The 144,179-nt window shown below is 43.1% G+C and overlaps 1 protein-coding gene across 2 annotated transcripts; it reads left to right on the plus strand.

Annotated features, from left to right (window-relative positions):
- Positions 1-904: 904 nt before the first annotated feature.
- On the plus strand, positions 905-108,047 carry fibcd1b (fibrinogen C domain containing 1b). Of its 2 annotated transcripts, XM_062412218.1 has the most exons (8): positions 905-1,727; positions 28,394-28,477; positions 34,855-35,334; positions 43,595-43,754; positions 52,382-52,518; positions 71,537-71,633; positions 103,264-103,443; positions 106,009-108,047. In XM_062412218.1, the coding sequence occupies exons 1-8, from the start codon at positions 1,680-1,682 to the stop codon at positions 106,272-106,274; spliced, it is 1,452 nt and encodes a 483-aa protein (XP_062268202.1). In that variant the 5' UTR covers positions 905-1,679; the 3' UTR covers positions 106,275-108,047. The 2 variants fall into 2 exon arrangements, with proteins under 2 accessions (XP_062268202.1, XP_062268203.1); XM_062412219.1 differs by lacking the exon at positions 28,394-28,477.
- Positions 108,048-144,179: the final 36,132 nt, after the last annotated feature.

The raw sequence follows: 144,179 nt of genomic DNA on the forward strand, positions 1-144,179 counted from the left end.
AAGACGAGAAAAACCAAGTCCTGCTTCTAAAAAAGGCTAAAACAACAACAGTAATACATAGCAATATAGTAATAGAGATAAAAGAACATAAAAACAGGCCACTCCAAGTAAATTATGGAAACTGCCTCTGGAAAAAAGGATTTAGGTGAGACTTATTGTTATTAAATATGATCCCGAGACATTCTCAGTCTTTTTGTAAAGTGGATTCATACATTAGTGTGTAGATGTAGCTATGACCATTAAGACACCGACCCAGTCAGTGTGCAGTCATCCAAGAGCTCACCTCAGGTAAACTCCTGTCAATCCAGGGAAGAGCTCTGGTTGTTTTTAAATCTGATTTCTAAATAAATGAGGCAGTTGCCTCAGTGTAATATTCTCTTTCATCTCCTCCTTTTCTCCTAGTGAGGTTCCCCTGGCTTTAAACTCCCCATCAGACAGCTGTACACTTCTAAAACCTGTCACTCCCATCAGAGGCGCTATAGGTGATGTCCCACCAACAAGAACACATTGATTGATTAGTGATTGATTATCAAAACCCACTCAGGTATAAAACTGTAGACTACCCGTTGTGGCGTGGTAATCTATGAACCCATGACGCACTCCACCCCTGTTCTGATTCTGCAGGAGGATTGTTTTTCAGCCATCCGATCCAGGGTTATTTTACATGATCCTATTACACAGTCCGCAGTCTACACACTTCTCCACGATCCGCTGCTGTTTGGGTTGCAGCTGAAAAGGAGGGTCCACGGTGCGGTAGTGGGGATGGGGGGGGTGGTGAAGAAGACGCAGAAGCAGTCGGGGTGGCAGCGGCGCGGCAGTCGAGGGAAGGCGGGCGCAGGGAAGGAACAGCTCGCTCGCTTTGGAGCGCGCCGCGCGTACGGAAGCGGACGCATTGATTGACAACCGCGGGCACGGGGCGCCCCACGCTGCACAGACACGGAGCGCCGCTAATCTCATCCTGCACTCGTCTGTGTCGAGAGCATCTCTGCCCAATCCCGGACAGATCATCCCGAGGAAAAAACCAGGGACGGCTCTGCCATTCCCCTGGGCACCGGTGTCGGAGTCTTCTCGCAGAAGAAGCGGACGCGAGCAGCAGCTCCGCGACCCCTGTCCCGTCCTGTCTCTGACTGCTTTCCTTTAGTAATCAGTCCGGGCTGAGCTCTCCTGGAAACGGGATGGACACAAGGTTCCAGTTGCACTTTGCAATCTGAGCCAAAGGAAGATTTGGTCAATTTCTTCTTTTATTTTGGTTTGGTCTTGGAATAACAAGGAACTGCGCCTGCTGCTTTTTCACCGGGATCCCTCTCGGGTTACCTTTTTATCTCAAGTTCACTATAACTGTGATGCATTTATGAGTCGAGTTGCAAAACCCTGGAGCATGTAAACGATTTTTTTTTTAATTTCGTTTGTTTGCTTGGAATAACGACGAGATCATAAGAGATCACACTTTCAGGAGTTGCATTTTTCGTGCGTAATTATTGCAGTGTGTGGCCGCAGAAGTACTTGTGCCTCCCTTTTTTTTTGCGTTGAATGTCCAGTTTTTTTTTCGAATGGAGTAGGTAGTAGGTGATAAACACTCGAAAGAAAAAAACGCGGGGTTTATTCTGTCTTGCCTGGAACGAACAGGCGGATCTGATGCGCCGATTCTCCGTAGGATGGTAAATGACTGATGGGGAATCATGAACAGCTCTTCTGAACTCGAAGATGGCACTCGGCACAAAAACCAGGTATGTGATTTTACGCACAGGGTTGGGTGAAGGAGTGGTGCATCTGTTGGTGCAGTGTTTCCACGCGGAGTTTGGTGCTGTGGCTCTCGAGTGAATCTCTGCACAGTGTAGCTGCAAATGAGCTTTTCTCTCTCCTTTTTTCTTTTTTTCTCGACTCCCCCGGGCTCTGGCACTTCTGCTCCTGCCACAACGTCTAAATCCACCCGCACATCACTAAATCCCTGGTTACTTACAGGCTCCGATGTGTTGGACTGAAATGACTCAGGTTGCAAACAGGAGAAGTGAGCAGGATGCAGCTGAAATCACGGCAGGGGGATTAGTATATAGAGTGCGTATAGGCCGGTGGATGTTTGCGCATCTAGGCTCCGTCTTCCCCCCTAAAGACAATCTAACATTTCATCCTTTTGGACTTTGCGTAAATTGAATGCAAATGAATGGCGGGCTTGCGTAGTGGTTAGATTCGAATCATGGCACACACGCACACACATACGCGCGCACAGACACCCCTCCACCCGTGGCTATTAACACTCCAGGGCTCTTTAGGCATGTCTTCCGCACGGATGGATTGAGACGGGGAGCGGACGTGCGTGGTGTTGTAGGCAGGCAGGCAGTCAGTCAGGCTCACTTTGGGGAATAGTCGATTTGTTTTCACAAGGTCAGTAGAGGGTTATTGGCAGTCCATAGGGGGGAAGGCGCTGCGCTGGAATCGGATTTCTGGGGCCAATAAAGCCTGGCACCTTTAGGGAACTCGCCCAGCCTGGTTTACCTCCTCCTAATGAGACCTCAGGACGGGTTTTAGTCATTGGTACGTCACCACCGGGCAATTATGTTGACTAAAGGTGCTGGCGGGAACTTCCACAGCCATTGCAAGCATATGAAATCGGCAATGTTACATTCTTACATGCGTTGGTGCTTCGGAGCAGCGGTCTCTTCTTTATGGTCCGAATAAGTGAGCAGATATGAGGAGAGGTAACAGCGGGGAATATAATTTGGAGGGTAATGAGTTTTGCTTCACAGATACCACCCCCCCCACCCCCCCTTAGCTCACCCCAAACTACTGCATTATCAGTATGCAATGTATTTGCTCTTGGCTAGTCATCAACTCTTGGATTGTGGCATTGAGCACAAGTAAAAACATTTTTCTCAATTTTCAAAGCTCGCCAGGTGTCACATGGTACTTGGCTTCCTGTCTACCTGCCCTGTGCTCTTGTTGATGTCCATGGCTTGGTCTGAGTCCCTTCTACGGTGGCACTTTGAACCGGGCCTCGTTTCAGTTCTCCGTATAAGGTGTAATCACATTAGTCGTTAGTATCGATTAGGACGAGGCTGCAATGAATCTTTCATATATTACAGTTGGCTGATTGTCATGGGAATGATATGGAGTCCAGTTTGCCTACATTTCTACAATAACTACTTAAAGGTCACTTTAAAAGCAAATGCAGCTTCCTTGGGATTTAATGGGAAGGGTTTGAATGTGTGTGCCTTGTACATCTAAAAATAAACAAAGCAATGCAAAGAAATCCTTATCTGATGACATGAATTTAGGATACTAAAGCTTGATTATTTAGTTTTCCTCAAACACACTGAAATGAAAAGAGGTATCTGAGTACAAATGCCCTAGACCGAAAACTCCAAAATATGTCCCATAACCCTCTGGATGACAGAATCAGGAGACATCGGATGAGACGAGAGGTCGTTGGGAAATGACTAATGCTGCTATCTCTCCCCTCCGCTCCCCACATCTACCTGTCTCCTTCTTCTGCAATTGTTATTTTGCTGTCACACATGCATTTCCTTTTTCTGTGTGTGTGTGTGTGTGTGTGTGTGTGTGTGTGTGTGTCTCTCCGTAATCTTGAGAGCAGTAACACTGAGCGTTTATCTCCAGCCTTGCTGTATTGACACAGTCATTTCAGACCCAGTGGGGAGGGATCGGGTAATAGAGATCTCTTGTGGTCTCTGTTTGTTTTGATATTACAAAACCGGCCCGACCATTTGTCTGGTAACTCTACGGTGTTTGATTCGCTGCCGTAGGTGCGCCATCACCCGTGTTGTTTTAGAACAGGCGGAGGCCAGATAGAGTGGAATGGAGATTCGCCTGCAACTTGAAAAAAATGCCATGAAATGTAATTCACAGGATTATAGAAAACCCAGAGTGGGACAATGCATGCTCAGATATGTGTTTTAATTCATGTGTACAGAAGTGGGACATTTAGCAGGAACAAAATGGCCACCGTGAGTTGCAGAATTATGGTATTAAAGATGGAAAACTGAGATTAGTCAAGGTGGCTGTTCACCATTACCACCTCGGCGGTGTGAGGAATATTAAACTGAAAACTGGGTTTGGAAATCGGCTCAGGAGAAACAGAGTGATCTCACATTAGAAACACAGAGGACAGGGGATGTACTTTTGTGCTGTAAAAACAACGATATTGATTTATTTTATTCGGGGGAGGCCAGCTAGATTTCTTTAGGCTGTCTGTTATGTTTGTTTCCATGGTATCATTATTAAATCCGCCATTAACTGAGTTGTAGCCATTTGTTTGTTTGTCTGAGTGTTATGATTTCCCCTCACAAGCACACAAACCCATCACGTCTATACAGGACATTATGTGTCTGTGTCGCCCTCCTATTCAACACATGCATGGACACATACACACACACACACACACACACACAGTTTAGCAGGGAAGCCAGCGAGGCCCAGTGGGGAGGGAGGTAATCGATAACACACTGAGAACTCAAAACTTTCCAAAGAACCGAGAGGACTGTTTGTGTATTGGTAGAAAACCACAAAATACAGCCGCCAGCTCCCACACTGGATTGCAACAAGCTTCACTTTAGAACTGTGGACCAACACAAATACATCAAAGTCTCACAATGAAATCAATAAGTTACCAAATCACCTAACTATGGCTCGGATCTGTGTCGGGATTGATCAATGTGCACCAGCGCACTGTAACACACCTCACCCCCACATACAGATGTGGCTTTGGGCTCAACCTACAGGGCTCCATCATCCACACATCTTCCTACAGACATTATAATTACAGCCAAAACAACTTGTGGAAAACATCTAATTGCAGTTTCTCTATGCCAATGTACAGGAGTGTCGCGAGCATAATTATGATCAAATTGTATAAAGCATCTGATTGTTGGTGTGGACCTCTAAATTTTGTACTTTTCTTTAAAATAGTCTGAAAAGTAAACGTATCCGTCTATGATCATAATAATTATTTACCACATATACTCCATGAGTCTTTACGGACATGCATTTAACATTCCCAGTGTTTTGCTATAATTCGTAAGTTTCACAATGAAACAAACAAGTTTTTTTGCTACAATGTAACTATTTGCATGGTGCTGGAGCTATCGTTCATAAAGTTTTTACTGTCCATGCAGAGAGTGACTTTGTAGTTTCAGCTGCAATTTCGCTTTCCAGCACAAGAACTTGTCTGTCACTATTAAGTCTTTGCACCCATCACTTGGAATCCTGCACATGAGAGCAGCGTTCATGGACGTGCATCCCTACTACACTGCCACAGATGGAATTAATTCTGTGGGAGACACTGAATGCCACTTAGCTAGTTAGAGGAGACATACAACTGGGATGTGGTAACTCTGCGTCTCTCAATCTAGCCAATTATACTCCTTATTGACAAAGACAAACTTGACGTCGCCCAATAGTTTTCCAATCTAATTATTACCTTTGAAATGGCCTCATCCATAATGCTATCAACTGTAAAGTTGGACACTGATGATAGTAGTTTGCAATTAGTGTTTTTCACATGGTCCAGTGCCGCATCCCAGCTGTAAATCCATATGTCTAGGTTTTAGCATGAACAACAAAACACATAGGTCATTGTTTATGTTTTCAAACTTTAAAACCACATCAAACCTCATGTAGCTTTATAGACACAACTCTCTTAGACATTAGTATGCAGAGAGGGATCATCGTGACTAGACAACAGCCACAATTTATTTTCTATATGCAAATAATTCAAGTTCATTAATAAAAGTAAGAGTAAATTTGCAGTCTTCATCATAGCACACAGAAATTCAACAGCTGCCAGCTTTTACCTCATCCTTTGCTGCAGCCTGTGAAGTCATATGGAAGACATCATTTTTTGTGATTTGAAAATTGCCACCTCTCCAATCCCAATTTAGAATAATTGCTCAAGCCAGTGCAGTATCTTTCTAAATTATAAGATGATACATGATAGGTTTGTGTTTCTTAGACTTTAGAATGTAAGACATCTTGGTTACTACTATGGGCCGCTAATGTATGCAATAGCTTTTCAATCACAGCACAATAGCGGGTCGGGAATGAGAGCCTGCGACTGTGGCCTGTACATGTAGTCTGTCTGGTTTGGTGGATACCCTTGTCAAACTAATGAACCTGCTGAGCTGGCTCGAGGTATAGGAGGCAGTGTGGACTGGAGCAGAGCGGAGCAGAGCAGAGTGAGTTCCCTGGTTCACTGGGCCTGTAATTTCCCAGTTGGGGGGTCCTGCTGTGGCGGCGGAGCAACTCTTAACAACTTCAGATTCTGTCTCTCCCGCCCCGCACCGGGGTGTCATCAGGAGAACACCCACCGGCAAAAAGTTTTTCCAGCCCCAGAAGAGCTTCAATCCCCTTGCCAGATCAAAAATCTGGAAATGCAGCAGGCGGATTTGTTGATTTGTCAGAAGCTTGTATATATATATATATAATTTCCACGTTGTTTCTCATTGAGCTGTAGTTTTTCTCAGCTTCGCACGTAAGCGTCTTCCCCGGTACAGATGTAAGCTCACAAGAGGACTCCTGGTGTGAGATGTGTTTATCACTTGTAATGTGAGGGTCTGACAGGAGTGCAAGGTTTTTCTGTTTGTGTGCGTCATGTCTTGTTCTGTCGGTCCAGCTATACATAGATCGCAGTTGTCGGCCTCGGTATGCGTTTCACAGCTGCGAGGTATATAAAGAGAGAGTTTGATATACTCGTATGGGTATGTGCATGCATGGACTTGTTATGATCATGGGCTTCAACACAATGTGACTTCCTCTTAACGAAGAGTACGGGGATGGGAGTGGAGGGAGTTATTAGTTTTATAAAGAAAGAAAGGGAAAAAAAACAACAACAATCCCTCAGTGTCATTGATTTCACTTTGCTTCTGCTCTTCATAACAACACCGCCTTTATATTGGCATGCACCGTAATGAATTTGAAAGCCTTAAGGCTTCACTGTGTTTTTCATCTTCTCTGGACATGTTCATCTCACACACAACTGCTCTTCTTATCGCCTCCCTTCTTTTTGATCCTTCATATCAATATCATCTTTGTAGCTTTTGGACATATACCGTACTATATACGCTTTGTATTGAAACACATCGCCCTGGTGTTGTTGAATTGTGGGATCTAAACGTAAGTGGCTTCACAGGAGTGCGCGCCTATTGTTAGAATGAAGGCATGAATGTGTGAGAGGAGTGTGTGTGTCGGTGGATCAAAGTGGTAACGAGCAATTTACTGTCAAGTTGTTACGTAAGTGAAGAGTGCTTTTACATAGAAGGTGATTTTGTGCCTTAATGGAGCTGCGTGTTATTTTGTTTTTCATGCTGCATACAGATGGAGCCATTTTGTGGAGCGTGCATGCTCGGCAGCCGGGGCGAAGCTGCGGCTTTACTAGTGTGAAGGTTATAAACGGCAGCAGCTGTCCTTTGTGCTTTTGGCCTTGGTCATCCTCTATCTGCCTCTGTTATCTGACCCTCGCTCTCTTCTGTGTCCCTTTTTTTTCTTCTCATTTTCTCCGATTCCCATATCTCTTGCTGACATGAAGAGACTGGATATTTCAATATCAGATTTCTGGTGGTGCAATGTGGCCAGAAGGCCTTGAGAGAAAACAAGTGAGAGGCGAGGAAGGACAAGAACAAGAAGAATGAAAAGCAGAAGTAAAAGAGAAAAAGAATGAAAATAAGAGCCAGACCAGCAAAATAAAAGAGTGACCCAGAGTAGAAAGGGCACGGGAGTGTTGGGAGGTATGAATCACAGTTGGTCCCACATCAGTGTGGAGCAGACGGCAGGCTAGCTGGGGGCACATGAACCTTTTGCAGGATGACGCAGATATATTCCAGCTGCTCAAAATCCCACAGCCGTCCAACAAAGGCTTGTTATCAGATATACCACACACTGCCGTTGGAGGGAAGGCAGCCCTTTTTTCCCGGTCGACTCTTGGATCAGTTACAAGCCTCATCACGGAAGTCCCAAAGCATCACCAGGGGCTCAATTGGATCCAAAACAACAGCTGCAATACCAAGCGATTGTATCTCATTGAATCATAATTCTTGGTAATTGTGTTGATTTTGTGCACTATGCAATGTTAACCTTCCGTGCACCTTTGTCCGTGAGAACATGTAGATGTACTTACACATCTGCATTTAGAGTAAATGTGGGTACGCATAATTTAGATACTCCCAATAGCTGCTTCCCTCCTGTGTTTGTGTGTCTTTAAAGGAATCTGAAGAAGGTAAAGCTGAGTAGGGAACATTAGGGAGGCACTGCAGGGCAAGGTTATACTCTACCTCCCAGAGCATGTATTGACAGATGTGTCAGCAAGCTGACCTGATGGGCAGGGTTTCACAGTAGAGGAGCTAAAAGTGTTAGAGAGCGAGGGAGGGATGGAGGGAGAGATGGAGACTGGGACAGCTAAGGCATTAGATTTCCATCTGCAGGATTCAGCCCCTCAAGCTTGTTCGTGTGTTAAGACCAGGGTTTACTGATGTTGTGGGGACCTAGAGCTGTTTGCACAGGCACATTACAGGGATATAATATAAAACCATAAACCTAAATGGGGGAAAAATATTATAGGGTTAAGCTAAAGATGGAGGTAAAGGTTTGGGTTAGGCAAGTAGTTAGAGTAAGTTGTAAGGAAATTAACATGAGGCTGCATCCATACTACTATGTTGTCATTGTAAAACCTACATTTCAAACTGAAACGATCACTTTTAAACCATCTGCACTATCCTGCCTGAAAACACATATCACATCAAACTTCTCCCTTTTGGCTGCTCTAAAATTCTGGAGTTGTGTGTACACCAGGCATATCTGTAGGACAGTTAATGCATTTCCAAAGGAAACCTTGCAGCAGGGATGTAGCCTACGTCTATGTAATGTCCACTGAAGACTGTTTGTGTGTGTGCACATACATACTGTGCCTGCTCAGGAGGGAAGAGTCATGAAAGTGGCAAAGAAGACTCGCTAAGGAAAAGATAAATGTGTGTATTCCTCAAACTCTGTTATTCCTGAAGAACGTAATATCGCCATGCTGCAGTTTTTCTTGGACTTTCTTTCTAAATCATCATTAAAAATGCATTGGAAATTACCTGTGAGAGACAGAGGAGAGGTGAGCAGAGCAAGAGGAAAAGAGAAGGGAGGGAACCAGGAAGAGATGAGTGGAGTGAGGGATGAGGGAGACAGGTGGAGTGCCAGACGAGAGAGACGTGTGTTACAGTCTTCCGTCACCTTGATGGACACTGAGCTGGACCCGCTCCAATGACTGATTGGACACTATCTCCATATCTCCGGCGAGAGGTGTCCAATTCTCTCGCTCTGATTTCAATCTGGGAGTTAAAGAGCTGCATTCATCGGCCACTAGAGTCTTCAGCAGATAGCGATTTGAGATTGGGGCCATTCCTTGCCACAAGATAAACAAATTCCCCACTCATCATTCATCAATGCTCACAAATACTCATACATGCAAGCACAACAAATGGCGCCCACGCACTGATGGGTTACGTGTCCGACTACGCAAGCGAACGGGGCAAAGTCTGTAAATAATAAGGGAATTAATTAGACTATGAAAATGCAGTGAATAATTTATGATGAATGGGGAAATTTAATCAAGCAATCCATCTACCCAGGCAACAGCATCTGGAGCAGAAGAATGTTACGGGACAGGGGAAGGGGAAGAGAACGCAGCCGTTACTCAACACAAAGCAGTTTAACGCACAATCACACTGAAAATGGCTGTTATACAGATAATGCCCCGCAGCTGATAAAAAAAGCGAGACTAGTGTTTTGCATCTGGTTAGCGCAGAGGGGGCCTTTTCATCCAGGTATTCAAGTGCCGGTGATTGAGCGTTGATTGAGCTGCGTTGTTCTCTCGAGCTCGCTAGTGTCTCCGAAATCCCATTATTGGGATCTCCTCTGAGCCAAGTAGAGTCGTTTCAGCTGAATTCCGGCCTCGTATATTCACCCGCTAACGACTTGCTTAAGCTAACAGAGGAAACATAATAGCATCATTATGGGCCGGGCAACATCAGGTGTCTCAAGGTCAATGGCAGCATTAATTGAAGGATGAAGGCAGAGCCATACTTTTGTCCGTGTTAAGATGCATCCTCGATGTGTGAATCGGATGCAAAAAAGAAACGGATTAATCATTGCCTCGTTACGTGATGCCATGTGTCGGAAAAAACGACCAGTTCATTTTCAACATGAGTCGAACAAGAAAGATGAAGTGAGGCCTTGCACCGAAATGTCAAATCCTCTCTTTTCTAAATGCATCTAAAACTAAGGCCTTTAAACCTATGAAGCATATCTAAAGTATAATTCATGCAAAAAGCCCTCGAGGTAAAAAACACAGTTTGTTCATTCCGCCGAAACTGAGATTCATATTTTGAGAGCAGCCGAATGAGAAGAAAAACGACACGATGGAGATTAGGTGACTGACAGGAGGAGGAGAAAAAAAACAATCATCACAAGTGATTATAGCTTTAAGCGGAAAGACAAAAAATAGAAGTGATGCATGAAATATATCCAACACTGGAAGGAGGCACGGAAAGATGCAGAGACGTATTTATTGTTGCTACCCTATTAAACTGTTATGACAAACTCATGGCTAATATATTAACAGACTTATCCACTCACATCCATTATTTATTCATCATCAAAAATTCAATCTGGCAGACTGGGTGCCATTATTCAGATGGGCTGGGGGAAAGTGGCACATTTGAATAAATGAGAATTGTAGGCCTCACCCCGGTGGTTTGTTTTTATTCCCCCGCAAACTTTTAAATGACTCAAACATTGAATCAACCCCCCCCCCCCCCAAAAAAAAAAAAAAAATTGGAGGTGGATTGATGAGAAAAGAAAATCCCACCCCTTGCTCACATAGCTGGAATCATTATATCTTCGGGAAGAAACATTTGTATTGTTCATGTCCCATTAAGAATGAACAATCGGAACTGTTGGAAGTGGCTCCGTCAAACACCATCTGCCTCGTGCTTTATTCATCAGCAGGAAAGGAAAATGTTAAGTTTCCTGCACGTTTCTAACTAGCGTCTCATCTCAGGGCGCCGAGCCCCGCCACGGCCGCAGCAGACACAAGCTGTTCTCTGTATTTGGTTTGTCTTGTTTCCTCTGGTGAGGTTTTTTTGCACCTCTCTGCAAAACCTAAGTCTGAATGAGATTGGATATGGAAATGTGGAGTACCGCGGACCAGTAGTTTCTGCTGATGTTGTGGAACTTGGCAGCGCGGAGAACGGGACACATCCCTCCGAGAAACAAACAGTCGCCCGTGCTGACACCTCAGCGTGTGCACAGACACATAAAGCCAGACACATGCACACACACACAATCCTCCGTTACGTCACGGTGGGGGGGGGGGGGGGACAACTGCCACACTCACTATGAGCAGCTGTAAACCTACAAATTTAAAGTGTGGGGAAAGATTACTTGAAAATGTCTGTTGTGTAAAAAGGTATTGCAGGGGGATATAAACAGGGTACAGTTTAAATCCCTCCATCCATTATCTCACGGGGGGGGGGGGCAAACTCAGCTGACACACTGGACAAGTATCTAGCGTTTCCCAAGGCGCACGGACAAACAACTCATTCACACTCACATTCACACCTCGGACAATTCAGAGTCGCTAATTAAGCCAACATTTCGACTGACATTAATGGTGTTATTGCCCGAACACGACAGGAGCGCCCATATCTCTTCCCCGAGTAGCCACAACCAAATGATTTACGAAAGTCACTGCTTATTATTAACGAAGAGCGGTTCTCTAGCTTCAGGATGGACAAGAGGCCAAAGGAGGGCAATCTCATCTACCGCAGACTTTCCCATAAAGAAGAGCTTACGATGACCCAATGTCCGGGCCAGCACAGTCGCAGTGTTTACTCGTGCTATAATTGGATCCTGATGATACAGTCTATGACCAACGGTCAAAAACACAAGCTTGAATCTTTCACGACCGTTAGAAAGATTGACCGATAATTGAAGACAATTTTGGGAAATTATTATTTTGTGGTATCGCAATCTCTAACATTGGAGTTCTCCAAGCCTATAGGCAGTATCTCTTGGCATTGAAAGCAAAAAACAACAGCTTCATTATAGTTTCTCTATCCTTTGATAAAACAGAGGTGCAATATGTTCAGGACCAGTATTTCTTGTCCACTCATAGAGTATTTACTTATACAACTAGAAAGGTATTCAGTAGATACCATACACTACGTCTCACAGTCCCTTTCAGTTCAATCAAGCCTATATATAGCCAAGCCTAAAAACAAAACATAATCTGAAATCATAATCTTCATTGTGGAGCGATTATTCTTATTTTTTTCATTAATATCCGTCCATATCTTTATTCCCTGGGAAATCTTGTTGAAGTGTTACAAGTTGCATATTACACCTCCTGAAATCCTTGTTCCTCAAAATTACAAATTCAAGAGGCAGATCGTGAAAAGATTCATGACTTTAAACTTAAATAAGATTCATGGCCTTAAACTTAAATTTATAAAATGGAGCTTTCTTTCAGTCCGGCAATCTTTCAGCTTTTAGGAGCAAAGACTGTTTATTTTGCTCAAAATATGTCTTTCATCATCAGACCCAAGGGGGAGATGTCAACAGGTTTAAAAACTTGATTTTCTACCTGAGGTGGACGTTAGAGAGAGTTATTAAAAATATCCTGGATCTCTCCCTCTGTGTCAATATTTAGAGGGTTCTTTCTTGGCCTATATCCCATTCAGTTTTCATCAAATCCGTTCAGTGGTTTTTGCTTTGTTCTCCTGACAAACAGTTGAGTGCACGCCTCCACCAAGGGCCAACAGAACCCTCAAATTCATCAAGATCTATTTATCTTCCCAAACAAATCCTGGATCCGCCCCCCCCATGATCTGGATTGGCACCAAAATTAAATGTGTTTGGGGAGTTTTGTGTAATCTTGCTTACACACAAACATACAAACCATTTTACAAACGCTAAGAAGTGAACATAACCTCTTTGGCAAGGTGTTAAACCCCAGAACACTGTCAATGGGCCTTGCCAGTCACTGCTAATTTTAAATCAAGTCGTTGTATCCAGACTTCTCATCTGAACATTTCTGCATCCTTAATCTTTTCTTTTGTTATTATAGGATAGACTTCTTTTCTTCTTTAACTTTGGATTCTAAATCTTAAATGGACCTTTTCTGTTTGAATTGTCAGATAATTGGGTCCGTGTAGTTCCAGGCTGAGAAAGCCTGCTATTATAAAAAGCCATTAGAGCGCCTGTCAGCACCGTACAGTATCGCAGCCATTTGTCTGTCACCTTTAGTCAAATCTTCCTTACAGATGCGATGACTAATAGATGAAGGTAGTAAGAGACGGGGATGGACTACAGAGAGAGAAAGATGGAAAAAAAGAAAAAACTCGGGCTGACTTTTTTATTTTTTTAACAGGATTGAATATGGGACTCGATGGGAACAATACCTGTCACATAACCACTTACAAATCGCTCTTTAGCTTGTTTTTTGGTTCATACAGTGTCTTTGGATAATCCACGCCACGCGCGTCATGTCCCGCGCTCGCTCTCTCAGCCTCGCTCCCTTTGGGGAATGGAATCTGGCGGGCTCCTCACAGGCTCCTGTAATGTGCTAACATGAGAAATCAATCAGACTCGCACTATTTCTGCAGCCCCTCAGCTCACATTGATTTATTGCAAATGTGTTGAAAATGAAGAGAGAAACTCTTTAGCGCTGTGGTCAAGGGGAGTGGCCGCGAGGAGAGGAGGATGACAGGTCAGGGGTGAGAGGTAAGGGGGGAGGGGGTCATAGGCCGGCATTCACCTCGGGGTCAAGGCACGTGTCCGTCATCAGGCCAGCCGTGCGTGGAACAGGATGTTGATGTCATTTTTCACTGGCGGGGGGGGGACTGTGGTATGTTTGCAGTGTGCAGTGGTTTTCCAGTGTTCGGGCGATGACTGCTGCTGTCAGTCTTGGGTAGCAGGATAGGGTAGAGGTCACAGAGATGGTGGTGCCTCAGTCTCCCATCAGACATTGTCAGTACAATAATATGTCCAAGGTATGGAATAGTGGGGCTGGGCGATATGGCCAAAGATGATATAGAGATTGAAATGTTTATATTGACAATTAACAATTAATGCCACATTATTATTTCTTTGAAGTGAACGTTTTGAAGTCTTCTGCATGAACAGAGAATAAAGAAAAATAATTTATAAACTGGAGGTAGATTGATTATGAGCTTGTTCAGACCTGGTTTTAACCTCCATGCTCCAACCTCCAGGTCTAAAACAGGGTCTATATGTTTTGCCATTAAGATCGACTTATATATTTGAATCCTGGTTATATTGCTCAGTCCCGCCTGCAGCACGGTATTTTATTCATTGTAAAGTTCCCATCTTGTGTGTTGAGCCTGCTCATATTATTCGAGTTATAAAACATGCGAATCACCTTTTGTGTCACAGTGTGCTTCATCAAAACTCAACTCAGCTCTCTGCGTTTTCAAACCGTGCCCTTGATTCACGAGCATCGCTGTTAAAACGTGGCATCTCTTTAAAAAGAATCCTGCTGTTTTCTAAACAGAATCATTACCATATTCAAGTGCTAATTTGTACCTAATGCATTTGATAATGGATTTTTGATGTTGCTTGTTTGAGTCACTCTCAGTCTCAATGTTTTTTTTAAAACTCAAAACAATTTATCTCTCCATTGCCATTCAATTACGAGTCAGAGCAATTTCATATTTCATGCTCAGTCGGCTCAGGGGGGAGAATATGTACAGCGATGCCTCAGCAGTAAATTTGGTTTCCTGTTTTATAAATCTCACGAGTGAAAGGCTTGTTTATCCATTTTGAAAAAAGAAGACAGTCGTGGGGGGGGGGGGGGGGCTCAATGGTGGCTTGGTGTACTTATATCATGGGCATACGCTTAGAGACACCAAAGGGGGCTGATGGAGATGAGGATTGAAGTGGATTAGGGAGATAGGACAGCACTTCACAGAGAATGTAGTCTTATTTTTATGTTAGGCTTTCACAAAACACTCTGGCGGGGGGCGGGGGGAGGGGGGGGGGGGCATACGTGCGGCCGTGGCCATATGTAGCTCAGCAGCTCAGCGGAGGTCCGCTCGCTCTCTGCGGGGGGGGGGGGGGGCTGATTGAAGGGGTTAAAGAGGGAGATTAAAGTGATAATGTACATCTCTAATCCGCAGCACTTTAAGAGGGCAACGAGGCGAGGCGAGGCGAGCCGCCCCCCCCCCCCCCCCCCCCCCCCACACACGACCGCGGCGCCGGACATGAGACGGGGGCATCAGTGGCCCTCGGGGTCAGCCATCGCCACGGCAACAGATTATTCCAGAATAATTATCCGCCATATGTGCCTTGTCACAATTACAAGTCGCCTGTGAGCCGGGTCAACGGTCAAACGCTGATCAGAGTATTCGGGCGGTGGGGGGGGGACGTGACCCCTCCGCGCTGTTTATTAGAAGCGAGTTGGGCTTGTCACATCTGTCGCATGCGCTCGCACCATCTCACCTCCACTGTGCTTATTAGCACTTATCCTCCGACGCTGCCAGCGACATCACTCTGTCGCAGTGGCTTACTCTCAGTGTCTCTGCACGCCGAGCTCTCAAAGGCCCCTTCACCCCCCCCCCCCCCCCCCCCCTCAATAATAAATGTTACAAAATGGAAATCTGGAAATGCGTAAAAAAAGGATTTATGATTTCAATCAGAGCACTAAGCTCCTTGAATCGACTTTTTTTGGCTGAGTAGCAAGGACAGGAAGTGACTGTGGGAGGAGAGTGCATGTGCAAAATGTGAGCTGACAAGAAGCTTGGGGGAACGGAATCGAAAATATAAAAAATGAAAACTTTTCTGGTTTGTTCTCGTGACCGAAGCCTCCATTAGGCGTCCAGACGTTTTAACTCATCACTGCAGCTCTCCCGCAGGAGTTTTGCACAGAATGCTTCATTTCCCATAAAGCCGTGTTCACACTGGCACCCTGGGAAAAGCTGCAACAAGGTGCTAAGTGGTTTATCCATTATAGTGGATCATTTATTCTGTCACTGCAGCTCATGTGAGAAAAGTCGGTGGAAGTGAGATACCACTCGATGCCGTTCCCCTCCAGGAGCAGAGGTGCCAATAGCATCTTTCAAGATCTCAGTTAATTAATATTGTTAGTTATCAATCGGAGAAATATCAAGTAAAACAGCAGTGATTCTTGTTCCTCGTATCAAGTCATCCTCAAGTCACCTGGGCTCATCTTTATTCAGATCGCGCCCCGCCATCTAATTGTGGATTTGGTGTGGAACAGTTTGAGGACCCCCGGGGGACTTGTGCCAAAACGTGACAGTGGCTTTTACTGTTTAATTTTTTTCTTTTTTTTTTTAAACACTCACAATACCTCAGGGTTCTTATTGCCAGCTGTCAGACGGTGTGGAAAGAACAGTGACACCACCTTCCTCTGATCAAATGTGTCACATCCAGCCAGGAAGGATCGCAGGGTGAGGGCACTTCCGACATGTGTGCTAGAGAGGGGGGGCCTGGATGTGTTCAGACAAGCCGCTCAAGTTGAAATGCCAATTAAGGCCCCGTGCGCGCGCCGCTTTGTGGATATCTGCTGGTCTATTCGATTGTCACCCGTCATTATGAGCAGACACTCCGAGCCTCCTGGCATTCTGGGGGGAAAAAAGATAATTACATTCTTTCCGCGTCATAATTGCTGCCTTGAAAGTGTCTCTTCCGAGCGCTTCCAAAGCGGGGCTTTTATTTTGCCTCCGTCTCCCGACTACTCGCTCGCTGAGCTCTGCCTTTCTCATCTCTGGTCTGTTGTTTCTCTAGACACTAATGAAGTGGCCTAATCTCGTAACTCCAGAGGAATTGACAGCAGCGCGGCGCATTAATTAAGTTCCCGAGCGCGTCCTTCGCTTTTGAAAGTTTCCACATTTTCAGAACGGCCATGTACCTTATAAACATGTCTGCCATAATTACTTGCAGTCGCTTTGTGACAAATGGAGATTTTGCAGGGTTTAAGGATTTACATGTGTTTTTTTTCCTGGGCAATGTGTTTATCAATTAGGGGGAATTGACACCAATGTTGTTTGGCGTTTTGAAAAGTTTAATAGCGCCACGATTTCCGTTTGCACCCTCACTCATCTTAGCCTGTTTCCATCTCGAATCTGTTATTGTGTAGGGCTTATTAACGAGTTTCCTTCGACAGCCAAGGCCATTGTTGTTCATTGCTGTTCAAACCTGCCGGCACATGCGGCTGGTGCTGAGACTGCCGGGTTTTTGGGAGCGGTCTCAAATGAGAACATGGAGGGCGCAGGAGCGGGTGGAGGGGTTCATCTCTAAATGGTGATTTTTGTGTTTAGTTACAGCAAAAAAGAGAGCAGCTTTCCACATTCCCGCTCATGAGCATCGCTGGTGGCGTTGGGCGGCCCACTATTAATTGTGATTCAGGTCATGACGTAGAGCGATCCCTGAAAGGTCCAACACAGATGGAAACACTAGGTGGTGTTACGAGCCATTTTCAATGCATAAAATTAGATTTTCTTTAATACATTTGGTAATTAATGTGATTTTAAAACCAGCATTAGTGTATTTGATCACATAAAAGTCATAATTTAGATTTGCAGCTCGTGCATGGGGACACATTCAATCTCGCAGAACCACTTTAAGTGTGATTTTTCTTGGCTCCTCATTGGGTGTTTTGAAGTATAGAGAATATAGAGATTTTTTTAAGCATCAAAGTAATAAACCTACACTTTGTGCAGTGTGATAAAAAACCTGTTAGACATGAGCTCAGTTTAAGTCATTATATTGTTCCGTTCCGGTAAACACAGCGAATAGCTGGTCTGTTCCTTACGGAGCGTGACTGATATTTAGCACCAGCTAACCACACTCAACCATTTTCTTCACGCAGTCACTCCACTCTGATTTAGGCCCCTCCATCAGACTGCTCACTGGGATGACATTCTCTGTGACATCGCCCATTGCCTTCATGGAAACAAATGACAGATGTAGCGGTTTGTTTTTTTCTCTCCAAAAAGTCAAAGAGCAAGATATTTCTGAAGCTCTCATATTCTCCGGCTCCTCAGTCTCTGAGATTCACCCTGAATTTAGATCTTTCCTTTTCAGAATAAAATGTCCCTCCATTTTAAATCCTCTTCTACTTGTCTGTGTTTCACCTAAGGCTGTCTCTGTTATTTTTTCAATGGAGGGGGATAATGGTGTGAAATGAAGCATTTTGCTTTACGGGAGCTTTGGGTTTATTCCAGACGCCGTCAGACAGGCGAACAGAATGTACAGGATGGTCAGGTTAACGCATTGAATGCATTTTAACCTTATATGACATATCTGTATTTACTTAAATTAGTTTTTTTCTATATTAGTTTGTATTTTTAGATTTGTCAGTATTTAGTCTGGTCTTTTGTGTGTGGATGAATTGGCTGTGCACATCTCTTGGCCCTCTTGCTCGCCTTGGTTTGCCCCTTGGGGCCCGAATAAGTTGTTTTTGAATTGAGTTGAAATAAATTATGCAAAGTGACAATTGAGGTTGCATATAACTCTGCCCTCAGCAACTGCAACTGTTAATGGAACAATACTACAAAATGTGCTACAACATCTATTCCACACTGTATAACCTGTTGCGTAACTTCTGGACATTAGATACAAGTGTTGCATTAAGTGACACTAAGTAGAAGTTACACTTGCAAGTATCTGTAAGATCAACTTCTTTAGCAACTTTATACCAGAGGGTGAAAATCAATCGGTGGAAACGCAGGTCATGATGACTGGCAAATTCTGGCAGGTAGATTAAATGGATTTGACTTTGTGTGGTTTGCGAAAAGCTCAGTCGAGGTTCTTCAAACACGGAGGATTATTAAGGATTTTTCCGTCGAGAAAGGAAAGAAATGGGAAAGAAAAGAAACGGTGCAATACTTTCTATACCAAACATGCCTATGTGTATCTGCATGGTGTTTAATTTCACACTTCACATCAACAGTTTCCACTAAGCCACTTAGGATTTCCTCATGAAATGGAAAGCAGCACGGGGGTGCTCGCAGCTATCTTCATGTATTTATTATTCTGGTAGTAGCAGTGTCTCGTGCACAATGCCCTGTCTCTTCTTTTCTAGTTGCTGGGTCATGACTTCACCACGTAAGGTTATTTCCCCCAGTTAGTCTGAATGTTCTCACTCGTTTCTCTTTTCTTTCACATGTATCAGTCCATAACTTAGAACCACTGAATTCAATTCATTCTTAATAAGTGACACAGCTGCACAAACCTTTACCTGGTGCGGATTCGACCTCTAATCCTCTAGGGGAAAAGAAAAAGAGTAAATAAACCAAACACGCTGCGTCAAGTGGCCCCTTCATGGCGTGCACGTATCCCACTTTTACCAGTACGTCCCGCACTCACCGACGATTGCTTCGGAAGGGTTATTTTGCATGGAAATGCAACAATGCTTCCATTATGCTGAAGGCCCTTTGGAGGAAATTGCTTTTGTATTTTACGAGTAGTGCCACTACAGCAGTATCGCTACACTGTTGGCACGCTGGGTACCCCTGTATCCGGTAGCAGGACTCCAGTCAGAGAAATCTGTCGCTGTCACTTTTAAGGACGGAGCAGATGATTGAGGATGGAACGCAGAGGAGGAGAGGTGAGGTATTCCACTTCATAAAGGAATTCATTTGTTTGTGCTGTGACGGAACAACTTGAGTCCACGATAGGAAAGTTGAGTTTTACAGAAACCCACGACCTTAGAAGGCCTACACCCGCTGCAGCTCGACCTCCCCTCAGGGAGAGATTGAACACGCAGCACTTAGCACCCGATAGCACTCGACCAACACATCCTTTGGTCACGCTGTGCACGTACATGGACACACACACAAACACACACACACGCACATGCAACAATCCAAATACATGCAGCTTTTTACATAAACGAAGCACTGCACATATAAACCCTCACCCCTGCACACTCTCACACACACACACACCACACACATATTCACAAACAGTGCGAGCAAATGAGCAGACATTACGTTTGTCTCCCACCATCAGCATCAAAATCGGTTCTCTTTTTCCCAAGGTCAAACTGTCAACTTGTAGGGTATCCGCCGCCCGCCCTCACAGACACACACACGAGGAGAGAGATGGCCACAAAGTCCCAGACAGACAGAGGCACACAAATGAATGCACTCACGTAACGCTGCCATGATATGCGGCTGGAGCTGCAACCATAAGTCATCCTGCGAGGTAGCGGCACCATGAAGTGCAGACACCAGTAGCCATAACTTGCATGTATTATTTATGAGAGAGTGTGTAGTTTGCACACAGCAATGTATGCAAATGTATACATTAAGGAGAGGCTCTTCATTTCTGCCAGTTAGAAGGAGGGTCCGCCTTCTTATCGCACTGCTATTAAAATAGCAAGGCTGTGGGGCGGAGATCCATCTTGTCTTTTAATGGCGTGTCTTTGCGTTTGTCTGCGTGTGCGGCGCATAAAGGTGTGTGTGTGTGTGTACAAATGTCTCTCCAAGATATTTGTAGATCCTGTGCTCGCATGATTCCGCCGGTGCACTTAAGTGTGCTCAGCAGCTGCAATCAGGACTGTAAGTGGCCGGCAGTTTCGAAAGGAGAACAAGAAGTGGGGAGTAGAGAGAAGTAGAGGGGAGAGGAGATGGATGTGAGCCTGTGAAGTTACGATGTGATGATGAGAATCATTTTTAATCCGTCTTGACAAAGCTAAAGCGAATAGCATCATTATTAACTCCTTGCTATTTAATCTTAGAATAAGCTCCTTTATAAAGACGTCCCTGTTGGTGGGTTTTAAAGCAGCACATGCAAGATGGTTGTTCTGTTCTTAAGGATTCTCACTGTTTAATAGGAATGTTTTTTCCAGAGTTGGGTTCCAGCCGGTATCCACTGAACCAAATCACCACCGTGGATTTCATTGCTTCATTTTGGCGCTTGAGTTATATCCTGTAATAGTCGCACATAATCATCACTGCTTGGGTCAGGTTAACATTACATTTAATTCTGGTGGCAACACATTCTCTACCTGGCTCTGGCAGCACGCAACATTAGCCTCCTGTTAAACTCCAGCGGAATTCACACCACATTCGTATTTTCCCACGAATAAGGCCCCAGGATCATTTGTTTACTCGTGCGGAGTTTGTTGAACCGCCAATATTAATTTTTTTGTATTTGCGTATGTGTGACCGTGCACCCCCTGCTGAGCCCATCAGCTGGCAGTGTGGGCTTCCTTTGCCTTGGTGGAGGGCAGACAATTGATTCCAAGTTTGGAGTTGGAGCATTTGGCAGTATTACCTGAACATTTTATTTTGTGTTCATTTATTGCGTTATTGGATTTATGACGATTTTGCACATATTATAGTTAATATAATATAACACTTTAAATTTGTCTATTTTTTCTGTATTTATTGTTAAGAAAAGATTAAGCACCGTTGTCTACAATAACCCAACCCAAGTTTGTACTACCACAGTGATGCTGCCTTGGCATTCATAAGCTCCCATTAGAATACATCCTGACTGTGTGTGCACTGTTGAGCTTTTTGCTTTTGGCATGTCATGCAGTGGTACTGAACCCCCCCTCACTTGGCCTGCATCCTGCACATGAAAGTTTAATTTCCAGTCAAAGGAAGTCAAGTTTATTTGTAAGTCCCGACATCACAGTCAATGTCTCAATAGGCCTTATACAAGCCCACAGCAGCAACAGTTCCTTATTTAGCCAGCTCTATTTGAGGGCAATGGGGGGGAAAGAAGAATAAGCGGAAAAAGCAAATATGGTTAAAAATTCCTCAGGGCAGGAAATTCAAATAGAGATCTTTCGTCTTCACATGGGTGGGAATGGCAGGACCAGTAGCTGGGGAATGGGCAATCAAAAGGAACAGGGATAAAAAAACTTGTAACGATTAGTAGAAACACGCAGCATTTTAAACGTCGAGATGTTTGGAGCCTCGTCATGTTTAGCCTCTAATAAATTAGCTTGAATAGATAAGGGAGCATCAGCAAGAGGAGTCTCACGTCGTCCGTGTCCTGGGAGACGAGAGGCAACAAAACACCCAATCAAAAGAGAAAGCCCTCTTTCAATCTCTCAGTTTCACTTCACGCTCACAAAGCAGCCATTCTGACCTCATAGTAATTGTGTGCTTTATAATAGTTGCTGCTGTGATAGTATGTTTTTGCGATCCTGTGTGTGTGTGTGTGTGTGTGTGTGTGCGTCTCAGGGACGGTAGTGGGTGACAGACTCACTCCCTGTGTGTGTGGGCGACTGCAGTGTGAGCTCCAAGGACAGGCAGTGGAGGGTAGAGCGGGTGATTTGTCTCTTAGGATTGAACTCATCTCCCCGGTCTCCTGCAGGCCTCCCGTCCCTCCCTCCCTTTTTTCTCCGCATGCTGTCTTATTTTGAAGGTGAAGTGCATTTCTCTCGCCGTTTGTTATGCACACGCCGGAGCTGATGCAGTTCGTTGACTTTGCACAGGAGGTTTACTTGAGGAAGCTTTGACTCTTGTTAGACATTCCAGCTGCTTTCAGACATAGAATAAAAGTTTGTACCTCGGAAATTTTTGAGGTGTTTTTATGTGAGACTACAAAGGTCTGAATCAGTTTCTCCGGAATGTTTTTTGCCAGATCCCTGGTCAAATGTCTGGAAAATGTCAGATTGAGTCCATGTGAGAATACAGCGTGGACATTTCCAGAAAATCCACAGCATGCAAATGGACGTGTTGGGCAGGCTGTGGCTCAGCGGGTTGTTCTCAGCTTGGAAGCAGAGAGGGATGTGGATCAGCGGGTCTTTCTCGAACTATTAGTCCGTTTGATCCCAGTCTTCCCCTTACACATACCATAGTGTCCTTGGGCAAGATACAGACAAACAAAACAAATTGCCTCTGCCTGCTTTGTGGTTCTCGTAGAGAAAATGCTGCACATGAATGTGTGTGTGAATGGCAAAATCCATACTGCAAAAGCACTTTCAGTGGTAATCAAGACATTAGAAGTGCTACGTAAATACAGACCATTAAACATTTGATGACATATCTAATGCATGATGGACACAAAACTTAAAGAATACAAATATCTCAGGTGCCATACACATAGAAGAGGCCAAAGAAGCTGTCAACTGGGAAAGTGGATGGGATTCCATATGGAAGGGGCCCTTTGCCAGTGTCAATGTGCATAAACAAAGACATTTGATTTACGCATGAGAATTGATAGGCCATGTTTTCTCGTTCCATGCTCTACCCGGGCTCCGCCCCCAACCTAAATCTTCCAGACATGTTCCTGTTGACGTGAAGGTGACTGACTCGGGAAATCTCTCGCTGAAATATGTCTTCATATTTGAAAGGCAAACTCTGGGAATTGTCCGGATCCAATTTTCTGTTCATGTCAGAAAACAGCTTTAGATTCACATATACAGTAGATCTGCTAAATAAAGTGAGAAACCTGGTTTTCTTACATCTCCTTTAGCCAAAGGAGCTGTGTGTCTATCCATGGTTTATATAAGGGGCTTTAATTTACCTTCCCGTTGTAAGTGTGGCACGTCTGGATGTGTTAAGTCTCGGTAACGTGTGTTAAAATATAATTTGTTTACACCTCTGAAATAGCTGATTTCTGAGCTGATTTAAGAAAGGTGTTATCTTGTTAATATAGAAATTGAAATACCCATCCTCATAGATACACTCACGGGTGACTATTAACAAGTAAGTCACTCTGTTTTACCAAAAAGAAAATAAGAATTAGGTGTAAAAACAATCTGAATAGATGAAATGAAAAACAGAGCACCGACGGAGCTGCCATTATTGGATGTCACATATTATCTAAGATACTTAGTCTTGTTACCAAATCACCGCCGTGTCCCAGCTTCTACACGGAAACTGTTATTTCTGAGCCAGTGGCCAAGTAACAACAACAACAAAAAAAAAGTCTCCAGCTCTGTCATCAGCCATTAGCCGTACGGGGAATATTCCCTTTGAAGTCTGTAAAAAGCTGCCATGCTGCCCATTAAATCCTCAACGGCAGTGTCCTCTAAAATAACCAGACCCCAAATCTCTGTGGTCTGCAGAACAGAATACAGATGCTGGCAAAGTAAACACCTCATCATATTCAGCAGTGCATGCAGAATTCTTCTGTTTGCCGCTGCTGTTTGAATTCCATTTTGTTTCATGAAGGGGGTGGTGAAGGTTCAAATATTATTTGGGTATAACTGCACTGTGGCTCTATTGGCTCTATTGTTGTCTGCTTCATCTGTTTAATGCAGTGGTTTTATAAACTAGCTCATGCTAAGTACACTTCTATATGATCATAGTCATGGCTGACTGAAATTGTAAAGGTGGCCATTGGTGTAAGAGGTCACTCTTGAATACTATCATTGAAAATTAAATCCAATTCTGTCATCCACCACCTAAAATCAACAAGTAACCATTTACTACAATCCTATATAAGTTGGGACACCGAATGTTGGCGAACTGGTGTGGAGGAGGCTCAGGGAGCACCTCCTGGTGAACCAGGGAGAGGGGATTGGCACAGTTGAGACTAGTTGGCCAATCCACTCTCAATGGTTTATCTCTGGCAGCGTGGAGCCCCGCGTCGGGCGCCACTGTGTCAGTGTTCGATGCCACTGGGGTCTCACCACAACAGCCAGAGACAAACCATTCGCTTTTCAGTATTATTTTATTTTCACCTCCATAAATGGTTACAGCTGGAGCACAAACCACCACGAAGGCCCAATAGTTCCCATAAATCAAATCAATCAGCCGCTAAATTTTACAGTCATAGTCATAGATATATGTCCCCTAAATAGGCTTTTAAATATAACAATTAGTCAGGTCCACTGTTTTTTTTTCCCTTTTTATCTCAATCCCATGTTAATTTACAAAGTACCAAAGTAAACTGATTTGACCAAAGCTATCTGTGAGCATTATGATCACTACCATCTGACATCAGATGTCTCACCAAAGGTAAGCAGTTCCACCCATCACATTAGACAGGTTAGTGTGGAATAGTAAATTAAGTAAAGTAAGTAACACAGTCTAATCCCATGCAGGCTATAACTTAATATATATAAACTATAACATTAAATCCTGTGTTTTATGGGTCATGTCCTGATCAAGATTTTTTCGGGCCCTGATCCCATTACATCGGTTATTTATGGTACTTAAAATCTGATTAAGAGTTAATGTATCTGACACAGCTAGAATAAGCCGTAAAGACTTAAGCTCACACTTATTTTCATTAACTGGTACTGATTAAAAATATATTTAGTTAAGCTATTTCATCCTCAGCCATAGTTCATTGTTACACTCTGCTGGATTTGTTGGCAAAGCAGAAACCCACAGCACACTGGTGGTTGTACGGCGGTGTCACAGTGTGGCGTCTCACAAACTATCTTTGACGAGGACTGACAGCAGTGCGCAGAGACACACAAACGAACACAAACTTTAATTTAGGCCTGTCATCACGTTAATTACGGTTACAGCTGATATGAGGAACCACCAGCTGCATGTTTGATATATTATTTGGCGACAGTGACGCTCAGCACATGTTTAAAAATGAGAAGCTGCAGATTTTCTGCAGGGCGATGCAAATTCTAATAATATTTGCTTGTGATTATTTATGTCAGAGCCTATTGCAAACATGGACACCTCCCCCCTCCACCTGATGTACATTTTCACATACCAACAGACATCATCCAACTCAATTAGAGCTTTAAACCATGGTAAAAATGGAACTTCAGAAAGATATATTAGAAATCGCAAAGGTTAAAGTCTCAACCACAAAAAAATTAGGACAAAGACACGAAAAATGGTTAAAAAAACATGTGTTCAGTAATTTATTTCGGCCCACTTATGTTGTAAAAATGTAAATGGCCCTTGAGTTGGGAAAAGGTTTCCCCTGTGTTAAATAATCAGTAAAAATCACAAGTTATTATGTCCAGAGCCTTTTTTACTGCTTCAGCTTAGTGCGGCGGTTTCGAACAGTCCTCGCTAAAGTCCTTGTCATTCAAACACCCACACAGGGACTCACACTTAATGGTATTCAGCAAATATGTTCTAAGAACAACACTTTAAATCAATCAAAAGAGCTTTAGATGGCGCTAAGACCTCAGTCCGCGTGCACGCACATGCCAACACGGGGGTACGCTCATTCGACAAAGAGCGCACGTATCCGTTCAGTCGTGTCCAGGATGAGCCTGAGCTCTTCCTGTCTTCTAAGACGCGGCTCATCAGATATGATTCTGCCTATAAGGTCCGACCAATAAAAAGCTCAAATATTCTATTAAGTGTAAATCCTCTCCAATGGCGGAGCTTGCGGAGCCAGATTAGGACTAGACAAACACTGCCAAGCAGTCATGTCCCGTGCCGGGACCACTGCCAAAAAGCAGCCCCACAGATACTGATGTGTCGCTGTGTGTGTGTGTGTGTGTGTGTGTGTGTGTGTGTGTGTGTGTGTGTGTGTGTGTGTGTGTGTGCACAGGCAGCAAAGAAACCCAATGTGAGCATTAGCAGGCAGGGGGTGAACAAACTAAAGCTCCGATACGTGCCGCTCAGAGTAATGGGAAGGCAGTGTGTCAGTGATCTGAGTGGGAAGCAGCTGCAACACACCATCTTTGTTCTGTGCGCATGTGCTTTTTTTTTTTGTGTGTGTGTTATGTTTTTGTATCTATTCCCCTCCTGCAACAAAGCAAGCACACACTGTACCATTTGGCTCCGTAATGGCGCACAGGTGTGCTCACCTCACAGCAGCAGGAAAACACTCGTGCCCATTTCTGTTTCCATCGGCGGGTTTTTTTAACGCATTAATATTAATTCCAATTTAGTTTACGGCGTCGTGGACTTGTTAGTTTGTTTAGCCGCTTCACTGTAGCGTGTGTTTATTTAGTAATGATAGCTGTGTGGCTCGTCTGTGGACTGGGAGCACAGGCAGCTGCAATGTTTTAGGCAGAACAGACACAGATTTCTATCAGTGACCCGAGGCTGCTCATTAGAATTCAGCTCACCTCTCCCGAATCTCGCCCCGTCTCTCTCCTCCCTCCAACTTTTCTTATTTTCCCCTCTCTTTCTGGAAGAGAAAGAATCTTTGAACGTAAAACAATGGGAAAACTGCCGGTGAGCCATCGCAACAATCAGTGTGTGATGAGCATACACAGCATTTCACTCACTGACAACTGAAAAGAAAACACAGTTGCACACACACATCTACACTGTGCATGCTCTCTCACAAACAAATATGGTATGCTTGTGATTTTAACAAGAAATCAAATGTGAAGAAAGTGTTCAGGGGGTGGAGCCACAGTATCAAGGTCCTGATGATGCACGCACTCGGCCAATCCCAAGGCCCTGGCCACATGTGTGCAAATGCAATGTTAATATTGCAGGTCAAACTTCACCAGATTTAAACTCCACACAAAGCAACTCAGCGATATAAAAAAAATGTTTTCTTCTGAACCACATTGTTGTATTCATTTGTTGCAGTTTTTTGTTGAATTAAGAAATCTGAGAAGTCAGCTGAAATGTGTTCTCTGATAGAGAACACATTCTGATACATTAACTGCTTGTGTTTGCTGCCTTCTATTGTAAATTAGCCAGTTGTGTGTGTGTGTGTGTGTGTGTGTGTGTGTGTGTGTGTGTGTGTGTGTGTGTGTGTGTGTGTGTGTGTGTGTGTGTGTGTGTGTGTGTGTGTGTGCTTTTGTGTTGATGTTGTTGTCCCAGGCTAATTGAGCAATTCCACAGTGGGAGCAGGCAGTGTTTAAGGTTACGGAATGATGTGCTCTCCTGGTGCACTTACAAAGCCCCCACCTTTATAATTACTCTGCTTTTATCTGTACAGCTGCTACAACCACTCGGACAAAAGCACGTATATATGAGCTGCACACTGAGCAATTCACATTTTTCACACAAACGCCTACATTTGCGTGCATATGAGAACGCGTTCCTCCACACCTCCTGAACCCACTCAGCATTCAGGGAAATACTCGTTTCTTTTTATTCCTTCTCTTTTTATTTCTAGTTGATCGGATCCGTGCACTGAGGATTTGCAAATCTTTCTCTGAGAAGATGCATTGAGCCTGTCATAAACTATTGAATTCAATGATACCTCTGAGATGTACAGATGCCTGTTCAGATCTGTCTTAGTCATTGTGCAATTATGTGTGTAGGTAGTCGAGGTTTATCGGTGCCAGCACCATTTCTCCTTAACAATGATTTTTATATTACATAAGGCTTTGAAAATGTGCTGTGCCTTGCCCATCAGATCCAAACCCTGTCTCTCAGTGGGATTTTTTTGCATGCATGCGTATGTTTGTGTGTGTGTGTTTGTGCTCATGTGCTTGCATGCTTGACTGCACATGTGACTTGAACAAACGCCAACACTGGTGGCCCTGTCTGTTTGTCCCACGCAGACATTCTGTGAGTGTGTTCCCAGCTCCTCCCAGCTCAAACATCGCTGGTCTGACTCAGATACTGCCAGGGAGACCCCGGCCAAGGTAAGGCCCTGTCATCCACCACGTACACATGCACACACACAGGCGAGAATGCATGTGTGCACTCCTTAACGCATGCTTTGTTTTTGCACAACAATTTATGTTCACTTACATTTGAGACTTTTCGCAATTGATGTCATATTGTTAAAATTGTCAAAATACTCAAAGGATATGACAGATTTCCATCAGTTAGATTGTAGAGAGGCCATGTATGAGATCAGTGTTAATAAAAAATATTGTGATTTTAACTTGTAAAAAAGCCCAGTACCAACTTCGTGTCACTATTCATCTCTCAGTTGTGATTGGTTAAGGTTTGTGAACTGACACTATGTAGCCTCAAGTTTGGCAATTTGGCCATGCAGCCCCATCAAGACCTCAACCCATTGGACAGTAGTTGCTGTCAATCACTTGGTTCCTACGCCAGTTATTGGGAAACGAGACACAGCATTTAGTCACTGCTCATTTACTCACTGCTCTTTACAACTTTTCCATGTAAGTAGTAATTAAAACATTTATAAATAAAGCTTATACAGAAACTTTGTAGAACTGTAGCGTGTTCTTTTGTGGTCACGGTTTGTTAAATAAAGTTCAAATGAGAACTGACAGCAGTTCAGCTGTTTACTGGGACAGTCTATGTACTGGATTTCTCCCTTATGTTGTCAAGTGCCAGTAGTCCACTGACCCTATTGGGTTTTCTGTGTTTTTTTTCTGTTCATAATAGTGAAAACTGAATATAGAGCATATGCTGTCTATGTAAGATGGACGACATGGGTGCTCAAAGCGTCGGGATCGCCACCTGGTGGCTGGCTGCGGTATAGGTTATACAACGAGTGCAGCCATCCTAATAAATGGGATATGCATCAAACTAAATGGACCAAACTAGATAGTACTTAGCACTTACTTATTTCTTTTCCATTTCTTTTCTTGCTTTGGTGTAATCCCTTCTGGAATACATTCACGATTTGTAACCCACTACTTTTTAAATTGGCGTAGGATTTAATCGGAACACCTGTCAAGCTGTATGTCTGTACAGGATACAGCAAACATCAAACAGAAAAGAAATGGAGGGACTGGATTGATGAAATGTTGTTTTGTATTTGAAATCCCTTCATTAAGTTCTTTAAATGTCGTCCTGTCTTTGTATTCCACCACCTTCCTCCCAGTAAAATCAGGGATTCACCCTGAACTTGTTTTCACTTGCGGGGGAGATTTGGTTTAACTGATGACGATTTTCGTCACAATCCGCTTCTTTCCACCGCTTCGGTGTTGGCAGTGCGGAGGATTATTGCATATTACACATTTCATTTTGCCACCGAGCAGCGGCGGTGGCTCAACCTCCGCGCGAGGACCCAAACACACAAGAATTATGGGATTAGGCCCTGCAGATTCTTTGAACTGTGCCCAGTGATCACGGCTGTACCAGGAAAAGGAGCCTGGCAGAATGTGGGAAGAAGGTACCCACTGAGTACTGATGTGAATGTGGAATTCAATCTCGAGGTGAACGAAATGGAAAAAGGAAATGGGATTGGTAAAAAACTCTTTTTGAAAATTGTCAGTTTGAGAATCACAAGTGCTATGTGCCAATGTTTTGTAGTCAAGGATGTTTTATGTTCACTAGATGGCCAGCTTCAATTTGAATGTCTTCCTGTGTGAACATCAGTCTGTGTCCACATATGTGTTTGTGTGTGTGTGTGTAAGTTTGTGTTCAGAAATGAAAGAGAGCTTGCGAGATTTCTGCTGGTTTCCTTCTCACCCAATGAACAGACAAAGCCTTTTCATCCGACCCTTGCCTGCCAATGCTCTTGCGTGGGAGAGCGCCATCACCCCCCCCCCCCCCCTTCTATCTCTTCATCATCAGAACCCCCCCCTCCCCTTTTTTCTTTTTCTTAAAAGAGGAAAATCCTATGTCGTGGCATGAGTGGAGACAGGAGGGGATATGAAAGTCAGACACTAATTACTGAATGGGCTCCTGCTGAGAGATTGAGAGACTCATTAAAAAAAAACTATGTGTTAAAAGGCTACTTGCATCCTATTCTCTGTGTCATTACTCTTCTACAACTCTTGAGCCCCATCGAGAGCTTACCGCTGGGACATGAAGCCAGTTGCTTCTTGCATTTTATCTCTAACCGACCAGGGAGGGAGAAAAAACCACACTCCTTATTAACATTATTTTTTCATTCAATTCATTCTGTCAGTCTGATCTCATAAAAAGTGGATTGGTTCTTTTTTGGAAGCACAAAAGATCGTCCCTAGGCCTGTTCCTTCATTCAAATACAATATTAGACCATTCCTGGCAAGCAAATATTGAGAGCAGCTGTCACACTAGTACAACAACCAAGATTTATTTTATACATTAGCGGTTCAGCTTTAACTGTAAAAACCCTTAAGCATCAAAAAGATTATTACAATGAAAAATAAACAACGAACTGGGACACCATCTGAACAGGTCATATTCCCCTTGGGTTCCTGAGTCTCAGCTATATGAGTCCCACTGTAACTTGACTAAGGTCATATCATGGGGATGTGTTGCTGATTCTACCTTCAGAAGATGGTAAACAACGTTATGGATGTTTTGACGGACCACTAAAAGGGTGAAAGGGTGAGATTTCTCCCAGTGTTACAAATGACCTGTCTGACAGACAGATGGGTGTGAGAGAGAGTGACAGCATGGCAGAGAGCGCTGCATGTAGGTCGACAATGAAGCAATAGTTAAAACCATCAGTATGCACATTAATATTATATAGTGTATGAGAATATTACAAATAAAAAGACTAAAACTAACAACAGTTCAATCTAGGTATTTAATGGGAAATGCTGTGTCGACCTATTGGTCTGTGTTATTCTGTTGAACTCAGCAGAGCCGAAGGTGTGGGGTGAGTGTACCACCGCAGTCTCACCACAACAGCCAGAGACAAACCAGTTGCTTTTCAGCATATTTTTATTCTGTACACACAGGTGAAAACATAAATCAAACCCCTACTTAAACATGCCAGCTATTTCAGCTGTCACATCGGCACTGCTGCTCAGTCTCTCAGTGTCTCTAATCATGTGTGTTCCTTGTGTGTCTCCTGTCTCCCATGTGTCTCTTTGCTCTGTGTGGCAGCACCGCTTCTGCCTTTTGACTCCAGGGAGAGCCCATTGTCCAACTAGTCTCAGCTGTGCCAATCACTTCTTTCTTGTTCACCTAGTGGTGCTCTCTGATCAACCTCCACACCATATATATATATATATACACACACAGAGAGAGAGAGAGAAAAAGATAGAATGGCTCAGACAGATTCCAGTATCAACATCTGAAGCCTCAGTCTAGAAGAGCGCAGTCCTAGGAACAGCTGAGATACTGTGCAGAACCCTCAAACTCCCTGCCCTCTGGCAGAGGACCAGAGTTTCGGGAAGACAATGCAACCCCCCAAAGGAGGTTGAGAGGGAGATCTTTTTTTTTTTTTATAAAAACAATTTAGAATCATCAGCTGTGTGGCACCTGGGCACCACCATAACAGCCCCCACCCAAAGTGTAAATCCTGCCTCCTCCATGTTAGCAAACGGGACTCAGGACAGACTAAACAGTAAAAGTACACGTCAAATACATTTTTCTCAACAAATGGTCTCTGTGATTTTAGATACTGATGTCTGATCAAGTTTCAGAGATTGACCCACCATTTTACCAGCACTATATTTGCAGGACCTCTGTAACTCCACTTGGCCGAACCGTTACCTCTTTGTTCCTTTAAGTTTAGCATGGGTTTAGTATCTGGGGACATAATTTAGTCTAGTTTACAGTGGATTTTTAAAAAGTTTCATGAGAAATATGTTCTGCTCTTGTCTTAGTTGTTCAGAGTGTATGCAGATGTCTGCCAGCTCCGTGTGTGTCTTGCTGTCAGAATAAAGACAGCCAGCGTATATCTTTCCCCATATTAAGTATGCTAACATTCACTTTGCTATGAATTTAGAGCAGTGCCGATGATGGCTTCCACTGATGTCTTGGCCCGCTGGCGACAGAGCTCAGTCAAACTGTTCTAATGTAACATAGATGCCATTCTGCAGAGTGAGGCCATTATACACATTATGCAGAGCGCACCCACACACAGATCCCTATGCACACATAAATACAGCCAAGCCAAGTAAAAACCACTCGGCTGCACCTGCACTCACATTCACACGTGGGAAAAAAAAAGCAAACCCACTAAAACACTGTTTGACATGCAAGGAGGGATTTCATAGTGCAGTCAGGGTCTCCATGTTGAGTTAGAGCGAGGCGACCCCAAAAAAATTGTGATGTGCAGCAATACTCCCCGGTAGTGCTTTTCTGGGATGATGTGTTTGGGTGAGAAAACAGGGAGAAGTGGGAAGGTTCTGACAAAGCAGTGCTCCAGTTTTTTCATGTGCAATATGTGAATGCGCTCGGCTGTCTGTTGCAAGTCTTTGGCACAAAGAGCCGCATTCAAACTGTGTGTGTGTGTGTGTGTGTTACGTGTTGGAAGTGTATGTGGCAGGAGAGCACTGTCAGTATGCCGTATGTGTTTAAGTGTGTGTATGTGTGTGTTTGTGAATGGTTTCCAAACCATTTGGACAAACAGAGCCTAGGGACAGTTTCCAGTGGCAGTGCTTAAGTAGCGGTGTCCAGAAAAATAACAGCCACAGTGGAGCTGGCTGTCGCAGAAAAACAATAATGCACATATTTAATCAATGTGCTTAGTGGATGTTAGAACCTTAGTTTTTATTTCAGTACACATATTAACTCTATTAACAGAACGCGAAATATGATAAAAAGTAGCAATTATCCTGTCACAAAATGTTGTTTCTCTTCAGTCCACAATTAAGATTTATTGTAGTAGTCTACCCAATTTATATGTTATTGTATTCACCAAGTTTGTGCTGTTTGTCTCGTGGGCTACATTTAAAAAATAAAAATCACAGCAAACATCTTATTTTCTGTTTTGTGAACATAGCACACACACATACACACAAAAAGCACAGGCATGCAGCAGTGACTCACCAGGCTCAGCAAAATTTGCTCACTGGCCCCAGGCCCCGTACGTGTCTGACCATGTGGATTATGAATGAAGCCAAGGGGGGTACAGATGGGACTGATGTGAGCAAAAAAAAAAAAAACATCCCCGGGCCTCACATGAACCCCCTTTTTTTGTGTGTGCATTTGCCTGTGCTGGACTAAGGAAGGATACAAGTGAGGCCTGTGTGAGAATAAATCACCGGGTCTCACATAACACTCCACGTGTACTGTCGACCATGTGGGCTAAAAAATTGGAAGCCAATGTTTGGCGTATTCCCTTCACACTTGTTGTCAGATAGCACATTTCCGCCCCCACATAATCATTTGGCCACTTGCAACTTTTATTTTTATGTCTTCTTCACAAAGACTATTGGGCAAACAGGCTGCGGATTTCCTGCACAACGCAATCGATTTTCCCCGTATTAAAGGAACCATAAAGCTTTCTCGTAAAGCAGACCATTAGCTGTCTATTAGTGTGCCTGGCTGTGCTTGTACAGCCAATTTACATATTAATGAGCTCGCTCTTGCTCACACTTCCGCATACAAACAGATAACAAGCACACACTGACAGGCACACCGGCCCACACATTCTCATAGAACATCCTCCAGTGTGGAAAAAGATCAGAAAGACATCAGTTGCTGATTCATGTGGAGGAAGATACGGTCAGGGGGGATGGATAGGCGTTGTTAATCATGCATAGGTGGGCCATATCACTCTCTTCTCTTGACCTGAGTGGGAAAATGGTGCCAGATCATAAAGGGCCTTCATCTAGGCATTTTATAGTCGAGTTAATGGAGACTTTGTTACCGGTAGAGGTCTGCCATTTGCCTCTAAGACTACGCTCCTCTCCGTCCATTCATTCACATCCTATTGGCTGTGAGAGACACTTTAGTTTTACTTTCTCTTCCTGGCTATTGCTTATTCAAGGCTTTTTATTGTTTTCCTTCCTGGCAATGAAATGTAAAGACAGAACCGTGGTGCCTGGGCTCTATGTTTACCAGAATGGCCTCAGGTCGGCATCCTCCATCCAGCTCACCACCACCACCGCCACTCGACTGGCGGGCACAATGTTGGGACAGAAGTTTTTCTTTAGTTTTAGAGAATTTGGATTTTCGAGAGGTCTTGCAGGCATTAACATCCTGTTGCTGCATAAATCATTTAAAACTACATTTTGACAGATGGAAATATGGTTATAGCACTGAACACTGACAATTTTTCATTCAGAATATCCCCAGTGATGAATGGGAGTTATTTCTTTTTTTTAATAAGGCAGGTGTTGTGTTTTTATGTTTCCGCATCTATGAATTTATCATCACCCTTTTTTTCTCTTCTTTCCTTCCCCCTTCCCTCTCTCCTCCCTCCTTACAGAGGATGAGCTGCAGCTACCTGCTCTGTACCATCCTCCTCTTTGTGGCTGTATTGCTGGCGGTCACTGTGACTGGCACCATCCTCTTCATGAATCACTACCAGGCCCCGCCCATGTCCGATGGCTTACCCCACATCTCCACCAATCAGGACGAAGCTAACGCCCTGGTCACCGTCGAGAGAGGCGACGGCTCTCGCATCAACATCTTCATCGACCCCAACTGTCCCGACTACAACAGTAACTTTTTGCGCCTGGAGGGCGTGCAGACGTCGCTGCTCCACTCGCTGACCGACCACGACTCCGACCTGAAGTCGGTGAAAGGCCAAGACCGGGCTCTGCTCGTCAGCCTGGCTGAGGAGGTGGCCAAGCTGTCGGCACACGCGGGGCAACTGAAAATGGACTACGAATCCCTACGCAGGGGGCAAGGCAGCCTGGGTCAGGACCTGAACACGCTGCAGACTGAGCAGGGTCGCCTCATACAGGTGAGACACACACATGAACACACACAAACCGGTTTACTGACACACAATCTAACAACACAATGCATATTGGTAATAAAAGTACACTAGCAAATGTCCGAGCAGATTCACATAAATCACAACTGAGATGTACGAGTAATAAAAAAAGATTATAGATTACAATGACATAATCCTGAAAGAAAAAATGGAGATAACGTAAATCTTGAGTCTCTTAACATTGATCTTGAAAAAAAAAGGGGCATTTCTGTAATTCTAGTGCAGTAACAAATATTTGTATTTCTAGTCTAATCTTCTTTATGCCAAAAAATATCAAGTTAAATACTTAAGAAATTAAATAAATATACGTGATTGGTTTGTGAGGTAATAACAGAAGATCCGAATCCAGCGTGCAACACTCAATACTGAATTCCCAAGTGATTGACCGTACAGTGCCCGAGGACTGGATTGTAGAACACCGATCGATATGTATTGATTGTCAATCCACCTTCAGACATGTGGTGGCTCATCGGACTTGCGAGTTTCCTCTATGTTTGTGTTCCTGTCTGCCAGATCCAAACACCATCATTCACTAATCCAGCCTCAAGTCCACCATGTTCATTTCTCCTCGCAGTGCATACTATCAGGGAAGGGGAGATTAAAGTGCAATAGGACATAACTTATGCAGTCTAGTGATTGAAGATGAGGTCACTGGGGGGAAAATACCCGTCATGAAGAAACAGAAAAACCTCCCAATTAATGCAATAAGATAACGTAATGTTTCCCCAGAGGAATTAGACTCCACATGAAAATATAATTCGTCCTCCTTTAGTTTCACACTGTCCACATTGATTTATCGACGATACATTTCCTTAATGTGCGTGGAAAATCTTTCCGCTACATGCCCGTAATTTTGGCCCAATTGGCTCAGTCTCTCTATTCTGCAGTAAATACATTTCATAGCTGCCAGCCTTCTTCCAGCCAGGCGCCTTTTGCTCAGGGTTGAACATTGTTTAGAAATTGCTCAGGAACTCGCTCGAATGGTCTACGCTGTCCGTCTCCATGGGCAAAAAAAAAAGCCATGGGTGCTGATTGTTAGCACAATGGAAGCAGAACGAGGGCCAGTCCCTGCACTGCTGTTAATGGGGTGTAGGTGGCACAGTGCAGTGGGCACAGAGGCTAAGTGGAGGTAGCGCTAGCAGCCCAGAAACTCTGGGTGATTGATTTTGTCTTTGGAGGCGAGGCATGTGGCGTGCACATCCGCTGTTTCTGCAAGACACCACGGTGTGACTGTGTGATCTATGGGCCACCTGTGGCCAGGACTTCTGATTTATACGATGACATGGAGCTGACTGTGTCGGTGTTAGTAATAGGTCTGTGTGAACCACAGCCCCTTGAAGAACAGTTGCAGCCCTGCCACGTAGACAGAAACCCTCCCGCAAGTCCTCGAAGTGTAGGGCAGCAGAATCTGATTGCAAAGACTTTTGGACCAATCAGTTCTGATTTTTCAAAAATACGCATATTCAATTCTATATAAATCGAAGCCTAGAATAGAAAGGCAAACCAAAGCACACCTATGTGCCCTCAAATAAATCACACTGATTGGAGAAACCAGGTACAAAGTGGAATATAACGATATATTGAACTCAGGTTTTCAGAGTGACAGTCAAGGAGAGGTATATTGCTGGTGTTAGCTCCAAATCTAAACTCTGATATAATGCTGTTACTCGTTATTGCCTTTTGTTATATCCTGTGGAACTCAAAGTACAGGGGACATGACAGATCACCCGCAATGTTGTTTTTTGCTGGATTCCTAACTCTCTACAAAATACAGAACAATGCAAGCATCTAAATGATAGATAAATATAGGACGATATGAACTCATTTGAATAATGACACTTTAAAGTGAATAAATGATGCTTCGAACGGGGCCGTTTTTTGACAGTTTCAAATAATTTTCATGTTGCTGTAGTTTGGACTGTTCATTATTTTGGCATAACGTGTTCGAACACGTTAGGTTCTTGGAACCTCCCTTTCCTGAACATTATAGGCCCAAGAACTGAACCCTGAGGCACACCGTATGACCAGATCTCCTTAGATTCAAAACGATAATGGCAGCAACATAGCGGATTTCTGGACGTAACCTTGCACTATTTCTCCTGCCATAGCATTTGGAGAAATGGTAAATGGTTTGTGTTTATTTAGCGCATTTCCAGTCTTGATGACCACTCAAAGCGCTTTACATTACAGTTTGCCATCCACCCATTCACACACACATTTCTACAGTGCATCCATTAGCAGCGCTTTTTTTTGTTAGTTTGTTTAGTTTGTTAATTTGTGCCTTCATTACCTTAGTCTATAAATCAGTATTTACCTTTAAAAAGGATTTGAGCTTTCAAAACGAATTCCAATAAATTAATTAGCCCACTAATCACCAACTTGCCTCTCAGTAACTCTCACCTGCAAATGACTAATAGGCAAACAACATGTGCATTGAGATCACTCACCACATTTAAAAAGCAATCACTAACTGACATTTGCTGTGTCTCAGTGACTTATATCAAAGTCTGAAAAACAAAGCGTTTGCTATTTGCTTGGCTGCTTGTTGACAGGAACAGATCTGTGCCTTGTGTTTACAAAAAGAACGGTGAATTCTTCTCAGCACCGCAATATGAATCTTTAAATCCTATCTTGACTCTTTTAAAAGGTCTTTTCAATAACCCTAGGTTTCCAGATCTGATCACCTTTCTCATGACAACAGGTTGAACTTTTTCTTATTTGCACAAATAACATATAAAGGTTTAAATGCCGTCTTGTTGCTGCTCCAACCAGCACGGTGAACCCTGATGGGATGAGCACAGAGGTGTTGTGACTTGCCCAGCTTTAAAAAATGGAAGGGCTAGATCTTCTTCTGCAAAAGTCCAACTGTCATTATATGTCTCTCACATACACGTCCGACTTGACATTCAGCTAAAAGGGTGCAAGAAGGTGAAAGTCTTGGAGGAAGTACATGACTTAGTGATTTCTTTGAACCAGAGGGTCGCAGTTTAAACTGAATTGTGTGCCTGTGGAATACTGATGCTTTGAAACAACACCCACAACTGCTGCTATGGATTTCCAGGCAAAGCTCTGCTGCTGTAGAGCAACCAACCTTATCATCTCAAAATGTTTTTTTTTTCATTTTAACACAGCCCTTTGAGGACTTAAGAAAGTTAAATTCTCTGCTTGTTGCAGCATTTTAACCAGGGATGTGATGCACGCAACTTCAAAAGCAATAGAAGTAGATAAAAGTCACACACAATACGGAAACGTATTTCAACACGGCAAAGCGGTAGCTTTAAAGAATTAGCTTGCCAATTCAGAGGAATTAGGAATATCATTGTTTTGAAGGATAAACAATATTGTAATTATAATACAAAGGAAATTTGTATTATAATTGACACATTTTGTATTACAAAAAATATGAAATATCATCACAATTACCTTTTTGCCTTCACAATGAATAACATCCTTTCATATTTTGCTGCAATATGAGATTAGCAATTAAAGGAATCACTGTTGTTCTTTTTTAATATAATGACATTAATTGAGTGGGAAATAAAATAGAGACCATGTTGATGAATGCGTGAGGGAGTGTTCGTGAAGTCAGACCAGGTCAGTAAGAGATTTATTTCCACCAATTTATTTCATTAATGATGCTTTAATCTCACAGCTGGACCCTTAGCCCCCCCACTAAACGACACGCGGGTAAAATCAAAACGCCCAATCAAAGATCAGAGACTCTGTTGATCAGATTTGCTATGAAAACATTCCCCTTAATGCGTGAAGGTTCTGTCCATCATTAGGGTAATCTTTTATTCATTGTTTCTGTGCTGCAGAGAACTCCTGTATGCCTCGGATCTCCAAGGCACTCTAATCAGAGGGATACAGTTACTGAGGCAGAGGTTCACTGAGCTGCTTTCTTACCACAAGTTAACTCAAGTGTTTATTGACATTTGGTGTAAGTGCAGCTGGACTGTAAACCCCCCCCCCCAAAGCACATCTGTAAGGGTAAGAAGAAAGAATGTTGACGAAATATATGACACCTTGTTGTCCTGTTGATCCAGGACAGTATTTTGAGTTCACCCTCTGAATTCAGAATGTGCCACATCCTGCTGTAGCTTATTGGCATAAGAGAAACAACACACGGGGAGAACAATTAGCCACCAATATCCCGTTGAAGAAGAGGTGGTGGGGACGAAGACGAGCTTCTGCAAACACAGCTACAGAGAGATGAAGTTCAGGATGAGAATAAACAGATCTAATATCTGGATGGTAAAAGTGCAGCACGGTGAGAGAGGATGGGGATAAGAGTCGAAACATTCAGCTCGACTGGATCTTTTGAGGCTGTGGATGTAACCTGACTGCAAGATGGTTTTTGGTTTGAATCCCAGTTCAGCTGGGTTCTTACTGTGCAGAGATGTCATGTTCTCCCTGTGTCAGCGGGGGATTTCTCCAGGCACGCCCGCTTCTGTCCACAGTTCAAAGACATGCAAATTGGACACTTTAAATTGACAGTTGGTGTACATGTTTGTGCGTCTGGCGACCTGTCCAGGATTTACCCGCCTCCCACCCGAGGTCAACTGGGATTTGCTCAAACCCCCTACACCATAACCTTAAAAAGGATAAATAGTATAGCTAATGGATGGATCCATTGGACACATGATGTTTCTAAAGCCTCATATTCATTAATCGATATTTCAGTCTGGCAGGATGTTTGAGACCTGCCCTTGTTGCAGAATAAAACAAAAGTTCAGTTTCATAGTCTTAATTGATCTATTAATTGTCCAGTCTCTGCCAAACATTAAAGATTTTTCCCAAATTTTAAGGTTTAAATTAAATTTGATTTGTCTGATCTGTGCAAAACCCAAAAATATTTCCTTAATAAAACAAGCTAAGTATGAAAATAGTTAATAGATTATTTTCTGTGATTAAATGGTTAATTACTCTAATTGTTTGGCAAACTGGATTAGATTTTACAACACAAAAAAACTGGAAATTAATATTAAGCAGAAACATTCATATTTTTTCCATTATAGCACATGTCCTGTCAATGCAGAGGGTTTGAAAGAGGTCCAGGGGAAGTACAGTGGATTGAAGTTTTTCTCATTACATTTCAAACCTCTGGGCCACTTGGATTTATATGCGAGGCCACGGAATTGTACAAATGTGCTTGAGGCTTTAAATTATTTTCAACTTGCGAGGGCTCTGCCAGTCGAGAGGAAAGAGAGGAGCGCTGTGACTCGATGGCTCCTCTCACTTCTCCCATTAGCTCCTGCAGGCTCCAGTTGACTGGACAGCATTCGTCTCAGAGGTGAAGATGTTCTGTTAGGCAGATGGAGACCGAAATACTTTTTTTACCCCCCCTTTTTTATGGGACTCTCAACTTGCCGGTTTCTGCCTCGCGACTCGTCTCTGGTCTGTGACCTCAGCCGCACAGGGATAATTGTTTACTTCACGGAACATCTGATTCTGACCGAAAAAAGGCAAACCTTGTCGTGTGCTTAGGCGAAAAATAATTCAGCCGTGTGTAATGCAGTGAAGTTTAGCCCCCAAACTGCTTTTAAACAGGAGACACAACAAATCAAAAAGGAGTGCAGATGCAGTGCATATTAGTGTGCGGATCAGGTAGAGCTCGAACAGGGATCTCTTGTTAAAAAATGAGCCTGCAGCGGATCTGATATAAACACCTAGATTTGCCTGGATTTTAAAGTCTGACTCGTAAAAAAAAAAAAAGGCCCCTCGTGTTTCGCACTGTGGTTTAACTGATTTTGTGAGCCAATGTAAATTCTGCCTAACGAGAGCTAATTACACCGCGATCCTAATTGATGTGCCAGTCAAGGCTTAGCATTAAGATGGCAGACACTCCTCTGCTATTGTCTCTCCCTTCTCACACACACACAAATACACACACACACACACGCTGACAAACATACAGTGTGTGCTTACCAAATAAATTACACCTCTGGAAATAAATTTGCACGCAGGGAAGGTACACACAAAGTTTAGAATAAACCCAACAGTATAATAATAGCAAATCCTGCAAGAAAACAACGGAAAAGTTTGCCTAACCCCCACATAAACACACACACACACACACACACACACACACACACACACACACACACATGCACAAAAGTTCCTGCAAAACAATGATACATCCAGAGAACAGAAAACAGCTGTGTCCGGCTTCGCTGCTGTGCACAACGGGTCATTTCTGTTGTGTGTGTGCTGTGCACGTGTGGTTTTTCTTTGTACTTTCACGTGGGCACTCACATACTGTGTCTTATTTGTTCGTGTCCGGTGCGTGGGTTAAAGCTCCAGTGCCCATGTAATGTGATTGCAGTGCAGCTCGCCATGCCTCAGAGGTGTGTCGCATTGTTATTGAGGCCAGACAAAGGCCACCGGAGTTTGTGTCTAACGCAGCTGTAACCGCTGAATATAGCTACGCACACATGCTGTACCTTTGATGGAAGACCATGGACTCCTTATACACGACTTTGAACGCTGCAGGTCAATGTGTGTGTGTGTTTTTTTTTTTGTGGAGACTAAAGTAAGCTAGTTTGTGTGTACGTGTGAGCATATTCCTCATACCTTGAATAGTATGGCGTATTCCTGTATGGGGCCCAACACCTGGCTGCACCAAGGCGTCAGCCAACTAGGACAACGTGTGAAAACGACCTTTCCATGAGGAACAGTACATAAAGGGCTGCAGGAAACGGAGTGACCACAGCAGATCAGAGAGGTTAGCCCGCTCTCTGCCAATCCGAGCACACACATTCATCACCAGCCTTCCCACCGGGCTCTTTGTGCTTCACACAATTCACCGGGGTGCATTGTGGGACGAAGGACCATGTGGTGTCTTTGCTATATGCGATTTTTGCACCTGTGTGTTTCCTAAAGGTCCCTAAAGGACTCCACCGTACCAGTGGTTGTAAAGTGTATGTTGGAGCCCATTAACTGCAAAATTAGTTACTATAGATATAAAGTGCAGTCATATTATTTTATTATATTCCAGGCAGCCTTTTAATTCCATGTTCGATAGTTTTTTATAAAAAAATGTTTCAATGTCACACTGTACATGCAGAAGGAGCTACTTTAGGGTCTATCCTTGCTGGTGTGTTCAATGGTGCTCTGATATTTGAGTTGCATCTACAAGATTTACACTTGAAATCCCAACCACAAAACCAATGCATTGATTTGAATTCTCACAATCAAAATCAGCTTAGATTTCATGAGTTTTTAAATTGTAAAAATGAATCTGTTGATAATTTGCATTAAAACCCATTGGACTTTCCAAATTTCACAACTCTAGAGACTATATTTCCAACTTTCTTTCACATTTATAAAGTTCAAAAACACAATTTTATGTATTTATTCTAAATGTCATACTATTGCATTAGTAAACCCTATCTCGCCCTGTCAGTGTTTTCCATGAATGAATTTGTTCTGCCACAGTTTCAAATCAATCCCAGAAAAAAAAAGTACACTACCGTCCATAAAGTGTGTACCATCCATGCAGACAGTTTCAGAGGCAGTTAATAATTATCACTCCTTTTATGGGAAAAGCTGTGAAGAATTTGAAGAAATAAAATCTAAGGGTTCTTCCCTGTAGAGCTTCCTTCAGTTAAATGATGAGTCCCTTCATGCACTGTGATGAAACTGTGAACACTGGTGGTTACTGTCGGATTTGCTCGGAATGTTTTAATAAAACAGGTACCAGTGATCCATTCAGAGTGACATGTTCATGGATCACTGTGTGCATCAAGTCACTCAGATATATAACAGAAGAAGAGCAAGTCACGTATTTCACTTGTTCTTCAGCCGCAAGGACAATGTGATTTCTCGGTAATATCACTGTGGCTATACTTGTATTTTCACAAATATGTTTCTTTGCCTGGAACGCTCTGTTCTGCTCTCCACAAATACCTCATTACTCCGCAAACGCGTGTCCTTCGTATCAAGTAGCATTTGGATTCAGGGCAGGAATGGGGGACTCTGCCGCTGACAATTTAACAGTTTTTAAACGTAATGAAATAAATTGAAAGCGCCGCGTGTATGCCCGAAGGTTTTAAAGACGCTCGGTTAATAATCAGAGGTAATGAAATGTATGCACCATTTATAATTATTCAGGTAAAAGACAGCATAAACCCCAACGCCACTTCACTTTTATATGAAAAACTCAACTGTAAATATGTCTTTTTTCCCACTGTGTGTGTGTGTGTGTGTGTGTGTGTGTGTGTTGCAGCTGCTGTCAGACAGCCAGATCAACATGGTGAAGGTGGTGAACTCGGTGAGCGACGCTCTCAACGCCATGCAGAAGGAGAACGTGGGCCTGAAGGCGCGCGTCAAGGCCGACTTGCAGAGGGCGCCAGTACGAGGGGGCCGTTTGAAGGGCTGCTCCAATGGTAAGAGAAATTATGCGTGGTGTGATTTTCATATACAGTATGCATACTTGACTTGAAAGATTGGATTCCTCCTTCCTAGATCTGTGTGTCTGCTTTTCAATTCGTCCCCCTGCCTCCGGATTTATAATTCATACACCACTGGCTCCCGTCGTATATACATGTCTGACCTTCTGCCACTGTGTTCCACTCCAATGTCGTGATCCCTCACTATGTTAGCCAGACTCCACAATCCTGTAAAATGATATTTCAGTGTGGTCTGTCCGTCATCCATCTTACCACATATTCATCCAACCCCACCTCCCCCCGGTGATATCAGCATGCTTCCTCGGGCCCATCTCATCCACATTATCCACTGGCCTTGGTAGAGATGTGAATTTTTTCACTGTACATGAGGAATGACTTGTAGGTCCACTGGGCTGTGTTGCTGTGAGACAGAGAAAGGCCTGAGGCGTCATCCCATTGGACGGCTTTTAACCAGGCACGGTACACCCAGTGGCATTACCCTGTTGGGTTTGCCTCACATCGGCAGCCACAGAGTGAAGGCCGATCATGAACAGCATACAGCCTGGGATAATAAAGTGACAGAGATTCCACGCACGTTTTTTGGGGTCCAGTGAGACTCCGGAATGTATGTGTCACACATCTGCAAACATGAGGCCACAGTCATGTACTTAAGTTGTGACCCAAAGAGCAGAAGTATATTTTCAAAATTTCAGACTCACTTTTGTCGGTGAGAACCTGCAGTTCTTCACACGACGTGTACGCTGTTTTATTTATAGCCTACTTTACAAACAGTTTAGGTATGTGGCCTCATCAGACTAATTGATGCAATTGGGTAATTATCTGGCACACCTGCCACCTATCAGCTGTTGTTTTCTCAAACCTCTGTCGACTCCTGACAATGGTGTGAAAGTTAAACTGAATCATCCGTCTGTTTTGGAGAAACTCTTCTGCTCTCCTTCAGTTCTAGGACAGGACATGTTTCCCATTGAAGTAAGAAAATACTAATGTTGATGCATCTTCTACTCTAGTTATATAATATATATCCACCACTTTTCTCTATATATGACCTTAATGCAGAATTGTATCAATTTTTTTTATTCTGACACCTGTAGAATTAAACCATCTAAGAGGGCTTTTCACACCCACCTTTTTATAACAGGTGTGAATGGATCATTTGCGGAATGACAATTTTAGTTTTAAACAGTTCAGACCTAAGGTGGGTGTGTATTACAGATGGTTGTGGAGATTGAGGTATGTCTCATGATGTATGTCACATGATGTATGTAGCATGATTGGCGCAGCGCAGCTCGAGTTGCCTGCCAGAACTAGCTCGCAGGCGTTGCCATATGTGTGTATGTCATACAAAAAGGAATTTTGCGTAAACCTGAACCCTGGTTCGGCCCATGGTTGTGGACCCCAATAATTTACATAGTGCTGCTGCAGAGACACTTTTGGAATCTCCCAATCTGGTGAAGTAGATTTTTTTCAGATAAAATGATAGATTTCAGTGATAGATCCCTTATGGATTGAAATAAATCTCTGAATCGTTTAGTTTAATGAATCATTCAATACCCATTGGATTATGTGAAAAGCTTGAAACGGGGCTGTTTTTCTTAACATTTGGAAGCTGGATATTACGGAGGTGTGTGGTTTTAATAGGGCAGTGGGACACAGTGGCTGAAGCTCTGTCCATGGTGCTGAAAATTTGAACTGGTGGTTAAAGCTTTTGCTTTCAGATTTATGCCTCACACCACCTTCCAGCCTTAACACAGTTACACTAAAATGCGGCAGAATTTGCGGCGGCAATAAATAATAAATCAATCAATAGAGAAATTAGATCTTTGCAGAATCGTTATCCCACAGTAGGTATCATCGCCCAAACGGGCAATAAGGTCTTCAAGTTTTAATTTGCTCTCTCTTGGCTCTGCGCTAATTATAAAGATGACAGAGACAGAAACACAATTGGTCCCCATTGTTGAAGAAACCATTAGTCAATTTATGATCTGTGTAGTGTGTGCCCAGTGCATGGGGAGAACGCAATTACAAGAGCACCTTGCAATGCGATGCAACGAGATGGGATGTCACAATACTGCTAACAGAGAATGAACATTGTAATATACATTTTTAATGGCTCATGTGATACATTGTTTCAGATTGTGCATGTAAGGGAAAATGTCTGGTGACGTTTCCATAATAGGGAGTAATGATAAATGAGCTCTATGTATTTTACATGGTGTAGGCAGCATCCAGTGGAAGGTTGTGAGGACGATTACATCAGCCCTGTTGTGGCTGCAGGGGAATCTCTGGTGGATTTTTGCTGTTCCTATTATTTCGCACCAACCTGTTGGATACAGGTGTCCACTTCTGTCAAATATGTGAAATATTGTTACAGCTCATTACTAATATCTTCTCTACAGGAACATCTCCTCCACTTGCAGCTGGGAAATAGATGTATGTGTTATAAAGTTTTACTCTTAAAGATTACAACACTTATTTCTATACAAATTAGATAAAAGAGAAAACCAACATTATATTTCCGTGCCACAACAGGGTAGGCAAAGCAAGTAATTGCTCTTGGCCTCAAGCTGAGAGGATTCTAACACTTAAATGTGTTTTTTGAGGTGTTAACTAAATTGTGTGAATGTTTTTTGGATGTCATTCATTAAATATGGTTTTATTATCATATTTAGTACCAAATTAATATATAAAACTAATACTTATGAATTCAATGTGGTTCCTAATGCTACCCAGGGTTTCCAAACTTTGGGGTGAAGATTTACTTATCGATACAGGAGACTGCTAAGACACCATGGTCTGAGACCCCCCTTACAAAGCCCCATGCCTCTACATTTCTGCTTAAAGCTTTGTAAAGTGAGCATTTGGTTAAAGACTAGGACATTTAAAAGGATGATGTAGCTGGGATGATGTTGGGGTTTGCACTAAAGCCTTACTACTTTATTATTTTGTATTAGTACGGTATGCACTGTTTAGACATTTTGATGCAAAAATAATTAAGTCCCTTTTGCCAGGGCTCCCTTAAAGACCCTTAAAACGTCCCTAGTTAATTTTATGCAGACCTTTTACCTTTTCCTTAGCCATCGCTCAAGGGTCATTCAGCGACACTGCAACTGTTAGATACTATTTATTCTGACGTCTTTAAATGTACTCTTCTGTGCGAAATCGCCTGTACATTTTTATCGGTAATGATTTCCATGGTGCTGAATCTGTCAAGCATAAAAGGCCTCTGACTGTTATTCTTAAAACAGCAGTAATTTGAGCCACTCCTATTCTTAAAGCTGGGATGCGTCACATCACACGTCATAAACCTTCCTGGGCTTCATACAGACAAAGAAGATTTACTAAGAGCCCGGTCTTGTGCAGAAATACTTAAATTATTTGCAGTGGCAGTCTTTTCCTTATTTCTTCATCCCTTTTCTAATAACCCAGGAGATAATTAATTTTAACTGGAATAATTTTCTTCCGTAAATTAGTTCCTAATTAGGCTATAATACTTTGCAATGGAGATGGCGCAATAAGTCACTGTTATTTGATTTATAATTCATTATTGCTACTTGGAATTCAGGTAGGCCTTCATGGATTCGGAATTTTCCCAGAGTGCATCACATTGACCTATTTAAAGCACAGATATCCTCAAGCCATGTAAGTGTCAGGAGTGAAGCTGTTCACGACGCAAACAAATTGACCAATCAGCACCATGGACAGAGCTTCACAAGGTTTGAAGCGTCTTATACGGTTATACATGCTCACCGTGTTATAGTATGCCAATACATCACAATGCTGTACGGTGTAGAAAAATACACAAAAGCATTGAGTTCATCTAAATGATACCTACATTACATTAAGTCCACCAACTCCTACTCACAGGCCTGGTTTTCGCTCAAAGCACCCAGAGGCTATCAGTTTGTGGTTCTTTGTAAAGTGCAACCTTGACATTTTATCAAAGACATCTTTCACTGAAGTAGAATAAACACCACATCAGCACTAATCACACACGATATAAAACGTATTATACATGTGTGCACTTTTTTTCAGCATGCAATAGATTCTCGTGTTGACCTGCATGTCACTAACACGTACACTATTGATCCTTTCGTAATTCAATGTCATTCTTACATACTGTGCGGTCAGTGTACCAGGTGCTGGGGCAGTTGTGGTTGAGGCCGCGGGAGGTAGAGCGGGTCGTCCACTGACCAGAGGGCGGGGGTATTGAGCCCAGTCTCATTTTCATTTCACGTGCCAAAGTGTCCTTGGGCAAGACACTGAACCCTGAATTGCTCCTGTCAGCAAGTGTATACGTGATGTGTGATAGAGAAAGGGATGCACATAGATGCACTGTTAGAAAGTGTGTGAATGTCAAATTAATTTACTATTTCACTGACTCTCTCATATACTAAGTGTTCACACTCAGGTGCAAAGTAACAAAATAAAAAATAAATAAAAACTGTACGCATACGCAAACGCAACAGCACATTTTCAGATGTAATGTTCATGTCTGTGTGCAAACTTAAAACCCCTGTAAGAATTCTACTTTTCATTTGGTTCCTTTAGGATTTACAAGTTAAAGTTCAAACAGTTTGCAGCCTATAAGCACATGCATATTGCTTTGACATTTACTACTTTTTTTTATTAGCATTTTCGCTGCTATATAAATAATTCAGAACTATAAGTAATACATTTTAAAACAAAAATGAGAGTCAAGGCATGAATAAAGGTTGGATGCAGGACATACTGGGAAACCACTGTAATGCTTGTGACTAAATGAGACGTGTTAGCTGAAGGTAGGAGGGCAGGGTGCATTCAAATGAGTTGAGTTCCCACTGTGCAGGGCCTGAGATGTCAGAGTGACTTGCTTCGGAGGGTTTATGTAACTGACGATTTTATCCCCACACAGACGGGTTAAGAACAAGTCTCTCTCTCCTCAGAGGTCCCATCCCACTGCTATAGCCATAATCTGTGTATTCAGAGCCTGTTAGATCATCACTCTGTGCCAATGACCAAGATATTTTATATTAACGCACATTAATAAGTCGCAATAGGGGATGTATTCCTTTGTAAACATAAGATTTTTCTCTTGAGTCAGTCCCACATCCGCTGCTACAAATGTATGGTTCTCAGCAGCAGAAAATAGAACAGAAAAATGCACTATTTCTGTTCCTTCTGTTAGAAACTACAGTGGTGAGCTGATTCAGGAAAACCCTTTTTAATAAAATCAATTTCAGCAGGAGCCAGAACAGTTCAGACTGTCAGAAGGTATGGAGAGACAGGCCCATCGTATACTTTGATATTTTCGTGGGAATCCAGCCTTGTCCTTTAAGCGTTTATAGACCATCAGAGGCGAGTTACTTTGGAGCTGGGATCTATGAGATCTATGGACACACAGCCAGGGGGACTGTTCAATTATAGAACTGTAGTTCGTCAAAAAGGTGTATAATTCTACAGGTGGGAATGTAAAGGCTCGGTTTGTGCAGGAAAGGAACTCAAACAGATAAGATCAGACAGCACAAAGCTTACTGTAATTCAACTGAGGCTCCATTAACAGTTGATCTGTACAAACTAAGCAAGAGAAGCAATCTGCACAATATCCTATTGGGATGAGGAAAATGTGAACAGCATTGCAATAGGAACCAGTCCACATGTGAACGTAGTCTGGCATTTTGTTTGGAATAAATCTCAGCCAAATAAAAATGTAATTCTCGTTTTCATCCTTTACACAGAAACATAATAAATCATATCAAACAAACATACACTCAAACCATTTCACACCCACTATCTCCACTAATGATAAGTAGATATATTCAAACATAGATATAAAGTATAAGTACATGTACATCGGCATGAAGGTGCATCGTCCAGGAGGAGTGAGAAGTAAATATGTTCCAATATCTTAAAAGTAGGGTTGGCAATATGTTTCTTAAACACTTTTTTCATTGAAATCCTCTTCACGTCCTGAAAGCCATTGATCGATTTTTAAAAAGCCGGTGTCTGTGGCCCCTCGCATGACTGACACCTAGCTGTCTGTTACTAACCAGCATGCCTGCCCACACCCTGCTGGAGAGACCTATAATGTGAGAAAGCAAGTCAAGGAAAAGTCGGCTTCTGGCAGTTTTCTAGTCCGGGTCCGTTCATGTGTTTCTGGGGCGCAGCTTTGACGAGAGCTGCTGGAGGGCGCGGGAAGTCTTGGTTGCGTTTTTTTTTTTAAGAGAAGCCTGCTCTTGCTAACCCTTCCAGAATTACCAACCCTTATATTAGGACATGGAATAGAACCAGGAAAAGGTTATTAATTAAGAGCAAAAATGGGCTTGCTTGAAAATACATAAAACGAGATAAAGAAAACACTAATGAAAAAAGGCGGCAGATCGTAGAGCATGACCAATTCAAAATAACCCAAGAAGTTAAAAAAGACCTTACTTTGCCTCTTATAGTGAGCTTAGTAAAGGCCTGGTAAAAGGTACAAAGGCAGAAAACTAACATGTCTCCTCTCGCCAAAAAAACAACAGTCAAAAATGAATGATGCATGTGCTCGGATGTTATTGTCTGGGTGATGTATCCACATGGAGATCACATGCTGACACTTGGTGTAAATTGGGGGGAAAAAAGCCCATAATTGTCCATGCAGGTGGAAACAGGCAACACGTCGAGGGAATTATTATGGCAACATGTGCACCTGCAGTCTGGCAGGAAACGGAGGCAGAGTGTTCCGTGCGGTGAATGCCGGGGAGCTGATTGGCCGATGGGAAACTGGTTCACAGGTGTGTGCGGGCATTAAGCGATGGCTGAAGGCGGGGGACACACTGGGCGAATCGGGGAGGCAATAACTACTGCGGGGCGGGAGGGAACAGCCGGCGCTGAAATGACAGGGAGCATTAGCGGCGGGCGAAGAGACGACAAGAAGAACGCGAGAAATGTGGAAAACGGGTCCGAGCCGTGACGGGAAACTACTTCTGACACATCATGTCAATTAGAGAGCGAGGGGGTTACATGTTGGGCTCAGGGAAGATGACAAGCAATGGGGAGGAATTACCAAACGATGGACCCGCAGAATACTAAATGTGTGTGAAGTCGTGAAGTAAGTCAAGCAAGCGGACGAGTAGCAGCAGCAGCACGATCGATACGAGGGTCCGCGGAGGAGGAACTTCTCTCTCGCAAAGGATCATTTAACACATTAAAAAAAAAACCTAACTTTGAAAGCCTTTGTTATAGAGGACCAAATTCTGAAATAATGATGAGTGTCTTTTTGAATGTCCCATGGAGCCGAGACATCCTCAGCTTCCTGTAATGACAGAGAGCGACTGTGAAATTCTTACCATTTATGTGTGATGATGATGAAAGTCGGAGCTTATTAGGGCGGACAGAGAGACGGAAAAGCTTCGGGGAGACCAAACATCCCATATCATGTAGGGACTGTTACCAAAAAAAAAAAAAGGTAATCTCGTACGGCCTTTTCAAGAACTCTCCCGGCTGTTTTAAATTCAGGAGTTTGACCCGGTGAAGGCTGGCATGCATAATCTATGACACTGTACTCATCACAGAATTCCTCTCCCTCTTCCTGGGGAATCGATTTTTTTTTTGTTGTACCCCTGGTGTGAGACGGGGTTTCTGAGTCACAGACGAGGGTGCTGCTGCTCCTCACGGCTGTAGCTTACAAGCCTCCTGTCTCCTTTTCTCTGCCTACGCCCTGACTCTTCGTGAATTCCCTTTCTATACCCCGCACCCTCTCCGCTGGTGTCGTATCACTCAGATGTACACGGCTCCTCACTGTGAGCCGTACGTCTTCCTCCCCCACTCTTTGTTTTCCTCTTTCACTCACAACTCGTGCCGTCTCAAGTCTGCGTCTCCGCGCTGTGTTTCTGCTTCTTCTCCACATCCTCCCTTCTTTATTTGGAACAGCTGGCCTTCTGTCTTGTTTTTCTTTATCCTCCCCCCCCATCCATCTCGCCCGTCCATCTTTTTGGGGTCCTTCCTCTGCGGCACAGACATTCTGTACCACCTCGTTTATTTTGTTTTCCGCCTGACTTCATTCAACAGTGGTGTTTCTCAGTTGGAGGCCAGGACTTATTGATTTCACATTCACATTTTGTAAACTGAAAAACCTGCTTGCACTCAAACCTACCCTGCTTGTGCCTGAACTCCTTACTCCAGCTTCAGCTCGTCTCCTCACGTTCACCATGCGTCTGAGTGCGCGCAAAATTCCCCGACGTATAGTGATTACAAGTGAAATTGTCCCGCCCTCATTGTGGACTCTTTAGATTCAAGAGTCCCCTACATTACAAACAGGAAGTCCCCTTTATTATCACACCGCCTTCCCGTTACTGTGATTAAAGAAAAACAAGCATTACACTAATATGAGCGTAAAATAAATAAGTCCTGCTCTTAAACCGAAAGACCTTACCCTCGAAAAGAAAACCAAACTCATTTTTACTTTTTGAGATCCATCATTTGACGGGACGACTTCACACCTCATGTTCACGGGCCTCTGCAGTAGCCTGGCTGTGTTTTTCCTCATCCCCTCTCTTCGTTCTTACGGCTGCGAGCGCTCGTTGCCCTCGCGAGCCAGGCTGGACCTCATTTGATTTTGTGCCTCCTCTGTTTTCACCTCTCCCTAGGCTCGCGCCCACGTGACTGCGGCGACCTGTACGCTGGTGGTCAGAGGGAGGATGGCATCTACTCCGTGTTTCCGGTTCACTTCCCTGCAGGCTTCCAGGTCTACTGTGACATGACCACAGACGGAGGAGGCTGGACAGTGAGTCAGAGGAGAACACACACGCCCCCGTGTTCACAGTGGACACATGCACGCAACACACAAAGCTCTTAAGCTGTTTCAAACTGAAATAGGAACATGCCCTCGGTCGCTACATTTTCACCAGGGTTATAATCAAGCAGAATTTGACAACAGGGAGATGGAAGGTCTTTTCACTATGGCTGCACTCACAAACCTGCTTTTGTTCGCAAAACAATTATAAAATAATGACGATTTAACGTTGCTTCCTTTCAAGAGAGAGTTTATAAATGAGTTTGTCTACTGTGTTTTGATCCCCAAGGACCCTCAGTGATTACAGTTGTACTCCCTTAAGAATCCCATGTATCAAGCCAGAGAGGTCTTTAGTTTTATCAAAGACGAAGGAGGGGAGAACATTTTCAAAAGGACCACTCCATGATTTTGGTTATGCTCTGTTTAGAAATTGGGGATATGAATTAGTCAGACTTGAAGTGAGAATTTCAACAGTAAAGTGCAGAAAAGGAAATGAATAAAGCAGCAAGTGAGGAAATAAAAGGGCTCTCAGAGACAGCGCGAAAACCTGAAACACATTGTGTGAGAAATGTGACAAAAAGTTAATGGAGCCATAATGGCCGAGGTTGAGAATCAAAAGCGGTTGTAAGCTCCTACTGTGACAACTGATCCTATGATATAACTTAATTCAAGTTGCAAGCAGCATTGAGCGAGCCCTCACACTACGTGTATGTAAGGGATCCAAGCGGCACGATTGGTTAACGTGTGCCGTCTGGTCACGGTGCGTGTGGCGACTGAATTTGAGACATATAGGGGGCGCTATAGAAAGATTTTGACTCCACCACTAACTACTGGTAAATATTTGTTCAGGGCGGGACTGTTAACGTGTTAGGTTTGGGGGAGATCAAAACATGAACTGGGAACTTCCTGTGTCATGGCAGAACATCCCGATTTCAACACCACGCTCAAATATGCTGGTCAATGAAAATGAAACCTTTTATTATTTTTCCAAATATTTCATCTTATTTTTCCTCATTGACATCTCAACCTGATTTTGAAGTGAATCTATTAAAAAGAAACGCCTGAGACTCTCCAAAATGTCCGACTTCCTGGAGGGCTACAGCCATTGGCCCAAGAGGCTTTTTTGTACATCTGGACATGCAACAGGTCTGTACCAAGTTCTGTAAGTGTAGGTGACACACGCTGAGTGGGCTGCTCCGTTCAGATTGTCTAAGTGACGCTGGTATTGCCACGCCCCAATTCTCTACAACCATACAAGTGTTTCACCACTTGCACACATCGAACACGTTTTGACCCTCAAGATCGAAGAGGCAGAAGAAAAGCATAGTGACGGTTATATAAAGAATGCCTTCAGTCTCAAAATAACCCACAGAGATGGAGGTGGATGCTCTGGCCCTCATTTTATATATACAATATATTTTCTAATGCTGAGATGTAATACCTAATAAAAAAGATGGGATATAAAGATACGGACAAACTGCAAAGCTGTCTCATGAAAATGCAGCATCTTTAATTGTTTTATTGTGAAACGTGTCATCGTGCCTCAAGCTCACGGCAAGAAACCGTTTTCAGTATTGCTGATGAGAGTTTGACCCGGTTGCATTTTTGGTTTTGTAGGTCTCACGCTCTCGTCTTTGTGTACTAATATTTTGAGAGGATTTTGTGTTGCCGAAACTGATGGAAACACAGAGGGAACGCGGAGAAAAGTATAAGCACCTCTTAATGTGGGTGTTTGTGTGGGTCTGTGTGTGTGTGTGTGTATTTTATTTCTTTTATCAAACTTATGTCACTTGTCTGGCCTCGCTAAGGCAAACACAGTTGTTTGAGTGAGACTGCATAGTGGGAAGTGCCGTGTCTTTTGGGAATGAGAGACAGCGAGGTGAACAAACATTGACACAGAGCTGTTTGAAGTTATATTTGGAAGTGTGAGGTTTAGATGTATTTCATTACACACACACACAGACAGACACACAGACACACACACACCATCTCACTAGTTAGAGCCATTTACTTCCCTTTGTTCCGAAGCGTACCGTCTCAGCCCTCAGGGAAAGCAGAGCAGTTCTTAGCAGAGAACTAAGGCCTTGTAACACTTAAGAGATTTAGATCCCAGCTACATGAATCCATCACAGCTTCTTTTTTTTTGATGCAGGTTGTGACACATCTAAGTGAAGCATCCAAGTGCAGACTTTTTTGAGATCCGTCCTAATTTATTCAAATATTGATATTCTGAATATTGCACAATGAACTCTTGTGTAAATAATAAGCTACTTTCATGTCATGCAAAGTGGTTCAGGCAGCATAAAAAATTGTTCCACCTGCTTTACCAGAAAAGCTAAATCTACTGCCTCTAGTTACACGATTGAGTGTGTCATCCTCTCTCTGGTCGAGGGTGTTTTCTTCACCGAGATTTTGAATGGATATTTTAAAACTTCCTCACATGAACACGATGGGTGTTCCTCGCTTGTGTTTTAGACGTGTGACATGTGATGATTTTTCCCGACCTGCTAATATATTCGCTTGTAATGTGTGGCTGTCGCACACGTTCAAATGTATTTGTCTGGAATTGGTATCTGTACTGAACTAGTTGTTCTCATGGAGTAGCAGGGCCATGTTGAAGTCTTTCAAGTACGATGAAAATCATAACTTTTTTGTAAAATATGTAAAACAATATTTGTAATAAGACAATGTGTTATTGTTGTGATTCCTTCAACATTTTTGATTATCTTGTAATAGGAGTTTATTCTCAATTCATTATGCTCATGATATCACAACTTTATCTTCTTTTTCTTTATCATCTCAACATTACCCCTATGTTGTGTTTTAAGTTCCACCATTAATGCTTATAATAATAACTTACTTAGTTGTGAATGAAAAAGCTTAAAGAAAAGCTGTAAAAGCAACTTGAGTCATAAATCCTCGAATGGATTGACGCTCCCATTTCTCATTCACTTCCAGCACAAACACATAGGGCCCGTATCAAACCTCAGCCTAAGTCGCCGTTGCATTGGCATGACAGTGATTTGTGCGCTTATGTGTGTGCACTTGTAAATCCGTGACTAACCGCGCGAGATAGGCAAGGTCGTACCCTCCTATCACCAAATAGAGCAGGACTGTCACAGTGACAGAGTGCTTACAACAGCATGATGGAAGAGGGCTACATACCAGCCTGTCAGTGGGTAAAGGTGTGTCGGTGTCTGTGTCTGTGTGTGTCTGTGTATGCATGAATTAATGTTTCTGACAGGGTGTGTGCGCACACACGCAGACGGAGCTCGTGGAGTCGTATCAGTTTTCCAGCTCCTTTCGGTACAATGCGGCGGTGTTAAGTAAGCGCTCTCCGCATATTGTCCTGTAACAGGATTTACATGGGAGCCCAGATTGAAGTGATAAAGCAGTAGTTACTGATCCTGCCAGGTGCGTTGAGCTGATTGTGAGAACGCTTGAGCCTCATTAAGAGATCAGCGTGGTGTGATCCAGCGGGGGCAGGTGGGGGGACGGGACGCTCAAGCGGGCTGAGTGGCTTACTGTCTGTCTGACGCCTGGGCTTAAATAAGGAATGAGCCATATGCCGCCGCCTCATTAGCATACTTCAACACGGCGCCGCGCTGCTGCGGGAGACTGCAGCTGCAGACAGACTGAGAGGTGAGGAGGTAACTTGGAAGAAGAAGAGGAAGAAGGAGGAGGGAACAGAGGAGACGGCAGGAGACTGAGAAAAGATCTGAGGTGGGGGGAGAAAGTGAGACATAACAGGGAACAGCAGGTTTATTTTTCCATTCTCGGCAAACGCCTTCATTCCCATACAGCCTGAAAATAAAATCATTGGTTCCTTCAGTATTTGCGGTAAAGAAAATAGCCTGTAGGGAGCCTGGGGGGGGGGGGGGGGGGGGGGGGGGGGGGAGGGGGGGATAATGCATCTGTCTTGAATAACAGTGACAAGAAGTGACTGGATTGAGACGTCAATCTGCAGAGCTGTAGCGTCAGTGAGTGATGACCTTTAGGAGATGTCTGTCGACGTCTCTTGTGGATTTGGAAACAGCGTATGACGAGAGGCGGACCTTCTGTATGATCAGCTCACCAAGGGGGTTTGCTATGTCGTGACCACGATTCACTATGTTAAAGAGGCTGTTTTCCATAAAAGCTCTGCATGATGCCCAAATCTAACCGACCAGACACCAGCGCCACAGTATCTCACTTTGTGAATAAGAAAATATGGCTTTAGAAGTCGTCCCTGTATATAACTGCACAACATCTACCAGGAAATTCTTCAAATTGAAAGTGCAGGGCCAAGTTTGTTGCAATATCGCCAAATGTTCAATAGTCATAAAAATGTAATGGAGCTGCCAGTGTGTTTGTGTGTGTGTGTGTGTGTGATGGGTGGGGTGGGGGGTGCAAACAGACAGCGGGGGCCAAGTTAAGCATGTCCTATTCTAATTACTTGCTTAAAATACAGCGGTGGTCGACATGTGGGTGACAGTGCAGGGTCAAAATCGCCGCCAGATCGTTTCTATTTCATCAAGTCGGAAATATGTGAGCCACACACAAGAACAGTAATAAAGCCAATTATATGAATGGCATTGCCTTTAAAATCCTAATTGCACATAAACCAGGTAGGATTTAATTGGATGTATTATGCACTATAGACTGTTTATAAAAAGCTCTGCACGCAACGTCCAGGCCACAAACAATACAAAGTGACAGAGTAATGTGGACCTGTTTGAGGAGGACCCACTAATGACCTCGAACAATTCAGAAGTAGCTCCTGAGCAATGACACAGGACCATTAAACAGGCAGGTACTGCATCAGAGGCCCAGGCAGAAGATTTCACCCAATCGTCCACACTGTAAATTACTCAATGCCACGGCTCTACATAAATCCCAATGCTGCCTTATCAATCGTTTTTTCGCTGAATGCTGTAAGAGGCAGAGCTGTTTCCCTCCGGCTTGGGAGAGAAAAAGAGATGATGTGTACCGCACCTGTCAGCTTCCTTCAGCGAGAGAAAGAAGTGGAAAATGTACGGCTGAAGTAGCTTTGAGGCGTCGCAGACAGGAGGGATAAATCTACAGTAATGTCTCCTGCTTATAGCAGCCTAAAACGTCCTCGGCTGTTTCGATGCAGCGGTAATGCAGAATAGGAGAATGTTTGCACTGAGTGCTGCTGACATCTCTGGAATCACATGAATCACGTGAACATAGGGAAAAGCATCCTCGAAGGTATAATGAGTCATAGATCCTAGAAGCCGGGCGAAAGGAGGCTTCTAACAAACTCTCTTTGGATACTACTGATGGCAGGTCCAGGTTCTTTGTACAGGCACTAGGTTTGATTACCCATAATGCCTATTTATAGTGTTTGCTTTATGGAAATGTGCATTATGTGAACGCAAGAACAGTAAGTACCGATGCGAGTACTCAAATACAGAGAGTGAATGGTTGCACAGCTTCTGATAGAGCCAGGGGATCCTGGGTGGAGCTGAAGGGGGATGAATGAAGGAGTCTTAGGTTCGATCGGCTGAGTCACCATCCCGTAAATCAATGTGAACATGAACCAACGCAAACAATTTGTTGTCGTCCCTTTATGAAAGGAAATTAAGCAATGGACCTCTGGCAATATAAATTCTGAATCCGTAATGCATAATTCCTCAACCTGTGGTGTTTTGCCACCGCACCTCTGGTCCAGTCATGTATGGTGGCTAATGTTGTCTTGTGTTAGTAAACTTTAGATAGATGCTGTGTCGCTGATATTAATGTGCACAGCTACTGACCTATTGAGTCTTTACAGATTGTGATCCTGTCATTTAAAGAAACACATTGACCGGCACCAGCAGCCTCCGCAGCCACTAGTGATGATTTATTCTTTTAGCTTCAAGTCCGAGCATTCATGTCCAATGTTCCCTCAATCACCTCAACCAAACTGCAAATGTGTCGTGCCACTCACTGAGCTGAAACGTGGCTGAATGATATATAATCTTAATGATCCCTGGCTTCCCAAACCCAGATGTTCCGTCGCTGTAACAAACACAACAGCCTCCATTTAATGACTTTAAAATGAACTTTTTAAATCGATACTTTGCTCTTGCACTAATCTAACATAACTTGCTGGGACTAACTCCAGTTTGAGATGCCGCGAGTGAGCATGGACTGGGAAAGACGGACACACCAGTCTTCCTATCACAGGTCAACGTACCATCAGCAGGATTTTAGCTGATTTTGTAAGGTAAAAAACTGATTTCCCGAAAATCTTGAGATATTTCAATATTTGTTTACCCTTGTTGAAGTGGTGTTCACCAGATGCACCCACCTGTGATGCAAAACACATTTCTGCCAACGTTTTGAAATTATTCCACTTGACATGCGACGGCCAAGATACGCAGCGATGCCCCACAGGCAAGGAAATACAAACAACCCTGTTGTTAGAGCTCAAGGAAACATATTAGTCTTTTGAGGAGCCACACCCACACAAATACCATCTCCTTCAAAATGAGCATTTTAAATGCCAGAACTTATCCTGATCAAAACACCTGAAAATTCATCAGCAGGACCATTCAGATAGTCTCCTCTGCAGTTTATTCTTTAGCTGCAGGAAACACTACAGAAGTAACAGCCAGGGATCTCTTTGTTTTTACCGACGACAGGGTCTACGTTGCTTTTAGCACTGGTAGTTGAGGCTGTTTCTCTTTTGTCACATGATAACTGTTGTACGTTCAGAGAAAAGCCTACCGGCACCCATCCTCCACTAGGGGGAGGTAACGCTGGGATGAACAGTTAAGACACGGGGTTAGAGGAACACGACCAGAGAAGAAGTGAGCCCCCTGCTATGCTATGTCGGTGGTGCAGTGAGTAAATAAACAAACGTTTAAGTAACCCATCTTGTGGTCGTGAGGATATAACAATTGGCGATGGGGAACTTCTGCCACGGACAAAGAAACCTGAGGCCTTACGTGAGGTTTCACTAGTGGAACCACCAATCGGCCCTGAGACCTCTTTCTGCGCTGGTGATGACGGCACGGCAGCAGAAAAAGCCGATGAACTGACAGAGCCAGTTCCGGCAGAGGAACAACCAGCAGTGAGAAGGTCTCAGCGAGCTAGAAAGGCTCCTGATTACTTCTCGGCAAGCTAAAAAATTAAAATTAAAAAAAAGACTTTGTATGATTGGAATGGCTATTGTCAGTTTAGTAGTGAGTTCCACATCCACAGGACAAGAATGCGTCCTGGAATCTCACTGGGATGAGGTAGTCCACCCGAATCCCTAGCGTAGAGATGTTCTTGAGGGTTGTATATATGGGAATAGAGATAAAGTTATATATAGTTAAAAAAAAAAAAATTGTGTCAGCTTCTACTAGATTTTCTCTGAGGAAGAAAGTTCAGAGAAAAGCCCATCAGCACTCCTCCACTAGGGGGAGTTGACGCTGGGGTGGACGGATAAGACACGGGGTTAGAGGAACACGACCAGAGAAGACGTGAGCCCCGTGCTATGCTATGTCGGTGGTGCAGTTAGTAAATAAACAAACGTTTAAGTAACCCATATTGTCGTCATGAGGATATTACAATAACCACATGAGGAATGAGGGAAGGATACATAGTTATGGATAAGACCCAGCCAGGAAGAGAACTTCGGTGTTAACATCATTGTTTACAAAAGTCTCCTTTTCTGACCGTCCAGAAATGCAATGTTTGACGTGTTGAACTAAAACGGGCTCAGCTGCATTTCATAAGGTCTCTATTTAAAGCCCTGACCCTTCAAGAGTAGTGTTTAGTAAATGTTGAATAGCCTTGCTTTAAATCTTAATGGAACAATAACAAATCACCAACACTCAAATGGAAATTGCGACTCAAGCTGCCGAGACTTGAAGTCGCAATATTATAAGTGAGGAGACATTATTACAGGTTGATGTGGACAGTTGTCGGAGGTAAATTGGTCGGTATCTCTCCACTGTCATAACTCGAGCCCTGGAGAGTGTCTGACCACAGACGCTGGAGGGACGAGAGCACAAAGGACATAAAAGAAAAGAGCTGTCATTGCTCGGCCCGGAGGTGTATAATACACACAAATACACACAAATACACACAGAAATGTACCACATGTTCCGCCTATACCTATAAAGGAAGAGTTGGATGTTACAAAACAGGCATAGAGTACATATCTACATTCTGTAAATGCTTTTTCATGCTGTGTTTAACAGTTGCTACAAGATATATACTTTATATACACACACACACACACACACACACACACACACACACACACATGAGTGTCCCTCTCTCAGATGAAGTAATCCTTTGGGCATGTGCTCTACCTCTTTCGGCACTGAGAGACTCCAAATGCCATTTAAATGCAGCCATACAGCTTAGGGTAATGTTTTCTATTATTACTATTTTATTTGTTAAAAGGACGGGACTAAAAATGACCGCGGCATAAATAATGAACGAGAGTAGATACATCCGAGTGCAGGCGCGTGCAGCTGCATTATCAAATGTTGCTTTTATCAGAAGTACCGCAATCACTCTCAAATATACAATTCATCTAAGAACTGAAATGTAAAAGTTTGAATGGACGATTGTGTGCGTGTTGTATCGCTGCTTTAGAGGCTTTGAGTGGCTTTTTGAGCGTTTCAGAGTCTAGTGCCTGGGCTTTTTCAGTATCTCTCTCCTTTGCAGGGCTTCTTCAATATTTCATCTCTGTTAGTTTATTGGTTTGGAGAAAAAAGACAAATCCAGGACGGATGTTTTTTTGTACTTGTGTCTTATCTGTAAATGCTTTGTAAGGTAGGGAAATTGCAAACTTCTGAGTACAATCCAACTTTTGTTCAAAGCGTAATTCTTCCTTCCCACGTTCAGTTTCCTCTCATGTTTGCTGTTATTTACTCTGCAGGGACAAGGATGCTGACGCGTTCTTTTTTTGACCCTCATTACCTGGAAAGAGCGGACACGTCATTGTGCTGCTGAAAGAGAGGATGAGCTGTCTGCTGGTCGCATTATCACAGGTGGTGTCAGACATGTCCTAAGGATATTAGTGCCATTAGCTGGGCCTGGGTGGAGGTTGTGTGGAGAAAGGTTAGACAGTGTGTGAGGGCTGCTGCTGTAGGAACATCCAGTGATTTCATATTTACTCTCTCCTATTCGAGCCTGACACGAATCGATGTAATGTCACTGCTATTAAAAGTTTGATAAGACATTTCATTTTTCCCCACCTAACTAAAAGCTGAAACCATGTGATTTACATGAAAAGGAAACATTTATTTGTTTAAAATACAGTATAGCAGATTTTCAGTTTACTCCTACGCCCTTTGTAGACAACAACCTTGGTCCATACTCACACATCTGAAAACACAGATCACATGTATGAGTCCTGCCTCACTGCTGCCAGTATCTTTCCCTGCACTGGGCCTGTGTCATGCCCATGAACAGATGTTAAAAACAAGTTTCAGAACCCTAAGCAGGAATCTACCTGTGTCAGTGTCCTAATCCCTTAACCCAATAAGGGAAACCGGGTTTCATGGATATACGACGTTTGCGAAATCGGGTTAAAGCTGAAAGCCCGAAATAATCTTTTTGTACTGAAGTACATGTAAATGCAAGAATTGTGTTTGCATGCGAGTGTGTGTGTGTGTGTGTGCGCGCGCGCGCGAGAGAGAGATAGTGTGTTTGCGGATGATTGTGTTTCTCCTTCTGTTGCTGCGTTCGGAGCACATCTGTCTTTCTGATAGGATTATAGAACATTCACCTACAGATGTTATCGGCCCTTTTTTTTTTGGAAGATACAAACTTCTGCAGGCTGCTGCGCATTGTCACCATATCATCAATATTCTTAACAAGTTAATTAAATTGTTAGCGATCCCTCTGACCCTCTGTTTGGATCTATTTTAAATCTATGCGAGGAGTCGTGAGGCAGCGTTTGGAGCTGATTCTGTTATTCTTAAAGCTTGGGTCATTTATTTATATATATTTTCTACTCCGTGTATATACCCGAGCGTGTGTATGCGTGCGTTTCTATCCTTACTTTACCGTTTTTCTCGGTGTAATCCAGTCTGTCTCACATGGCTGATCTATTAATCACTCTCTGAAGATTTGACCAATTAACCTTAGTTAGTCGGTATAGAGCAACGACACTAAGTGACATCTGCTGCCAAAGCACCGAACGCGTAAACATAGTGTGTTCGCAGTGTGTACATGCCAGGAGCTAACAAGCTATTGGCACGTTTTCCTATTTTCCACCCAGTCATATGCCAGGAGTGTAAATCTGCCCCAATCAGCTTGGGAGTGCTCGTGGCGATTCTTCCTCGCACTCTGCTCCGGTCTGTCGGTTCAGGGTGTCCGTCTGCGCTCGCCCCGGGCTCCCAGTCGCTGACAGAAAGCCTGCTGAAGAGCTTAGGGCTGCTTGTTATGTAGCCTTCATCTACTGCAGAGATTACAGGGGGCTTAATGTGATCATGCCAATGCAATAGCCCATTAGCAAGTGTTGGGTGAGATGGATTGGTGATTTACTTGTTAATACCATTTGGCCATTTTACTTCATTGGGGTGTTGTTGGTTAAAATGGTTTAGTCCACATCGTAAGGTTTATTTTACTAGTTCAGTGCCTATTCCAATCCCGCTTGTTTGGAATGGGCTGTTCCCATGTCCTGTCGTAATGATCCAGAGCTACTTCAGATTTATTCCATATCCTTAATGAGTCCTCCTCAAACAGTCTACGTTGCAGAGTGAAGTTAGAAAACGTTGTGTTCATCCTACCTGGTTTATCTGCAATGAAGATTTAATAGTCCAAAAGGTTTCATACAATGAAAGACATGGGATCGCTCGGTCCACTTACTGGTTGCACACAGCTACCAAAACAGGCGTCACGCTCCAAGAAGCTGGAACAGCCTTGCAGAGGAGCTGAGAGGAGCTGAAAAACTTCATAAAGTTATCTTTTTATGATCCCTTTATTTATTAGATTGAATTTTTGTTATGATTTATTTTTCATAAAGTTGTAGTGTTGATTACATTTGTATCACAGTGTCTCTCTTTCTCTCTCTCTCTCCATAAAATTACTAAATTCCAAAACATTTTTAAAATCCCGTGTTTTCAAATTATTCTGTAAAGCCCTTTGCACATAGACAAGTGCATTTGATTTATTAAAAAAAGTATATTAAATGTGATTTCATTACATAGAATTAATTTACAACATGAATTTTAGATGTTTAATGTTCAATCATTTCTTATTGAGCCTTGCTGACACAGACACTCAGGAGATCTGTATGATCAATGATTCCTGAGATGTCCAATTTCAAGCACAAATGACATTTCTTTGTCATGAGGGTTTGGTACGAAGTAAACTATAGTCAACGTATTTACAACTTAAAGAAAGTTTTTCATGTGAAGACGAATGCATATCTTTTCTGGTGCTTGTCAGAAAAAAGAAATCCGATATGCCATGGGGCTCATATCGGCCGATTCAGTGGCGATTTATATTGGCTGGCGTGTAATTCAGACAATGGGTGATCCAAACACAAGCAGACGGCTCCTAGTTTGTAAGTTCACACCTGATGTTACAGAGAGCGTCTCTCTTCATGCGTCACAAGCGACCAATTAGGATATCAGAGCTCATCTCCTCGCTCAAAAAAAGTCGTATGTAAATTCTGTCTGTAAGGACCAAGTGATGACTGAATTTCTGAGTGGCTCTCCACGTGTGATCAGACCACCTGGACTGGAAGGTAAACCCAGTTTCTGAACAGGGCCCTTTGCCCTTGATTCAACTTCTCTCTGGATGATGCCGTACTTGCTGCTACAGGTGATTCTGAACAGGTATCCTCTGAGAGATTGGACGTTGGGGTTTTGTGGAGTATGTACAACAGCTTGCACAAACAATAAATTACAAAGAATGGCAGGGAGAAGGGATGAAGTTGAAACCCTGCAATATGGAGAAAGAATGATGGGGGGGGGGGTTGTGAGAATACAAGATGAGAGGGAGTTGGAAGAAAAACAGTCCTGGATTATTTCATAGAACATACAAAACACAACATGGAAAAAAGCGTATTTTTCTATGAATAGAAATAAATTAAACCTTTGTGAAGCTTCAGATGTTGCAGTTTTTAAAAGGTGTTGATTCAGTTTCATGGTGAATATAACAACTTCATTAATAGAAAATCGAATTATATTTACTGAATAAGAAATGTAAAAGTGCTGAATTATGTTACAAGGTTTGAGTTGGCTTCCTTCCATTAGAATAAAAAGATGGACCTTACATAATGAAGTAGGTCGAGCGTGTTTCAAACAACATTAGCAACATTTAGAACACAATGCACGTGACTGTTCCATTAGCTATGATTATTGTGTTCAATAATCATAGCTGGTGTTCTAATATACGACCGCAGGGCGTGAGGTCACTATTGATTTTGCTGCCCAGTTTTTGGATTGTTCCGCACTTTATGTTTGGAAACCCAGAGGCCTCACTCAATCCGTTAAAAAAATGAGTGTTGTGTCACAACTGCAGCTCTCTGTGTGTGTGTGTGTGTGTGTGTGTGTGTGTGTGTGTGTGTATGTGTGTGTGTTTGTGTGTGTGTGTGTGTGTGTGTGTGTGTGTGTGTGTGTGTGTGTGTGTGTGTCTAAAACATCACCTGCCTCAACACCCAAATAGAACAAGTATCTCAGCTTTTGACCTTGACAGCTTCGATGTCAGGCTCTATACCCGTAGCTACAAATTGTGTGTAAGGATTTGTCGGTTGGGATGTTAAGCTGTGTCCCAGTGGAAACTGTGAGTCTGTGTGTGTGGGTGTGGGTGTGGCAAGGTGACCTGGCAGACAATATCAATAAAACAGATGCATTTTGAGCCGCAGTATAAACATGTACAGCTGCAAAAGGGCAATAATGCACTTTTATAGACAGTTACTCTCTGAAATGGAGAGTTGACTTTCCTCTCTTTAAAAATGGAGTTGAATAGTTTTGTGACACTACCAGTCTTTTAAAATCCTCTCTGGAACAGCATGGTTTGAATGAGAGCCCTACTGAAATATAGATTTGCTGATAATATCTGCCAATGTGAAAAACTCTTATTTTACAGAATAAACAAAGAAGAACCGATGTGTATTAATTTATACGCTTTACATGAAAAACTTGAATTTCTTTAAATAAAACTATATTGGTTGAATTTGTGTTTTTTTAAATGTGCAAAAAAGTCTATCCTCAATTACATTGTTGGTAATTAGGGTTTAATACCAACATCTTGCCAATTTTTCTTATCAGTAATGGACATGTTTTGACTTCCTAATATCTGTATCGGCATCAGACCCAAAAATCTAGTATAAATACCACGTGTCAGGGCCTAGATCCTGAGACACTTTTACTTTTATTTTTTAGTTCCCGACTCTTGGTGACTTAGGTATTTAACCTCGGTCGGGTTGTCATAGCTCCCATTCACACCTCATGCCAGGTGTAAATGGAGTCTGGGTTGTGAAAGTCAAAGAGCAGGTACTGGTCTGCATGAGTGGGTTTACGGTTTATTGCACACACACAGTCAAACATAGAGCTAATTGTTAAATGCACACATTCATTTAACGTGCATTGCTGTGACCTTTATGGCTTTCCATTCAGTGCGATGTAACCAAACACACATTTGCACGAAAGATATCGACACCGACATACACTCAGTATTTACATTTATACACATACAGCCAGTAACACATGGCCTGTGAACTACTGACACTACAATGGCATCAGCAAACGTCCAAAATCCAATGACCTACCTCCACTCCCCAGGTTTGATCAGTGCTTTTCTCACTTGAAACCTGTGAGAAAAGGATTACTGCCACTCTGTGAGCTACATTTTCACACACGGACACACACGCAGACCTCCAGGGTCAACCTGCAATTACACCTCGGAGGAGCCTCTCCAGTCTCACAAGGATGCTGAGCAGAGGAGGAGGCACGGCCAGCAAGACGAGCGCGTTCTGAACTGCTCACTGGTTAACCTGCTGCTGCTGAGCACTGCATCATGTGACCACTGGCCGGTATCTCACTCATGCACTGACTGACCCATAGAAGCAGTTGGCTTTCTGCCGGTGTTTTGCCTTGATTGAAACTGAAAAATTCCTGTGCTAACGGAAAAAAAAAAGACTAAAACTTTATCTACATCGCAAAATGGTTTTGAAGAGAACAATGCTTTTAATTGTTTCCATCTCCACTCCGTCAGAGATCTCTGTCATATGTCACTTTGGCTCTTCAGTGCATGTTACCGCGAGTGATACATTGTTCTCAAAGACCACAGACGCTTGAGTTATCATTGTCAAAGTACTTTTTGTAAAGATCGACGAGTCTGTGTCACTCTTTTTGGTGTAAATCAAGGAGAGGTTTTTTTTAATTTCCTTTCCTGTGATTTATTTGGTTGAGGGGGCACTTAATGCTATTTTCTCACCTCCCGCTGATATATCGGCGAGTGCCAGGGGAGAGAGAAAAACAATTAAAGATGGATCATAAGGAAAACCTCCACCTCATTTTTTAACTTGAAATAATCTATACAGTCTCCTCTATTTCAGCTAATTTGAATGTGGGGACAAGGGGGGAGTAAGATAAGGAGGCGGGGGAGGTTATTATTTCAAGGAGAATTGTCAACCTCATTGCCTCATAAATTAAAGACAATCATACTTGACTGCAGTGCCTCCAGTACGGAGTTTCCTGCCTAAATCTGTGAGTTAAATCTCCCCATGTTTGCACAGGGAATCTGTAAAAGAGTTGGAACAGAGGCAGACTCCCTTCTGGAAACAAATCACTAACATGATGACGGTGCATTGTTTGCACTGTCAAAGGCCATGGGGTATTTCCTGAAGGCCTTCTCGAAGTACACATCATTGTTTTCAGGGCAGTAATGGCCTTATTAACTGGTTATTGCCCCTGGTGATTTATATGAAGTATTGTAATGAAAAGGTTTCATTGTGGAAACTGGATTTTATACCTTCACAGTAAGTCACGTTACAGTGTAAAATGTTTACTTACGTCAACTAAGTCATAAATAAAATCAAAATTAAACTCTCCGTTCTTATCATTCTCGCAAACAGACAGTTTTAAAAACCAACTTTATTTTAAGATGCACAAAAAAAAAGGATTTCTATCATGTTGGCTATTTTATTTTTTATCTCAACGAGGGGAAAGAGGATTTATTTTTTATTACAGTACTTATTTAATCCCTGCAGATCTAATGAAAACTGACAACAAAAATTATAAAAATCTTAAATTAAACTTGAGCCAGCCAGTTGTTTCATTTATCTAAAATGTGAATATTGTATAGCACCGAATTATAACTCTAGTTTGTTTACGGACCTTTGCTTGAGGACATTTTCTCTATCTGGAACTCTATGAATATTAATTGACTACCCCTTCATTAAAGCAATGTTTATCTAATGTTGTTACCGCTGAATTGAGGTACTTCATACTACAGGGGTTGTCTTCATTACCTTATCATGTTTGTGTGTTTGTACGTGTAAAACCACCCTGTCATTAACTCCACTGCAACACAACGCGCACAGTGTCACACCTGTTTTATAACTCAAGTACTGTGTAGCTGCCAACACTGTGTCGAGCTGCTCTGTAGGCACTCTCCATCCCTGTGTATGAATGATTGATGACATTATTTATATACACTATATACCATACATTAATATTACAATCTGGTAGCAATAATATACACCTACAGTATCTATAATACTGTAGGTGTATGTGTCAATACCGGAAAAACACAGGGAAGAAATGTACTCTGCTGCAGTATCCAATCTCAAATCCGACAGTGATTTCTCATGGGAAAGAATATAAACTGTTTATGTAAAATAATATGTAAATAAGTAACACATCATGTTAATAAGTCAATAGCAGTCACAGCATCCCACTAATTAGGTCTCACCTCACGTTTAGATTTCATGTAAAGAGTCAAATTCTGCAGTTCTGTCAACATAGACTTCCACGTCAACATAAGGAAGTATAGTCAGGGGCTGGATGCGGCTGCGGAGCCATGATCGGACAGGTACCACGCTAAATGGCTGTTTTGTGCATTTCAGCATTGGACCACGCCCACTAATCTTGCATCACAATCCACACTATCAACTGGAGTCCACACGGTGAAAGTTGTCATATGATGCTTATTTCCTGCTACCGATAGGTAATTATATCATTGCACATGGCCGGGGAAAGAGACTCAGATGGTCTAATGCACTGAGCCCATGAAGCAAAGCCTGCGAGAGGTTCATGCAATCAGAAACAAGCAGAGATCCTGTTGTTGCTTTATGTATAATTGACAGCTTCCTGCAGCACACGGTGCACGTTATGATCTGCATACAGGCCTGAACAGATGTCACAGGGTTATATAAAAGGGGCTTTCAGAGGCATATGAAGCAGGTGTCAATTGTGTAGGTAGCACTGACAAACAGATTTAAAGAGATCAAAGGATGAATCCGGTCATTTTCTGTATTTGTCCACAACAAACTATTCCTGCACACAATATATCACTGTTGTCTACAAATTACTAAAACTATATGAATAACATAGAATAGTGTGCTGAGTGGGATTCTCCTTGACTACCATGAATACTCACGAGAGCAGCACACGCATGTTTACATGAAGCCGGATATACAGGCACTCTTAACAACTTGTAACCATTCCCTGGTGTAATAGGACATTTTGTTGCCTTTTATCCTTAAAGTGCATCGATACTTTTGTGTGACATTTCAAAACACTGACATCTGCCAACAGTAACCCTATTGTTGATCATCAGTATCAGCGTATAGACTGCTATTACCTGGCACTGCTATTGTTAATAACATCATTGCGTCTATAAGTATCACTATTATTATTTCCATTATTACAGCCAGTATGAAGGATCTTAAATATGAAAGTTTAGACTTCTTTCCCCCCTCTCTCTTCTCTATCCTCCTTTCCATCCACCTCTCTTTCTCCTTTCTCTCCGCTTGCTCCAACCGGTCAAGGCACATGGCCGCCCACAATGAGGTTTTGTTAAAAGGGAGTTTTTTTATCTCTCCATAGTCGCCGCAATGAGGATTTGGTGCAATACAATTCAAATTTAACTGAATGTGTTGAATGTTATGTGACAGCTCTGAAATACCAAACTAGTTTCACTGCTGCACAGTTTTCCAAGAGTGCATACAATTGGATTATTGCACTTTAAAGGTTCCTGTTGTATTCATATACAGTAAAAAAAATAAACAAATAATTTAACAATACATATATCCAGGGCGTTTGTTTAATTTAGGTGTTAAGGTTTTGGTTAAAATTCCTATGATCATGTAATATATGAAAATAGTAATAATCCAGATAGGTCTGAAAAAAGAAAATGAGAAATCTTGCGGCTTTGAGAAATTGAAAGAAAAATCCTGACATTGCATAATGTTAAGTTATGATGATGAATCAGTGATGATTGTGATGAAGACGAATTTGTGATAAGATTTGACCCTTGCTCTGCTTGATTTTATTCTTCTGTCTGTTCTGATGGTAAAAGCAAATATGTTTCTCTGTGCCATCTGCTACCTTATGGTATTTAAGGGGATTATTCACGCTGAACATAAACTGTCGTAGAGAATTTTCATTGTCACTTACACATTAAAACACCCTTTCAACTGTCCTACATATGCATGCATTTCTTCTTTAGGAACACATTTGAAGTTCTCCTTCATCTTTTGTCTGACACCCCCACAAATGCCGCCCACGCAGCTGGGATGAATTGTTAAAGATAGGATTTTTGCCATTATTTCCTTTGTTTCTAATACTGAGAGCGATGCCATGATTCCTCCGCGCACCATTGAGTTATAGAATTTGATGACACAGAGGATAGAAGAAAAGAAAACTCGTCTTCTTGTATTTAGGATTGTTGTTTTATGAATATCATCTCTTTTGTGGTATTTCAATTAAGTGTGACAAATCCATGGCCATTTGATTCAAAGATGGTCGAGATTGAATGGATTCCTTTTATTAGCTTCCAACAAATTGCCTTTTTAATGGCTGAAGCCTCTGCATTATTCATTTGAGAGAGAGAGAGAGAGAGAGAGAGAGAGAGAGAGAGAGAGAGAGAGAGAGAGAGAGAGAGAGAGAGAGAGAGAGAGAGAGAGAGAGAGAGAGAGAGATCATCTAATTTAGATCTAGATGAGCTCAGCCTCCGACTTTGGGACTTCGAATGAGTCATCGCACGGGAGGATGAGATTGTTGTGCTAAGCAGGACTTTAGATTTCCATATATGTAAGAGCTCAAAAGCAGTATTTCTTTAAGATTTGGTCAGGTGACCTATCAGAGAGCTGAGTCTGTGTTGATGAACTGAGGGCACGGGCAAACACAGAATTAAACTAGGTTCAGGTAAACAGGAGAGAAAAAACAAGCTGGAAGATGAGTTTGTCAGTCTGTAATATTGACACCACATTGCTGAACTGATGGTCTGACGGAGACTGAGGCGCAGAGCTGAGATAATAAAGCCCCTTTCACACGTGCCTTGTTTGGTCCGAAACCTTCAAACTTATCAGTTTGGTCCAAACCACAATAACAGGGGTTAACGTGGTCTTGCGCTGGATCAATCAAAAACGGTTCGGATCATTTGCAGTTTATTAGCTTCCGAACCAGTTGCTGGAAGTCGAGAGCAATAAACAATAGTAGAGGAAAAACAAACAGAAGTGCCTCCTTGCGGTTTTTGCCTCCTCCCTTGCTTTTTGTGATACCATGATTATATGAACCTATTCAACAAAGGGAAACAGGTCATTCATGTTCTTCATTCATAGAAATAGAAAACGTACTTCTTTGCACCTTATCAAAAAAGTTAGCAAATACAAATTAACAACACGCTAACGTCAAACGCATGCTCACCCTCAAAACAATAACGTGGAGAATAGACAGATCCAGCCTCCATCAGTAAATCATTTACAATACATGTGTATTATCCGAAATTACAATGCAAATTCAAACCGGATCAAATGTGAACAATGTATCAAAGACAAGAGTCCTGGATCGAACCATGTGACATCTGACCAATGAACTCCTGCATTGTCTCTCTCTAGGTGATCCAGCGCAGGGAGGATGGCTCTGTCAACTTCTTCAGAGGGTGGGAGTCCTATCGTGAGGGATTTGGCAAGATTACTGGTGAACACTGGCTCGGTAAGTTCCCCGGCTGTGTGAATGAGTGTCTCAGCGCCCGTGAACAGGTTAAACCTTAAAAAGTACATTTTCACTCAGCACTGTCAACTTTACATAGCTAGCTCCGCAGTTACGTCTCGAAGACAAGACTTTATAGAGCCATCACCTCATCAACATTATATCGACAGCCAGTATGACATGGAATCACAAGTGCAGCACTCAAGCTGCAAGTAGAGAGAAGACAGGAACTCACTAGCAGAGGCTGAAATAGCTACATCGAGTGATGGATCAAGATTAAGAGACGGCTAAAGAGAGGCCAACAGAGAGAGGACTCAAGCCTTCAAATTCCACACCACTTCTCATTCAATTTACTAAACACATTTCTTTTTGTGGGTTTTTACTCTTCAACACCACCACAGTTCTTCTTGTAGCGAGTAGCTAGTTAGCTGTTTGAGCTTGAGGACATTGTAATTAGAGTTGACTTCCACTTGTTATACTGGATTTACTTTAATCTGTGTCATTATTCACGTTTAAACAACACATTAAGGGCCACAAATAGAGAAGTGCTTTATGAATCAGATTTGGCTTTTCAATACAACTAGCTTTTCCTAAATGATGAAGGGAATTTGATGGGAGGATGGTGGAAGCGTGCTAATTATGCTAATGTCTAGAAATGTAGCTTTACCTTTTTCTTCAACCAACAAGATTACAGTTAATATAATAGAATGTCTGTTGCATGTAACGATACCAATGCAAAGTTTTTTTAACAGGGCTGTTTAAGCGTCTTAGCTTCAGACATGCGCTTTTCTGTGGCTGTGATGTCAATCGAATGCAAATGAGAGTAAACCTGTTACACGTTTCTGCAATCAATCACAATAATCAAGCCTCATTACCAGGCCAGGCCTACTCACTCCTCACAGACGCCGATTTTCTACTGGTTTTTCTCCATAAATAGTTATTCGTGTGGGGCTCAGTCGGTTAACTGTGAACCCCATGTTGCAGTAGTAATAATATAGTAATAGTTTTAATCAGTCAATATTCTTATTGTTGGTTAATGATGAACATCCTTACTAATGATGGATTGGAAAAATGCAAACACCATTGACACTAGCTATCAAAAAAAAAGAGAGAAAATATTGCGAGCTAAGTGTTCTCCACTTTCAGGCAGAAGGCAGAGGATAAGTTGTCCCGCAGCCAGAATACTTGACACATAGAATCTCAGTCGACCAAAAAGGTCTTCGACTGATGATGAAAATCCTCAACTTCGAGGGGGCAGCGCCAGCACACAGCTAGTTCCTTCTATCCTAGAGTCGCCTTGTAGCTTCCTTTCAATTAGCCTGACCTTTGTTCACTTAGCGGGAGAACAAACGTCAAACCTGAGAACAGGTATGAAAGTGCAAACTGACAACCAAAATGAGGCACAGATGAGGGTGAACACTGTCGACTTAACTGGAGGCAACTGCAGCTGCGGAGTGTGTAGTGGTCTCTGTAGAAGCATCTCATCACCGTTTTCACAGACAGAAACTGCATGTCTCTCGGATCTCGGTCTCAAATTGCTACGTAACCTCAGCTGTTATCCCTTTGTACAGAAACATCCCCAGTGACGAGCTTCAGTGTTCTGGTGCTCTTTGCTTTTTTTTTTTGCAGAACATTCAGTCTATTACAGTTAGTCCCCACAGACACCCGCAGTACTACAAACACACAAGTGAAAACCAAACCAGCAAGAACCTCAGAAGGGTTTGAATGGATCCTCAAGTACTGTTAATCAAACATGACCCTGGGTTTGCACTGTGACGTCACATTTCTTAACCATTGGCACAGTTCAAGCTCTCACTCTCTCAACCTTCAATCTGACATTTGACAGGACATTGACCGGTCCCCCAAAAAAAGCCAAGCACTTACAGACTTGTTGTTCCCAGAGTAAACTTGGATTGAGTGTGGAGTGTCAGCTATCGCCATGCTAAATCTGTGTATATCTTTAAAACCTTGCATCACAAGTTAGGTCAAATTAAGACTGGTGGAGTTAGTGGAGCTTGAAGAATTCTATTCCTGTAAAAACACACTTGATCACAGTCAAGGTCGTGGCCGTGACATCTCTTGATTTACAGCACTCTCTCACACGCATGCACCTCAGGAGCAGTACAGAAGAAAACCTGTGTGCAACCCAGCTTATATGCGTGTTTTATATAAAATGGTATTTTTTTTGTTAAATTATGCGTATCATCTCTGTTTATTGGGTGTCACAGTGCTGCAGTGGCTCGCACTGTTGCCTTAAGGTATTTGGTTTGAATCCTGTTGTCGTTTGTATGTCATGTAATGTCATTTATTTATGTTGCAAATCATCTTCACTCTTATCCGGCCACAACATCAAAGTATCCATGGCACTTGTCCATCAGCCTCAGTGATTATTAATTCTCACCCTATGTAAGTAGGTTAGTCCACAAGTCCAGAACAGCAGGTCTGAAATATTTGGGACTGCTGCTCTGTAACAGTTAATATGGTATTAGCTGGGCCTGCGTGGTCTGGGGTGCTTCATCATCTCCAACACTCTGTGTCCTTGCTTGACATCAGTAGACTTGTATATACTGTATAGCACTTCAGAGTTTAGGTGAATTAATGTTGATCTAGGTCTCTCAGCTGACCCGAGGCCAGTACAGAGTGCAGGCCATAATATAAAACGTGGTTAGAGTGCCAGCCAGATCTCCCCATGGTATGCTGCGAGAACATGGTGGGAATATGGAAAGCCCTGGATTTAGCAGAGTGAATTTGAATGAGCCAGCAGGCTACTTTGAACCATTCAGAGTACCCTTGCTCATGCAGGGTTGGCTGTTGTCTCGTTACCCCCATCATCGATTACCCTCAGGGCAAAAAATGAAAAATGGATTTGCGCCCGCCTGCAGCCTGCGAAGAAATTCATTGCGGCTACCTCCTCCTGACCAACACTGCTCACTGATGCCATCAACCACCCCTGAACATCTGTACAGTTCTCATTATCTTAATATGATGTTCAATTCAGATTTCAGATGTGTCTCTTGTTTGTTGAACTTGATGATGGTGAAAAAAAAATACGCATGATTTAAGAAATGAGAGACAAGGAGGAAAATTAATCCTGATTCTTTTTTTGCAGGTGGTATTTCTAAAGAGATGTGGGTGTGTGCTGGATAATACAATCAGGAATATGAGAACATTCTTGCACATTTGGTACCACAACCTCAATTTAGCACCTGAAAATGAGCCAGTTCTGTGGAAATAGAAAAAAAAATCTTCCTTTCAGCTGTTTGGCAGCTTAGGTGTTAATTGGTATTAAGAGCTCATAGGCTTTAATAGGTGTAGCTGCAAGTATAGCTGCACTGTATAGCAGTGTCAAATCTGTAACTTTGGCTAGTGTCTACATGTGGTCTGTTGTTTGCTTTGCCGCTTAGTCTTTATCTGGTTCCTATTTCTTCTTTTCAACTTTATATGCAAGTCATCAAGCGTAACTCATCTGCAGTAAATTCACTGTCAAGGAAGCAAAGAGCGTATATACTTCGGGTCCTGTGCCTCAACAGAAAGCTGCATTTTAACAATGTGAGCGTGTAAGACTAACATATTGCTGAATAATCCCTCCCAGAGGAGCATTTCTAAAGAGTATGAAACTGGGTCACGGCAGTTCCATTGTCACCATCGAATCTTTCAGACACCTGGTCTCCGAGGCTGATGTAGACTTGTCTACCTGTAATATAGGCCCTGAAGCTGTTTAATGCCATCCCAAAGAGGCTAACCTAGTTTTCAGATGGCCTATTACTAAACTATAACCAGGTCCGCTGCAGTTGAAATGGCTCTTAAATCCAGCAGAAAACGAGGGGACAGGAGAAATTGTCTGCAGTCATTTTCACGTCCCCTCTCCCCCGGCTTCGTCGACTGCAAACTGCGGCCATAATTTGTTTTTGTGTACAAACAAAATGTAACAAAGGCTCAGAGGTGTCACTTCAGCTTCTCGGTGCTGTAGAGTTATGGAATATCAGAGAGAAGTTGACACAGGCAATTCACAGTGACATTTTGTCCTCTCCTTCTGTGAAACCCATCATAAGGAAAGTGACTTTCAGAAATGGTTCAATGTGATGAAGGCTGTTTATCAGAAAGTTTATTCTATAGTTTGGAAGGTCATCTCGGCTCACACTGTCAGGTGTATGAAAGGATAATTGTAGGAGAGCCCATTGCAATTATACAGTTATTATTCAAATAGAGATTTGGATTCATTTAGAAATATGTTACAAATAAATGCATGTTCTGAATCCTGCTTGAAAGAAGCAGAATCTTTTGCTTTGCTTTACCTTTTCTATTGGGGGGGGGACAGAAACACTTTCTTGAGCAGTACTCAATTTTATTAATCAGTGGAGCATTAACAGCTTAATCAATACTTATAAATGGGATTCTCCTGTTTTGGTGGATCCAAGTTTGTTGTCATACCAAATGCTGGATTGGATTCCTGTCATTCATATATTTATTTACAAAAGAAAGAAAGTTCCTCTCTTTTCATCCCTTTTCCTTTCTTTCTCATATTAGCTTCAGCATGCTCGGCCGGCCTTCTTTCCTCTAATCAATGCACATGCAGTTCTGTAATGTGTCATATGAGGTCACTGCAGCTACCGAGTTATTAGACAGAGGAAATATGCCTTTCATAAGATCATTATTTCAAATTCCATTGAAGCTACAACCAGTGACCATAAAGATGGGCGTCCACACCTCATTCCCCTCTGAAAAATAAAGCTAATGTATCTTGGATACAGGCGCTTTCATCTGCTGCTGGTGATGTCACTTGGACCTATTGTAAGTCAAAGTCAGCTGTCAATCATAACATGTCACCCCCATGTTTATAGCATTGAAACCAAACGTATACCATAAATGAACATTTCAAAGGGAAGATCTTCAAAAATAAGAATATTTTGGGTTAATTTGTTTATGACCGATACTGCATCCAGCCACTAGGGGGTTGATTGAAATGTTTTGGCTTCTGGTTGCTTCTTTGCTTTAGCCTGTCCAGCTCCATGTAACCTGTTCTGGCGTCGTCAAGGCAGTAAATCAAGGGTTAAACGTTAGTGGTTTTCAGGGTGATGACAGGAGGACACATGGCGGAATTAAAATGGTTGTGCTCATGAAAACTAGACCTGCGTCAGTTTTTCTGGGTCAGGACATTTTTTCATTGTTGTCCTGCTGTTTGCGCTGCGACTTCACGATGTGCTTCTTCCTCTTGTTTAGTCTTTATTGGTGTTTGAGAAACGATCATTAGGTAGGACTGATATAAAATAGACTCCTAAAGTGATGCCAAACCATTTTGATCGCCCCCTGCTGGCTGGCTGCAGTAAATGTCAAATCCAGAGTCATCCATGTTAGCAGATGGGTCATGGATCAAAAGTCAAAATACACGTCAGCTAATCTTCTTTTTGTTTTATGTCATTTTGGGTAGTTGCATTGTTCAAGGGCTCACTTTTTCCGCTAAGTTTGGTGGGGTGAAACATCCTGATTGACAGCTGAGACTGACTAACGTATGGTGTATCAGCCATACTTCGATATTGCAGCTCCATTTCCCGGTTGCCACTGCTCAGACTGTGGCTCCAAATGGCAAATCTCATCAAAAGTCATTAGTGCAAGATGGCAGCATATCTAGATAATGGGAGGAGGTGTGTAGGCACTGTCCAGCCTTATATTTAGTTCATGGTCTAATTACATTTAATCAAGTGGGACACTTAAAGTTGAAATTCAATAAACGTACGTGGTCCAGTGTTTATGTGACAAGCTTTTCTTACTCCCTCCCAACCCGAGCTGTCATGTCATCCATCTTTATATACAGCCACTGGGAACAAGAGCATTTCAGGAGAAAATATGTAGACGCAGGTAATTTTATCATGCCTCTAGTCAGTGGAGTCCTGTGCATGAGAAGCAGCAGAGAGAATGTGCGAAGCTCCAACTGTGGGCGTCTCAGAGTCTCCTCATGAGTATTTACCTGATGAGTCTTTTGCTCTCTGGGCGATTAAACAGAAAAAAAAATGCTTGAACAGAACCTGAGAGAACTCTTAACTCTGTTACACTTAACTCACGTAAACCTGGTGAGGTGAATCCAACAAGGAAATGATATTATATCTGCCAGGCTCTCTACTCTGAGGAGTGGGCGGCGTGTTGGAGCCGGTGTATCGGCGGGATTAGGGGTGACAGAATCAGCTTTTTATATCAGTGAAGGTTGTTGTATTGATGTCACACCACCTTCAAGCCCTATTTACAAACAGTAAGCCATTTTATTCACCACAGGATTTGCTTCCTTTATTCCAGCCAGTGTTTGCATCCAGCCTGTGGGAGTGGTGCATTTCAGCGCTTGGCTGACCAGATAACCAGTATGGAGCAGGAACACCCAGCCTCTTCTCTCATTATACTGGATTTATTTTCAAAAGAGCAGAGCTCAGCAATGAACTGCACAAATACAGACAGTATATTGAGAATCCCACTGGGAACAGAAACACACTGCGGCAGAGTATTACAGGGATGCTCACTGATCCGTTTCCCATACTGCTTCTGAACACTTATCTTCCCCCAACTTCCGTGGAACGGGACCTGAGATCCACAAAGCCCATAGTAAACTCTGCAGGAAGGAGCGGACTGACACTAACTTTGTGAGGTGTCAGTGCCGATGGAGAAAATGTCCCAATCAAGACTTCAACACACTGCAATGAAAACAGGTCTGCCGTCAAAGAAAAGAGAAATGAGACTTTTAGAATTGTTTTTGCAAACCTGCACGGTACGGGGCCTGCTAGCCGCTATAAGCTCAGAGTCAAATCGAGCCTGCATGACCTGACCCATCACCTGTGATTAAACACACATAATACACACACAGTCACTCACATCAAATGGGTCATGACCTCCTTGTCCTCCCGTTTTGTTGGCTCAGTTGTGTTATTTGAAAACTATCTGTCAGTTGTCGCAGCACCTGAGCTCATGCAACTGTCGGTTTACTTCCTCAGCGACAATGTGCCTAACTTGCTTCTGTCAAAAGCTAATACTTTTTGGCACTTTTTACAGGTGGTAAAATCCAGAAAGAACATTTAGCACTGGCTTGTTCTGTCTTTATGTGATCGCTTTTGAAGTTGAAGCTGGTTTGGTGTCAGTAGTGACCGTTGTTTGAGTGGAAGTGAAGGAGTTAAAGGTTATGTCGTGGGGCTTCACAATAAAATAAATCTTTGTGGCTGACTGGGATCCAAATAAGCTGATTTAGACGTTAAAAAGTCATTTTAATTTCTGATTTGTACAGAAAAGAAACAAGCCATAGTTCCCACCCGATGCCCGCTCATGTTTATTTAATTTTCACCCTTACCTGTGACCCAGAGCAAGACTCTAAAAGAAACTACAATAATAACCCGAATAAAAACACATTTTCTTCACCACGCAATCGACTTTTTGGAACTGATTTCCCTTCACCTGCATCAGTGGAAAGAATGTCTTGAGACTCTTTCACAGACAAAAGAACCTGGAAAGCCCCAGGCCCAGATGGTGTCTCACATTTCAGTCTGAAGGCCTGTGGTGACCAACTGGCTCCTGACTTCACACAGATCTTCAACAGATCATTTCATCCGTGTGAAGGCTCTCTTCTGCTTCAAATGCTCCACAAGCTCCACAATCACACGGCTCTCTCATAAACCGTATACCACAGGAGCAATTACCACAAGTGCATTGTCCCTCACATCTGTGGTTCCCCCCCCCCAAAAAAAAAGATCTCCGAAAAAATTTGTGTTGGCCGAACGAAAGCACATCACAGACCCCCTGCTGGGACCCCTGCAGTTTGCCTTCCAGGCAAACATATTGGTTAATGAAGCATTTATTATGGCTCTGCTCTCTATCCTGTAATCTACTGCCTGGAGAGTACTGTCTTTGTTCTTGTCCTGAAACCTCGCTGCTCAATACTCACACAGGCAACTCGTGCGGTTCTCCACCTCTTCCGGTGCAGCACCAACTTCCTGAAAGGCAGGAGGCATCAGGAGTGGCCGGGAGGGGGGCGACTTTCATCCATTTCTGGTATTCCCCAGGAATGAGTGTTCCTCTCACTGCTCTTCCTCCCCTGCGTCACATGTGACTGCACCTCTGGGGACAGCGATGGTCGTTTCTGAGACTGAGCTCCCTGTAGTACTTCTTTCACCAACTCGGCGACTGCCATTGAAACTTTAAAGTTTCGTCCAAGATTTGTGAGAAAAAAACAAAATCCCAGCAGCAGAGGTGTACTTCTTGTGCCAGCTGACGAAGTTCATTCTACTTATGGCCGTGTGTGTTCGCCGCTATTTTTATGAGCGAGTTCAGTTTGGCCACAACACAGGAGCAGACTCCATCACCGGCACCAACCTGACTGCCCTCCGGGACCCGTACACCGCCTGAATCAGCAAACATCGATGCCGTCCCCTTCAACCTTGGCCTAGAATTATTTAACTCACAGTTCGTGGCAGGTGCTTCAGATTAAAAGGTCCTCGCGGGACTATTCAGGGCCCCACGTTCACAGTCTCCCGCAGGATTTACAGTCATTACTGCCCACTCCCACACATGTCCCATGCTGCTGCTGCCTTATCATATGGAATTGCTGATCACTGTCGCCTGCAATATGGTTTTTCTAGTGTAAATCTGTGCCCCCACCCTGCAGGGAGCGGAATAAGACACATGTAGAGCTTATGGATTGTTTTAATCTCAAACAAAATGCTAATAAGGTTACTCAACTGTTTAATAAGCCAGCTGTAGAAGACGTGAACTGAAAATAAGCTTTATTAAATTCTTTCAAAGCCTGAGGCAGTGCACGGGAAAAGTGTATGAAAATGTTACGCATCAGCTCCCTGTTTTTTGACTGTTTGTCATAGCGAGGGAAGCAAATTTAATCGTGTTACACATCTGGTGTAACATGATTTTCCAAAATGACTGATATATATTAACCCTTTATGTATGTTTTCAACTGCACTTATTTACAAAGACAGAAATTGCGAGCTATCTGTAAATAATTGAAAAAAACACTTAAAATTTGTATTCTATTTGGTGTCCCTCTCATTTTCATAATATGGACTTCCATCAGATGATGTCTGGGCTGCATTGATCCGCTTGGATTTCTGTAACAGCCCATTTCCTTCAGGTCACTGTGCATCAAAACAAGCAGGTAGAAACAGTTCCTCCTGAAGAAAGATAACTTGGCCTCATCACGGCTTAAAACAAAAGCACCACTGAAACTACAAAGTCATCTCCTTGTTACATGATGTTGCCTTCAAATGGAACCTGTGAACTTGTGGTTGCAACATGGGAGGTATGGGTTTTCTTCCTGTTTAAATGGTTGGAGACAACAGCTGCTAAGCAACAGTGAAAATGATGCCTTCATGAACATCATTCCGACTCCCTGGACGTCAGAGAAGCTGTTTCGCAAGCCACCAGGCAGGAATGTAATGCAGGAGATCACAGTGAAAAAGAGGATTGAATATCATCAATTTTCTTTGTTTAAGATCAAGAGGAAAATCTCTAAGACCAAATGCACAGGTTATAAACCTTCCATCCATTGATAAATGGTCTGCCTATTATGAAAAAGTCAGCCAACAAGTAACACATGGCGATTTAGAGACTGTATCCTCAAGCTGCTATAATTCTAAATTTCTAAAAAAAGGGGGTGATGTGACTCGCTGACGGATATTTTGTATTGTCACTGTTCACGTGAACTAGAGCGCCGTGGCTTTAGGGCAGTGACATTTGGGCAACATTCTAAAAGGAGGCCAGGGCAAGTAGCCTCCGACTCGGCTCCCTTCGTCCTGACCAAAGAGATAAAGAATTGTTTTGTTTTTTTTGCAATCGCCACGTCATTTGCAGAGAACTTTCAATTTGCAGGCAGAGTAATATTTAGCTCCCCTGTATGACTGAGCATCTGTTATGAGCTGCAGGCTATTACACATTATCAGTCTCACTGTTTTAGGGACATACACAGGGACTGATAAGAGTCTTTTTTTTTTTACGCCCGAGCATGCAAACATACTTGATCAATAAACCTAACATAACGGATTTAATAACGCGAAAGAAAAAGCCCAGCAGGCAAAACAACTGACATCTTATCTCTATTATTACATTTCAGCCGTACCAAATTACATACAACAGAGAGTTTAGAGATCGTCTTTCCACTGAAAGTGCCCACGACATGTCACATCATCACATTTTTGTTTTTGGTCCCCGGTATTATGCGAAGTGGACACAGCATAATAAGACCCATGTGTCTTGACTGCTCTGCCTGGAAGTTGTCCTCCCTCGGAAAAGGGCCTTGTCGTGATTTAACATTCTCCGGCAGACTGCCTCATTATAGATACATTTACCGCTGCCGCTGAGAAGAAATGGAAAAGCAAAACTTTATTTCCGCTCTCTGCTGTCTGCTCTGCTGCCTGTCACTAAAATTGCACAAATTTCCTCAGAAAATAGCCGCCTTAAGCACTTCACATGTACCGCTCACCTTTAACAAGTGGGGCAAATGCGAGTGCTATAATTGTGCTCTTAGCCTGCCCGAAGTATTGTAGGCTCATGTGATTACAGTTGAGGGGTGAACCACAAAGACATTTGGGTGTTTGTGTGCGTTTATTTGCGATTGAGTGTGCAAATGGGAGCCAGGCAGGGGGAATGACTATAATTTGGAGATGGGCAATCCACAGGCTTGGCTGTCTCTGTCAGTCTTTCGCGAGTGAATAATGGGCGTTGAAAAATATTACAGCAAAGTCAAATATGATGTTACCATGTCATTCTTGTAAGTACAACATTGAAGCTCCTAAAGAGACGCTACACAAACACCATCATCATGGTTGTTAGTCACCGATCGGAGAGTTTTTTGGGATAAGCAAAACAAAAAAGGCAGACAAATATAACTTGATTGAACTCTTTTCATTTAACAACTTAAACAATTCACTTCTGCAACATTCCAGGTGTAAAGATAAAGTTTTGAACCAAACTATTTTGTAATAACTTGTTAAAAAGTACAAGATGAACAACAGTGAATAAAATATAGTCTCTGTTGTCATTGCACCATTGTGTACATCAGTATGTCCTGATCATTATCTAGGCCGTGGTGGCTCGCCACAGAATTACACTTCTTATGATGACGTAATATATCTTTAATCAAGTGTTTTGCATTGCTGATTACTTGCATAACATGCTCGCTGTGTGTCGCCCTCCCTCATGCTCCCTGTATATCGTCCTCAAAGTTTTTACCATCCACAGTGACAGTCAGAGTTCCAGCTGCAGTTGTGTGCGTACCCAAAGGTGGCATTCAGTGCAGCTCTCTCGTATATAAAATCTCCTCTTTAAATTTCTTGTGCATGTACCTGATGCTACACTCTGTCACGAGTGGTGCACTGACACAGACTCAATCAATTCTCTGGTAAACACTGGTCCTATGCCCTCGCTCTGTCAGAAGCCTCATACTCCCGTACATGAGACTTGAATCCATTCCTTCTCCTCCTCCATTAGCCATGGCTCGCCCTGTCAACTGTCAACAAACAACTGCTTTCGTTTGACTGCATCTCTTGGTTGGAATTCACACAGTTATAAATTTAAAAAGTGAGAGTGACAGCAGCAGCAAAACAAAATTTTACACTAATATGTACCATAACATACCATTTGGGTCCATATTGATTATGTATCAACCGTGGTCCGTTACACCAAATACACACGGTAAACCAATATTTTCTTTCTTCTGCTACTCTGTTCGCTTCGCTCCTCTTCTACCACCAAGCATCTTCATCTCTTCCCTGTCCTTCTGATGTGTCTCAAATCACTGTGAGACTACACAGTCTGACAATCAACTCCCAGCCTGTAGAAGTACTCAGAGAAGCAGGAGGTGAGCCCATTCATCTTTGATCTGGAGAGAACACACTGTCCACACACACAAGGACACACTTACAACAGGACGGAGAGAAAAGATGTGAGTGGGCCGCAAATGCTTAAAGACAACATTTATTTGCTTTAATAAAATGATCTTCAGTCTGTCAATGTGATAAGTAAAGTCAGAGTGGGCTGAGAGGGGAGAAACGCAGAGAAAGGTTTTTTGAATTACATGAACCACTGCATGAGAGATGATAATAACGCAGTGATTGACCTGCCGCTGTTAGAAACTCTTTCAAGGATTCAATGTGGCTGATCCCTGTTCGATTTCTGCCACGCTGCTTTCTCTCCTCTGAAGGGGATTATGGGTAACATCACCCCAACAGAGCAGGGTATTCACAGACCCACTGGCCACCGACATCTAAGAACATCGAAACCTTGTTTCTGCATTCGCATATTTAAAACATTTAGCACTGCAGCCACATTGTGCCGAGTCCCTCCGTGTGTTTACCTTATGCAACAATTTCTGTATTTATTTTTTATCATTTTCTTTCCTCCCTAATCTTTTCCTTTCCCACGGACCCATGCACAAACATATCCTTACACACATTCATCCTCCACAGCAGCCTGTACCAGGATGCAGCATCCTGAGGCTCGTATTTATATTCTTGTCACACAGCAGAAAAACCTAAAGAGGACTGTGGCTACAAAAGAGAGCACGAATCAAAGAACATCACAATTCCTGGGAGAATGACGGCCCATTTTGCCGCACATTGTGTTTCTTTTCTCTATTATCTTGTCTGTGCGCCCTCAGATTTTTGCGATTGAAATAAGCCAGGGAAGGTCAAGTTGACCATGACAAGAATGGCAAAGGCTTTGAATAAACCTGCATCATACTCTTGGGGGCTATTGATAAACCTCCCCCACTTCCTCACCTTTAATATTTTATTTTTTGGCATCTATTCAAACAGAAGGAAGTGAAAAAAAAATACAGTTTAAACAGTTGCTGTAAATGTGCCCCGAGCCTCTATCGCTGAAAAAATCTGCCAAACACTCAAGTCACGTGTCGCAGCTTCTTCTCGGCACCACTACCTTTCAACACTCACAGGCTAGTGGAGGGGGGGGATTTTGCTTCGGGAGGTTTATTACTCTGTTCTTTAGTTATAAATAGGTGAAGCCTCCGCCTCATTTAAAGGCAGGACTCTGCAGTATATTGTCGTACATTAAGAGAAATAGAAGTAAAGGGTATTTGAAAATACTGGAATGATACGTGCCGACAACCTTCGCCGGGATTTGTTGGAGATTAAGTCAATGTTCGCTGGAGTAAGAGAAGGAGGAGAGCAGTAGTCAAGGAGGGAGAACCTCCAGGAGGCTGATGTGAGAGGAAGAGATGCATAAATGGAAGCGTGGAGTGAAAGAAAGGCTAAAGCTGAAAGATTAATGGAAAAAAAATTGCATTTGATATTTTTATACCACTGTATGAATGCGCATCCTCTCCAGGAGCATTGTATCTGATGCGCTGGTACACGTCGGTGCAAACCTAAGTGAGCACAAGCTTATAAACATGCAGAGCCACAAACTCGCATAAGAGGCTGGTTTGGTGTCGAGTCAATAACGGCTGCTACCATGCAGGAAGGTCGCTGCTCGGAGAAACTCTCCAGAAGGCTCGACACAGTCTCCCCCCCCTGAACTCTCTCTGTTCCCGTTAGAGGGAATAAATAGCCTCATTATCCCGCCAGACGCTGGCCATACATCCGCGTGTGTCGCCTCTATTGTTTCTCAAAAGTGCTGCAGAAAAAAAAGTTGTTTGGTCTCCTTCTTGACAAAATAAGGTTCCCTGACCATATTGTAAAAATTATTGGACATTTTAAATTATTTGCACAATATTTTTTGCCACCTGGTCCTTATGATGCTTTGTTCTGCCTGAGGAAGCCAATATACAATTCCTGTTAGTGTGCTGTTTACAGCAGTTGACACCACAGCCCCCAGACTCTACCAGAGAAACAAGTTGTCAGTTTGAATATCCCTCAACTTCCAGTGTGCTCTTTTAACATAGTAGGTAGTTAGCTGATTCACATTAACCACTCACGTCTTCACATCAACACTCGTATTTACTATGTGGTGATAGAACTGCCCTTGAGACACAGAATAAGATCTGATAGGCCAGCATCTCCGAATGTGACTTCCAAGACATTGATAAACAGCCAATGATTATTCTTCCGTCACACTCGTTCAAGCATAATAAAAGTAATAATCCGAAGGTCTTTCTTTATTTTTTGAATAATTTAAGATAAGAAATGATAAGATAACATATGATCCCCACAATGGGGAAATTTGCCATGTTACAAGCATAGATTAATAAGAGGACAGTAACAAATATATACATCAGTTAAGTGATAAGAAGTTAATATGCAATATAAATGCAAAAACATAAAAATCTAAATGTAGTAGAAATACTATACAAAAATTGTAAACAGAGGATATACAATGTGAGAATAAATACAGTGAGACTGATTGCACATTATCCTTGAATTGCACAGACAGCAATGAATATTGCACGGCTAAAAGAGTTTGCAGTCCAGAGTTGTGTGTGGTCTGATGTGTGTAAATATATATATATATAAAGTAATTTGTGTGTTTCTGTAAACCACTTATGACAACTTGAGTCACTGAGAACAATGTGTTTTCAGAATAACTGGAATTCCATATGTGTAAAACCTTTCACTACCCAGTTGCTTCACATTGTTGTAAAGATAACACAGTACCTGTTGTGATCAACTAGAAAAGGCCCAACATCAGGAAAACAGTTGTTTTTTATCACTCGTTTTATGCCTCTCTTTACAGTCGGTATCTGCCCACATATTGTGCCCATGTGGCTCATCCGGCCTGTTGGCTTTGTACCCTGCAGATGTCCTCCCTCCAGTCGTCCTGCCTGATAATTATCACCGAAAAAAACATTTCACGGGGCGGCACAACCACAGTAGCTTGCCACCACTATGTGTAATTCTTTACTACGAGACAGTGTACAGAGTGTTTCATTTAATCGCTGCCATAATAACTGGCTCCACATGAGAAGGCCTTTATGGAGCTCACGCATTGTATTGGTCCCTGACTTCACTTAATGCTGTCAGGAACCTTGGAACGGCACGACACACAATGCAGCAGAGATGTACATGCCGCAAATGATGCTGGTCTGAGTTCAGTGACAAGTGTCCCTTGATGTGGGTGTGTGGGTGCTTTACAATGCCTCATTCGGCCGGATTCACTGCGTCCTCGCTGAAAAGACTTACTTCAACTTCTTTGTCACACAATGAATCATTTCCTTTCAATTACTGTCATATATTTTCCCTTTCACTACATAGAATACATGCTGCCTATGCACACATGTCTTGATACAGACGAACGTTTGAGGATGTGACCAGAAGTGTCGCGTATATACATATACGCGATGGCGCTTTAGATATACATCTAAAGCGCCATAAACCTCTTGCTGTATACGCATCACTTAACGGCTCCTTGCGCTATATGGCATTTGAAGTGTGAGCACATGTGCATTTAAGTGAATTTAATATGCTGATTAAAGTGCCAGCGCAAGCCACAGGGTGCCAGTCAAAACATACCAGGGGGACCGACTGTGGCACGTGTGGAGCCCAGCTGTCAGGATATACAGGGATACGTGACATAATACCATATCACATGACAGAAAAAAAGAAATATAAACTACAATCCCGCTGCAATCTATTATTTAGAGCGCGTGTAAGTGTTTTCAGTTAAAGCTCCTCCAATGCTCCATTCACGTCCGATTAATTATTCAGGAGTGTGATTCCTCCTCAGTGAGTCCGACACACTGATGTTGACTGTCCGGGGATGCAGCCAGCCCGTCCAGCTGAGGCTTTGCCAATCAGCCCCGGCGCTGACACAATGATGCCTCAGCCCCCGTGTTCTGCCTCTGCTTTATTCAGGAGGGTGTGCTGCCTCTGATTGGTGCGACTGTACCCTGGCAGACACTTCATCTGCACTAGACTGCACCGCTGGAGTGGAGATAGGTGCAATTTGCAGCAATTCGGTCGGTAATTTCGATATGTATGAGGACTGGAGCAATTTGTGGCCCCCTCTCCACAAGGCCCGGGTGCTTCATTCGATGCCTCTCATCACCAGCCCCCTGGTGTATTCCTCAACCCTCCCACCCGGTGCTGGTGCTGAAGTGCGGTTTGGCTCATGCGGCAGAAAAAAAAAAAGGGGATTTTATTGTCCAAAAGATGTAAAAATTAAAGAGCAGCGTCCTCTCTTACAGGAATGTTGAATGAGTGCAGATGGGGTGATTGAAAATTTGATTGAGGAACGAGAGAATGGATCAACTAACGACAGCGGCGGGAAACTCTTACAAGCCCCGGACCTCGCCACATTAAACGCTTTCTATTTTGTTTTGTGCAATAATTCATTTCATCATTCTTAGGGGGGGTTTCGAAAGGGCTAATTTGAAAATAGACAACACATTTCCATTACATTGTACGTTACAGGGCCATATTGTTCATGCCTGGTCAGACAACAGCACAACACATGGTTTAACTATTCATAATTTTACAGCCGACTCGACTCCTCTGAGCCCAGACAAGGATACGTTTCTGCTCGATGACATCCGCTGCTGAACTGCTGCTTCATTGAGAATTAGACGCTAACAAAGGGGGGTGAGGCGGTGGTTACTTTGAAAAGCGTGATACTCTCACTGGATTAAACATATGTCTGATGCTTCTTTACAGTTTGTATGGGTTATTACCTCTTTGGAAAGCCCTCCATAGACATTTTTCTCCTCATTCAGCTCTTCAGTTCAGGCTCGGCAACAACCATGCACCCACGGCACTTCTGCAGGTCACAGAATTACTTTTGCCTGTTTGTTTAATTACTGTAATCTTCTTATTCAGCCTAATTCTTCTCCATAAGTCGGGGGGTCTCGTGCAGGGGCGGATCAAGGCGCAGGTCCGGGGGGGGGGGGCTAGCTGAATGGCCCCTCAAGTGCTCCTGCCCTGTTAGTCTTTGTCTGAAAAATAAAGCAGTCACTTTTTAAAGAATTTATACAATACTAATGGATTATGTCGCAATTTATTAAGACTTTTTGGAAGTACACAATGTGAATTTCTTAAAATATAGCCTTAAAGGTGAGTAGCGCCAACAGTAAACAAGGAATTACTTTAATGTTTATTTCATTGAATCAGGAATTGTGCATCTGTTTAATCATCCCCTCGGTGTAAATAGTGGCCCCTTTATGGCCCCTGATTTTGAAACATCCTAGTCCCGCCACTGATTTTGTGGATATCTTTGGGAGCGTAAATGGTCGGATGACGATGATCTAAATTTGAAGGGGAGTGTGATGACTTTTTAAAAATCATAAAATTCTAATGATGTCTGTTGCCTGATCAGCCCTGAACTCTTAGCAACCTCATTACAAGAAAATACCGCTGGAGGGTCGGAGGATTCATGGCCCCATTTGATGCTCTTTTTTTCTCAGGCTCCTCATTACTTTGACCCTGGAATCTGAGAGGGGGGGGGACTTAACAAGACCTTTGCGCTGCCCTTGCCTTGCCTTAATGTTGTCATGTGCCCATGATCAAAGTCCTCATGGCGTCTCAGTTTTCTATTCCATGCTCATCGTGCCTTGCTCTCCACGCCGACTCCCTCCCCATGTTTTTCCTCGCTGTCAGTGTCTCTCCTTCTCATCTAACACATTCTCTCTGCCCAGGTAGATTGGCTGCTTGTTTATGCATTTCACATTTTTTACCATTTCACCCCCTAGGACTCAACCCATCTGGACAGATTAGGAGGTCCACGGCAGAGGCCTTAACAGGCTCTCTTGATTTCTCCCAGGACCCGACCTGGCAGCAAGTTCAGTTCAGTCTTGTCAGTCTTGGGCTAGGTGCAGTTCTACTGCAGCGGATGTCAGGTCTGTGTGGTAAAATGTCTGGTGCCCAAGTGGATCCCAGTTCGCTATCAGCTTGGTTCGTGCTGTGAATAATAATGAGTGAAAAGGTCCAAAAGTGAATATCCCAGGAAAGACGGTATTAACTATGAGGTCGAGCTAAAGGAACGTCATTAGCTGATTAGTACTGGAGCTGACGATCCATCCAATAGTTGTGAAGACATTAGTTACACCGAAAAATGTCAACCTCATGGTGGGACTAGAGGAAAGGGCAAGACCGCAGTGTTCATTCCCTGGGGCTCATTATTGTCTGTAGGAAATTCCATGTCAGTCCATCGAAAGGTATTTCAGTCGTGGACCAAAGATGTGGACCGACCAACCATCTGCAAAGCAAATCTACTAGCTACTCCCAAAATTGCTGAATAAATAGCATCATGCTGTGACTGTAATGTGATCTGTCTGTTTTGGATAATTCATTACTGGTCTTGGTTGACTGTTGGACTGCCGTTGGTTTCCACAGATATATTGGGATCAGGTTCAAAATATTCCAGCAATGAAAACCCCTTGTGGATGTGGCCTATTGTTATTGACATATTCTCTGAACCGATTGGGTCATTTACCGCTGAACCTTGAAGCCTTGTGTCTGATTGAGTGCTGCAAACCGAGTGGATTTGTATTCCCAGTCTCTCACAAATCATTCCCATCAAGGTGGGAGTAGAGAGACGAGCAAGAGCTCATCAGAATAACTACTCATCCCCTTGGATTCACAATTATCTCAATTACATTCAATGGCCATCCTTTCTGTGGTATCCCAGTCTGGACCGAGGTTATGGACCGAACAATCGTCTACAGAACAAACTCGCTATCAAGTCTAAAATTACCTTTTTGAAAGCAGCTGCACATTAAGTCATTTCCCATCATGCTTTGACCTGCATTGTGTTTTCTCTGAAATTCAGTCAATATGGGTCGACCCTCATGTTTTGGATCAGATCTCTTTTTGGGATAATTTATGACTGTTCTCGGTTCCCTTTTGGATTGGTCACTGTCTTAAGGGTATGGGTCTTGATGCATGTTCGTTTTCTGAACAGATCCAGGTCTAATAGTGTATCTGCTAAAAGGTCTGTTTTTAAATAGAGCTTTTCTAGCCACTCAAACTGCTTTACACTACAGTTTTGCCATCCCCTTATTCACACACACATATACATGCAGTGCATCTATTTGCTGCACATTCGGTTATCACACATCATTCATACACTGTTGGCGCAGCCGTCGGGGGCAATTTAGTTCAGTATCTTGCCCAGGGACACTTCAGCACGCGGAATGAAAAACCTTCTGTTGAGAGGACAACCTGTTGTACCTCCTAAGCCGCAGCTGCCCCTGTTCTGAGGCCCTTTGTTAATATTAAGTTGATCATTTTTCATGATTGTTTATTTAATCTCTGAAATAATTGTTTCATCTACTGCGCAAACCTGATGCCTTGTGTCTGAGTGACTGCTGCAGACCTAGTGTCTCTTACCAGTCCTTCCCATCAAGATGGGGCCGCTCCGCTCATTTTGTTTTACCTGAGAGCACCTCTAAATATTAATACGCTCTTCTCCTTGAATTACAGCCTCACATGCCTGCCAACTCTCTCAGCATTTATCTACCTGGCTCTCTGTCACGTCCCCACTTTCCTCCCCTGTATCTCCATTCGCTGCACTTCACTCAGTCTTTCCACCCCAAAGGTTAATTTCTGATGATATCTGATGTGATGGCTTGTTGGCTCTCATTCTCCTCTCTCATGCCTTTTATGACTCTAATCCTGCCACTTGAGCTAAATCCCCCTCCTTTACTTTGCCTGGTATTTGGAAGCATTATGGTTCCGTAGAGACGTGAAGTTGAAAGCAAACCTGACATCTTATATTGACATCTCTCTGAGCCACCTAGCATTTGATGAATTAATCCAACGTGATGCTGCCCGAAATTGAAATCTGCACAACTTCAGAGGTTTAAATTTTGTTGTGTCACCTGTGTCTCCCCTGCTCTTCTTACCATTATCGAATGGATCTAGTTGGAGTGGGACGAACGAGCAGTGGCTTGGCTTTGGCGGAGAGTCTGGTAGCAGTTCGGAGGATTCCTCCCCGTCATGCTGCCGCTTTTGAAGAGCATCTGAAGTCGAACAATAGCATAACATTCAACACAATTACAGACTGTCATTGAAGCATGTTCAAAAAGACTCATAATTATGAGGTGCACCAGTGAAGTGCTGGGAGAAATCAAAGCTGGGAGGAAACGTTTAAACATGCTCCGTGACAACGACAAGTGGCAACAAATGCAGCGCACATTCCAGCAACTCCCCTTTCAAGTTCATCCACTCAGAATGACACCATTAGAAAAGATCCAAGTACGTATTTGCACCTGGAAAATATGAAAACAAAAAACATTTGACTGATTGTTGTTTTGTATCCACCAGTATCCCATCATTATGCACTTGTGCCTTTAAAATGCATAATTAACTTAGCTTAACAATTTTCAACGTGCAACTCGGAGCGGCACTTGCGGTGTTATTACCATCAGTAATCACTGTCAACTGCACAGTGATCGCAGACACTTTGACTTCCTCTTCTGTGCTCAATTATGTCTGCATGAATTATTCTTAAAGCTAAGGCAATGTTTTATGCATAGTTTATTATAACGGGACCTCAATACATGAGGAATTTTTGTGGATCTTAACTGTGAAACAATGAGATGGTGAGAGGGAAGAAAACACGGAGGACATCAGTGAGAAAGTTACATGATTATGACAGATTTTCCGTTGAACGTTCAATCAGTGTATGTGTAATTACACTTATATTATTTGAAATTAGACATGGTGTGAGACGTTATGGTGAGAGGACATTTGACTTGTTCTAATTTTTTCAAAGGGTTGTTTAATGGTTAAGATGTAGCGATTGGGTTATTATTTTAGGGTTAGGCATTTCCTTGTGATGGTTAATGTAAGGGTAAATGGGGGGCATGCATTAGGTTGAGTTACTTTCCAGTATAAACACTGGCCTTGTCAGGACCAGTGGACCTCATGGGGACCAAAGCCCAGTACCAATGAGGTATAGCATATCTAAGCTCCAGGTTAGAGCTAAAATGGGAGATGTGGTTAGGTTAAGGAGCCTGGGTTAGTAATGGTTAAGGGATAAGGTTTTGGTTAGGCTGTCCACAATGAATGGAAGTCAACCCAAAGTCCTAACAAGGATATCTAAGGAAACCTATTTGTGTGTTCTATATTACTTGCCTGGCAGAAATCTTACTTTCAAAGTAAAAGACTCACTTTGCATCCTGCACGTAGCACCAACCCCTGCCTCTCTCTAGCTATTCATAAATAAATGCTAGAATGTAAATAGGAATATGGGGAGAACAAGCTGCAGGTTTAACATACAAACATGAGATCCCGTCGCTCGAGCTTCATCAAAGGCAACATGAGGAAACGTGTGACTTCCTCCGCGTCTCATTGTGAGCTCGCGTTGGCAGCGGCGACGAGACACTGAGCAACTGGTGCTCATTCATTTCAGATGACTAGCTACTGGGAGATGTGATATGACAGAGAGGAGCGTGACAGCTGGCGGGTTGGCAACGAGAGAACTCGGAGCACAGACGCGTTGTATTCACGGACACCTCATCATTTGGAAAGATCACAGAAAAAAAAACATTGACACGTCCATAGATTCTCATTCATTTAGTCCTACTCTAACTGGCTGCAGTTCACGTACATCCCTAAATATTGCACGCTGTGATACACCCACTAAATCAGTGCTGGTCCATAAGTACATGGTTACCCACAGCCCACAGCTACGTCTGTTCCACAGGATTGAGGTTAACAGTGACCTGGACCTGACCGGCTGATATGAGAGTAACTAGCTAACTAACTAAATAGCTCCCAGGACTTTTGAGTTTACATTTTACACACAGCGAATGTTAAATAGCTCAGCATTGCAGACGTGAGGCCAAGAACATAGTTTCTGCCTGTGCCTTAGAGCGGTGATAGTCAGCAAGGAGGACTCACACCCCCGGGGGGATTTCCATCTGCGGTTGCCAGAGGCTACAGGAAAAGACTGTGGAGCCGCTCGACAAATTTGAAATCATGATTTTCTTTTTAATGAAATGTATATCGGCGTATTGAGCCGGCTGCAACGCAAGAATTCCGCGTGTTGGGATTGGGAATTCATGGAGGCTAGTTCAACAAACAGAAAGCTCTAATGGGCAAATGAAAATTGGTTGGAAAAGATATATGCAGATGAAAAATGTTCAAGCTGTTTGGTAAATGTAACTGAGAGGTGTTTGCAGTAAAGAAACCGATTCAATTTTGATGGATGGTAAATATCAGAGAAAGGTTGAGTAATAAATAAACCTAATGAAAATGAAACAGCCAGATAAATGTAAAATATATCCAGTTTTGAATACCTGTCAATGCTAATCAAACACGTTTGCACAAGTGGAGCTGTGTGGGCACATCCTCCAGAAAAGATTTGGAACATAAAGAAGAGGGAAAAGCACATTTTGGCCGACGTCACACTGCTTTAGGAGGTGCTAAAATAAGCCCGGTGCTAACAGACCTGGTTTTATTATCTTGTGATTAAATGTGAAGCTCTGAAGAATTGAACAGTGTCAAAAGTGCAGCGTTGTATCCTGTGTGGATGACATTGCTGTACTTATATCATGTGGTAGGTTGCCGAATCTTAAAATCTTTAATAAAATCGGTTTGAATGTAAGTCTAAGATGGGGATGACTTTTTATTTCTGGACGTTGTGTGCAGAGCTTTTAATAAACGGTCTATGTTGAGAGTGAGGTCAGAATACTTTGTGTTCAACCCATCTGGTTTATCTGCAATTAGGATTTTATAGTCAATGTTATTCAAAAAATAAAACTTTATTAGCTTTCTTATATGCAAGTTTGTAATATTTACTTAGCTGCTATTTTTCTCATACTTAACAGGTCGGCTTATTCCGAGGTTTGTCGAGTAGTCAACACAAACCTCTGACCCAAGTTAACCACATTTCCAACTAAAAGCTCTCTAATCAACTCCATACCAAAGCACAGCAGCAACAAAACAACCAATGTGCGCAGACAAATTTATATAGAGCAAAACCTGCAAACCCCATCTTATGCACAAAAGCATCTTCGATATTCTATTCAGAAAAAATATATAATTTAGTTATTTCCCCTCAAAAGAATTTTATTGCAGACAGACTTTGTCCCCGCAGAATTGTGCAGCGTATACACAGGTCTCATGGAGGATTAACATTTAATTACAGCTTGCATTAGAACACCACCATAATAACCGTGTCTCTGCTGGCTGTCCCTCTCCATCACTTTGATAGCCCTATTGGACTAGCACAGACACAGCTGTGCTTTCAGGCCGCGTCTGCTTCTGTGATCCTGCAGAACTTTGTCACACTCTGCACTTAAACATGACCCTTGACCGCGAAATAATAAAGCACACAAGCCCGAACCCGGACTTCGATTCGGATAATGCCACAGATATATCTGCGATCTCTGTGTGCGGCGAGGCTGCCAGAGGAAAGAGTCACAGATTAGTTGTATAATTCCTTCCTCGCCCTGTCCTCCCACACGCCGTTCATCACCACGACAGAGGCAGCATCTCCACACCTGCAGTCATGCTCCGTCTGCGGCACCGGGAGACGACTCCTGAAGCTGCTGGATTTATATGTGGTGAAAGACCGGTCTGAAACGGGAGGCTCGGCAAGCTTTTTGTCTGCTCAGAAAACCCATAAGGATTCAAAAGGAAACAATATGTCTTAATAATATATCCCAAAATGTCTCCATCTCCGAACATGAAACGAGTGACTCCTGAGAGCAGTAATGAGGGTGCTGTGGGCAAAGTGAACAAACATCCCCGAGATCATTATTCCCAAGGTAGACTCAAGCGGGGGAGCGGCGGCGCGTGTGTTTGCTGCTGAATAAATAGTTCTGCTGAAATGTTCTTTCACTTTAAGAATATTCTGTGCTCGGTGTTGAACAGTGTGGAATCAGTCACTTGTTCACTCAAACACAGGTTCCTTGAGTGTGTCAACTCGACAGAGGCCCCCAAAGAAGATCTCATTTGACACAGTCACCATTTACAGAATAGCCACAAAACATGTATTTAAAAGATGAGCATACCCCTACGTACAAATACTTTGTTACAGTACTTAAATTGCTTTCAGATATTTACAGTATCTGTTCTTCACTTTTACTCCAATCATTTTAACACAAGTATCTGTACTTATACTTATTTCCTAAAAGAAACATGCTTGTTACTTTTGTTTCGAGGCATTCGAGGGGAATTATTCATGTTTTTTTGATTTTGCGTCATCGAGCACCGCCTCTCCAGCATGAGGACAGATTTTAACCTAAATGGACGGAAACACAGAAAAGACAACTCTGTGTTGTGTTTCAGTCAGTGCACATCAAGCACAACACACGTAACACGTTGTAAAGGGCGTGTCAAGCAGAAACAGTCAGGAGAGGGAGACTCAAGTGAAGAGAGGAGGCGCAGCGCATATGTCAGTGACAAGGAGGAACAACATGGAAGACAGTAAAGACGTCTACTACGCAAATGGATCATCCCTGGCCTTAAATTGAGAATATTTAATTCAATTCATTGCACACATTTGCTCCTGGACACTTTTACATGCTCAAAAATCTCTTTCTTTAACCACTGAAATATGAGTGGTTAAAATTAAATAGACTTTGAACTATATTAATGTGACAAGTGTCCCTTTCTCTGCACACATACAACCGGAATATACATCTTTTAACTTTTATACTTTAAGTGCATTTCAGAACCTGTACTTTAAGGCTTTTACTTGAGACTTTTTCTTAAAGTATCTGTACTTCTACTTGGCTTAAGAAAGAGTGCACCTTTACAACCTCTGCCGACAGCCAACATTAAAAATGATTCGCCATATACATGCTGAAAAACCTATCACAACTGCTCCTTGGAAAAGTCTTGAATGTGAACTCGGAGGAGGAAACTGGCAAACAGGCACAGACCCGTCAGAGTTGTGACAGTTAATCTTAAAATTCTTTCGCTTTTTTGTCCCACGAAATGTCACAGATGGCTCCGGGGGAGCAGCAAGCCAGAGAGTTCAGCGCACACCTGTCTCTGTTTTTCTCCCCGTGCGCCTATCTTTTGATGACAAGAGGCGAGCCGACGATAGCAAGCCTCTTCTGTTCCCGGAGAGCAGGCGACAGCGAGCATTTCGGCGGAAAAGGCATGTTCGCAGTCCCACTCAACCAGCACGGCACCCGGTGGCAAAGGGCACGGCGGCCATCTCCGCGGCTATATGGAAATAGTCGCTCACCGTTCTAATTCCCTGCCTGTCCACAATCTCTGTTGAGTAAAACTGCTTGACAGGAAGATAAAGCGGGAGGAAGGGATTGAGAGAAAGGGGGAAGAAAAAAATGATGGGAGGAGGCGGGGAGGAGGAGAAAGAAGAGTGCTGCGGCTTTTCTCCTTTTTTCGGCTGAAACAGTCTCAGGAGCTGCCCCCCAGCAACAGAGGGAGAAAAAGCATGATGAATAATTAACCTCAAGAAATGTCACAAGCCGCAGAGAGAAGTGTAATCATTTCTCTGTTGGGTTTAGAGATCTGTTTTTTATTCTTCTCCTTTGTGCCCCTTAGAGCTTCGCTGAGATCCGAGTACAGGACGGCAACCTGTCCCCTAAAAGCATCCAATACATCCCCCCCCCCCCTACATACTTTTCAAATAAAAGCAAATAAATCATTAATATTTGGGCCTTTTAGCAGCATCGCAGAGACTACCTCGCAGAAGTCCTCTACATTTTTAATCATGTCATTGATGTCAGTCTCATTTGCTGTGAAATCACATATAAAAGAGACGCAATCTCTGGTGGTAATGCTTTAATCAATGTAAGGGAGGCACAGCCATTGTTCCTTTCTAATTCTAGAGAACACAACATGCCTTTTCAGAACGACTAAAAGATAAAAATGATAAATCACCATCTTCATGATCTAAACAATTTGGATTTGTCCTCCTTCCTGTAGACCTCATAACAGTGAAAATGAGTTATGGATCCCCATGACCTAGTTTTAATGAGGTAATAGAAGATATATATACATATATATATATATTATTTTTGTTCTTTTTTTTCCACAGATTTATCACTTTGCTCCCACATGCATTGGTGTGTTCTACATTTAATAGTCTGCTTTTCCCTTGTGGGAACCTGAAATGTAAATATCCATAAGAATGGACATGATGAAAGTTATGCTTCTGGAAGGCAGCTGCACACGACTGGTACCACACCGATGATTTAATGGAAATTAATGGATAAAGATTTCCGTCCCACCGGAGCACTTGTTAATCAGGTTCACTCTAAATACGATTTTTTATCAGTAAACACATCGATCGCTCATAATGAGATGCTGATTTTGCCAGTAGTATTTATCTTCTCCCGCTGATGACATTGACTAATTATCATTGAGCTGTTTTGCATCCGATTTGTGATCATCTCCTTAAAGATAACACTGTAGGGGTTTACACCAAACAGTTACTTGTGTCTGCACGTATAAATTATTTCCCCACTGTAGCTGTAACTTAAAAACCAACGGCAATAATATTATTTCACAGTTTGTTATACAACATCACTGTTCAAACTCTGTGTGTAAATACACATCGGGCGGGGACGGCACATTTAGTTTCTCGTCCTATCTTTATTCATGCCTTTCACTTTGAGAGCATTATTTCCACATTTCACATTCAGATTTTCGCAGCCCTGTCCCTCCAGACCCTGCCCTCTCTCTCAAATAGCCCCAGCTTGCGTGCAGCTTTGCTTCACTTCTGCTCTAACCTGGTATCTCTGCACTCAGACTGAAGCACAGGACATTTGTGCTTCAACCGTAGATCTGAGTCCCTCACTCACACTTTTCATTTTTTTTCCTCTCAGTCTTGGATTGCTTGTTGAATTACCCCATGTTTATTTCCCAGCCAACTGAATGGCAGGTGTGACACAGACCGCTGTTTCATTAAGGGGCGTGTTTGCTTTGCAGTGTCCGTTACAGACTGTTACGATTGAACCAGGTTCAATCAATCACTTAAATGTTTGTTAATGTTTGTATGGCCCATATTCACAAATCACAGTTTGTGAATATGGGCAGCAGTGAGTATAATGGCAATAACGGAACTTAAAGCAACTTATTTACCTGAAATCAGTTTGATGGTTCACTGCCTTGGAATAAAGAAATGGCGCCGCTCCTTTTTGCCACTCCTCGCCCCGAACGTCTTGCTCTGTGAAACTTTGGTGAGCGGGTGAGAGAAATGTACCAATATTTGCTGCCTCTGTAAGGCTGGATGTCCAGGTGGAAAAGCCCCTCGTGAAAATAATACTTTCAAACTATGAAAATATGCACAATTAGAACGATAATAATGACCTGCCAGGGATTTAAATAAAAGAAAAACAAACCGCTATTAAAAAATGGCCTTTGAAATGAACCTGTTGTCGGATTGAAGAGTGTGAAGGAAGCGCACCCTAATTGCTCATCTAAAGTGTGTAGGAGGAGAGAATTGTTTTCCCGGCTTTCTGCTAAGCTCCTATTTAACGGCAAATCAGTTAGAAGAGGGAAGAGTCTCTCCCCAGCGGAGCAATCAGCATGTTAATACTGCAGCAAAACACCTTAAAATTCTCCCTTGCATTAGAACTCCCATTTTGAATAACCTAACAATAGCATTTAATTAACAGAGAGTTACACCTGAGCATTTAGACTTGAACCAAAGTAGTCTCTGTTGTTATTTCACTTATCTTCCTCTTTAATTATTCCGAGTTAGAGTCTCACTGAGATTCTCTGGGGCTTTAATTAGGGAGTGAATTAAAGTTATGTAAATACAGTTTGAAGCCACGGACTCTTTAAATAGAGTTGTGTTGCATCTGGGATATTTTTTTTCTTCTCCTCTCCTGAAAGGGAAAACAAGTCTGTCGTTTGAAGTTTGTCAAGTCACTCCAGGGCACTTTTCCCTGAGGTGTTTGTGTGGATTGATACTTTCTCTCAAAGGCCCACGACACCGAAGCTATTTCTGCGAGCGTCAACGTCCCCGTTTCTGTGAGGGCACGTGACAATGGGATGCACGGGACTATTTATGTTCTCGTGTAGGAATTAGCTGCACACTGGCGTGAGTCACCTGCGCATTCGTGACTGAACTTACCTCCCAATTGGGCGAGACTCTATCCAAACTAAGTGCCCGGGCTCAGCCTGTTTCTGGACAGTAATGGATTCTCTCCGCTGTGCTTGACGTCAAATTAGCCCTAAACTTTGGACAATGGGCTCTCTGAGTGCCACTCTCGACCATGATGGAATTCCCATTAGGCGAAGCAAGTCGAAAGGTTTGCGAGCCTTAAACGCGTTCGTTTGGTGATGATTGTGGTCGGCGGTGAACCGACTGGGTCTACGAGTCCATTAAAACCCCTGCATTCCTGTGGAGCAGTCGCTTTCATGCTCGATTCCCACTCACATTAAAGGGGAGTAAAACAAACCCTTCAGCCGGCGACTGCAGCCCGAAGCTCCCTCAGCATGCATCGGAGAAGCCGAGACTCGCTTCTTCACCAGGAAGCCTTTGAAGCTTCTCCATCAATGCGCGCTTTCAAACAGCGTCGCCTTTTTGTCTCCCAAAACAAACGTGGCGGATGCATAGAGTGCACTTGTAAGCACGGGAGAAAAGGCTGGTTAACAGAGTCTCGAAGCGGAGTTTAACTTTTGTTTGTCTTTCCTGCATTTTCTTTTTTTTTTTTGGTCTTTTAAAGCAGGCCCAGGTTGAGGAGCTCCTCCCCTGCTCCTCTCTGCCTGACACACTATTCCTCTTTGTAGCTTTGATCAACCCAGCAGAGGAAAAGTTGCCGTGGGAAGAGCCATCACTCCGACACAGCGGGGGCAAACGCAGAGCAGGAGGGGGCAACGAAGACGGGACGGGAGCCCCTTTCCCTCCGGCGCTTTCTGTCTCGTACGCTCATTCTAAAGGATCGGGGAACAATTAAAGGATCGGTTCAGGGGCATCGCATGAAGAGATGGCAAGCTGGAATCGTTCAGAGTTGAGACAGGTGGATGGAAACTGTGAGAGTATCTACAGGGGTTTTTCTTCTCTTTGTTCAAGAGCATGGTCTTTGAGTTTTGAGAACAGGACTTATTGATTCAGTTTTTGAAAGCTGTAAAAACATTGATATTTTGGTCTTTTAGCCGCCTCCAGACTCAAGATCTTTGATTTTGCAAGACATTAAAGAAACAACACTAATATTATAATAATACATTTTATTTATAGGGCCCTTTCACAGTAGAACTGAAGCTGGAGCCAGGGCCGGTCTTTCCTACAGGCGACATAGGCGGTTGCCTAGGGCGCCACTCAGAGGGGGGCGCCAAAAACTGCGCCGGGCAAAAACAAAAAATCAAAAAAATATATTTTTCATTAGAGAAATCAGTAAATGACAGCAGCACTCAGGAGGAACGTTTGGCACGGGAGCAGCTTCACCCCGTCCTGTCTCTTTGGGGGTTCCGCCCACATGCCAGGTGCAGTCTGGATGAGGAACTGAATGCTCCGTGTCTTTACTGCTGCTGCATTCATCCTGTATTCTACAGGTTAGGGTTAACCTACAGGTTAGGGGACACCTAACCTGTGTCATTGAGACGTGTTGATGTTGTTTTGATTATCAACTTAGAGTTAGACTGGTGAAACTTAGAAACTCCGCTGGGCAGTGAGGCGGGAGACAGTTGCGCACTAGGTGGGCGGGGCTACATTCGCGTGTATAGGTGTTTATTTTACCTGCACGTCGTCTTGCGCCAGGAGTGAAGCTTGCCTAGAGCGCCAAGTTTGCTAGGGCCCGCCCTGGCTGGAGCTCAGGAAAAATCGTAGCACAGGAAAGGGCTATTTGAGTGCGAGTGCAGTGAGAGCATTTCAAAATCTAAACGGGAAATCAAAACGCCCTCCTCCTAAACTGAAAGATCACACGCTTTAACAGAAATAGGGGGGGGGGGGGGGGGGGGGGAGTGTCTCATTTACGAAATGGGCTCCAGAAGTGATTACCCACGAGCAGAGACACACAATCAGGGATCGGAAAGAGAAAACAGACTCTTCTCCAAAGACGAAAAGAAAACGTTTAGGGTTTAATGGTTCTACGATGATGATGGAAATGAGGTTCAATCGAAGGTAATCCTTCTACTCGTGGCTAACTGTGGGCATTAATGAGCTGGGCCCTGACTCTTAATCATAAGCATAAAATCTGAGGTTAATAGGGACTTTCAGATGTGTCACTGACCAAATCTTTTTATACACAACAAATAACTTTTACCTGCAAAACCCTATAACTCTTTCCCGCAATTATTTTGTCCGTTCCTGCGAAAGAGAATTTGGAGTAATGATGACTCCAACCCCGTTAGCCCTCTCGTTTAAATGGAGTACATTACATCAGCCTTCTGAGTCCTGACCTGACCGGTTTATGAAAACACTGCAGTTTGTTTTGCTCTCCCTTTCTCCCTGAACTGACCTGAAGGGAAAGTGAAAACTCTCACATCGCCGCAGTGAAAAGCGTGACGGAGTCAGGCTCTGTGTATGTTCATTATCAGGAGGCCACGGATGTTGTTGACCTCGCCATTAAATTTTAAAAATCTCTCTTCAATATTAAAAACTGTGACTTTGATATCAAGTCAGGGCACAGTCTTTAATGTTCGCGAACACCAAGGGCAATAATCCAAACACGAGTACAAGTAGCTTCTCCTCTGGGTGAACCCCTGCTAGTCCGTGAATCCATTCAAGCCTTCTGGTTGTTTTTCTCTTTAAAATGTATCTTTGTGAACGATTTTAGCCTGACAATAAAACATGTAACCTTGTGATATTATAGATTTTTTTATGAATAACTTAACTCTCACCTCACATAGCTTCGATTTTACGAAATCTCCTCTTAACCTTGACACCTTGACATAGAGAGATGAAAGCACGACAAATCCACAATCTCCAATCATCCCTTAATGCAATTTAGTTATTTTGTTAAACAGAATTACTGACATAAATAGTTGACATATTCATATTTACTACATAATGAGAAAGATCCAGGACCATGTGGGGACCTGTCATGTCCTCCATCTTTATATAAGTGAAGCCACATAATCTCCAGCATCCTCTGGTGGCAGGATGCAGTATAGGTCATAAATCCCCCACTCCTCCATGTTGGATGGGATGGGGGTGCAAACGGAAAAGTTGAAGAAAACGTCAAATCATTTTTGGTTAAAGATGGTTTCTGTCATTTTTAGTAGTTATCACACTGATGTATGTCCAGGTGCCCATATTTAAGTTTTAGCAAGTTATGAGATGTTATATTGTGGTAAAATGGCTTCTTGGTCAAGCATGTATGCTACCGGGGCCTCCCCGAATTCCCTGCAGACACTGCCTCCAAATGAAGATGGCTGCTTTCATTTGTGGATAATGGGTGGACTGGAGAAGTGTCACATTTAAAGGTTCCTGTACATACTATGCCCAGGACCAATATCTAGTAGTGGCTGATCAATAAAAACACTTATACAGAAAACTGTAGATTCCTGGTTCCAACTATGTGTCGGTGTGAAATCAACTTTTTTTCTAAAGTCATTCCTTCATTTCACGTATATTAAATTCTGTGCGTTCGGCTGGTCTCTCCATCCTCATTGCAAAGTCCAGTATGAGCAGCCGACACTCTAATCTGGTCTTGGCAAGAAACCCTACACATGCAACAGGAGACTCTAAATGGGCCAAAAACCATATTACGGCTTATTTCCAGAAAGCGTGCGGCGCTGAGAGGCTTCTGAAATAGCTTTATATTGTTTGCCGAGAACAATGGTGGTACTTTGCGAAAGGATTGCTTTTTTAGCCTGTGTCTTGTTTCCTCCTGCAGGGCTGAAGCAGATCCATGCCCTGTCCATCCAGGGCAACTATGAGCTGCGTATCGACTTGGAGGACTTTGAAAACAGCACCGCATACGCCCAGTACGCCACCTTCGGGGTGGGCCTCTTCTCGGTGGACGCCGACGATGACGGATACCCTTTGACTGTGGGAGACTATTCTGGAAACGCAGGTATGTGCACACACTCTCTGAACTAGTTCAACTTTGCTTGCAAGGATTGTTTTTCGCTGAAACTCTTATTAGTCAGTTTCTTTTTTGAAATTTAACCCAATTGTGAACTCCCAAGTCACAACAGTGGGGTAAACTTTACGCCAACTTCGAGCACACGCTGCCACCAACTCAAATAATAGTGTGTTATTTTTAAAGTGCACTACCCGTGTCCTCTTGTTAAAGCAGGGCGACAGAGGGACCGCTAGCGTCTGCGTCCCTGGTCCCAAAACCGTCAGATCCACGGCAGCTCCACGTCCCCTTTATTCAATTACAGACAATTAATTGCACTGTTTGACCTGCAGAGTAAACAAAAACAAATAACTTCTATTGAAATGATAAGCAATTTAGAGGATCTATTGGGAGCCCTGCTGTGAGATGGAATGGGGACAAATATGAGATATGGAGCGGCGGCGGTAAAAGGGAGGAAGGAGGGAGTAGCTAGGATGGAGGAATGGAGGGGACAGGTGCAAGGAAGGCAGGAAGTATATATGAGGACAGAGGTGACTCAGGGACAGGGGAGGCACACAAAATGAATAAAGGAAACTAGAGGGGGAGAGGAAAATGTGTTTGGTGTGCAATTCTTTTTTTTGTTGCCCAAACACAGTCTGCCAAAAAAAAGTCCTCCCGGCCTGTCTTCGGCGCAGCCCGACCTTGAGCCCATCCGCTTGTTATGCGTTCACAGCCGAATGAAGGGAACTGAAACTCTCTCAGGACGCTCGCCTCAGCTCCCTCAGCTCCTGTTATTATCATTATTAGTAGAGCTCTGCTGTGGCCGCTCTGCGATCAGCTCATTCGGTTTGGGAGCAGCTGGATCTTAATGGGCAACAGAGGAGGCCGCCGGCCCCCGGCCACTGAGGTGACATCCGGAGCCTTGCAAATGAGCCTTTAAGTGTTTCCCTTTTTTATATTGTTTCCTCTTTTCTACATCCTTGAGCCCTTCCAGTTTCTCCCCCTTTCCATTTCTCACCCCCCGCCTACTCTTTTTCTCCTAATGTCGACCAGCACACAACATGAATATCAGACGTATCTGTCAGATTATTCTCTCCTGCCGTCTGGTTGCCATGGTAATGCCAAATGGAGAGCAGAGGAAGACAGAGAGAGAGAGAGAGAGGGTGAGGCGCTGGCCGGCCACATCCTGGGCAATTAGGGGTTGTTTGATGCCCTGACAAGCTGTTAGCCATCACCTGATAGCTGGTGAGCCGTCTCTCATTCTGCACTCAGCTCTGTCCTTCTCTCCACTTCTGGTCACAGTGTGAGGCCGGCTCTACGAAGAAAGCAGGGCACCGACAGCGGCGGGGGGGCTATGGGGAGTTTACTCAACATTATGAGCTCTCTCAACATCCATCTGCCGGGATCTGTACCGCAGTGTCTGTCCAGCGCGGACGCTGCTCCCGCTGTACCTGCGAGCCCCTCGGAGCACCGGCTGGTAAATCACTTATCGACGTCGAGGGTCGGCCGGTGACAAATCCTTATTAAGTGATCTTCTCGGCTCGGCTGTTTGATTGTGCAGGTCCGTCTCGCCGTGCAGGCCGTGATTAAAGACACTTAAGGGGATGCAACTTGCGTCTGCGTGCCGCATTCCTGCAGTGGTCTTTCATCACTGTCATAATCACAATTACAGGTTGCAAGAAACGACGCCCCCCCCCCCCCCCATTGGCTTGTGCGTATAATTTGTTTCTGTGGCGAGAAAAATATGTAAAAAGATGCAAGAATGAAGTCGACGCGTGTGATTATGTTTTTGTTTCCCGTCCTCTAATTACATTTCCGTCCGCTCACTGACGGACGCACATTCTGAAGAAGTCATGCGTGGGGGGTGTGGGGCGTGGGGGGAGCGAAATTATCAAAAAGATGGAGATAAAAAGGTCACAACAGAACCTTTGATAAATTGGCTACAAGGCTTCCTGACCTCCCGCGTTAGATAATGAGACTCGATCCTCCGGAGAACTGCAGAGTTTTATTTTATTTCTTCTGTCCTTCGCCCTCTCTGTACGGGAATGATTAATTGAAAGGTCCTCAGCCATTGTGAATTTAATTAGTTGGTGGACATGTCTAATTACTGGTTTCTGGGATCAGATCCAATTGTGTGTACTGGTATGTGAGAGGATGCAAACATGCTTCAAAAAGTCAAATTCCTCAGTTCGTGACTTCTCGTTTCAATCATCTAATGCAGACTTTTAACCCATTTAGAACGGGCACAACATAATCGTGTCCCATTGTGACATATCTGTGTATATACACCTTTAGGACCAGGTGCAACATATGCCTTTGACCCCCGAGTGGAACACAAGTGTATATATATGCCTTTGAGACTGGTTGCAAGGTTTACATACTTCCCTTTATAGCTCTCATCCAGGATATTGTCTTCAAAACATGTTACTGGTCAAAAACATCATGATTAACTGAAAGACATTGCATTATGAGATAGTTCAGGAGTAAGCCTGTGTTGGAGTAAGTTCTTAATCAGTTCTTTGTATCCTTTCTTTTCACATATTAAAACTCTGTTGTGCATCTCTTCTCCCGCCCTAGGTGACTCTCTACTGAAGCACAACGGGATGAAGTTCACCACCAAAGACCGGGACAACGACCACTCGGAGAACAACTGCGCCTCCTTCTACCACGGTGCCTGGTGGTACCGCAACTGCCACACCTGCAACCTCAACGGCCAGTACCTGCGCGGCCAGCACACGTCCTACGCAGACGGCATCGAGTGGTCCTCCTGGACGGGCTGGCAGTACTCACTCAAGTTCTCCGAGATGAAGATACGGCCCACCCGCGACACTGAGAAGAAGTGACACTGAGAAAGAGAGAATAAAAAAATATTTTTTTCCAAACATTACAAACCAGACAGCTAGAGGCAGAATAATTTGTCTTGATATTGTTTCTACGCTAAAAACATACCTCTTTTGAGTTTAGTTTTTTTTTGCTCCCGATGTCTCTCATCCTTCTTCCTCTTCCTCCTCCATCAATCGGCTACAGAAGTCACGCTGGCTGGCTCAATCCTTCCCCCTGCTCCCTTTCTTTGAAAAGAAAATAATGTATTCGCGGCGCTCTCATTCTGACATCCTCCCATTCACACAAAAAAAACTTTAGACCAGAGCCCTGGGCGCCGCACAGTCCACTGCCCAAGCTTTACTCAGTTTGACATGGCGGTCCAAACTTCCCCTACAGCATCACACACCAGTGATTTCCTCCTGGCATGTAACTCTGACCTCCCATCTGTGCTGACATGGCACTTAGACTGTCGTTCAGTCTCGCAGGGACACAGGAAGGGAATGGAAAGGAAGTGCAGTGTCTCAGCAGCGATGAGGCGACAGGGCAGTGGTAGGACATGTCCCATTTATCAAGCAGCGAAGAAGAAGAAGAAGAAGAAGAAGAAGAAGAAGAAGAAGAGCAGGGTCTCGGATAATGAGAGACAGAGAGAACGAGGAAGCGGTTTAAAGAGGGTTAAACTAGTCGAACAGGAGGAGGGCCGGGTGAATCAAAAGAGGGTGGAAGTAGGAGATGCGGTTGAAAAAGAGGAGTGAGGGAGTAAATGAAAGAGGAAGGGGGCAGACGTAGGATCTCGTTCATCCGACTTGGGCCATTAGGGAGCATATTGGGCACTGTCTGATCTGCCTGCCAGCTGAGGGATGGCCAAGTGATGCCGCACTCACAGATGGTAGCCCAGCACTCTGCGTGCATGTGTGTTTGTGTAGGTGTGTGTGCCGCGGATGTAGACAGAGAGTTTTCCCAACTATCGGTTTCCTGTCGGGGGTTCAGTGGAGCGTCTCGAATAACTACAGTGTTTAGACTTAACATGAAAACATGAAGCACGGCCGGCAAACCTTCACTCTCTCCATCAGCCAATTAACATCAAATAACATAAACCCCTGACGTATGTACCTGTAAGACACTGGCAGCCGTTAGAACGAGACCTCGGGATCACAGAATGAATGTTTCATCAAAAACACTGTCTCATTTCCCCCCCCCCCCCCTCTTTTTTAGATTGTCAGACATGGTACCTCAGCTCCCATTCCCAACGTCTGTATGTTTACTTCTTTTTTCTCTCTCTCTTTCAGGGGATTATTATGGGATTTGTTTGTGTGACGCAGTTTGACTCGTCATGCAAAGAGAACTAGTTGCTGTAAAATAAGATCTGTCGCTCTCAATCACGTTGTTTTTCTTTCTTTTTGAGTAGGAATTCTAGTATTGCAAAAGTAAAAATTGCCTAAAGCAAACAAAAAAAAAAAAAAGGACGACAGCAAAGAAAAGAAAAGAAAAAACACTTTGGCGGAAAAGTGGATTCCAGAAATGTTCCGTCCCTCTTGTCGGTGAATCCACTTTTTTGCAGCTTCATCGGTTTATCTTTTGGATGTACTGAAAGCTTTAAAAAATATCTGTAGATTCTATTGTACAGTGTGTATGACTTTTAGAGCATGTGAATCTGTTTTCTTACTACGCTAAAACACAAAGAGAACTGAAGCACATGGACTCAAACAAAATCCACCCGGTTATAAGAAAAGAAAAAAAAGTTCATAAACAAAGAAAATAGATGTATTCACAGAACCCCCCCCCCCCCCCCCCCCCTCCCGCTGAGCGACAGGTGGGAGTAGCGCCTGCGATGCTCCGAATGCGGGCGACAAACGGAGGAACGTGATTACGCCTCGAGCACACGCCCATTCAATACAGCACAAATATGACAGAGGCACAATATGGGAGGGATTTGGAACCTCCCGGCACAAAAAAAGCTGTGTCGCCGGATGCTTTGCGACCTCTCTGACATCTTGGCTTTCGGAGAGTCCTTTGGCAAACAGCGGGGGAGTTTTTCTTTCGGATGTGTGCTGAAGAGGGTCGCCCCAGCTGACAGGCGATTTTAAATGTGTAGCACACGGGCAGGGCTGCTCTGAATAACCTCTTGACACTGGGAACAGCTGTGACTTCTGCTGTCATCGCGGCTGCTCGGGAACAATCTCCCGTCGCTGTCTCCGCAGCTCCCGGCTGTGTGACTCGACGGGTTCCTCGACATCCAAGCACAGACACGTGACAGACACCTGCTGGCGTCATGGCACAGAGGGACGAGATGGGATCGAGTCGGAAGATTTAAGATGAGATGGAAAATGTGTGAAGCCTCTTTAGGAGACGGAGTCAGACTGCGCCTGGGAACGTATGCAAATGTGTGCGTGTGTCTGCGCTGAACAGAGCGCGAGTGTGTGTGTGCACGCGTGTGCGTCTACAGTGTCTCTGTGTGTGTACACATATATGCACATGCTTCGGTTTTGTACATGCCCGTGTGCATGAGCCAGAGGAGGGAGCCTGAGGCCGAGTCTCTCTGCAGAACATTGAAGTAACATGACGCCTGTGTACAACTTGCCTCCCCCCCCCCCCCCCCCAACCCTGCTATTTGTGTTGATAACAGAGAGAAAATTATAAAAGAACTGTTACTTATTGTGATCGTGAACCCATTAGAGTGGATTACACCAACTTCTGGTACCGTGTTGAACTGCGCTCGAACCCCTCGCCCCCCCCCCTGGCACCACCCAGAGAACCCACTCCCGCAAAGTGTTTGCTCACCTCGACACGACGCTGTGCTCATTGTATATGTTAATGCTCCGTCGCCGCCCCCGTAGTTTAACCGTAGAGACGACTTTTATTTACTGTGCCCCCTCTCTGTGTTCTCGCGCAGGGAAGGCCTCGGCAGCTCGCTGGGTCTCAGACGGCAGGAGTGATAGAAGAGTGAAATCTGAGGCTCTAATCATTCCGAGTTATCCCGTCTCATTACTGTGCATCAGCACCGTCCCGATCGATCCCAGAGGTCCCCCGAACCTTCCATCTTTCTCACTCCGTACCCCTCCTTTAATTGCCTTAGCCTCCGCTGCCAATTCCCGCTCACTCCATCCCTCCTAAATTCTCGCCTCTTCTCGCTGCGGCTCCAGACCCGCAGCGTCTTTATTGCCTCGCTGTTTGCCCTCCCCCCCCCCCCCCCACACTCGTGGCCCACCTCCCCGGCCCTCAGAACTCCCGTTTCCCTCCTTCCCAGCGCAGAACTAACTCCGTTTTCCCTTTTCTTTTCATCTTTGGTGAAGTACTATAGATTGTTTTTGCTGAATCTTGATAATGTGTTTTAATGTTCTCGTCAACATTTAATAAACATTCACATTTTATAAATGGGGTACGGCTGACGTGTTGTTGTTCTTTCCGCCCCCTCTCAGTCCGTCCATGCATTCTAATGGCACTGCAGCGGGTATTTATGGATCTGTTTTCAGTCCTAAAGTATAGATTTGATTGAGCTGGGAAAACAATTGCTATTTTGGTGTCTTAAAACCCCTTTTTATATTTTGGAACATCAAGCTCAATAAAGCAACATGCAATCCTTTAAGGGCCACACTGATTGGCTGATGTTTTAAAACATCTCTGAATTCTCTGCCAACCCAATACCACACAGGTGGAAAGAATTTTTTTTCCTGGTGCTCAGTGCATTTAGAGTGCAATGAAAAACACTGCATTCTAAAAGAAGCAGCAAGGTGTTCCGGTCATTCTGGATGGGCTACAGAGCTGTAACAGCTTTTGTCTGGTTGATGCAAAAGGAGTTTACGGAGAGTGAAAACAAGATCACTATCTCGCCATGTTGAAGATCAGCTGGTCTATCCCCAAACCACTCCAAAGTGCGTTGGGTCCCCTCCACAAAATTCCATGGAATATTTGTCGAGAGTCTCAAAATATTATATAAAAAGAAAAGAAAAATCTATATTTATTGGAATCACCTGACCCATACCCCATCCTTATACAAGGTTTTATGATAATCTCTGGGTAGTTTTTGCGTTATTCTGCTAACGATCAAGTTAATCAAGCTAAGCTAATTAAGTGGCTGCTTAAGACCCCAAAGCCACCAGGGGGCCCCCAAAGTCATACATCATTCCCTGAATTAGGGTTGCAAATGTATTGCTTGCTATTGAGTCTTGGACCACAGACCAGGATCATCATGTTTGTTTGATCCAAAACTGGCAGCAATGACAAAGCTACCCATGTAGCATATAGTGCCCCCGGATACAGGCAAATTGTACAGGTTGGACAGTGACAATAATAATGTTGGATAATAAACAGGGTAGAATAAAACAATTAAAATATATTTTTTTAAATCCTCATTTTATTAATAATGATGAAAACTAATTAGCTTCATGAATAATGGTTGAAAGTGTATTCAAAAGGTACTCTATCCAATGCGAGGCAGGTGCCCAACACCTTATCCTGCCCATGGCCCCAGATGTACAGGACCGGCCCTGTGCGGATCTAACTGAACAATCGTAAATTTGCACGTGAGTGTGGCTCATCACCAAGAACAATATCATACAGCATCATTGCATTACTAGAATGCAATGATGCACATTTTAATATTAAAGATAATTCATTGATTTGGTTCTCAAATCTTACAAGCAAGTGGCCTTGGCTGTTTAGGACATCATTCAGGTGATAAACATTTGAATCGCCCAACCAGGGCTTGTAACAACTAACAGGATAAACACGTCTGCAGTGGATGTGATAAAGTGATAGATGAATGGACATTAACTACACTGATTATTCAGGTTTCCCAGCAGTGATAAAGCCGTCTGCATCTACACCCAAATACTGCAGCCCTGGGAACTGTAGACCTTCAAAATGAACACTTTATGGACTCAATATCATTTCACATTATTGTGTAAATAAGACGTTGACCTGCTGTGCCACAGAGAGAACAGAACAAATACTCATGTGTTAACAATTAGCTGTAGAATTTATCAATTTCCCCTCAAAGTGAACTTTATAATTCGAACTGTTATAATGAGAACACCACTGATATGTATCAAACAGCTTGTTCTGCAGCGTTTCAGTCCATTTCTCCCACGCACTTTAGAGTGTACTTAGTAAATTTGGCTTATTTTTATTGCCTTATTGCTTATTGCCTTTTTTAATATCTTGGTTTTCCTGTTCGACTGTGTATCTGTAAGCCTACTCTGTCGTAACATACTGTGGCAGCTCCAGTAGCTCAAATGGATCAACAGTTTCATGTTATTTCATATAAAATAAACTCTGTCTGTCTGTCTGGTAAATCCAGCTCTGAGGTGAGTTCTCCGATCGCACCGCTAAAAAGCCGCATGACAGCGACTCTCTGGCACCACTTGCATAACACGGTGACCCAAATAATTTTATAACGTCAAACATCAGTCCCACAATCCTCTGGTGGATTTTTGAAATCCTGCAACCCAGTGCAACGTGTCACAGATCAAATCAAATAATAAAAAAAGCCAGGGCCAATGTGGTGCATCTCCTAATTGCCATGAAGGAGAGCGTGTCCCGACGGGGGTGCAGGGTGCATGCCGAAAGAAGCGATGCCGAGGAGGGATACCGACTGGGTGATCAAGCTCCTCAAGTCATTTCAGATCAAACGGCAACAAATTATGTCAGAGACTGAGTTCGTCTCTCTGCAGAGCCCCGAGACACGCGAGGCGTTCGAGCCTGGTCCTGACACCGAGCGCCGGCTGTGCCATCTCGGCTCTGTCCTCTGACTGTGCAGAATCGGCAGCAAAAAATGTGGCTTGTGGAGAGGTGTAAAGCTGTTTGAAAGTTGATTCGTACAGACATCTGTTCAGGAAGGGTGATGACACATCATGGTACTATGTAGTGCCATACGCTATATTATCCTTTTTAGTTTCCTGACTTCCTCCAGGTGTAGGCGACTGATTTCCATCTCAGGTTAATGTCCGCCTCCTCTCCCATTGCACATTAAATCAATCAAACTTTATACACATAGCACCATTCAAACTATTCGAAATACTTAACAGGTGATTGACAAAACTTTATTTTTAAAAGAAAACTTAGGACGATGACCTTTTTACATTCAAAAGTCTTCTGCACTACTTAAGTGATAACTTTCTAACCACAAGTGGATGTTAAAGGACGTATCATCAGTTGTGTGCCCAGGTATCTTTGGGTGTTTCTCCCTTTTATTCACCCTCTGCTAAGACAGATCCACCACAGGCAGATCAGACCGGGGTGTGTGCCCCTAATATATGGGGGTCTGGCTGGGGTCTTTCCTCCCGAGCCATTGTCAATAGCTGCAGCGTTCTGCGATTCCCCGTTACTGCATCAGCCAGCATTTCCCAGTCACAGGCTTGTTCCAACCGACCACCTGTAGAGGAACGTCCCCTCAGAAAATGTGTCCTTGGAACTGCAGTCGATGTTCTGGAGGTCGAGGCACCGGTAGCTGTTTGTTCCAGTTGCTGCTACACCAGGCATATTGTCAAAGAACAGCCCAAAGCAATCAATATGGAAAAGATAGCAAGAAAAGAAAAGTCAAGATGATAAAATATGAATAATAAATTAATATATGTCTAATAAACACAGTTTTGTTTAGAAAAACAGAAGATGAATAATAGTATAAAATATAAAGATTATTATTAAAATCATAAAATCATGACACACTTCATAAAATCAATACTAAAAAGGTTTGTCTGAACGTGGCGATGTCGGGTCACATCTTTAATCTTGCTAAAGGATTCGTCTCATCTGTGCGATTGTTTTTCCCCATAAACTTTAACTGTGTGCCAGATAATAAGTGGCTGTGAGTTAAGGTACGATGCATGCAGCCTAAAGATAAAGGCAAGAGAGGGAAGGGAAAGAATGTCAGAGAGATGGTTTGGTTGGTAAAAGATAGGACACATGTGCCTTTTCTGTAATGTTGCCATTTTGTGACGTGAGATTGCAACAGCTCCCCATACCTGTGTTCTGAATTCCGCTCGAAATATTAGCATTCTCTCCCTGCTCCTCTTTCATGCATGCCAGCAGAGTTAGCATACAGATTACTGCAGAGCCATGAAAACCCAACTAAACACATGAACACCTGACGGAACCCGAGCTTTGTATTAGTTCAGGCAGAGAGCGCAAACATCATGCTTTTTCTAATCTGGCTAATTGCTCCACACACCAGTCTCTACCCATTGTCATAACAAAGAGGTCTATTTGGATCAACTTGCTCTACCCCGATTGTTGCCGTTTAAACTGCTGCCTCCATTCTAGTGCAAGTTAAAAGCCTCATCTGATGTGGTCTGCATATATAGTACTACACAGTGGCCCTGACGACAGTACCACTGTTCTGTGGCTGCCCTGGCCTCTCTCTGTGAACGCCCATGGGTGGATTTGCACTCCAGCGTGACTGCGTGTGTCTTCAGCATGCACGCTGGGAAGGCGGCGGGCAGCTTACTGCAGAGACATGAATGTCAATTGGATCTGTGCTGCTGTTTGTGTGCTGTAAAATGTTTTCTCTCCCGACTGGTGGCTTTCTGACTGAATTAAATACATGGTGCTTTGTGCTGTGCTCAGTCACAGTGCGTAACCAGACTGTCACTCAGTGGAGCTCGTTCCTCCGCCAAGGGCCCGACGGTTCTATTCAATTTAGCTGCGTCAAATCACACACATTCATCGATATAAAAAATGTAATCTTTGCTCTGAGCCCCGATCCAGATCTGCACCAAAATTGATTGTGTTCCTTTCGCGACCCGTACCACATTCTTCCCACCAAGTGTTTTAATCCTGGGAACTAACTAACCTTAGCGGAGGTAACTAAAGTTTGGTCCAGTAGTTTTTGTGTAATGCTGCAAACAGAAAAATTGAAAACCAGAATGACACTCACAGAGCTAATGCCTCTGTCTCTCAATACCCTCAGGAAAGCAGAAAAGATCTGGATTTTTGTTAGATCTGCAACACATCTGACAAACTCATAAATACCAATCCCCTTAACATGCCTGATTTCTTATAGAAAGATCAATTAATTATCCTCAAGAAATTTAAAAAAAATACATATAAAGACTGATGCATCCTTCCTCCCTGACCCAAACTGCATCATTCCACCCGGTTTCGTGATAATCCATTCAGTCGTTTGTGTGTAATCCTGCTGACAGACAAACACACAGCCGCCAATGAAAACATAACCTCCTGGGTGCTGATAATAATTACTAGACTTTAGTTTGTTCACCGCAGAACAGACGATCCTGCAGTCGGAACAAAAAAAAGAATCACATAAAAAGCCTTTCTATGTCCCTCTTGTGTGTGTACACGGGGGGCTTGACTTCACGATAGAAGCAAAGTGCACAATAGCAATTGTATGAAAATGCTTTAAGTTGTCGGGTCATCAGAAGTTAACAATAAGATGGTGGGACAGCTGTGTGTGCCTCGGGCCGTGCACAGACCAAAAGGAGAAAAAAAAAAAAAGTCTCAGACAGTGTTGCTGGCAGCTTCCTCCCAACCAAATCAAATTTGCTGTGCTCATGCGGCAAAAAATAGTGAAGAGCAAACAAATCACAAGCTTTGGCTTCGGCTGCTGCAGAACGTCCGGGCCACTCTGCCACGCTTCTCATCGTTCGTGCGCGGCCTTAATCGCCCCCCTTTAACATTTGCCTCCAATCGGCCATTCATGTCATGTTTCTGTTCTATTTGCATATCGTTGTTTTTGGTGCATTTTTCTTTTTAATGTGAATCTCTTGTCTCGGCTTCTCTTCACATTATTCCTTCATCTATCTGACCTGGCGCCGTATGGGGGGGGGGGGGGGGGGACCTGAGAATGAAAAGGATTCTGGGAGTGCACGCACGCATTGTTATGTATGAAGATGAAAGTTGAAAAGACTCGCTGTGTGCCTGTCCACGCACTCCGCGGTGGGTCTATGCAGATTATCCCCGGCGCAGTGGAAAAGTTGTTTTTGTTTTACGCCTGTTCCAGGGCTTTTGGAATTGGAAAACGTGATCGCTGTTCCGCTGTCTGCTGAACTAATGTTCTCTTAGTTTTCGCACAGCGTGGTGCAATTAGGCAGCTTTACTGCAACACACTTTGAAACGCAGTGTGCGAGCTCGCCTGTGTTTTGCTCATGTGCGATCAGTAACTGGATTGCCAACACAATGAGTAATGACCGCTCGGTGGCTGCCTTCGCACTTTCTGAAAACCCTGCGAAAGGGACCACGCTGGTTTCTTGACAAATAACAATTAATAGCTTGTGAAGTACGTAAAATTCCTGTGTGTTTTATTTATGTGTGTACCTTAAAGCTTTTGTCCTGCAGATTGAGCTAATGAGTAATTTTGATGAAGAATCTCATTAAAATATAATCTGCTCTTTAATGTAATTCGATGTGACTTTAAAGGGACAGTTCAACCAAAAAATGACAATTCAGTCATTATCTACTGCACCCTATGCCGAGATCTCCACGGGCACTCAGGGGCACTTAGACAGTGGCGGTAGGGCGAGTCCTCTTTGGACTTTCGAACAGATTCAGGGTTTGTCCATCCAGGTATGTTTTTATTGTCACTGCGAGGAGTCGAACCAGAGACCTTCCGGTCTGATGTCCGTAACTTTCTGCCCATAGTCCAATTTTTCTGCCACTAGTCCACCGCCTCTCCACTGCATTTACTGCTGCAGTAACTATGTCCGTGAACTTCACCTCTGATGACATGGTGCAGCCCTGGGATGAGACCATAGAGCGCTTGTATGGAACATGAATGCGCCTCCGGAGTGAGGATAACAGCAGATATTTAGGCTAAAAACATGATGTAAATTACCTTGTTTTGAGTCTAATTTGAATGTCGGGGCTTACGCACACTCGGATCACAACACATGACCAGTATGGAGGCATTTTATGTCCCCAGTTACTACAATTGTAATTTATAATGGATTTGGCTGCAACACTGTTTACCCCCAAAACAGGTGAATGGATGATGAGTAGGGTTGCAAAATTCCGGGAATAGTCAAAGCTGGAAACTTTCCATGGGAATTAACGGGAATATACGCGAATTAATGGGAATAAACTGGAAATTGTGTGGGTAATTTATACTAACTGTATTTACCTTGTCATATACACAGACATAAACATTTTGTTTTGTCATAGGCCTGATTTGAGCCCTGATGAAACTTTGGGAACTTGACTATATGCTTCTGGATCTTTGTGTCATTCGTAACATAGGTCTTTGCACAGTATTTGCAAATGTACACAGCCTTTCCTTCTACATTGGCTGGGGTGAAATGTCTCCACACATGAGATAGTGGACGTGGCATTGTTCTGTAGAATAAGATGAGAAAAAAGCTTGTAAAAAAAAACACTAAAGCAATGCTGGAGATATAAATAGTTGGCCAATTTGGAATCGTCTTTAAAAATATTTTACAATTGATGGATAAATGAATAGAAATAGTCTAGATGAACAATCCTCAATCAGCATGCTTATTTATTTTCTAAACTTACCTGACTAGTCCTGCACACTACAGCAGGCCTCAATAGCCCTGCTGTAGTGTGCAGGATGCTGGGAATTATCTGTGCATGTGATGGAGAAATGCATAGTGAAGGTTGAAATTCAACGTACAGCGTGTGTTGCATTCCATACATCTTTAAAATAGAGTTTTGAATGATGTTTTTAGTGCTCAGCGTTTAATTTGTGTCTTTTTTTTTCAAAATTCCCAAAATTCCCGAGCTGAATATTCCCATGTAAATTTCCTGAAATTTTCCACCCCTTTGCAACCCTAATGATGAGTGAATTCTTCAATCATTTTTGGGGTGAACTATCCCTTTGATTCAATTACCTGATTTAATCACGCTCTCCTCTGTGCATGGAATTACCCTTTTCAACCTGCATCAGTGTGTGCGATTCAAATGTATGACAGCAGTCGTATTCAAGTAGATAGTTTCATTTGAAGGAAAGCCTTCATGTTTTTCAGTGTGTGCAGGCATCATCTTTCATATTTAACTAAATTAGTGACCCTTTGCTTCTCTCTTCTTCTCTTCTTACATTTGCCTCAAAACATGTGGGCAACCATAGCTGCAAGCCGCTATCAGCTGTGGGCACCCCCTGACAGGCAAGCTACAAGTATGAATCAAAGTATGTTTGGATGAAAAGCAGGAGCCACTGAGCAGACAGATGTGAGGCAGAGGGGTCGATGATGCTGCAGGAGGAGTTTAAGAAGTTTCTCACCTGCTGTGGAGCCTGATCACTATGGAAATATATTGAAACCACCACCAATTCAAGCTAGCCACCGTCTAATCTGCCTGTTTTTTTTTTGTGGTGGTCAAAAAATATTCTGGATATTATATATTTTATTGACCATTGGTAGAAAACCGTGACATATATATAATATATAATACTTCAGTACAAGAGTCAGAGACGCTGGAGGTAGGAGGTGCTGAGGTTACTGCAGCACTTCCCGTAAAGTGGGAGACTGGAACTGTGAGGCAAAACAGTTTTCGAAATCAATAAAGGAAATTAATTTCATTTAAGGAAGTAACATTTTGAGAGAAAACCTTTTAGCAGGTCTAACACAACATCTCAAGAAAGCCTTGAGGGAATTTGTTAAAGTTTCTTACAAACATTATGTTATGTTTTGGCCTCTTGATTATGAAATCTGAAAACCGCCTTAAGGGAACTTCTTCAACTTTTGACCAAGTGTCAGTTAGACTCAAGGATTAAATAATTAGATTTCAGTGGTCATAAGTAAAAGGTCACGTAGACCTTATATGAATCTGGAAAAAAGATTATGTAGACGAGAACCGCACTGATTGGCCGAGGCATACAACCAAAGTGCAGTATTTCAAGTATTAGTATATTTGATTTTGTTTTAGAATATTCCTGAAAAGGATCACAGATTTGAATGGTGGTAATAGTAGATTAGAGATGTCCTTAAAAAGAGAATCTTTGATTTCTTTGATGGGCCAAAAGCCAAGTTTGTTATCCGTTGAGGTTTGAAAGGCTTTAAAACTGGAATGAAATGTAGTTTTCCATTCAAGTAAATCATGTAAAAATCATGTACGTTGTGCCACTGCGCTGCGTTTAATATGACATCATGATTCAACTCTGTCTCAGCTTTGACTCACTGGCAGCGTCCTTTCCTGGAGTAGAGTGCAACATGTTTGCAACCAACCTCCATCGGATGACTGCATGACTTCTCCCAGTCATCCAGTGACTGACTGTAACGACTGCATGCATTACACCACACTGCTGTTAGCCGTGCACTGCTGCTCTCAGTCCTCTGACGCTGGTTTTATCTGTGACTTCATCTCTGATAACACAGCCACTGCAAATGTACCGATTTCTAATCTTCTCTCTTTCTCTTTCGTCGGTGCATCGATCCATGAACAACACCCTTAGTGCTCCTCTCGTCCTTCCACACACCCTTCTGGCTGTATGAGGGGAGGTTCGCTCCCAAAACACAAGCTCAGGTTTTATCACGTTTTATCTTAAATCTGAAGTCCCCTGTGAGTTTCGAATCGTTTAGTAAAAAGAAGTACTTTTTGCCCGTGGCACAAAAAATAAATGTCCGAGAGGGGAGGGGGTTATCACGATTCCATCCTCATACCATATCGGGGGCATTTACACCTGTACTTTCATATGCTTAGACGCCATCTGATTGCAATTCGATCACACAAAGCGCATTTTAACACAAGGTGTAAATGGGGTGTTAGCCAGAGCCGCGGCAGAGTCGTTTCATCACGACACAGTTGGGTTCCTTTGAGCTTATTATCTCACGAAGCGTTTCAGTGCTAAAACTTCAGTGAATTTAGATCTTAGTGAAAAAAAAAAAAATCCCAGAAAAAGAGGAAAAAGGATCTGGAGCTCCTTTCTTCCTCTCAAGCTCAGCGGGGGTGTCATATCAAACTGGGAAAATGTCACACAGGAACCACACACATTTTATCGCACCTTGCATTGTGACTGGTGCCGGCGCCTGACGTGTCAGCACCTTGATTAGAATAATAATCGAAAGGAGAGAATGAGAGCGGATGAGGAAATAGTCGGTCAACAGCGAGGTCTGGCACTCTTATTCTGCCTCACTGACAGACATCTTTCTTGTGAAAATCAGAATCATGATCCCTGTAATTTTCTTCCGACAGGCGATGTTTCATTTCTTGACATGCTGATTTAAAGCAGAAATGGAACTTCAAACAACTGAAAACATATGGTAATATTGAGCTGGATAAGGCTGGCGCTGTACTTTGCACGCTGCACCCTGGAATGCATCGTGGCTATAATAAGATAAACAGGCCTTTATTGGCCTTAAATGAGTGTCTGCGAAACAGGTATTTAACTTAGTTGATGCACATAATTAACTGTACACCCCATTGTGCGTCAGCTTTAATCGTGGTAAACAGAGTTGTCTCTTGCTTCAGGTTGATTATGTGAATTACCAGTGTATTATAACCAGACAGGGGTGGACGGGGTTGTAGTCAGTGATGGGATGTAACAAAGTACACTTACTCAGTTACTGTATTTAAGTCAATTCTTCATGTTTTTGTACTTCTTTCAAACAGATTTATTTCCTGGTACTTTTTACTTTCACTGCTATATCAGTAAATATCTGCAATTTGCAAACAAAAGTTTTATAATCCACTGTGTCGCAGGAGAACATTGTTTTTTTATATATATATAAATATAAAAGTAATCAACAACTAGAGGGGACTTGATGCTGCAATGTCTCAGACAGATATAAAATAATCAAATTATCAAAACGATCTGACACTGTTTTACTGAAATAGAAAAAGATCCCTCCCCCACACACACACTCAGAATGCACATGAAAAGCGGACCAAATCGTTTAAATGAACAAATTGGGAGATATGCATTCCACATACGATGTTTGTGGAATTCATAGGTAGCGGATTGGAAACCTTGATTTTTTTTGTCCAGACCAGCAAACCACTGAGCTGATTGTTTCTGGAAGTAGAATATTAATATATAATATATAATATATTGTGAGTGTACATATGTTATTTGTTGCTGCCTCTTGGCCAGGACTCCCTCGAAAAAGAGGTTTTTAATCTCAATGGGACTTTCCTGGTTAAATAAAGGTCAAATAAAAATAAAAATTAAAGGATAACTGTACTCATCCCAAACTATTTCTATGTCACTGAAAAATTTGTCTCCATAACCATTGATTTCAAACTTTACAACTGACATTCAGCCTCACATTTCATATTTACAACATTGTAAATGGCACCTTTGTCGCATTATTATTAGCCACCGCGAAAAAGGGCAAGTTATAAAACCACTGTTCAGCAGAGACGGCCTTTTCTCCGTGAGGGCTCTCACTGAAAACAGTGCGTTTTACGTGTGACATCCCATGTCCCCGCTGCTGAAAATGTCAGCCGTCTCGACCCAGTTGCTAAAAAATCCAGCTGATCCTTCCCCAACAACAGAGCCAGAGAAAGGCTGACACTCGCTGCAGACATGAAACACTCAACCACGATCGGGAGCCTTTACAAAAGGGGGTTCAGCTTTGGCAGCAGCAGTGACAAGCGCTAAAACCAAACACTGACCGCAGCAGGGACACAGAGATTTAAACTGAGCAGCGAGGCATTCATTTCACATGAGGCTCAGTCATGATGAGTGACGCTTAAACAGATTTCAGTTTCATCCAGGTGAGAAGCAGTATGGTGAAGGTGAAAAGGAGAAGGGGGGCCTGCTGGATTTGAATATTCGACTTGAATATTCTCAGAACACCGCATTAACTGCTGTTGAGGATAGGTTGGATAGGCTGCAACCTTAAAATGAATTTATAATGAGAAAGGTTGACTGTCTCCCTCGTGCTACAGCTCCTGAAAAAAGTCAAACTCTGCTTCATTAGGACTGTGTGGGTGCAATTAGTAAACAAACAATCCATCATCTTTCTGCAGATGCTACAAAGAAATGTCTCGTGAAATGAGCTAGATGTGATATCGTTCAAACAGAATCTCATTAAGGAAATAACTGAGGTTACCGAGGATGTTTCCTCACCTACCAAGTTCCAAGCCGAGGTTCATGTCTTTACATTAGATCCAGTTAGTTTGGTTTCACATTGTGATTCCTGGTACAGACTTTGCATGGCGTATCCATGTCCTGTTATCACCCACGTGGGCTGCGTCTGCTTGTACTTGACCTTGCATCTGAAGTGGGCATGTTGGCAATTGGATTATTGTATTAACTTCTTGCATCGATAAGAGAAGTCTTCCCACTTCAAAGGAGAAAATGAATGAACCGGTTTGCTTAGCTAATATTGTAACTGCAATTTCCCTATGATATAACTAAAAGCAGACAGTAGGGGGTCTTGAGGCGAAGACCACGAGCAAGCCTGAATAGTGCTTCTACTTCTTATTGTTTAATGCTGCCTGCAACTGGTCAGAACTATCCCTAACAAATGTCCCACTGCAAACAAAGCGAACTGTGGATCAGTCTGATCTGGATGAAGACCGCCTCTTTGTGTCAAACTAAATTTAATTTGGTTGGTCCCGACCAAGGCAGGTGTCAAGCCCCCTTAAGCCCAACAACCCTGGACTGATTTCCATAAATCTTTCTGATAACCAACAATAAACTGTTTTTGCTGTATCTGTACATAACACACACGTGTTCCCTCATATGCTGTTGTGTTACTTTCAGATTTATAGATGCTTGTTTACAGACTGGTTTAAAATCATCAATCTAACAACATTTGAATTAAATAATTCATCATATAACAATTTTATTTTTACTGATGGATGAAGGCCTGCTGGATAAATCAGATGATGACTTACCCAGCAGATGTCAGCATCACCAGCTACACTTTCTGCAGATGTATGGCCATAAAATAAAAGTTAGCATTGACCAAATCAAGGACGGGCTGCAGGAGGCTTTTATTGTATCACATGGCTCCAGCCCTGCTGCTGCAGCTGAGTTCAATCTGCTCCTTCTAAGCCTCAGGGTTCTCATTGAGAACTAACAGGTGGGTTGTCATCCTTGTTTTCAAACCTCCTGCATTAACCGGACTAAATATCAGGAAGTGGTATAAGTGTTGAGTTAAGGGACAACTAGTCAAAATATGAAAAAACACCCAAATCAAATCAGTTAAACTGTGAGTCTAGTGAATGTTTGTGCCAAATATGAAGAGACTCTCTCAGGGCGTTCTAAAGACAACACGCTCAAGAGTCAAAGAAGAATTTTATAAGGCCATCATTGAGTGCCAGATGTAATGCAATTCCCTCTTGATACATCTCGTGTACAAGATGTGACTGTGACCTTGACCTTCAACGGCCACAACTATTTCCTTCCTCTTGGAATCCAAGTGACACATTTGCAATAAATCCCCTTAAAGTATTCCTGACATGATGCGGCCACACCAGCGACCTTGACCATTCACATTTAATTAGTTGAATCCGTGACATCTAAAGTAAACATTCTCCAGTTCTCTCAGGAGACGCTCATTCAGACACAGATAACCCTAAAAAATGTTAATCTATGTTAATACTGGAACTATATGTAACTTTGTAGATCATATACATGTGTTTTTTCCTATTACCCTCTGACCTGGATTAACTAACTGCTGAGCTGCTGTGACCGAGCAGATGAGAAGTGATCGAGAATGTAAATGTTGACATTAACTTTAATATACTTGTAATTTACTGCCAATTAACTCAAGTATTCACAGAACAGAACAAAACGGAGTTTAGAGCACAATATGCATTTTATTGTTACAAGATGAGAGGTGCGGGAGGAGGATAGGGTTAAGGAAGGATGGTTTGGGTTGGGGGGGTTGTAGGGAGTCAAACGGGAGGTGGGGTGTAGTCGGGGGTCGGACTGAGTCATCATGGCAGCCTGTCGAGGAAGTACGACACTCTGGACGTCAGCAAAGCGTCCATGAGAGGAGACATCTCCAGAGGCACGGGCCTGATCACCTCAGAGTCGCTGCTGCAGTCGAATGTCCGGTCCACAGCAGACCTGACAAAGACCTGGGGCACAGAGGAGATGGTTTGTTCTATCAAAGTGTTCCTTGTGTCTTCCAAGCTGCAATTGTTGACAAGATAATTGTCAATAATGGCTTCAGACAGGGTCTCCATCTCCTCCTCGCATCACCCTCAGTCTGAGGAGCTCCACAGTCGGTTGGTTCTGAGGACGCACTCTTCTTCATATCCACAGTTTTTCTCGGCAAGAGAGAAATCCTGCATGACATCTTCTCCTGCTTGGAAAAAGCATCCATGTGTCCATCTCCTCCTTTGCGGAGTTTACACAGACACTCCAGAGAATCCGCATCCTGATTCTTCAGTAGTCTGTATATACAGCTGTGCATGATTTTCTCACTCAACAGGTCAGACCTGAAGAGCTCCCTGATGAACTGGACGCTGCTGACTGAGCGACGGGAAGGCTTCACCTCCACCAGCTTCCTCTTCAGTTGATCAGTGACCCTCACGTCCCTGCGTGGGATCACTCCTGCCCCCTTGTTCTCACAAGTGTCATCTCTAATGAAGTGTTTGACAAGGGGGGTTGTGGAAAGCAAAGGTTTAGGATGTCAGTCCTCTGAGGATGTTTTCCGAGGCAGCTGATGAGCACCTCTTTCTTTGGGCTCCTCTTGTTTCTCAGCAGCTTCACTCTGGTTTGGCATGTGTTCACAAATTATACTACTTTGTTACATTCTAGTGTATCAGAAAAGTACAAAAGAACCAGTTTTGGACCTTTGACCGGAGGGACAGCTGTTAGTGTACAGGGAAAAGAAGAGAGGAGAAAGAACGCAGCCTTTGGGGGATCCGATGCTGATGGTCCCGGGGTCAGAGACATGTTTCCCCAGCTTCACATGCTGTCTCCTACAGACAGGAAGTCAGCGATCCACGTGCAGATGGAGTCAGGCTCAGCTTGGAGAGCTAGTCCTGAAGCAGAGCAGAGCTGAAGTCCACAAACAGGATCCTGGCGTCGGTTCCAGGGGAGTATGAAGTGGAGATGTATTTATAAATGTTTCCTGGGAGTGCCGCTGTAAGTCAGATTTCACACATGATATCTACTCAAAAAAAAACATCTTTTGAAATCCACTACATGAAGTTGCATCATCATTTTCATTGTTTCATCTTTCATTCTTACAGCCTCTTGTTTGTGTGTTTTTTTTAAGGAATGGATGCAATCCTGGCTTGCACCCCGGGTGGACCTCTCTTACAATCAGTACATCAGTATATCCTTTGTGAAAGAAATATCCCTTGAACTCATCCATCCATGCTCCAGGATATATATACCCCTCTGTACCAAAATGGTATCATGGTATTCCCCCTCCCCTGGTAGGGCTCTGTGATGATCCTACCTGGGAGTTGCCATGTTCCCCTGACATGAGACGTTATTGTGCGTACAGCTAATTGATGGTACTGGCCCAGTGGGGCCTTGTTGGAGCTTTGGATCTTATATTCGGCCTGACACACACTGGCTGAGGAAACCTGGAACCTGCTTTTTACAGGTGATACCTCACATATACGGAGCAGCGGATAATAACTAGGGAGACCCCATGAGAGCCTTTGGTGGAAGGATGTTGGCGGGAGGAAGGCGAGGCTTCAGCTAACAGGCTTTTAATGAAATTACAAAAAGGGTTCTCACTTACGCTCTGGGATATAGAAAAGGTATGAAGTGATCCTGCATAGTCAAACTAATGTGTGTGTTTGCACCATGGCACCACAGGACGAAGGGTATATACTGAAATTAGTCATGGGCACCACAAGAGAATCACTGGGAGTCTGTGGGGATGCACACCCTTGACATTGAAGAAACCACAATTGGCAATGTCAGTCAGTAATTAAACTATTTTGGTCTACAAATAACTCGAAAAAACAATGTGATGGATTGAATACGCACATTCACAGTCCCCAGAAGACGAAGCCTGCTAACGCTTAGGATCCCCAGACCTTTATATCTGCTGCCATGACGTTGACATTTGCTTTTTCATATCTGTGGAAATGTCTCGACGATTATCATATGGATTATCTTAAAATATTATGTTAATGCCCTGAATTATTTATATAACAGCACCGCAATTCAAAATCATGAATTATCCAGTGAAATATCTCAACATCTGTAGGATGGACTGAGAGACATTATGTTTTACCTCCAGCACCGCCAACAGGTAAGGAATCTAATTTGGTTTTACTTTTTGTTCGTGACCTAATGGCATCCCCATCCTCCTCAATGGTACTTTGAGTTAAGTGTAAATTAGCAAATGTAATAAGTGGTTGAAATGATTGTTTCATCCACTTTAGCAGGATGTTACCATTCATATCATGTTGACATGTTGCAGCTTCATTCGATGCAACAACATCACAGGCAAACATAGAGGATGCAGAGGACGCGAGCACAAGAGACAAGGCATAGACGACAGAGATTACCACATGAACCGACAAGGACAAAGGGAAGAACAGGCTTATATACACACCCAGGGAAGGGCGGGGCAATTGAACACAGGTGGAACACATGAGGACTGGTGCAGACAATCACAAAGACTGGAAGTGAAGAAAGAAAAACACACTAGGAGCAGAGCCTACAAAATAAAACAAAAAACAGAACACAGGGAGTGGGAAAACAATTGACACAGAAACAACAGCACACACAAACAAACATAAGGATATACATGAAACACAAGGAGGTCATAATAAACTGAAAACACTTTGCAGTAAACAGACACTCAAAAGATAAAAACTTGACAATTGTAGCTGATTATTTCTATACTATGGTTCATTATGTATTAATTGATTAATGACATTTGTTTCAATAACTTCGATAAATGACTTAAATCTGAACCCAGAAGTGAATTAGGTGAAATCGGTCCTTAAGCACTTTATTTTACGTAGACTAAAACACAGTCTCAGGTGTTCAAAGATACAAAGTATCACTCTACTCAAATACAAACACAATCTCTCTTAGAACATTTCCTTTTGGCAGATGCAGTAAGAAATAAATCTCTTTTCTCATAAACCCAGAACTAATGGTCACACCACATTAGGAATAAACAATGCTCAGTTAACTTGATCTTTTCTGGCACATCATCCCAACTCTCGGATATCAAAACCAACACATCCAGCCAGATGTTTCCCCACAACACTCTGCTAGAAAACAAACCAATTAATCAGCTCATGTTTAAAAAAAACCCACATCAATCATAATTACCTCTTGCATCCCTCCTACAAGTGCTGCCCGCTCCCGCACACTAAGTGAGAGACTCTCACAACTTACAGATCGCACATTCTGCCACTGCAAATTCTCACGCCGGCTTTGTTTCCTGGCTTCCTCTGATGTGTAGAGTGATTTTTTTTTTTTAGCAACGGAAAACTGGCGCCTGCTACAACAGATCATTGCAGTGTGCGCTCCAGTGGAGCAGCCGCTTAGATTATATGGTCAGACAACTAACCTGTTGAACATGAGTGGTGCTGCACAGTTATAAATCAACTGTACTCGTTGATGATATATAAATTAGAGCTGTTTACTATAGGATGTTAATTTCTTGTGATACAAGGTTTGACTATTTTGGTTGTCCGGGGTAAACTGTCACTAAATGTCAGGGACCATTCAAAAAAGCACAAGGACCAGACCAAGGACTTAACGTGGGGGAAGTTGTTTCTCGAAGCGGTGTTGCATAAATAACGGCTCCCCAAAAGTGAGGGCCAAAGCATCTTTATCGCCCCCTGGTGGCCTGCAGCAGTCTAAGTCATTAACCTGTAAAGGTTTTGTGAATGGTTTTATGTCGTAGTGCCATATTTTCCTTATATTATATTTTAAAATGGAGTGAAACATAATGACAGATGAGCCTGACTTGCAAACAGACGGGATGTCACTGACATGGCACCATCCTTGGCAAACTCCAAATTACCCCTTCAGCACAAGACGGCAGTGATTGAATCATGGATATTTTGGCTTTATTTCGAGGAAGTGGAAGGAGGTGAAGATGCATCGTCCATCTGTAAATACAGCCGAGAAAGAGAGGGAGCGGGGAATAGCAGAAGTTTGGAGAAGATATATACTAATAACAATAAGCGTAGCAGTGGGTATTGGGCAGGATGATTAGGTTAGGAGGTCACAGATCCGGAGTCTGCAGCTCTGGAGGCAAAAACAACTGCAGGAGGAGGGAGATGAGAAAGATGCTGGAGAGTTAGTATCATGCATTAATGAGAACGTGTACAGAGGGAGAGAGAGACTTACTGCCTGTAACCCTCAACTCATCCCCAAGTGGTTTGCAAACAAAACAACATCTTTTTCTTACGTCATATGGGACAGGAGGCATCTTCGGTGATCTCGAAGTGGAAACGGATATATTTCACTGGATTCAAGGGCACCTGCCTCCATGCACTCCAACCCCTTGGTCTCCCGTGTACAATGCTCGTCGCTCTGCTCCTCCTTCACTTTGCCTGCCTCTTATCCACATTCTTTTGCTTCCTCTGTCACACATTCGTAGGACACTCTCACAACACGTGCAGAAATAGAATCACTAGCTGGCACAATGGCTGTGAACCTAAAAGTCACACTGCATGTTGCAGTGTGATTTTCACATTGTCGTTTCTTACTGGATCACAAACGCAGATTGGGAGTTTCTCAGCTACTTTGTAGCTAAACTCAGATACACCTCAGCGAAGTGAAAAAAAACGTGTTGTCTTTATTTAAACACTTTCTGTCGTTTGTTCTTTACACAGTTTAGGTGTATGTCCATCTGTCCATAAATCCATTACGTTTACCGCTTATCCTCTAAAGGTTGCAGGGGTGCTGGAGCCAATCCTGGCTGAATTTGGGCAATTATGATTAAAACATTTTTTGACACGGTGAACAGCACAAATCACATGGAATCTGTTCTTTAAACAAACTCTCATACCTGGCTCTAAATCTGACTTTATATCAGACTTTTTGAAATTCAACCTCGATCTGAACAGCTATGTGACAGGAGTTCAATGCAACCTTTATGTCACTCTAGATCGACATTCCTCATAATTATGCGGACGAGAAGGGGGAGCGGGAGTCACTTGGCGAAAAACAAACATGAAAGAGGGCTACTACCGGGGGAGTCAGTGGAAGGACTGTGAGGTTTTAGACCTCATAGCTACATGGGGTGACACTACTTGAGGAGAGTTGTGTGTTAGAAACGTCATATGCACCAACTCGCTTCAGTGAATTCTCATCATTTCATATATGGATTCCCCAAGGACTCATTCAGGTGTCAGTCCAAAAACTATTATTCACATTATCTGACTTGGACATATGCTTTCTCAAATACCACCTCTCCAGATAATCTCAGCAGAATATCTGGAATTCAGCGCATGTCTGAGAGCAGTTTATGTCTCTCCTAAAATAAAATCCTTTTTCTGACATTTACCACGGCTAATAACGGATTGAAAAGTTCACTTCTATTCTTTTTGAGACTCTTGTTGAGAGTATAACTTTGGGAACCCGCTGAAAACTCAAATTAATTCACAGCTAAATATAAAATGTCGGTTCACAACGATTATAAGATCATTCCATTGTAGAACAATGAATTTTAGATTTAGCAGATTAGCCTCATGCTTAATTGATTATGAGTAACATTTAACTGTCGTGCAGCTTGTAGCAAACTAGACATCAATGCCATCTCCTTTGTGCAAATGCAAATCTTAACTCAGCCTCGGCTTTTCTGTACAGAATGCACTTATCTGCCTCGGTAATTCTGGCGCCATCTTTTATTTTCTCTCTGTGTGTTAGGCTCACTTTACCGTCCATGGCATCACCTTCAGGCCTTTGCTGTGAGCCTGAAGGTGTCGCTCGGGAGTAACCAGCCGATCTGCTCTCCAACTCTCACCTTTAGTCGGCAGATTCGAGTAGTGACCAAAAGGATGGAGCTGACACAAGCAGCCGAAATTAGTTTTCTTCTCAAGGCGAGGCTCGGGGAGCTCTGATTCTCTGATACCATATCTCAGCTTCTAACCTATCCTTGCAACAGTTGCTCCTTTATGTTGAACCGAGGCTGCCGGGTTGGTGGGGGCATCTGATTAAGTTGTCTCCCCGAAGCCTCCCTGTGGAAGTATTCCGGGCACGTCTTACTGGGAGGAAGCCCAGAAGACTCGGGAGGGATTATGTATTCCAACTGGTCTGTGAACGCCTCAGGAACCCCTCGAAGAGGCTGGGAGCGCATGGCTTGGGAACAGGCTGCCTCCGCTGCCTTTATTAGTTTGCTGCACCTGGAGCCGGGACGTTGATAAGGGGATGAAGAGGCAAAGAGATGTAGTTTTTTTATTGTGGTTTAAATGTTACAAATTAATAATACCACAGTTCCAATAAGAAGGGAATAAAGTAGAACATTTATTTAACAACCCTACAAACATGTGCATGGGTCCGCTGAGGCTGTAAAACCTGTCGTTTCTTTTGAACAATACCAAATATTTTCAATATTATATCTGCTCCTGGACCCTCATCAAAATACCAAGAAGGATATATTATAATGCTACTTTTTTATTAGGGGATAACTGAATCCAGGGAAAATGAGCTTTGCCCTCGGAGTGGCTGCTGGCATTTCCGTTTAAAATCCCATCAACATCTGCAGGACTGCTTGTTATGAAGTGTAAGTGAGTTAGTACGGGCAAAAGTTTGATAGAAAACCCGACTGCGACATCTCTGACATTTTGTTGCAAGACATTAGCGCAATAAAGTACTCTCCTGCAGTTGTTGCATGTTAAGAAAATGGTTATTATTGGCAGCGAACATATCTCAAGTTGTGCAACTGTCTTGTTGTTGACTAGTGAAATGTCGTTCAAAGAAACCAACAAGACAAACAACCTCAGTGCTTGAAGTAATTACAGGGCATTTACTCCATTGAGAGCTATGGCTGCTCTTTGTACTGTCAGTAGCAGTCGTTGCCAATATGTGTCAACAAAGACAAGGTTGGATGAGGATAATATCAGTCATTGCCTTTTGAATAGGAAGCCTCCGTACGCAGCGTAATGTTCTGTGACCTTGTCATATTGTTGCTCTAATCCAATTCAGATAAGCTGGTAACTATAAAGCGAGACATGGATTTAAACTGTTTAAGGAGCCTTTATCCAATAAGAGCACATTCTCCATAGTCTTAGTCATGTGACATTGGCTCTTTTTAGGTTATTTGTATCCGTCAAGATACATTTTTTCCCGTTGTGAATACAGCAGCATGCACGGCCTGACGTGAGAGGATATCTAACATGCTCAACTTCACAAAGACCAACTGACATGACTGTAAGGAAAGCATGAAATGTCAAAAGGTGGAGGTCATGTTCATCGGGACAGTTTAATCCAGACCAAATGTGTCATGATTCCTCTCCGGTTGTGAAACTCTTGAGAAACCTTTAGGACTTTGATTTTGTATATTTGTGTGTTAATGGATTCTGTGTTGAAATGTCACCCTTCCTCGTTTGCCTCACCCGTGTTACTTTTTCATGCAGAGTACATTTCTGCATGTCCACCAAATAGGGAGTACGCCATTTTGCAGTGTTGTCCGAATGTTTTGAGAACTTTTTATCCCCTCTGTTTTGCACTCATTGCTTCCCACAATCCAATGTGATAGGTAGTGTACAACCGATGGTCACTAATCGAGCAATATACCACCATGCATTGCGCTCTTGGCGGAGAGACGAGAGGACAGCAGGAGCAGCCCGACATGTCGTTATAATGTCAATACGAGCAGAGTAGCGAATCACGGCACACAAAGTTTGTTTCCACATTTAATGATTGTCATTCAACGTGTTGTTTTCCTAAAGGTATTAATCCTAAGTGTAAAATAAACATTTAGTATCTATGGGATTTTCCACCAGCTATTCTTGTTCTTCATAAGCCTGCAACAATGACATAATTACTGGTGAAGAGAAAATGACCCTATATATTGAATTAGGGTTAGTTAATGAATGGTTGATTTCAGACCCATCTCCGCCGCAGTTTAGTATATTTCTCATGATCCTCCATATTAATTAATTCCCGGTTTCATTTTCACAATCACTTTCTGTTTCAGGCGTGTCTCATTATAGTTCCTTTTCTGTGATCACCTGCCCCCTCAAAGTTCACACTTGTGTCGCATCGCCTCTCCTCCCTCCACTACACAGCGTTTCTCTCTTGCTTCTGTGGTTTCAGCTTTGCTCACCGTTTTTTATAAACCACTTTTCCTTTGCTGCACTTCCTGCATATGGATCCTCGCCGGTCTCATGCGTGAGAAAATTCAAATCAAATCCCCAATAATACGTTTTACCCATTAAATTGCGTTGCACTGTAAAACAGTTTTGTCCTGCACAAGGGTGTGAACGTCCACCTGGTATCCTGGATCACTGACTACCTGACAGAGAGACCACAGTTCGTCAGGCTGAAAGACTGTGTCTCTGAGACTGTGTTGTGCAGCACAGGCGCTCCACAGGGGACTGTGCTCTCACCAGTCCTGTTCACCCTGTACGCATCTGACTTTAACTACAACTCCGAGTCATGCCACATCCAGAAGTTCACTGACGACTCTGCTATTGTGGGATGTATCAGAGATGGCCAGGAGGAGGAGTACAGAAGCCAGGTGGATAACTTTGTGCAGTGGTGTACCCTAAACAACCTGCAGCTGAACACCACTAACACCAAGGAGATGGTGGCAGACTTTAGGAAAGTCTCAGCCTCCTCTGCTCCCCGTCTCCATTGAGGGGGTCAGTGTGGAGGTGGTCAACACCTTCAAATATTTAGGAGTCCATATGGACAATAAACTGGACGGCTGGATGGCACGCCCTGTTAAAGCCCATGAGAAGAATTGTAACTTGTGAATATGGGCTATACAAGTAAAATTTGATTGATTGATTTTCCTATATATTTATATATATTTCTGCTGTTTTTATAATATATATACAGTATATTTTGTACTATCCACTCAAGCAGCACAAGATCACTTTAATACTGGACACTGACACAATCACATCATTGCATTCTATACCTGTATGTATGCTCTCCGTATGTGATGTATGTGATTTATGTCTATATGTCAGTGATGTGTTAAGTGTACAAGCTACTGGATGATCTGAATTTCCCTTAGGATTAATAAAGTATCCATTTATCTATCTATATCTGCCAGTAATTCACCCATACAACAAATTTGTGGAGATATTGTCCTATGCAATCAATCCCTGGGTCAACTAATAAATAATATCCAAACAGTCAGCTCACTAATTACTGCTGACAAGATGTCGACATTTCCCTCCTTTTATTGGTCTGTTTTCTTGGGCCCAACGGCGTTTATTGTCCTTTTCCATTTTAACTTGCATTGGATCAATTTTCACTTGGGTCTAAAGCCCCTAAGCATTGCATCCATCTGGATTTAGAGCAATAGACTACATATGCTTATATATATATATACCGTTATATAACCGTTTATATATATATATCCCTTTTTGTATTACTATACATTTTTATCTCATATGACAAAAAAAAAACAGAGCCCCATGTGGTGTTTAGAGAACATACATTTTCTGAAGGAACAGAATTAAGCATAATCTGTTGAACTATTTTCTGGAAAAGGTTTTCCTTCCTGGTAGAATGTTTAGTTTCCCGTGAAATTTGGACTAGTGCTGACTCTGTTGGTGGCGTTGACCTCACAACAATCACTGATAGCTCCCTGTGTTCACAGCCCTTTGGTGGTAATTTTTCTTCTCAGCTTGGGGGCAAAAGAGACTTAAAACCATTACCAGCCTCTCTATGAACTGAAGATGTTTGATGAGTTATTGATTTCAGCTTCACTTTCAACCATAACTTCAATATTTACAAATGCAGCTCATGATTTTAAAGACACAAAACGTATTAATTTTGCCATGGATTTCCAAATAAAAAACTTTACATCATATCAGGTTTGGTGAAGCAAGATGGACCCAGGAGTTTAACCAAAAGGTGTCCTTTTAAGAGGAAAATGTCTTTAACAGAAAAAACAACAAACAGAGGAATCTCACAAAAAGTCTAAACTGAAAAAACACAGAGCACACAGCACAGTAGATGAAGACAGGCATTTAGACAAGCACAGGAGGTCACCACAAATATTACGACAACAAACTGACAAGGGGAAGCACAGAGACTTATATCCACACAGGGAAGGCAGGGGCAATTGAACATAGGTGGAACACTTGAGGACTGGTGAAGGCAATCCCAAAGACAGGAAGTGAAGAACGAAAACACACCGGGAGCAAAAGTTAAAAAATAAAACAGGAAACAGAACATAGGGAGTGGGAAAACATGCGACACCGAAAAAACCCATAAACAAACATAAACACAGGGATAAACATGAAACCCCGGGAGGTAATAATTATTAAACAGAAAAACCATGACACATCTTACATCACCCAGAATTTGATCAAGGCTCCTCTCACAGTCTGAAGACATTGGAGAGACAGTACATGTGAATGTGAGTATATGGTTGTGCCTGTATTTCAGTCCTCTGATGGACTGGTGATCGGTCAAGGTTGTGCCCTGCCTCTTGCCCAGCTGGGAATATGGGCACAACGGATCACAGAGCTTGTGGTTTGGAGCAAATACAAGGAAGGGCTTGTCCTTCACTCTCTGGTCCGTGTACCTAAATGTGAGGGAGCAAACTAAATGCATGTGCAGGTGCACCGCTACAGGCTGGATCAATTCTGTGGGAAACACTTACGCTTCAAATGAGTGGCCATGCTAGATGTTTCTTCTTCGTCACTTGGTTGTCTTGTGGCACAGTAACTCCATACTGTAACAGTTCTGTCCACCATTGTTCTTCTGTCATCAGTAACCTAACCTGGAAGCTAAAATGCTCCATTGCATGAGACTTTGCGTGATGCAGGAGGCTTCTCCAATTCTTCCTCTCCGCCAGTAGCCATAGCCTTCACCATTGTCGGTTTTTAACACGCCCAGTTCACGTGAATATGCAACAACTTTGAATTAACAGCTCTTGATTGCACTTTTTTACTTTGAAAACTAAAATGTGAACATTGTAAATCATTTGCATGCATTCAGAACCGTGGGGTCAATCTGTGACTCCCTGCAACCTTTAAAGGATTAGATATATTGATAACGGATGGATGGACTTAGTGTGGTGCTTGTATTGGAGCGAAAGAACATTTTCGGACACACATTTGAACCGTTTACATCCATCAAATGCTGGTTTTAAAGGGAAAACTTACGGAAATGTGGTCCGTTAAAAAGATATCATTGCTTTTGCTGATGATCCAGAGTCATTTCCTTGCACTTTCTCACAACGTAACTACCATAAGACTGATGGGACTCGCTTGGTGTCACAGAGCGTGGAAAACTCTCTGCACTGCGCCAAGATTAAGACCACTAGACTTTAAATGTAGCAGAGAGAATTAAATTACACCATTTAATGCGTTTTCCCATTAAAACATGAATCTCAAGTCATTAGAGCTGACGTTCCTCGGAAAAAAGCCATCCATGAATTCAGACTTCAGTGACACTGTCATTTGTCCGTTTAGGATGGGGAGGGCTTGTTACAGGTCCCTGGGCTGATGATGATGGAGCCGATCAGCTTCTGCAGCAGACTCATCTAGTTTTACTTCCCTCTGCATGGCCCAGGAATGACTTCGCTGTTTCCTGGCAAATACCTCTCTCGGTCTTGAGAGAACACTTATCTCTGTTTAATTTGCCACAGAAACATTGTTCGCTCTTCGGCACTTCTCATTTTGTTCCCTCAGCTCCTCTGCATATCGTGCCACGCGGAGTTCAGCCAGCTCTTCACTGTCTTTGAAGCCGTTATCATAGCTAGTTCTCTCTGTTTAAAGATAAAGAGAATAAAAGGCGAATGATGGGTTATTACATGCACCCTTACTTGTCCAGTTTTGGATTCATACAGGGACGTATTTCAGTACGTGCACCTCAAAAATAATGTGTCGTTCAGATGATTGAGAATGACATGGCGGAGCAAATCCAACAGGTTGATTCATGGACCAGCTGCATGAAAAAAACTCCTCGATATATGAATTTCCTTTGTTGTATTACTAGGACTCTTGCACACCAACGCCTGCCGAGCCCACGTCATGTATAAATATAAATACATACATGATGGATGAACCGTAAGGCATGTGTTCGTAATGCCCTCATTTGTTTCAAAGCCTCAACACTCACCTGCAGAGCCCTGCTCCCCGCTGGTAGCACGCTGCCGAATGTCAGGAGTTCACCGGTGTCATTACCTCTGAACCGTGTCTGCTGAGTGAATGCTAATGTGGTGTTTGAGGTGAGCAGCCACGACAACTTGTAGGATCTGAAAAGCTTCCCCCGTCCTGCTAAGTTTGCTGTGTTTCCTCATAGGGATGTGTTCTCTGAAGATTTAGATGCAGCACCGTGAGATGTATCTTTCACACCCGGAGCTCAATTTGTCAGTTTTTATTTCTTCTTCTTCTTTTTTTTTCTCACAATAGTGACAGCATGCGTTGGTATCTGTGTTGGTTGGTGCAGCGTTTCGGTATGCATGCATGCGTGTGTGTGCGTCTGCAGATTCCATTAATCACTCAAGGTTAGGCAGATAGAGACGCGGGGAAAGGACGGATGGAGATAAAGTGATTTTTGAGAGGAAACGTTGCTCTTTCTCTGTATTCATATTGATTTTTTTTTTTTTTAACTGCGTCTTCTTCTCTTCTTTTTTTTATAACCACTGAGATCTCATCCGTCTCAGCTGCAGATTACAGTTTCCCTCCCTCAGAATTTGCATAGCCTTCATCCACCACACCACTGAATAAAAAGGGCCGAAGGAAGCCAACACACCCCTCATCATTTATTAACTAAACGAGTGCTGATGCGGCTTTCTATTAAGACGAGTCCTCCCCCTGCCTCTTGAAATTGGATATTCCTGCATGCAAAACTGGAGATAATATTTTCAGTATATGGCCTATTGACCCACTCCCTGTAAACGCTGTTTGAATTGAATTATCTCGGGGGGGGTATCTTGAAAGGTGAGCCGGACGATATTAAAGCCTCGGCCTAAGATCAACATATCAGGGAGGTTATCGAGGAGATCGGAGAATTGTGCGTCCCCCTTGCACGGGAGTGTGACCCGAGGCGAGAGAGTTTGGCTGAGGCAATAAGGCAGAAAATGCAATATGGTGGCATGGGCAGTCCCACTGGGCTGAACTATCTCAAACAGTGAGGGCAGGCGTCTCAATCAGTGTGTGTGTGTGTTCGCCTCTTTTTCCATGCTCTCCTTCCTTTTTCTATCCCTTCTTATCTTTACATCAGGCTTGCACTCTCACTTATGCAGTCTTGCGCACACACAAACACACACACACACACATGGTTGCACACACATAAAGTGATACGCTGTGAGTCCTGTCTTACTTTGACCCTAACCTCATTGCAGAGATTATTGGGCAGCTTCAGCGAAGACGTAACCTCATTTTGCCTGTAGGAAGACAGAGTCAGCTATTTGTTTGGCTGCTCGCACACATCCAACGCCCATATACCCACTGTCCACCCCCACCTCTGTCCAGGCATTTGTTTTCCAGATATATCGCCCCACCACCCACCGGGCTATACATACACACACTCTAATACAGATGGTTTAGTGGCTTGCTGTGCACAGACAGGATATAGTTCAGTAGCTACAGGCAAAAGGATAACATTGTCATCTTTCTGCTGAATTGCAACTTGATGTCCATGCACAGCAAAACAGTCAGTGGTGGAAAATTGGCTGCACTTATGTGCAGGTAATGACCAATGAAAGCAAAGCCTATATAAGTACAGACAAATTATGAAATGAATGAGAATAAAGTCATAATATTGCAAGAAAAAGTCATATAGAATGAAATAAAAATTACTTTTACGACTTTTCTTTTTTACCAATGACTTTTATTCAATTCAAATACGACTCTGTTGTCGAAATAGTTAGACTTTTTTTCTTATTTTTGTAATGCCGCAACTTTATTTTGTGTTAATTTCCAACTTTCTTCTTAAAATATTAAAGTGGTCTACTAGGTTATTAAAAATAATATAATAATAAATAATATAATATATCAATTATATATATTCTCCTAATATCTCTTGAAATATGCTAACTTTTTTTAAATTTCATTATATTACTATTATATTTTATTGTGTTAGATTTAACCCCCTTATGCATATATATACATACATTTTCTCAATAAATTATGTTATTACCTTGATAAACTATGACATTTATCTTAAAATCTCACATTTTATATTTCGTTATATGGCCAAAATACTCGTTGTACTGAAACGACTGAGCATGAATGAGGAGAAAGGAATCCGTCATTTATTTTCTTAGGACTTACTATTTGACGAAGTACTGAAAGAAGCAAATAACCTTGTGCCGTGTTCCCATTAATTTTAGATTTTATTTCACCCACTCGTCAGTTGTTTGTTTTGTGAGGGATTTGACTTTCTTTTTAGTCCTCCTCCTCCTTTCATTTCCTTCCCACTGCCGAGTGTCTGAGTGCAGGGACAGGTCCCATGACAGATTATTCATGTTAGGTCATGAGCACACTTTCCTACAGATGGAGAATTACAGGCCTATTTCCATACTTCCCATACTTTACACCGCTCCCACCCTCTCCACTATAGCCTTGTCATTGTTGCACGGCTGACTGCACAGTGAACTCCCAGGTCCTGGGTGCACAGGTTCACCACCTCAGCCGGTCCACTCTGGCACTCAGCTGCCCTGTGCACCAGCAGTGTGTGCCACTAGTGTATTGTACATGTTGATTGTAGAGACTTTCACGGTGATGTGGTCACATAAAGAAGCCAATACATATATATTATGCAGCAGCTGTGACTTACTGATGAAGAGTGATTGTAATATGTTTTGGTTTGAACGGGTTCTTCCTCTTCTCTTTGATTGCCTGTTTTTGTCTCTCGATTAAAACTCTCCTCTTCAAATCGGTCTTTTCCATAACCTAAGATTGTTCACAGGTTTATCTTGTAACCTATTGTGGCCATTTGAGTAGTGTCCCTTCTCTAAATGGCAAGGACAGACATAGCTTCATATTGCTGCATATACAGTATATAAGCAAAAGCCAGACCAGTTGAAGTAGGCTGGAGAGGGTTTGTAGCCACATCAGCATCAAGGCTACTCTGGGAGAGGAAGAGTGTGAGGAAAGACCCACCGGCAAGCGGTTACAAATCTCTCGAGAGCTGCTGGAAAGGACAATCAGTGGCTCTGGATGAAGAGAATGGACTCCACCTGGGCCTCAAATGAGTATATGGCACCTAAGGGTTCCCGGGGGGGGCAGGATTGGGAAGCATTGAGGAAGGAGGGCGCCACCTCGATAACCCCGGCCAGGCGTCACCACCACTCGCCTGACCATCACGCTGGTCTCATGTTTCTAAAGCAAAGGATATTTATACCTAGTCCTACATATCAGGCCCTATATAGCGGTGGCCTTTTGGAAAGCGCTGACGAACAATGCGGGCCCAGACAACCCAAGCTCACGACTCGCTGCTGTTGTGATTATTTGGTTCATTTTGGAGGAGCCGCTTGTCACTGTAGGATGCGAGCACATCCGTCACATCCTCTCTCTCTCGTCTGTTTTCGCTTGTTGTCCTCCCTGTGGTTTTAACAGCTCTTGAAAGAATGGGCGCTCTATCAAATGGAACCACCAATTGATGAGTGTACACTGCTTGTGTTACACTCTCATTAGCGTCCACATTTCAAGAGGGTGATTTAAAAAGAAGTGCACGACTTCAATTCCACTAAATTACTAATTGTATTATCATCTAGATTTTGGGCCGTGTGGGACGACGCTACGAGAGTCACTTTATAAAGTGGCTATTGAGGCCCACAATGGCCTCATCCATCTTCTCTGCTTTCCTTTCAGCTCTGATTAAATGAGTGTGATAGATCTCGCCATCATTAGGGAGACTGAGGGCTGGCGGATTGGAGGCATCACAAATCAGCTTTATGTGGGACGAGCATGGAGTGGCAGTGACAGCTTTACGGCTCCGGTGGTATTAATGGAAAGCACCTTTTTACACTGCATGGCCCTACAGCCATTTTGACATCAGATCTATGGTAACCAAGGGTCATTAGAGATCTCGGGGCACCAAGTTATGAGTATTGCCATGTGTGCTCTGCACAGTAGTCAGCACATTACTGGTGGTCCGTTGGAGTTACTGTTCAGTATTCTCATCCTGAATTGTCCGTGTTAATGCTGACCTAGTGCCTTTAGATGTTAATGATATCTCAAAGAAGTGTGTGTGTGTGTATATGCAAATATGTGCATGGATTTGAAAAGAAAAATCAACCCCAGAGCTCCAGTTTTCCCACCACTTCCAAAAGCCACTAATGAGCTTACTGTGGTTCTGTAGTATGAAACTGGAAAAACAAATTCAACCAGTGTCATCGTGCCACAGCTGGCGTTCCCTCCCTGGGTTTTATTTCGCTCCAATCGGTGCATGCTTCTTTTATTTGTGATTGTCCAAATGTAGTGATTGCCTCGTGCTCAAATCACAGTCAAGGAGCATCTTGATCTGCAGCACGGGAAAAAGCGGTCAGACAAGTCTCACATCCCGAGAATCACATCGCATCACGTCCAGGCTTATGCTCATAATCTCTGTCTCGCTCTCGTGTTTAATTCAGCAGCAGACAGAGCGGGGATGTCACCGCTGCTGCTCCAACTACTTAAAATATGGGTTCTTCCTCTAGCTGAGGAGACGTGTTAAAAAATGAATTTCACACTCTAATTTTGGTTTCTATTGGGGGCGGTGTGTGGGGGGGGGGGGTGAAAAAATACATATACTTTTACTCAGCTGATATATAGAGGGGACAATGATGGGTTTCTAAATGTTTCTCACATTCTCAGACGCTTTTATCTCCCGGCTTTGTCCCATTTCCATACTGTTTCATTTATAATGCAATATGTATTTTGAGTTTTTAGGTTTCTCATTTAGACAATTCTGCCTTTCACCTCCATCGGCACATTTTCACCTTCTTTTTATGGAGAAGATAAGTGTGAGAAAGGAAGTGGCATGTGTGTTTACTCGGTTTTGTAAAAAGCACAAAAATATGGTGTCACGCATGTGCACACGCATTAAAACCAACCGCAAATATCCAGATGTTTCTTTCTTCCTTTAGCTTGAAGTATCCTTTTTACCAAGCAGAGCGCCGTCAATGAGCACGAGGAAGCCCGGCAAAGCATCGGTGTCATTAGCAGCAGGAATGGAGGTGGCAGAGTGGGAGCCCTGACAGATTCACCACACCTGGGGTGGAGGTCACCTTTCCTGGGGAAAATGGCTTTACAGCTGCAGTAAATTCAGGCAGATTGTTCTCGAGCGAGCGGGCGGGCGCGCCGGGGGAAGGCAATATTAGAGCAGCAGAAAAAACAAAAAGCAAAAGTAAGCCAACAGGAGACGCAGTGGGGGCGGCAGGCTTTTGCGCTCGGAAATAAGTTATATATCCAAAACCATAGGCAGCCTCCGAATACAGAGCAGCGGTCCCATGCCTGCGAGTACGCGACTTCCAAACGATGTGAAGTGTCCCCTAAATCTGTGTTTATTTTTCTGTGTGTTAGTGTGTGTGTGTGCGTATGCCTTTGATATGTGTGCATCATAAAACAATGTCTCTGTGTGAAACCTCTTTTAGCAGAATATGCCTAGGGTGAAAATCCATCCACCCAACATGAGCTAACATTTTACTCATTAATGTCTTGAGAGGCCTGCGCCAGAAATACCAAACAGCCTGCATAATAGCTCTATGTGGGAAGATGACAGCATTTGCGGTGTTGTTTGTGTCTGTGCGTGCATTTGTTTGTTTGTTTGTTTGCTTGCTCGTGTGCTTGGTTTTGACATGCCGTTTTTTATCCCCTCCTTTTCATCTCTTTGTGTTGTTTGACATCCACAGTACACAAACTCAGTTGAGGGACTGCCTATTGTCGGTGAGTCACCCTTTTTCAGCACTGCCATTCACACATAGGCAATGGTTTGTCACCAATAAAATTGTGATTAAAGAGAAAGTCCATGAAAAGCATATTAATGTGATATAAACAGAGGGAACTCAGATAACAATTTGTGTAATACACTGAAAAAACTATCTGCAAATCAGCAGTGACGTGAATAATTTATATGTAAAAGAACTGTTAACTTGTTTTTAAACAAATGCAGAACCTATGCTGACTGGTTTAGTTTTAGCTTCTTTTTTTGGCTGAGTTACGTCTGAATATATATTCAACCATCAACACAGTATGGAGGCATTTTATATTTGTCTTTTACATTGTTCTGTTGATTTTATGTCTGTACCTTGCCGTGAGGTCTGGGCCACAGTGTTTGGAAAAAAATTCTGCAGCTGTGCACCGGCTGAGTCCCGGGTTCAGTCTGTCCTGACTGCCTTATGTTTCGTTTGCATCTGACCCGATCACAGACATTGAGAATAGTTAATAGAGAAAGCTTATTTTAACCCTGATTGTCTCATTTGCTGTTATAGGTCATTAATAGGCAGCAATATTACAAATGAGACTGTTTCATAACCAGTAAAAAACTCCCGTTAGAAACTCATCATTCTGTTTCATTAGATACATGTACAATTTTATTTGAAAGGTGTCGAGGGAAGAACTGAATCAAACACCACACATACACAAGTACTCAGTTTTTATTTGCACAGCTCAAAATTACAACACATCATTGGGTGGGGTTTTAATTTCTTGATAACTCCTTTTCTTCGGGGTGTTGCTTTATCTGGTAATACCCCATTCTACACATAATGGAAAAATAACCTTTATGGTTTCACAACCACAACAGACAGCTCCTTAAAAATCAACTTTAGGCAAGGCACAGCAGTGGTTAGTCAGGCTAACTCTTAAGAAGATCGCCTACAGCTTAGAAGTTTACTTCAACATTTTCCAGACAGCACTGAATAACAACTCCTACACCAGGTCATATTCAGTTCATGCAGGTCATATTCAGTTCATGATAACTTATATACAATTATTCCAACATAAGGATGATGTGTGGTTCCCTTTTTCTTGTCGTGACGTGCTTTTGGAAACATCAGGGAGTTCTACCTAAACTGTATCTATAGACAGATGAAGCGTCTCCACTTCCTCTCACTAACCAGAAATATATCTGGTTAGGTACACTGCCATTATTTGGAGCCAGAGTCTGCACAATAGCAATAGGGAAATGTAGCATTGGTAGCAAGGTCCTATCAATACACACACTTGATCAATCAGGAGTCAACTGAGAAGCATGACTTTAACCGCATCATTATAGCATCAAGTTGTAACAATGAACATACAGTGTGAAAAAAGCAGAAACCATTTCTTTGACTATACAGTTAGGTCCATGTCCCGTTCACTAACATGGAGGAGGTCTGATATATGACCTATACTGCAGCCAGCCACCAAGTGGAAATCATAACACTTTGACTTCACTTTAGGGGATCAGTCATGTGGTCCATCTCTATATGCAGTCTAAGGTTAATACCCATGTCATGAGTTGACATCCTCTGGGGGAAACTGATTGTTTGGGATATTTCACTCTGGACTACATTAACCAAACTTCTCTAGAGCCAGGCAGCTGGCTTGCTCCAGCTGCAATCAGAGAACAAGTGTTATAATATGGATCTTTTCTCATTATCACAGATGGACAGTTGGATTATGGAGCTTTTGTTCTGTTTCATTCAGCTTTTTATTCAGAACGCTGAGATTTGCCGGGCTGCAAATCTCAGTAGCTGCATTAGACTCTGACACAGATATGCAATGCTAGCATTGGTATCTACAGTACAATGAAAGAGTTAGCTGGACACTGTAATCATTCCTCTCGTCGATACTGGCCTTGTAGCAATCTGTTTCTAGCATCAACTCACTGTAAGAAATGGAGAAACAAAATCCTCAGCCCTCATTCCACATAAATGAATTCAGAGCTTCACCCAGAGCTATTAAGAGGGTACAGCCGTCTGAAGGCTACATGCACTGGATGTCTGGTGTCAGGTCACAACTCCTTCCCCATTCAACCAGTCCCACTAAGCACAAAATGAAAGCAAGGCCAGCACATGTAGATCTTAAAGCTTTATGCCTTCTGCAAGATAACCCTCACACCCACTTGTCTCTGCTGAGTCCTAAACAGGAACCTGGAAAAAGACCCCGAGCATCACACCAGACTGTCAGGAAAAACAATTTCCACTCCCCGCCTGTCCTTCCTGCAAAGCAGAATGTGGGAGGATAGGGAGCCAACAAGGGTGAGTCTAGTCGATGCTGCACATATATCTTGCTCTCCTTCCACTGATCTAGCCTGTTGATTGCCAATGGGGATGGTCTTTGCCTGCCAAAATGTAAGCTTTGCCATCGCAAAGACATCGGGCAATCCTATGTTTAGACCGAGGGCTTAGCATGTATTCTCAAACATCTACTCTCACGATGAGCGAGCCAGAGATGTGAGGGTTCGTTTGAGAATGTCCAGGCCCATACCCATCATTGAGTTGGACAGGGTTTCATCCTTCTTTTCAGAAAAGTCATGCAGTGGGAGAACTATTCAGCCAACATGCATTGCATTATCAGATTTGAGAACAAACCTGGTGGGACTCTCACAAGGGCAGAGGGGCAGTGCTTGGTTAAGCTGCCACCACATGGCCTCGTACGCCACCTGAGATTTCTGGAAGTCATCCCATCCCTGCTGGCACCTCGCCACCGCCAGAGGGCTGCTGTGTGGGTCACCCTTGATGACAAGGCCTGGGCAGGAAGAACACAAGATTATCATGATAGACTCAGCATGCAGATGGGAAATTATCAGCCCACGGATACAGATTGCAGATGATTGATATAGTGCCTCCTTCCCCATCCATCTGTTTGCCACCTCTTAGTCTTTACAATGGCCACAGAGAATGCCAACTGTCCTTCTCTCCATTTATCTTCACCCCCAATTTACCTCTGTGATCCTGCAAATTTTCTCATGGGAAAAAAGGATTTGTTTTTGCTCCAGCATGTTTTAAATCGCCCAAAAGATTCTCCACCCAGTTAAATGTTCCCAGAATACATTAAAGTGCCAGGGAGGCATT

This window comes from Platichthys flesus, chromosome 19 (genome assembly GCF_949316205.1).
Source record: "Platichthys flesus chromosome 19, fPlaFle2.1, whole genome shotgun sequence".
NCBI lineage: Eukaryota > Metazoa > Chordata > Actinopteri > Pleuronectiformes > Pleuronectidae > Platichthys > Platichthys flesus.

Excerpts from the sequence above, each read along its gene's own strand:
- fibcd1b (XM_062412218.1), top strand. The coding sequence starts at position 1,680 with ATGAACAGCTCTTCTGAACTCGAAGATGGCACTCGGCACAAAAACCAG. Across the intron at positions 43,755-52,381 it reads TTTGAAGGGCTGCTCCAATG|GCTCGCGCCCACGTGACTGC; the intron begins GTAAGAGAAATT and ends ACCTCTCCCTAG. Across the intron at positions 103,444-106,008 it reads AGACTATTCTGGAAACGCAG|GTGACTCTCTACTGAAGCAC; the intron begins GTATGTGCACAC and ends CTCCCGCCCTAG.